The 144179-nt window shown below is 40.9% G+C and overlaps 5 protein-coding genes across 5 annotated transcripts in view; 4 read left to right on the top strand and 1 right to left on the bottom strand.

Annotated features, from left to right (window-relative positions):
- nfasca (neurofascin homolog (chicken) a) overlaps positions 1-8801 on the top strand; it is a gene marked incomplete at both ends in the record, with an annotated part of 51794 nt that extends 42993 nt beyond the window's left edge. Inside the window, 2 exons of the mRNA XM_079217722.1 lie at positions 1925-1942; positions 8573-8801. Of these exons, the coding sequence (XP_079073848.1) occupies positions 1925-1942; positions 8573-8801 (247 nt within the window). The remainder of the gene's footprint in view (positions 1-1924; positions 1943-8572) is intronic.
- A 66482-nt stretch (positions 8802-75283) lies between these two features.
- Positions 75284-108854, top strand: cntn2 (contactin 2; the record flags this gene model as incomplete). The annotated part of the gene is made up of 22 exons (XM_079218390.1): positions 75284-75341; positions 83590-83731; positions 83949-84124; positions 84310-84405; positions 84694-84906; positions 86246-86348; positions 86507-86688; positions 88017-88153; positions 89173-89302; positions 89886-90036; positions 92748-92875; positions 94322-94497; positions 95988-96108; positions 97589-97747; positions 97982-98131; positions 98823-98893; positions 99818-100052; positions 101514-101629; positions 103092-103278; positions 103786-103898; positions 107252-107420; positions 108745-108854. The coding sequence occupies 22 exons, from the start codon at positions 75284-75286 to the stop codon at positions 108852-108854; spliced, it is 3123 nt and encodes a 1040-aa protein (XP_079074516.1).
- A 5957-nt stretch (positions 108855-114811) lies between these two features.
- Positions 114812-121697, top strand: chia.1 (chitinase, acidic.1; the record flags this gene model as incomplete). Its single annotated transcript, XM_079218800.1, has 11 exons — positions 114812-114830; positions 116067-116096; positions 116189-116393; positions 117467-117523; positions 117643-117808; positions 118520-118644; positions 119085-119208; positions 119706-119888; positions 120573-120689; positions 120884-121010; positions 121489-121697. The coding sequence occupies 11 exons, from the start codon at positions 114812-114814 to the stop codon at positions 121695-121697; spliced, it is 1362 nt and encodes a 453-aa protein (XP_079074926.1).
- Positions 121698-129520: 7823 nt separating this feature from the next.
- Positions 129521-139795, top strand: LOC306737096 (acidic mammalian chitinase-like; the record flags this gene model as incomplete). Its single annotated transcript, XM_079218799.1, has 19 exons — positions 129521-129686; positions 129779-129903; positions 130009-130132; positions 130799-130981; positions 131073-131189; positions 131311-131443; positions 131582-131863; positions 134757-134872; positions 135923-135977; positions 136643-136669; positions 136773-136977; positions 137199-137255; positions 137693-137858; positions 137963-138087; positions 138178-138301; positions 138520-138702; positions 138831-138947; positions 139036-139168; positions 139536-139795. The coding sequence occupies exons 1-19, from the start codon at positions 129531-129533 to the stop codon at positions 139793-139795; spliced, it is 2688 nt and encodes an 895-aa protein (XP_079074925.1). The 5' UTR covers positions 129521-129530.
- A 4161-nt stretch (positions 139796-143956) lies between these two features.
- The window catches only part of LOC306737224 (acidic mammalian chitinase-like), a gene marked incomplete at both ends in the record, with an annotated part of 3868 nt that continues 3645 nt past the window's right edge, over positions 143957-144179 (bottom strand). Inside the window, one exon of the mRNA XM_079218935.1 lies at positions 143957-144179. This exon is cut by the window's right edge and continues 37 nt beyond it. Within this exon, the coding sequence (XP_079075061.1) occupies positions 143957-144179 (223 nt within the window).

Here is a 144179-nt window from a genome sequence, read left to right as displayed (position 1 = left end):
GAAGGCAAGAACCAGGTGTGGGCCTGAAGCCTGCTCCGACTATGGACAGTGTAGTCAACCACGCAAACACACTTGAGCGTACACGGGTTGAGATACAGAGAGACAGATGCAGGATTGTCTCAAGCAAGTCATGCAGGCACAGAGGGGCTGGGATTCAGATCAGATGAGACAATGCTTCAATTAGGAAGCAGTTTTAGGGCACAGATGCACATGTTTTCCTGGGAGGAGAACCAGGTGGGTGCTGTCCCTTCGCCACGACACCGTCCAGCCATCATGGGTTGGGAACTCATCAGCGGTTCCTCTGTATGAGAACTGTGTAGAGCGACGGCCATTAGCTAGCCAGTCGGACACAAACACAGCTCCTGTTCACATGATGGGTATCAAATGAAGTACTCACGTAGGGTACTCGTATCCTTTTTCTAACAATACCCAGCCCAACAATTTTTAATTAATCATAGTGAATAGGGCTCATTCCAACACTAATGCAGACACATTTGAAAACACATCTAGTTCTTTTCAAGCTGCTGTTTTACACCAAAGAGCAGCCTTCATACAAGGCTCTTAGGACACATGTTTCATATTATGCTGTGTCCAGAACCCACTGAAAAGCAACAGGTGTTGTTATCATCACATCTTTCAGTTGATGCTGTATGATAAGCATAAAAGTCTCAACGCAGCTGGTAGCATTACTTAGCAGGTAGCATTAATTAGCAGGTAGTGTTTATGACTTGTGATAACCACTACATTGTGTAAATAGCTAAAGTGAAGCAATAAAAAAGGGGTCAGAAAGAAAGTTTAAGAAAACAGAAAGCAGATATAACCTCTAGCCAACGTTATCCAACATCTTAAATACTATTCCAAAGCAATGTTGCTGTCAACTTGTTGACCTTCTGAGGTTTTTATGGATGACTAGCTTTTAAAAAACGACTGTTTGAACCGTGTTGAATAGCTGTCTCGCTCAAACAACTCGCCATCCAAACACCTCCTTTATGGTCTTAAACCTTTTCCTTATGTGGCAGAAGGCCTGTGTGTGTGTGTTGTGCAGTGTGGTCTTTATGAGAATTACTGATCATACACAGTAGAGCGAGATGTACTGTATATTCTGTGCAGTGTGTGTTGGTAAGTGATGTGTCTTTTGCTCCCTCCAGGTCCCACTGATCTCTGTGGCTTCATTCCTCTTAATGAAGAATGAGTCCGTCTGTTCTCTGTCCGTCCACTTTGACTAAAAACATGTTGAATTTAACCTGCGTTCTAAACTCAAGCTGCACATGTCATGTTGTAACTCCGCTGTGTGAGAGTGGCACTAAAACCTTTCTTATCACTGAACACACGCCTCCATAGCAGCACACATAACAGCAAGGATCCCGTCTGTAACAGACTAGCCATGGTCCGTACAGAATGGAATCACTAGGGAATGTCTTATCTTTGTGTAGCTCTGCTCTGGCGCAAAGAGTTTTTGCTAAAAGAATGGAATTTCTGAATCTGCTGGCGTTGGAATTCAAAAGATAGCTGTGAATGAGAAAAGCGGCGCGATCAGCCTTTATTATCACCTGCTGTGTTTAATACCGTGTGATTCATTTTATCTCCAGTGCGTGAGATCCTGTTTAGCTCTTTAATCAATAATGAGTCTAACGCCACTGTAATACCTAACCCTTCTCTTACAGTCAAGGTCATTGCTTTGCTCTGATTCTGACCCACCCTCCACTCCGCTCTCTGTGTGTGTTCCTTTGTGTGTGTGTGTGTGTGTGTGTGTGTGTGTGTGTGTGCATGCGAGGATTTACATGCATGTATCATGTGGAGCTTGTCCTCCTCCTCTCCCCTTTCTCTCTCTCTGCACCCCCTTCTCTCTCACTGTCTCCCCTGTGTCCTCACGTCTCGTCCCTCTCTCTCCTCCACGCTGAAATGGGTCGTCTGTCCCTGACAGGAACGAAAACGAGAACAGGTACTTTGGTTTTCGGCACGGCATCGCTCTTGGCCTGTGCATGTCGGGGGAGCAGGTTTTTATTCCCTGAGCTGGGGAGAACGTGGGCTGGATAAGGTGTAGCTTATTTAAGGAGACCAGGCGGGACAATGAGCCTGATAAATGCATGGCTGGCTCTTTGGTCAGTCTGCAAACAGACTTTATTCAAGACGGAAGCAGTAGGAGTCCAACTGGCTTTTAAAGCACTGCTTGAACAATGTGACGGACAGGGTTTAAAGTAGCGGATACCATATTATTAAATGTGATTAGCAGAGATGAACAAGATTCAGATTGAGTGCCAGACTTTGGTTCCTTTATGGGTGTCAAACTGTAAACCAAACCATTTCCTCTTGAAGGCCAGAGCTCCCTGGCTCTGCAGCATTCTGATTCCATGATGGTCACATGACATCAGGTGGGATCACTGCAACAGTTGTTGGAAGGAGCACTTCTTAGGTTTGTTTTGCATAAGGCTAACTTTGACAAGCCCGTGGAAGCCTTGGGGCAGGCTCTTAACATTTGAGTCCCCAAACAGACATACTCTATGAAAACAGATTAATTACTAAATATCCTCCCCGGTGATGAATATTCTGCTTTTAAATTGGCATCCTTAGCACATAAAAACGAGCGTTAATTACAATCCACTGTAGGCCGAGTTGAAGGGAAATTATATTTTAGGTAGGACGTGTTATCTTTAGAACACAGCAGAGTAGCTGCTGAGGCTGTATTCATGTTCAGCACGAAATATAAAAAGCCTGTGCTAAATCACAGTTGTGGTTCAGCCATTATCACATGGAAAGAGCACATTAGCAAGCAAATTAATACATACAGAACATGGCCCCCCGCTGCACAGTCAAAAGTTCCATTTATTCTTGTATTGTACGGCTCGAAGCGGCTCTCAATATTGGAGCAACATTACACGAGTCCATTCATCCTTATGGGATATTGCCTGTGCATTTCTGTTACCCTGAGTTGCATATGGATCAGTCAATACAGAGGAGCTTGTCTGGAACTTTAAAAGGCTCTTCATGGATCAGCTGTTCCAGCAGCAGGAGGGGACGTGATACCAGAAAGCAGCCAGAGAGAACAGTGCAGCAGCTCTTTTTTGGGGGGTTTTGTTCCAGCCAAAAAAAGCACTAACATGTTTTTCACCCTTCTAGAGGTTAATTGCATTGCAATTGCATTTTTCCCTCCGCCGGCTGACATTTAAAAAGCATCCGCCACCAGGTGCATGGGGTGGGAAATGGAGAGGCAAATCAATTGGGGTCTTAGTGAGGGCAAGGAGGCAGGATGATCTACGCTTGGGACGACTTGACACCCTTAAGGAAACTGGTTTAGGCAACTAGCAACTGGAGAAACATTCAGAGGACAAAAGATTGAACAAACAAATGTTGTGACCTTAGAAAATACGGTAACACTTTCTTTGAAGGCCATGTCTATAAGGATTTATAAACGAGAATTTGTATTGCGTTAAAATCTGCGTATGCACTGTTTAACTATATGTATTGACACTCATACATATTCATAATGGTTTATAACAATAATCATAACACTGATAAGTATCATAATACTTCATAATTGCTCGTCACTCATTGACATTTCTTATGCAAAGAACATAGTTTGTTCTAAAATGCATTATAACAGTGTTAATACAATGCATTGTAGAATGATTGTAATGTATTACAACTATTGGAATTATAATACACGATGATCATTGTCAGTGAGTGAAACAGCTATGAATTATTATGAGTTGACCTCGAAACTCATTATAAAATGCTTTATATTGTGTTTTGATAATTGTTTAAAAAAAATGATGGCCTATGATAACAGCAGATTATAACACACTATACGTATGTTAATAATGCACAATAGACATGGGTTCATAGAGAATGTTACTGAAATGATATATTTAAGTACAAGCATCAGGAATGACGGACTATTTCTTCTCCTGTTGGCTCATCTGGATTTGCATTCTTCTTTCTGAGGTTTTTCACTATTTTAGTGTGCAGGACAAGAATGAAACGTCATTAACTCTTTTTAGAAAAAACAGTTTTACTTGCATGAAAAACACATGAGACTTCATAGTGTAGTTACAGGATGAATCTAATTTAATACAACCTGGGTCTTCATTTACACAGTTGGCCATTAACATTTCATAAATTGCTGAGATCTGTGAACGCAGCGACATCGCTTTACAGTCAGACGGCTCAAGAAACACAAGCATCCCGCCATCGTGCGGGTTGTAAACAAACCTCCAGGTCAGTCACATTTATTTGGAACAAAAAGCATGTTAGATGCACTTCCTGTAACAACTCACTGCAGTTGTGTGCACACACTTTTCCCGTGTAATGAAGAGTCATCAGTGGCTTTTCAGACAAGTGGGTTATTTGTGGGTTATTTCCCCATTACGCTTTGTAGTAGTGAAGTCCCTGTGTCCCCATTTCTCAGCAACTGGTGACATCAGTGTTGTTACTCATGGGAATGATGGCCACTAAAATGAACCACGAAAACAAGGCCCAAGTTGTAGCAAGCTGGAATTAGATGATACACATGCTATGCTGCCCTTTTCTCATACGGAGAAAAAATATTATTACCCCACGACTACTATTTTAATCAAAGCTCAAAGATCTACTCTGTTTCATGCCACTAGGGTTATGATGATTGAAATGTATTATCCTCCACTCTTAAAGATATATAAATGTTGTTGTTGTGTTGTCCTCATCTCCCTTTTCAGTATCTGTGTATTTATGCATGTCTGGTTGTCCATCTGTGTCATGACTGTCTTTCTGTTCTACCCTCCCCACTTTATGTCTGTGTCCTTTGTCTCTTTTCGGGATTTATTTTCCTCATTGGTCCAAAAGTGCTCTTGAAAGGTACTGTATGAAAGGAGAAGAACCCTCTTAATCCTGCTCAAAGAAAACCGTTTCTTTTATTGCTCGTTTGCAGTGCATTTGAATTGATTACTGTCGGTTGGAGCCATTCCACTTGGTTAACATCCTAATGAGTTTTATCTAACAATTGACAGCATTTATAAGCATGGTAAATCCAATATGGGATATAATCGAACCCATACAATTCCTCAATACACATCTGTGAAGTTAAACAGAAGTAAAAAACAAAACAAAACACAGTGAGTTGACTTCCTGACTCTATAGTCACGTTAATCTGACGCTGCAGATTGGCGAGGAAGGTTATCTGAAACTCACTCCCATTCTCTAAATATCTTCCCCAACCCTTTGCTCTTCTAGTAAAAAAAAAAAAAAAGAAATCACCTAATCAGATAATTGAATCATTCCGACTCTGCCCTCCTTCATTCTGAAGACATCTTGAAGTCCCCAAAATAAAAGGATCTCTCTTAAATCCCCCCGTGGCTCACTGAAGCTGCTGGTGCAGTACGGTCAACAGATGAAAGCAAGCTTTGGCAAATGTGACCGGGGCAGACGGTACGAAAAAGGCTCTGCCTCTTGGCCACATTTATTTAATTAGCTGTAAGAGATGAAATCTCGAAGCGCTTCAGTGGTCCTGGTGCATCGAGAGATGTACCTCTGATCTGCTGCTGGCACTCTCCAAGCATATCGAAACCACAGAGCACACTCCTTACGGCACGCGGAGTCTGATGCATTGATCAGCTATGAGGACATCCGCACCTGAATCCACAAATTATTGGTCTTCTTTCCAAATACATACACACTTGCTGTAGTCTGTAACTATTTGGAAAGTGACAACAAATTCAATTTGTTGGCTCTGTATGCAGCTTTTGTCATTTTTGGGACCTGGCTTCTTGACATACAGCCCAAGCTGCTGATAAAACGGAGACACTCTTGACTCAACCCAATCGCCAGAAAGAATGTTGGCATTGTACATTTCTGAAAACCATGGAATACACACAATGTGGATGTTTCTGAACCATAAATATGTTTCATAAAAATGTTTCATTGCACAATGCCACGTGGTTATCTCTGTGAATTAGTTTGTTCGCTTAAGGCAACAAAACTACTTGGTTATGGTTTGAAATAATATCATGTTTTTTTACTGTAAATATTCAACTACCGCCCTTTGTGGACTTCATTACATAACGTTATGTAACAAGCACAGACAAAGTTTCCTTTTGGTTTCACAAGAGACACTAACATCAGTCTTCTGGGTGAAAGTCCTGTGTTTGTTTGATCCATCCAGTCAGAGTGGACTTTCTAAAGCTGTGGTTTTCAGAAACGTACAGTGCCGAAATCTTTCCCTCGCGACTGTGCTGCTTGACTACTTAATATTCTAATCAATTAAACCATGACTTGCATTTACCCACTTTATGCTCAACTCCCACTCCCTTCATCTCTTCCCCTTGTTACATGTCAGCATATGTTCTAAAAATGCATCCATCGTTTCACTATCTCTGTTTCTCTCCCTGTCTCTGACTCTGCTCTGTAACATACTTGTTGTGGATATAGAACGACTACTGGATTTTGGGTTTCGACTAGAGTCACATTTCGAATTGTGTCAGATTGTGATTGCGCTGCATCTGCCGTGTATTCTTGATTATCAACATGTCTGGTTTCTAACATGTATTAAGGGATGTCTGCGGTTGTTTCAGCATGGAGCATGACGATTCTGAGAAGCTACATTGTAGATTCTGTCCTAGCAGAGTGAAATGTGAATACATAATGTTTGATAACCTTGAAATGTGATACACAGACCTGAGCAGAGAAGAGATATCAAACAGAAAAATATCTCACCTTTGCATCCTTCGAGTGCACCTCCTGCTGTTATGCTGCTGGCTTGATCTGAGACAAGAAAGCTAATGCTAGTCCGTAGGTCATTCTCCCTGTGCATGAAGTTCTCTTCTCCCGAAAATCAGAGTAAAGAGACATGCAGCCATGCTCTGAACTGAAATCAAGCACAGCTCCACAAATGAGGTGCACTGGAGTTCTCCTGCTTTGATCTCAGGTCAGAATATGGGCACCATTTAGCATGTGTATGCAAATGTCTCATTTGAATTTTGGACGACAGTATTTATCTCTTTTAATCACCCCTGTCTCCTACCAAATACTCCATATGTACTTAAGTGTTTGTAATAATTCCACTGGTAATATTTGTGTCCCAGTCCAGTAAATGTGACGTTCTTATACTGCCCAGAAAGGTAATCACAGATAGTTCAGGCGTATCCTGTGCATCCCATGTGTAGTTAGCTTTAGGGAACAAATATGTTGACAGTGATTGTTTTCAGATTCATTCTGTGTTAATGTATTGGCAGTGAATAGTTTGCAGATAGATTCAATCTTAATCCAGGCAATTTTTTTCCTCTAAAACCTAGTTGTTTTAAACAAATTAGTTTTATATGAACGTCATTTTCAGGAGACAGGGTTGTTTTTAAAACATAGAGGCGAATACTGTATAGTGTTCTGCAAAATCAACTTATAACGTTCGATCAACAAGCATCTTTGGTATAAAATGCTATTGCAGCTGTCTTTTTAAAGGATAGGTTTGGATTCTCTGAAGTCCATCTTAATACAGTACTCACATGGTATAAGAATGTTGACACACTTATCATGACTTCTGTCTGTTCGGGTCCCGATGCTGTTTACCTGAAGCACGGCTACTGGAGAAGTGCTGGAAGCAAACAAGTCGCCAGTGCTGAGATGGTGTCCGCCTACAATAAGCACGCGTTAGAATGCAAACTGTCCTAAGAAGTGTACAATTCTACTACTTTTACCTTTAGGTTCTATGTAACGTTACTTTGACAATGATATTCAGTAGTTTAGGAGAAGCCTGAGCAGTTCTCAGCTGCTCCAACAGTAGTGGCAAACTTTGCTAGCTTAGCTAGCTAACATTAGTGGGCTGCGGTGGTCAATAATTTATACATTTAATCAACTAACTGTGGGGTTATTGTGAAATATAACAAGATATATAATTCTAACTAGGGAAACTTAATGACCACAAAGTAAAAAAAGTAGTAATTCTGTCGGCGTCACAAACAGAACGCCTGTGTCTGCTAACAGTGTTAACTGGTAGCTGTCAGCCAAATGTGTCCATGTTGCCATATTTGTTCAAGAACATTCAACGGATGCACACGTTGTTTTGTTCATAGAAGTCTGCAAAGGTGTTGCCAGATTGGACTGACGGAAAGTAGCCCAATCAGGGCATCAAGAAAGGAATCAGTCATTGCATGTTGAGTTAACACCAGTAATGAACCAGGAAACAATTATCCACTTGAGTTGGCTGAAGCCTCATATTAGCTTTGGCTAATAACTTAAGAATGCATCTTGTCATAGAACATATTCAGTCCCCATCACTCACCGTGATGAAGTAATTGCTTCATGGCCGGTTTAGGAGCAATAATTACAGTGAACCCTTCCAAATGACATATAACATGTGAGTACTGTATTCATATTATCAAACCAATCCTTTAAGGAATAAATGGAAAAGAAATTACTTCAGTCACTAAGCCTGACTAAGAAAATATGAAATTAACATACTTTCTTTACCTGCAATCCGCATAACCTTTCACTTCCCCCTTTTAACCCGTGCCGGTGGGGTCGACAGGGGCCCAAACTCCTGCCGACACTGAACCAGCATTCTGCTCCCGTTTTAACCTTCAACTCTGCTCTCCATCCACCTTTGCAGCAGCGACGAGGACAACAAGCCCCTCCAGGGCAGCCAGACGTCGCTGGACGGCAACGTGAAGGAAAGTGACGACAGTCTGGTGGACTACGGCGAAGGCGGTGATGGCCAGTTCAACGAGGACGGCTCTTTCATCGGCCAGTACACGGTGAAGAAGGACAAGGACGAGACGGAGGGCAACGAGAGCTCTGAGGCCACCTCGCCCGTCAACGCCATCTACTCGCTGGCGTAGCGCTGTAGCGCCGGTTGCCCCCCCCCTCTGACATGAGGGCGTTACGACAAACCACAGCACCACACACCAGACACAAACACACACATACATGAATATATTACTATATGAAACAGAAGGAACGCAGCAGGGCCTGTCTGGAGACTGGGTAGGCTTCCTTCTGCAGATAAAGTCACGGAAACACAGGAGTGGAATTAGACCACAAGCCTTTATTTTAGTTTCCAGCTCGAAGAAATTGGCCCATTGGAGAAGGCGTTTGGACAAAGAGGACAGTGCTCGTCTTCCTCGGCTCTCTGCCTGCCCTTACACAGACTTGGAGTGTGCCTTCGGGGCAGCTTTCAGCACTTGGAGGCATCAACAAGCGTTCTCTAGAGATTTTTCTTTGGTTCGTTTCTGCTCCAAACATTTCCAGTGTCCCCACTCTCCGCCCCTCATACCTCTGTGTAGCGTCCCGGTAAAGTACACACACACACACACACACACACCACACACACACACACACACACACACACACACACACACACACACACACACACACACACACACACACACACACACACACACTGGCCCATCCTGTAACATATCAGCTTCTAACCATCAAACTCAACAGGATGCCGGCAGATATGTTTATCATATTGATATTTACGCAATGAAAGATTTTAGTTTTTCCACAGCTGGTAGATGAGTCATTGAATCTTAATGAGTGCTGTATTCAGTCCTGGCACACATTTTAGTGCCCTGCAAAACTATGCACTATCACCCCCTCCATAGCATTCTGGGTTTAACCTGGTTAGTAAAAGTACACGTTTTGGGTTTCTTTGTTACCCCTCGCAGGCTAAATCACATGCTTTTATTCACTCTGCCTTGTACGATGTGTTAGACATCTTTTTCCGATGTGCAGATGTTCAAAATGGCTGCCACAAGGAAGGCTGTTTTCTGTCACAAGCACCAAGCTCTGCTACAGTATGTTATTAATGAAGAATATTATTTTGGAGCATGGTAGTAACTTAGTGCAAGAGAAATGGAAGGCAACAGACAGGAATGTTAGCTTCGCTTAAAAAAACAACAGTAGACCACAACCCAGTGAATTCCTTAGTTAGCATGCAGGCTAATGCTGCATTCATGTCCAATAGGAACAACTGTCGGTTGACAGCGAAAATGTTGACAGATGTTTCGTTTTTTCTTTTGACTTTGGTTTATTAATTGTTACACACAGTACTTTTGAAAGTACGTTTTATACCAAACTAGACATTGCAACGTCAATCCAACATGGTGATCACACAATGACGTATGATGACAGGGAGAAAGGGGTTTTCAAAATGGATATATATTCCTCTACAACTTACCTGCATATATTTTCTCAATTGTGGCACCACAATTGTGGAAGTTTGGGGTCCCAACCCCAAATTATTTTTTTGCTCCTGGAAGTTGAGATATGTAATAATTTCAAGTTGGAAATGTCTACATTCTCTCCCATGGGACATGAATGCAGCACGAGAGGCTCAGAGCCTTGTGTGTTATGTGTGATCAGGTGTGTTCAGACTACATCAATGCCTTGCATTTTGCCCACAAATGTATTTTCTTCTTTTTTAGCTCAACTTACTTCTGTTAAAAAGGAGCGTGCAAAAAGCTTCACTCTCATTGAAAACAGTTAAGAAAAGCTGCTAAAACGCTCTCTGTCTGATCTTAAACAACCAATATAGAGACGGTAGCTGTCAGCTAGCTAACTAACATAGCCACCAACCTCCAGCTATGTCAGTCACTTCCCTCCAGACCCTTTTCTGGTCTTCGTATGTTCATGAACTGGAGCCATAGAGTCTCGAGAATAGCCAAATAGTTTTGTGAGCGTCAGCATGGACATATCTTTGGTTTAATTAATTTGTACCCTCTCATGCTTGTGCATTGACTTTATATGTAATCACAACATGTTCTTGGCGTGTAGTCTGAACCCACCTTTACAGAAGGATATCCACCTCTGTCCCTCCCTCTAGGTTTTATAAATGCAATTCATTTGCTGACCATAACAGATGAAAAAAGACAGCGTTAGGGCCGCGTAAAACACTTGAATTAAATGACCAGATTTACAGCATGAAAATATATACATCGAATTCACAGCCACCTTTGAAATGAAACGTATCAACTTATTTCTTTGCAGAGGAAGAAAGAAAAAAGAAAACAGAACCTTTTAGAAACTAATGTAAGCTCAGTATTCCACTTGTCCTACAACCATATTTTTCACGTCAATGTTTTGTTAGCAGACGGATGGACTTTATTTTGTACTAGATGTTCACATTTGGTTCACAGCATCATTTTGGCACTCATACTGTGGTTACCTGCTACTCAACAGCACTATTAAACCCTCCACTGCTAAACCCGAAAGATCTTTACTGCAGTTAGCGACTGGAGTTCACATTGTATTTCAAATATTTATTTTATATTTCTATTTATTACATTATGTGAATAGTATTAATATTAGTCCTTAATTTCATAATTGTTATATACACATTTTTGACCAACTTATTTTGTTGATTCACGCCAGAAACAAGCCAGAAATAAAGATGTCTCCAGAATCTGTCATTGTTCATCATGAAGAGGCATTAAACATAATATGTTCCAGATATTTGTGATATTTGTAGCAGCTGGCTTTTCCGCTGTAAACAAAACAACATACCTGTCATGTTTATCTGTCCATTTTACTGCTCTTCTCGTACTCATGTTGTATTACAGTTACTCTGTGTTGTTATTCAGATTTATGTAACATAACCTTTCCGCCTCACAGAAAATTAATATTGTTGCTTATTATTTATTTGACATATATGCTGTACATGTAGGTCCTGAAAAAAAATCTCTTATATTTGTAAATATTTCAAAGTCGATTCCCCCAGAAAAATGCTTTATCCGAGGAGACAAAAAGTCACAATTCTGTATCCACCAAGCGACATGTGACAGGTGCATCTTTAGTCTGTCGTGCACCTTTGTAATGTAGCTTCGACTAACATTTTCACTCTGAAGAAGTATCGAGAATCATCTTTCACTCAATGTTGCCCTTTGCTTTGACATTGTGATACGTGGCACTCACTGTGGCAAGTCTATCAGTCCCTTGTTTGATGATGGTTTGGATTCTGTATCGTGAAAGAGGAACAAGTTAGATGCTCTATGATGTAAATAAGACGTAAGAGCTCCTGCAATATTCTGTTTGTAGCATTGTCACACACAGAATACTAGTAGGCCTAAAAGAACATGCATTCATCAAGGTATTGAAAGAAACTGCCCTCCTTTTAACTGCATAGACTCCTTCATCTAACATGCCGATTGTTGCATAGCTCCGTCCATTTCAGGGGCCTCCTTACAGGACCAATTCATACTTGTTATGTAACCGGACTGTATGTCGACAACACATGCTCCAGTTCTGTTGTAGACTCCAATCCTGCACTAGCTTATATTAGTCCGCTTTATCTGAGATAATTACAAGTTGACAAGGAATTAATAAACATGTGACTGGCCCACAATGGATTGGCCAAATGTGGGTAAAAGAAGGTTTTAATTCCTTGCCTTGTAGTTAGGACAGACCTAATCCATTTGCAGAAGGAGGAGGCCCCTAAAATGGCACACAACATATGACTTGGTGACAGGCGGCCATTTTGAAAAGACTTCTGGCCTGGTATTTCTCACCCCTTTTTAAAACAAAGAGATGTCTGATTCTCCAAAAACACAACCTCTCTGTCAGTAATCCCCTCTTCCAAAAACCCATGTTCCCTTCTGTCTCTAAGCAGAAACTCAAAGCAATATCCTTTTAATCATCTGGGTGTTTTATCTGATGCCTTCGTGTTACAGTATGTTGGTGTGACCACAGGGGGTTGTTTGTTTGAGGCACCGAGCACAGACATCTTGACAAGAACAGAAGACCGCTGCTGAACTAGAAGAAAACAGGAAGAAAAAGCACTGAGGGGTCAAACATTGGGTTGGAACATGTAAGTCCGAACTTTCTCACCGGATTCGTTTTTTTCCAGATCTGGTCTGGAAACCTGCACCTCCCTCTTCCCACATGGCCTTTCCTCTTTCCCCCCATTAAGTGGATCACAGTGGGGAAATGTTGTAAACTGGCTGTATAACAAAGAAAAAAGAGAATTATGCATATTTGCTGATGAACAGTGCTTTTTTTCTTGTCCTTTTATTTGTGCACGTTGACTCTCTTTCTACTGTCCGCATCGTCTCAGCTCCCCTTTAACGGGGGAGAAGAAGATGTCAATGTGCAGCTTTGTGTTTTCCTTCATTTCAAAATGCTGCAAAGTGTAGAATGGTACACACACAAGATTTGCAACTGGATGGTTTTTTTTAACGATTGATCACATGCTGTTTGGCTTTTTTTATATGAATTATCATGTTAGTATCTTCTTGTTTTTACCATTACGTATCAGAGCAGCTCGTCAAAGTCTCGCTTCAACACGCAAAATAAAAGCTTTTGTAAGGTACATACTCAACAGAAAATGGCATAAATATATTCACCATGTATGCGTGTATGATGAGATGTTGCAACTTCTGCTAGCGACGCCTTCTTTATAGTAAAGCTATCTCCTTTTCTCTACCTCCTGCCGGCTGGTCTCTCTGTTCATCTCGGAGCTTTTGTCATGTTGTTGACACGTTGTATTGTAGCTTGACAGAAACTAAACAAGAAAAGAAAAACCCCAGAGAGCATACATTGTGGTTTGTCTGACCTTGTGTATAATAGAACAGCTGTAGACGACACACCTGACTGTCTTCAGATGCAAGCTTGAGCTAATTATCAGCCATCACAGTCTTGCTGTCTAGCATCCATTGCCATTTCCAAATACTGAAGCCAATGCTAAATTGCCCTGAAGTAATAGTATTCATTCACCATGGTAGGGGCAGGCTGAGTAAAACCCTTCACAGGTCCATCGCGATGCCTGACCCTATACATACGGGCTATTTAGACTTCCCAGTGTTCAGAAGGAACTACAGCAACCGAAATAAACTCTCACAAAACAGGGAGATCACACAGGCTCTAGTGAGGCCCAAGGAATTAGCAGCTACTTTATAGTGATAATCACCTCAACTGGTTTACTGCTCACCTCTTGTCTAAGCAGGGGGCTATCGAGCCAAGAGAGGAAGTGCTCAGCACACTTTTTTGAGAATGACGTAATCAATTAGCCAATATTATCTTGAAGTCTCTCCTGGATTAAATCAAATCCAGTGTATAGGTTGAAAAAAACTTTTTTTTTGAGAAAGTGTCTAACGTAAAAATCCCAGTGCCACATAAACATTATTTGATTTTAAAACTATGCTGGATTTAATTTAATTTCACCTATTGTGGCTGTGTACGTCTAATTGTTGTGTTCTTGATCAGTATTCATATTCTCTTCCAAGTTTGAACATATACTTGATTAGACAACCTATTCGACTTATTTGAGAACTTGCGAAAATTGTCTGCAAAAAGCAAAGCAACATCCACCAGTGGTCAGCTAGCAAATCATTCTACCACTTCTACCCTGTTGTCTACCACCAAAATATATTCTCTCCTCTACCACCCCACATCCTACACTGTTCTCTTCCTGAGAAGTCAGTCAAACCTGAGCCAGCTCTAACTATAAACCTGAGCAGCTCTAACTATGAACCTGAGCAGCTCTAACTATGAACCTGAGCAGCTCTAACTATAAACCTGAGCAGCCCTAACTATAAACCTGAGCAGCCCTAACTATAAACCTGAGCAGCCCTAACTATAAACCTGAGCAGCCCTAACTATAAACCTGAGCAGCCCTAACTATAAACCTGATTAGCTCTAACTATAAACCTGAGCAGCCCTAACTATGAACCTGAGCAGCCCTAACTATAAACCTGAGCAGCTCTAACTATAAACCTGAGCAGCCCTAACTATGAACCTGAGCAGCTCTAACTATAAACCTGAGCAGCTCTAACTATAAACCTGAGCCAGTACTAAAACTATAAGCCTTAGCCAGGCCTAACTACAGAACTGAGCCAGCCCTAACTATAAACCTGAGCAGCCCTAACTATAAACCTGAGCAGCCCTAACTATGAACCTGAGCAGCCCTAACTATGAACCTGAGCCAGTCCTAACTATAAACTTGAGCCAGCCCTAACTATGAACCTGAGCCAGCTCTAGCTATGAACCTGAGGCTAACTATACGCATTATCAAAGAGGAAAGTCTTTAGTTCTCTAGGAGCTCTCACAGCTCTCGAATACATTCACATCTGGATGACCTGCAACTTCCTGGTGTTAAAAGTTATTTTGCTAGGCCCAGAACACCTTTGAAATCAATTATCTAATGATATAGTTTGTCTTGATGGCATTGCTCTGGCGTAAAGAATCTCAGAGTTATCCTTTAATTCCCTCGTAAAACAAATCTCAAGGACTGCCTTTTTTCACTCTATGTAACATTTAAAAAATCAGGCACATCCTGTCTTAAAGCGATGCAGATCAATTTGCTCACACATTTGTTACTTCTAGACTAGACTTCCTTATTGTTATACTGTTGTAATACGTCTCCTGCATTATATCCAGTTGATCCAGAATGCTGCAGCTTGTGTACTAACAAAAACTAAGAAAAGAGATCACATTACTCCTGTAGTAGCTTATCTGCACTGGCTTCCTGTAAAATCACATTTAAAATCCTTCTACATCCATCCATTATCAGCCTCTTATCCGGGGTCGGGTCACGGTGGCAGCAGGCCCAGCAGGCCAACCCAGGCTTCCCTCTCACCCGCAGCATTTTCCAGCTCATTCTGGGGGCCGGGAGATATAATCCCTCCAGCCAGTTGGACGTGTTCGAGTTAGATGCCCGAACCACCTCAGCTGACTCCTTTCGACACAAAGGAGTAGCGCCTCAACTCCAAGTTCTCTCCTGATGTCCGAGTTCCTTACCCTGTCTCTACGGAGGAAAACTCATTTCTGCAGCTTGTTTCCAAAAATCATTCTCCTCACCTACAAAGCCTTAATTGGTGATGCCTTAACCTGTTGAGCCCTAGGATCGGGGGACCCTTTTATATCAGGAAAATCAAGAAAAAATCATGGTATAAATCCCTCCTCCCAAAAAAACAAAACATGTTAGGTATCAAATTAAACATAAAAATCAGGGCTACAATAATATAAAATAATAATAATAATAATAATACAACCTCTAAACACAACTCAAACAATAAATAGGATTAGGGGTTAGGGTTAGGGTTATTAGGGTTAGGGTGTGGGCTTAAAGGGTTAATTCAGCACTCACTGAATGCAGGGTCACTTGTGGTTCCCAGAGTCTTAAAAAGTAGGATGGGAGCCAGAGCTTTCAGTTATCGGGCTCCTCTTCTGTGGAACCAGCTTCCACTTTCAGTCACCACATTTAAGAGTAGACTTTCCTCTTTGATAGCGCCTATAAGGCTGGCTCAGGTCTGCCCTAGTCCAGCCCCTTTATGCTGTTATATAGGCCTAGACTGCTGGGGGACATCTTAGGATACACTGAGCTCCTCTCTTCTTTTCTCTCTCTCCTTCAGGATGAATTCACGCCTCTTCAATGCTTATTACTAACTTTACTTCTTCCTCGGAGTCTTTGTGTATTCTCGCCTAACAGGTTTCCATGGATCGTGGCTGTGTCCTGGAGTCGGTCCTGCCTCCTGCCTCCTGGGCCCTGCTGATGCCCCTTCTCTCTATCTCCTTTTGTTTAAATGGATCGTGGTTATTTGGATCGTGGTCCTGCCTGACACTTCCTGCTATTATCATTATTAGTATTAGTTGTATTGCTGTTTGTATTGGCATTACTGCTTCTATTATCGTTATTATTCTATTTCATCCACTGTTGCTATGTTTGGTAGTTGTATCTGTTTCATCATACAGGCACTTCAGTCAGCTCAGTTTTTTTTGGGGGGGGGGGTTTCAGATCCGATGTGAGGTCCAGGGACAGAAGATCTCGTATGTGTAAAGCCGTAAGGCAAATTTGTAATTTGTGATTTTGGGCTATACAAAATAAACTGAATTGAATTAAAGTCTTAATGTAGCCTTTGCAAGGCATAACTTTGGCAAGGAGAACATAATAAACAGCTAGCTACAGGTCCTGACCTCAAAACTTCAGGAAAGGAATTTAAATGTGACATAATATCTATTTGTGATTGAATTAGCCATGATCACTGGAAAATCTGGGCATGACAACCTTTATAAATGCGCTTCAGTTACCACTAACTCTTTGAAGACGCTGTAATAATGTCACTGTAACTGTTTGAGCATGAGCACTGTTCTTTGTGAATTGGACTGTTTTGGCAATGAAGCTCATTCGCAAAGAAGGGGAACAATTTTGCGCCAAATGTCGGCATATTACAAATTGAAACATGTGCGTATGGCAAAGGAGCACTTAGATGCTGGTAGCTTAGTTGTGCAGTTAGGGGTGCATTGCACCCTTTGTGGACATTTTGAAAATTACATGGTTTCCTTTTTGTCCAATTTCTGCAGTTTAAGTGTCTACAAAAGCCACAACATGTGTCTTTAGCATTATTTTGGCAAAATGCTCACTGTGCTGTGGGAATAGAGGTCTGCATTTTGAAGGATTGAATATGCAGTACCACTGATGGCCACTAGATATTAGCCATCAAGTAAGTGTGTTGGCAAAGATTTCATTTGGATTCAGCCATGGCAGACTTCCGTTATTTTACCAGGTGCTTTAGTTTCCCATGCTGTTAAAGCTTCTTGCCAGTGAACTGGTCAGTGATTCAGGTCAACATGCATCATGGACTAGTTTGAAATGAGATGGAAAACAACACCCTGCCATCACAAGCTCTCACTGCACCGTTCAGATGTTGAGGCTTTGCACAAAAGACTTTATTTAACATATTTCAAATGCTGCATGAAGTATCACTCTCCAAGACTGAGTACAATAACAGGAATTTCAATTTAATTGACAGGTGTCTCAGACCATTACATGGTTTTACAGGTTGCTTTTCCCACCTCAACCAGAGCCAGACTTTGCCCAAAATTTGGATTCATGACCTGCAGAGACATCACAGACATGTCCATGTTTACCTACTGTGTGTGTCAACCTCTCTCTAGCTGTTGCATTATGCATGATCTGCTCACATCTTTCCCAGTAGAAATGATAATACCTCCATGACCTGCTCCACCAGACGTCCCTGTACATAACATTTGGGTAACGGTGAGCACTTCTTTTGTCTGGTGCCAAGTATATTTAATGATACATTTAGTCATGTTTCAGCCCATGAGTAACCAAACCAGAACTGTATAGCCTATTGATTTATCCCCTGTACCCTGGGATTAAGTGGATTACACCATTCCCATTAAACTGCCATGACTGCTGAGCTTGTTTTACACGCACATCACCAGCTCAAAGATTAATAAAACACACTTTGACAGTAAATCTAGTTGTGGGTATGACACAAATGGAAAGAGCATAAGGGAGTGGTCCCTTTGGTGGGGACATGTTTTATTGAAGATGGCCTGATCCATTCTGCCTTGACCCCCTCTAGGCTGGTAAATATTAATGCCAAGCCCTCCATCGGCGACCGTTCCTACCGCCTTCTGCATAAGCGGGTAAAGGCCATTAGCAACCCAATACATGGACTGGCAGAAAGGAGTGTACTGAGGCAGCCGTGGTCCGCCATCTCAAAGGATGTTGGGTAATTATTACATCTTCCTCAGGTTTCTGCAGCAGCCAAGCCAAAGGTTGAGAAAATAAATTGAGATTTCTCTGTGATCTGAGTTGACAATGGGCAGCAGGGATGTGTAGTCTGTGTTCCTACATATTGTGTGTGTGTGTGTGTGTGTGTGTGTGTGTGTGTGTGTGTGTGTGTGTGTGTGTGTTTGCGTCAGGTTTCTTAGTTTAGTAATAAAATGGCTTATATTCGCTCCTTTAATGAAATTCAGAGTAAATGTCAAGTTAAATATGAATTTTGTTATCTCCTCCTGGATGGCCAGACCATTATTCAGCCTTTGGTTGAGTCGCTGGCAGCATTTTGCATTTCCATCTGCTGCTGAGTTCAGATTTGATAAAGATACACTTAGGTGCTGCGTCATGAATGTGATGATTAATAGAGTCTCACAAATCTGGGATAGAAGTATGCAAGCCGTCCTCACGCAAAAAATGGTTGTATAGGTTTCTTAACACAAACAATATTTACACTTCCATCAGGAGAGACCAGTCGGACAAAAACAAGTGTATTGTTTATTATTAATATGTGATGACGAAGTCTTGATAGAGTCTTTGGCGATTGGACTCTACAGGAAGATTTTTAAATTGAGGGCCGTCTGCCTCGATCAGCAACAAGATAACCCCCCCTTTTTAATTAATTCATTATTGTGATTAATCCGAGGAATATTAAAGGCACAAGAACTAAACCCTGGGAGATTCCACAAGCCATGCCATAGGGAGCAATTTGAAACCTAACGTATATGCTGGAATTACTTACTTTATAATCTCATTGTCACCAAATGATCATATAATCTCTTAAGAATTACAATAAAAATCTACTCTGAGATCTACATTGGACTCTGAAAGTTGCCGCATCCGCTTCACTCACGTGTCACTGGTACGCTTTACCTTTTTAGTACTTTCACTATGTATTTGTGCCTGCGTAAAAAGGCCCAGTAACGTCCTCAAACAGCTGGTCACTGCAGTTCTTAACAGATGTTATCCAAATAGGAGGAAGTAGTGCTAATTTGTTGGTAACTATTTTTCAGCGGCGGATTAAACCACATTTGTTGCTCCAGTTGGTATTTGTGGCAGCAGGACGGTGTATGTGGCTTTGGGTCAAAATAAGATACAGTGTGTTCATAGTAATGGAGGAACATGCCACCATGAGCAACAATGAGGCTCACTGATATGTTTTTAATGGGAGAAAATCAGGCTTTGATAAACACACAATACTTGTTCGTCGATAGCACATTGATTGTTGGTTTGCACATGAGGTTTGTTTACCAGCCTCATGTTTTAATGTGATCTCCCAGCTATGAAAGAGGCCCACGACTTTTGTCTTTCTCATTGTCCTTCATGTCTGTCTCTTTATTTTACAGTAATCCAATAAAGGTGAATAATGTCAAAAAAGAATGTCTCCCATAAGAATTCATTGACTTCTGGTGTAATGTAATGTTACATAGAGTCTGACGTAAAACAATTCAATTCAATTCAGTTTATTTTGTATAGGCCAACATCACAAATACAAGTTTGCCTCGGAGGGCTTTACAATCTGTACACATGACATCCCTGTCCCGGGACCTCACATCGGATCAGGACAAACTCCCCCAAAAAGATAGTAAAAACCCTTTCACAGGGAAAAAAAGGGGAAGAAACCTGAGGTGCAATGTGTTGGACAAACACTTCTGCCCTTGTGGTCACAGATGCTGTTGGCGTCTCCACCGGGAAAGGTTCTCATAAACACAGACAGATGCTCTGCAGTCAGCACAAGCCTCACGCCAGTTATCCAATCAAATCAGCTACCTGTCCTGGGACCACACACACACACACACACACACAACTGGCAGGAACTCTGATTTAATCTGGTGAAGTGCTAAGGTCGACTCCCCGGTTTACTTCCAGATATGAATCTGTTTAAGACAGAATCTCATTTGAGTCATCGGGTTAGGAGGTGAGGTCATTCTCAAAAATCACCCGCCACACTTCTTTTCTCCGTCCTAAAAGTATTATTTATGCCCTGACCAGCTAATTTTGCAAATGCATCCTCCCTGGCACACATCTGAATCCCACATTGAAGACCATATTGAGAATGAATGGGCTCACACCGTCCATTGTCATTGGATTGAATGAACCTTGTGGGGAGAGGAAAATTCTGGCTTTTTTTCACAGGCCATTTTCTGGAAGCTAGACATTTTACCTCAGCCTGATGGTCTCTAAAACGACAAATGACAGAGGATTATATTACGAGGGCCAATGCAGAGTCAATGCATGGAATATATGGTTTAGAAAAATATTGCATGAGCAGATTATCTGCCTCTTCACAACAACTCTGAAGCTCTGAAGCGAGCTAAGAAGATTGTAGCTGACCCCTCTCACCCTGGACACAAACTGTTTGAGTCCCTCCCCTCTGGCAGGAGGCTGAGGTCCATCAGGACCAAGACCTCATGCCACACTAACAGTTTTTTCCCGTCGGCAGTCGGGCTCCTCAACAGAGCCCGGGTCCCCCGCTGACTGACTCTGTCACCCCAGGACTATGTTTTCTTTCTTTTCTTTCTTTTCTTTCTTCCTACCAGTCACTCCCCTGCACACTTCATATTTAAACACTCATGCCACTTTAACGTACACTTAAATTAACGCTATCTGTTTGTCTGAGCACTTTATCTTATACTTGATTTAATACCCATTGCACTGTTGTTGTCGTTGACTGTTGTTTGTCTCATCTAATGTATGCACCTTCCGCCTAGAAAAATTCTTCATTTGTGTAAACATTCCTGTCAAATAAACGGTTTCTGATTCTGAAAGTCCACTGCATCTTACCTGATCTGCTCAGGTCAGTGTTGTAAGATCCTGTTCATCTCTAAACCAGCCTTAAAGTAAGTAAGTAACTCTAATGTAAACCCACCTGTGTCATTATTTGACGCTCATAGCAACCAATGCAGTATAAAAAGCAAGAAAGCCAGTTGATGTTGGATGGGTCAAAGAAACACAGGGCTTCACCCACTTCATGTCCCGTGTGAAACCAAAAGTCTACAAAGACTAATTATTATATTACCGTTATTTTGCTATGTAACTTATATTTCTAACACCATTTATGTAACAAACCTGCATATATTACGCAACGAACGTACTGATTTAAACCCAAACCAAGATCTTTTCCTCAGCCTAACCAATAGGGATGGCTATCGGTACTCGATATTTAAGGTATCAACCGATAAATCTTCTCCAGTCTGAACATAACCAAGTAGTTTTGTTGTGTAAGTAAACTTAAAAACTGGAAGGTTATTTTGATAAGAGACTGTATTGCATGTAATGAGCAGAAGCTGACAGTGTTGCAAACCCAAACTTTTACCAAAAAAACTGGGAGTGAGAAAGCCTGACACATGGAATGTTTCCTCAGTTAATGAACCTGTCACCAGGCACACTGGCCTTTCAGTGACATCCTCCTCAAGACAGCATCATATGTGTTAGTCAGGCCATTTCCACGCGTTAATGGCTATATTTAAAAACATTTATTCTGTTCAGTTTTGGGCTTGCCATCCATCAAAAAACTGTGTTTTCCAAAAATGGATATATTTTTGTCCAGCGTGGACAATGAAGCTCTTCCAAAATGATTACAACCACCGCTCAGACGCAGTGAGGGGCCGAGCGTCGGTTCTGTTAAAGGAGATGATATGTCAGTATCCTGCCGAATTTTGCACCATTACTGATGTGATGAAGCAGAGTTTTTTCTGTTCTCTGAATCTTAGCTGATGGGATGACAGACTGAGAGACCTGGAATCTGCTGAGCTGTAATGAGGTGCATCAGTATGTGTGTTTGTGTCTCACAGTAGGGACTGCATGAGTCATTCACCGGCGTGCAGCACAGACTGAGAGCCTTGACCAATGTAGATGTTTAGCACTGAACTGGAGGAGTTGGAGAAAGATGTTTTAATCAGACTCTTTTTATGGCAGTTAGTGAACTGTTGGGTTTCACTGAACATCTGAACTCGACATCAAGATGAACAAGACAACTCGTCAGCAATATAGCAATAAATATGGTCCCTGTGTGGTGTTGGAAATTACTATGGAAAAGGTTTGTGCATGAAGTATAATTAATTTGCCATCGTTAACGTTGTATAATGAACAATGTCAGTTGAGGACTATTGCCTGATTTCATTGTTCTACTTGTGCAAATGTATTCTGATACGTGCGAGTTCATTGTTCGTTAGCCGATGCTGCCGAAACGTTGTTCATGCGTTGTCTCGGTTATTATCCATTGAATGAACACGTGCAATGCTATTCCACTCATCAAAACGTCAGCTTGTTCCATTATCCAACTTTCATAATGAAAATTGAGTCAAGGAACTCGAGAATCAGAAACAGAGACAGCTCGCCTTCAAAGTAAAAGTTGCACATTTTCAAACACCAATTTTAGGAGAGCTAAATTAATAAATGTTTTATAAACTTTGACTTTATTGCTGGCTCTGTTGTCATGACAATGACTCCACTAAGCTAACCGACAAAAGATCCTTCAAGTTTATTTCCTGTTTGCACTTTTAACTATTTTACTTCAAATAAATAAATGAATAACTACATATATTTTTGCAGGATAATCCTCTGGCCTGTATAAAACAAGATGAATCCAGCGCTACATATTGAGTTCATTACTGTGTGAATTTGAGCGTCTGTGGCTCAGTGGTGAGCAGGGTCGTCCTTGAATCAGAGGATCGGTGGTTCGAGAACCGTTGTATGACGACACTTTGCTTTGCTTTGCATGACTTCAGCAGCTGCAGAGCAATGGAGAGGGACATAATAGGAGATGTGAAAGAGTGATAGGAAGGGAGTAAACTATAGTAGCAGCCATAATTCATTTGAACCTGGTCCTCTACATAGAGTAGAGTCTACAGTATCTACATATCCTTACAATGACAGGCAGCCAGCATCATTTATCGCTGCTTCAACTCTTTAAACGCAAGATGGTTTGTTCTAGACCATTTTAGAATTTAGAATTAAAAGGTTAAGCAATATGCATAACATACTTTTATGCCAACTACAGGAAGGAGATGGAAACAGTGTCGTGCAAGTTTCCATCTATCAACTGACCGAGCGATCAGCATTGCTATTTTTAGGACCCACAAGATAATACAAGGAGTTATTACTTGGAAATGTTTCACAGACATCAATAACTCCTTTCAGATAGGAGGGTTTGCATACAGAGTGGACCTTCGATCTGATACATCAGTCTTACCTTGCTGCTCTGGGAGCAGCTCTATGGCAGCGCACGATGTTGATGGATGAAAGTCTGTAAAATAAAGAAAAAGTATTGCACTACCATGCTGCAAAATCCAGCAGTATGATGACAACATAAAACATGTTTACGTCCCCGGTCCAGGTTCATCATGATTTATTTAGCTCCCTGTGTCTTTGTTGATTTTAGTTTGTAAAGGCAGTAATTGGGTTTTGAAAAAGAGACTTCCTCCTCATCCTCGGTGCACCCGGCTGTCTCTCTTGTTTCCCTGCATGTTCTCCTGTCACTTCTTTAAACTTTTGAATATTTATATTAATCTCAGTCCACAGAGCCGACCATCTATCTGTGTTTCATTTCTAACCGTCAATTATCTGGCTCGTGTCATGCATTTGTTTAAGGTCCACTACGTCTCTGTCCATCCTGGTCCAATGAGACACTTCATCATGCGTTGGGAAACTGGATTAGCAGGACTCCAGCTCAATCCTGGTTATGAATGCATCTGCCAACCTTTTAGCCATCAATCTGGGTTATTTGTCGTGTGATGTTCATTAGTCACAGGGAGAATAATAAAACGTCTCACGGCACAGCATGTAATGCCATTAATGTTCATTTGTCATTGGGGGAGCTATTTAAAAGGTGGTGCGATGGCAGCCCTCGCAGGGCTTAAAAGTCACTGAGCCGCCACAGGCTCAGGCTGTCAGGACTACATTATTCATGTTGCTTAAGACGTCTGGTCACAGACAGAGAGAGAGAGGTGAAACAGGCCAGACGGGAAAACTCACTGTACTGCATGTCTGCCGATTTACATATGTGTTAAGTAGCACACGAGATTCAAAGAAACTTCTGTCTTTAAACTCTTCACAACTACAGAACTTTGTCTTAAAATCGTGGTGGATGTCCAAAACTGTGTGAAAAGCGTATCAAATAATGCACTATTTATTTGGCATTCAGTATGTTTTCATTAGTTGGAATTGTGCAGCTTTAATAACAATCTAGGGCTTCTTCTTCTGTCAACTATGTCTCTTTCTATTTTCCATCCATTGTCTGAACTTTACGGCGGCCCTCAATAAATGAAGAAAGCATCTATCACCAACTACATTGCAAGTAGCACACAACAACATTATTGCCATTGTTTGTTTCTTTGCAGTTTATGTACAGTGGAAGATTCAGGCCACAAGTGGAAAATGTCTGATAACCTGACTCGCCTGATGGAGTGTGAAGCGTCTGAGAAGCTGTCCTTGAAAAGCGGTTTGGAAAAGGGCAGCCATTTTCAAAACTACTTGGCAGGTGATTGAATGAACCATCTGTCAATCGAACTCTTACCAAAGCGGTCAAGAGAAACCTTGCAAACCTTTTTTACCATGATGAAAAGCCTTCAGTGTCGTTCTTTACTCTTCTTTCATTGAATAAGTACTGGAGCAGCTTCTACAGCAGACGTGGGCATTTTACAGCCCTGTAGCGGACTGTCCCAGGCAAGCCCACTTCAGGTCAATCAAAAATTAAGTGCACGCCATGAATGCAATAAAACGGCGCTGCTTTTACTTTGAAGGCGAAATACATCTGTGCGCACGCTGCGTCCAGACAGACAAGGAATCGTGCATGCGCAAAGCCGCCGCTGATCCCGCCCTGGCTTACAGAGTGGGATGTAAACGTTTCTTTGTCACACCTCAGTCACTTACTCACCTCGTCCACTGTATGTGTGCCTCTCTGTGACATAAGATAAACATCTAACTCATCATGTCTCAAAATACAGAAAGGAGTAGGTATCAATACGCTAAGCTAAGCTAAGCTAAACTACGCTACATCAGGTAAACGTTGCCTCTACACCTGTTACTTTAGTTACGCTGTTAGTTCTCTTTGGATCTACCTACACATGTGAACAAACATTCTCAGTGATGAAGTTCAACAAATCTTGAAGCCTGCAAAGATGGATTTTAGTGTGATTTGTGATATGGCGATTCTCGCGTAGTCTTGTGACATTGTGATAATCCAGCTGTCCATTTTTTTTTAACGGCAGTCAGCGTTTTATCTTCTGCATTGCTGCAGCAGCATTTCCTCCATTGTGATGGATTAAAGTTCAACTCACTCCAAACTGAAGGCGAGTGTGAATTAGTGGACGGAGCCAGACACAGATGAGAGGATGAGAAGACAGAAAGGGAGAGAAGACAGTGGAAACAGTCAGACAGGCAGGGAGAATGACTGAGCAGACATGATCTAGTTAAACATTCTGCTTCCCTCCTGCACTAAAGCTGTAGCCAGTCTGCCTCAGTTTAACTGGCAGTGCTGCTGTAATTGTAATGTCTCTAGCATTCATTAGCATCTATAATCTTGATCCCCAGTGAGTCGGCAGACTCCTTACAAGCATGGAGAGTAAAGGAAAAAGTATCGAGCTAATTGCCTATTTCTTCTCAGCTATTTAGTGCAGCAGCCCAGTTAAAGTGACGTGTCCTCGACATAATGAAGGTGTTGCATTTCTCCAGGCAAAGTCAACAATAATGTAACAGAAAATGAGTCAACTAAAGTCTCCTGAATTGGTGACTTTAGCACTGATTCATTATGACTTTCCCTTATTTATAACTGAAATACCTCCAGTAAGGCTGCATTATTTATGGGAATATCCCCGAATGGAGTCTAGACACTGGTGGTGGTGGAAATAAAGAGCAAAGGTGAAGATCTGGATGGATGTGATATGGAGCGGGTACCTTTAATGGGCTCAGTGGAAGGACCAACTGGGAAGACTGGTTGTGATGGAGACGGGAGGTGAATGGAGTGGAGGAGAGTTTCTGACACAGTTTTGTGGAGACATCTGATTGGTTTAACTAAAAGAGTGAACACCCAGTCAGCTGACTGAGTTGGGACCAGGGACAGTCAGACAGAGAGGGAGACAAAGTAAATAAATAGTGAGCATGAAGTTGTCAGTCTGATTGTGCCCTGAGCTTCATTTTATACAAACTTGTTCAGCAAAAGCTAAATTGTTAATACCACATTCACCCTGCTACAGAGTGAATACAATTTACACTCAGATTGTGGACACTCAAATGGCAAACATATGGCAAATATAGTGCACTATACAGTAAATAGAGATTAATTTAGGACACAGTCCCTGTCAAAAGTAAATTATTCCAGACATATTTTTACAAGGGACAAATGTGAAAGGACACAGCACCTATCTTCACTCAGGTTCAATACATTTCTACAGTAATCATGCCATAATAATTAGTGCAAATCTGGTAGATTAGGTAAGAAGTGCAGTGCATTAGGTAGGAATTATACTGCAATATGTAACAAATATAGTGCAGTAGGTAAGAAGTATAGTGCATTAGGTAGTGAAATAGTACAACAGGTAGCATATTTAGTGCACCAGGGGACAAATATAGCACATTATGTAAAATATATAGTGCATATGTACATTAGGTAACACATGTAGTACATTAGGGGGCAGAATAGTGTATTAGCTAGCTTATGTAGTGCATACGGGAACAAATACTGTGCATTACGGAACACATAATGTACATTAGTTAACATATATTGTGCATAAGGAAACAAATATTGTGCATTAGGCAAAACATATAGTGCAATTGGGAACAAATAATGTACATTAGGTAAAATAATATAGTGCATTAGAGAACAGAATAGTGCATTAGGTAACACATATACTGCAAGAGAACAAATATAGTGTGTAAGGGAACAAATATAGCACATTAGGTCACATATGTAGTGCAACAGGGAACATGTATAGGTAAGAGGAGTTAACTGCAGTTTGTTGTGACTCACCGTAAAGGCAATTCAATAGACACTCTTGTCTACGTATTCTGTTATTGCTGCTTGAAGGCCATTCAGTTGGGTTTCCTGAAGGCAGGAAGCATCAAAGGGTTTTCTAATCTGACGCAATTTACGGCAGGACAACATAAGTGTTAGTGCCTTCCAGAACCGTTGAAAAATAAATCTGTTTTATGATTTGACAAGAGAATGGCTACGTTTTGATTAGGTTAATTAAGGCAGCGGTCCCCAACCTTTTTTGCACCACGGACTGGTTTTGTGTAAGACAATATTTTCACGGACTTCACGGTGTGGGCAATAAATATGACGTAATAAATATGACGTAATAAATATGACGTAATAAAATGATACGACCGGCATAAAGCCGTTATAAAACCATTAGAAAATGCATAAATATACAACTCACCACTACGCCTAATTATAGTGGGAGCCCTGAGCTTGTTTCTCTGCTACGAGCCGGTCCCATCTCTGGGTGATGGGAGACAACGACACCCGACGTGTTCTTTATGTCATGTCTACTCCTTAATTTAAACCTTTATGTTCAGTCTACTCCGTAACTCATAACCCGCTTCACAAAGACAGGATGCTGGAAATAGAAGCAGGTTTTCAGAGCTTTTTGGAGATCTCAGGATATTCTGTCTTGATTTTAATCCAGAACACTGGCAGAGTTGAAATGGACTTTTAAGTTGCATTTTTGTGTAACGTATCACGTAACTTCATGACATGTGTCAAGAGGTTACTCTGAGGTTACGCACAAGCCGATATATCCTGTCATTTTTCAAAATAAAACATATTTCCGACCACGGACCGGGTGGTTGGGGATCGCTGGGTTAAGGCACAAAACAACTTGGCCGGGGTACAAATGAATACTTGTTAGGATTGGTTGACCTTCATGGCCATGGTTACATGGTAGTTAATGTTAGAGAAGGATCGTTCTTAAAGAAACCAGTGTTGACGTTGAATGAAGAACCCTTGTGAAAGTCCATGTTGTCTTCAAGAGTTAAGATTCATTCATATGGCTATTAGTGGGCTTTGTCTCTTGCAGGTAAACATATGGTAAAACATACTGCACTGTATGTTTGGGCTTTCTGCTGATGCTGTTGTTCTTCTTGGGAGGACATTCTCCTGGGAAGTGAGGAAACAGGCTCCCTATACGGACCACAACAAGATCACCAGACTCCTCCAGACTCAATAAGAAAAAGGGTGTTTGCAGAGTTCAAAAGGACCCATGTCTGGGTTTTCTGGTGGCCCTGTTGGCTGGATGTCATGGACATGCGAGGCTTCCACTATACGTATGACAGATTATAAAAATGATACATATGACTGTTCATCTGCTCCCTTTTTGGCCCTTTGCACTTTTAGTGACTGTTCCCTTCAACAAGGTGAACAAGTTTTAAATCAGATTTTGGTGGTTTACTTTTGCTCATTGCTTCATTTCTGTATTTCCTGCTCAGTCTCCTGCTGTGCCGAGTCCGCAACTCAACTGTCGTGTTCCATATGCTATTCCACTCAACGGTTAAACTATAGGTCACACATATGCTGATGAAGATGTAGTCGAGGTGAGTGAGGTGGACATGTGAATTACCTCAGAAACCTGTGTTGAATCTTAAGTGTAAACCACTTCATCTTTCTGTCACCATGACGCTGCACCAGAGTCCTGCACTTAACCTCTCCCACCAAGACCCTATGCATCATGAGCCATCTTAGCACTTTATTTTAGGCAGCAGGGCCCAGCTCTCTCTCATCCATCATCTTCCGCTCATCCATCTCTCTCTCTACACCTCTTTTGCTGTCATTGTCTCCTCGTTGCATATCCTCACATTGAAAAAGAATATCTAGATGGATGCGGAGGTCCTCCTTCTGGTGCTGTCCTGTTCGTTGTCCATCTGTTCTCTCTTTCTTCCACTCTTCATCCACCTCCTTCTGTCTGCTTTCTCTCCATTTACATTTGCTGCTCCCTCATGCACGGTTGATGTATCTTATGCACATTAATATGCACAAAGAGGGGGTTATTTTTGCTCATGACAAGAATTGGACAGGCCATACAGCTGCACTGGACCTATACTGCTACCTCCATCCCGGTCTGACAGCTGGACTGACATCAGAAACTTAAAAAAACAAGTTTGGCCTGGGATGGATCGTCCATTTGAGTCTTGAACTTCCTAATGGCCGTCCATACTCCAGACACTATAGCTTAGACAACTTTTAAAGTCTGTGTAAAGTAAGTGATTTTAACTTAAATGATTATTTATTTTTACATTTTTTGTTCATCCAATTAATGATGACTCTTGTTCACTGGCTCAATAATAGTCAGCCGTTACTTGTTAAGCTCTGGCAAGAAGAGCGTCTCAATTATAGATAATTGATTATAATTCACTGGAGATGATTCCGGTGGCACGGCGCTGCCTGCACTTGTTTGGCCTGTGGGTCTCCAGCTACACAAGAAAACAACAAACAACCCCAACCAGGACCACAGGGAACAGCAGTACTCACTGAAAAGGCAGTGTGACACAAATCAATGGGGGACAATGTCCCACTGTAGAAGGAAATGGAGCTAATGTGATGCCGCTGTCATCGTGGCGTTACGCCTCACCCAACATTATACCCCTCCCTCCCCTCCCTCCGGCGCTCTCTCGGGGGTTACACAGTGACTCTTTAATGAGCTGCATGTATACACAGTAGCCAGATGCCAGCAGAGAGCCATTAGCTCATATCACAGAGAGGGGACCCCCACCTTCCCTCACCCACATCACTCAGCTCCATTGCCCCGTCCCTCCCTTCTCCCTCCTCTGTCCCACTGTCTCAGTGTGTGAGAACAATGGATGAGATCGCTGAAATAGCAATAAACAATGAAAAATAATTGATTTGATTTGCCTGACCAGAAAAACCCTTTAGTGAGTTGCTGCAAAGATCTATTTCAGCTTTATAAAACCTGCTAATCAAGAGCTAACATCAGTTTAACTATGACTGAGTTTCATTTCCTCATGATGGTCTAGAATAAAACTGGAATTGATATAAATATCAAATGCATTGAATGTGTTATAACTCTGTTATGATGTTCATTCTGTACACTATTGTACATCTGTCCATCCTGATAGAGGGATCCTCCTCTGTTGCTCTCCCGAAGGTTTCTTCCTTTTTTCCCCCCGTTAAAGGTTTTTTGGGGGGAGGTTTTCCTTTTCAGATGTGAGGTCCTGGGACAGAAGATGACGCATGTGTACAGATTGTAAAGCCCTCTGAGGCAAATTTGTGATTTAGGGCTACACAAAATAAATTTAATTGAAATGCAGATCAAAATAAAATCTGTGGAGCTTAAAACTAACAGGTGTGCGTCAGTGAGACATAAAGTGGCTTCAGAGGAACTTCGGGGGCCCTGGAGGTAGTCCCCAGGCTCTGATAAATAAGTAATTAAATGATAAATAATTAAGTTTTACAATGCTTTAATTCAGTCGAGCATTATCAATCTGAGCACATCTGAAATGATCTAAACACAGGACTCTGCCGTTACTGTGTATGAGAAATGCTTTTACTGGATGAATCAATCAATCATTCCATTTCAATGAAAAATGACTACAAGACAATACATGAAATAGAAACAAAATCATCGCAATAAGATGTTAAAAACAAAAAACAAGCGTATCAGCCAGTAATGATGAGCTCGTCTACTGTCGTTGTCAAAGTGTCCTCAAGCATATTGTTCCCATTGTGTGGACAAACAATGTGCCAAATTAATCAACAGGTCTGATACAAAGGAAAATAAATCATAATGTCCCGGCAACAATTAGCAACACTATTGATAAATCACATTTTGCAAATAATGTGTTTTGCTCCAAACTGTAAAATAAAAAATTAGAAATGGCCCCGTTCACTCAGTTTTCAAATTAAATAAACAAAAACCACAACAACAAAAGCAACTCCTTACTTCTGGGAAGATGGAACTCCTTCAATTTTGTAAATCTTAAACTGTGACTAACCACTCATCAAAGTGAACTCATTTCCTGCAGTTGAGGAGGCTGGACGTATTAGCAGTTAACCAGTTTCCAAAATGTCATTGATCAGAATTAATTTATTTAGTAAGGTTTTGAGGAGTTTGCATGTTCCTTTATTACCATGAACACACACACACACACACACACACACACACACACACACACACACACACACACACACACACACACACACACACACACACACACACACACTTTTATTTGAACCCACACCGTTCTGCTGCCACAACTACTCAAAAAAGAACCCATTGTGGATTAATCGGCAACAGAAAATAGTTCCCTACAAATGCACTATTTCTTCCTGTTTTCATAAAGTTTGATAACAACTAGTGACTGGCAGCTTGAGGCTTTTTTTATGGTGTGATCTGTTTTTTTAAAGATCATCATAGTGGGTTTGGGGCTGAGAGCCACAGACAGGGTGGGGAAGGCTCTGGCTTTTAAAAAGTCAAATCACTACCTTCTGTTCCTTTCCCCCCCTCTCTGCCGTACGGCCCTACTTTCCAATCCCTCCACCCCCTCTCCTCATCCCTCTGTCAGGCTCTTCGGTGCCGCATGGCTAGCAGAGCCTCAGTGCGGACACCCAGCCCAAACACTGAGTCCCAGCGGGGGATTTCACTGTGTGCTGACTGTCTAGCTGGGACAGGATGGAGGGGCTGGAGGAGAACAGGCACAGCAGGAGGTGGAGGTTAAAACAAGCAGCATCTTTTATTAATTGGGTGGAGCCTTTAAGTGATCTTTATTAATCATTCACATCGTCCGTTTCTTTACAGCCGCTGTCACTTTGGGTTTGTTTCCAACGCCTGGGTGGGGATGGCCTGCTTCATATCCTGGGAAAGAGTCCTCCACTTATTTGCATCATCTTATAATTATTCCTTACTGATACAACATATTTCCTCCCTGATTATGGCTGCACTTCAGTCATAAAGCCCAAAATCCAACATAAATACTTATGTTACTGTTGGAGAAAAAATGATTTCCAGTGGATGTGCAATTGGTTAAGCATTACGTCGCATTTCTGACTATTCCTTCTTTGCAAAGAATACATTTCCTGATTAATGATTTTACAACCAGTGTCGAGTAACAATGTTTCTAACATTTTCTAATTGTATAGTAGAATAATATGTTAAAGCACCTGGGCTAAGGTTAGTAAACTCATGATTCATTCAACCATTAAAAATAAATAGTATTGTTTGGGATTCAAAGTCATTCAAAGTCATTGTCATACTGTATATTATAATATATGTACGACGAGAGCAATGTGTAACCGGAGTCAAATTCCATGTATGTGTTCACACACATGGCCAATAAAGCTGATTCTGATACTCATATGCTGGACTATACTCTAGTATAGACACAAAGGGTCTATGTGTTTCTTTTTATTCCATTTTATTTTATATTCTACCATATTTTTTATTTTTTTATCCGCTTCATATTGTAACAGTTGGCCCTCTCAATAAAGAAGCCATGTTTATTCAATATACTGTGGTCCAGCAGTGGCAGCATATTGCTGTATTATAGATCCAAACTTTGTGTTTCTACTCAGAACAGCTTCCATTTATTTCTCCCTTTGAACAGCATAAATCTCTGACATTTCAGTCTCTCTGCGGGGTACTGATGCCACAAAGACAAATGACGTCCAAACCAATATGACTGCAGTGCTTTGAATGCCTTTGCCGAATCACTCTTTTTATAACAAAAGTTTGCTTTGCAGTATTCAAATCAAATGTATTCTCCTACAATACAAATCAATGGCTTTCCGAATATGAAACAAAAACGAACAAAGACGGAAACGAGCTACATCATTGGTCAGTTCATTCTGTTGCAAGTGAAAGAGGGAACCTTGTTGCTCCACTCTCCCTGGGGAGGTATCCTTTGCAGGGGTCAAGAGGCTAACAGGATTAGCTGCTAGTTAGGAACTGTCATTCTGCAAATGAGTGGATGGACTCCGAATTACCTGACAGCAGACGGGTAATTGATTGTGGCCCCAACTATTGGTTTGCCTCTTAAATTCCTAATGAAGACGGCTTGTATTGACTCCTTAAATCTAGAGGGCCTTCATGATGACTTCAAAACAACACGGACACACAAGCTCTGCCTCACTTCAGGGGCAACAGTATTGAAAGTCTGTGTCAAAATTAAATGTCATATTGGACCAATAAGTCAATATGGAAATGTTCAAATCGGTCTGCCTTTTGCCTTTTGCAGAGGATGCAACCAGTGTTCTATGATTCATCAGTATTCTCCACTTCAAGTTACAACGAGGAACATTCATTTTGTGTTGATTCTGACGTGAAAGTGGGAGTGTTTACGAGTGCTGCAATCGCTTTAGAAACCCTCATTTGACCGGCAGGCACCAGAGGAGCAGTGAGTGCAGCTCTGCAGCGGACATTCTTTTGACATTGTACATGTCTGCAAACCACGATACCTTGAATGTCGATGTTTGTGAAAAAAAGACGTTTCACAGAAAGGTTTCAGCCTCGCCTCACGGTTGTAGAAATGCAGAATGCCACCTGGTTAACGTTGTGAAACGATTGGTTAGTGTTAAAATAAAACATTTGTAACATAAGACTTTAACGCTTTCTCACTTGTCATATTTGTTATCATACCACATAAATACTAGGTCACTTGCTTTGCAAGTTGATCGCACTTCCTCACAACATTTTCCCCTTACAACTGGGCAAGTTAGACTTGTTTCCATCCTCGTTTTTTAAACCTTTTAAAGTTATTGCCAGCTTTGTCACAAAGGCTATTGCAATCCATTGCAGCTTATTTTTGACGAGTTGAGAAAGATTTCCAATATCAAACTTATATTTCAACAAAGACAGAATGGTCTACAAAATGCGTTTGATATTCTGTATATCCAGGATGCTAAACTGGTTAAAGATAAAGATAGAAGCTAAAGCTACAGATCACAGTGTAAAAGTGAACAACTTCATCACCTGGATATGGAGACAGGAGACAATGACATTAAGGAACAACACTGGAACAACAGGGAATGAAGACCTTTCCAGCTTTACAGGAACAATCACTAAAAAGCATAAGCAGCATGTGTATACATGTATTACAATATATCCTCAGTAGCTAGCATAGCATAGACGTGCTAGATGTGATAACATACTATGCTAATGTTAGCTTCACAAGTAATTTACAAACATATATCTTCTTCCAGCCTCTCTGGGTAACAAGTATCACTATTACACAACGTTTAACAGGACGAGGTCCAAACCCACTAAAGCAGTGTTGTGGCTGATTTCCTTCTTCACTGATGATTTAATCTTCCTAAACCTGATGCTGTATGAACTTGAATCTTACTTATCTGACTGCTCGTGAGACGCCACAGGGACTCACTCAGGACCTGAGTAATCGGAACACCCACATAAGTTTGGTTTAAAGTTCAATTCACGTAGATTTATTGTTTACAAATAAAACAAGTTGCTGTTGTCTAAGTAAGATCATTAGACAACAGCCTCCCGTTCTCGTCTGTCTAACGTAACATTTGTCGGGCCCTGGTCAGAGCTGTCCATGATTGGCCAGTATGCGTTCGAGGGGCGGGGCTTGACTCTTTAGTAGCCGTTTGTAGCGAGCCGATTGCTTGGCACTCAGAACTGCTGCTCACAGCATTGTTGAGGATCATTGCGGGTTGACTGCAGGGAAGCAAAGAAGAGTTCCGTTTTAACATTATAAATCAATCCTCTGCAAGGAACCAGTGAAGTAAGATTAAAAACGATGTCTTTGTCAAAAGCAGCGTGGACCCGTTGGAGCTGATCTGCTAAACACTGACTGAGGCAGGTGGACAGGTTTTGAAGCAGTCAAGCATGAAGTGATAAAAGCATGAATGAAGTTTTGTAAATCCCCGGTTTTCAGCCTGATACACTCCATCCATTTCTGTGCGTGACACTAGAAGATGTAGCCACTCTGACGGATCAATGCCTCGGTCCCTTATCCTCTCTCTATCCAGATAATGGGGTTTAATGGGCCCGCTCCCGCGAGACCCATCCAGTATGAGATGCGACAGGGTGGGTAGGGGGGATGCTCCAGGATGTAGGTGGAGTGTCATGTGTTAGTTAGTGTACAGACACTCTGTCATAACTTAATCAGCGTATTTGATTGACAGGGTATTAATCAGAGTAAGGTTACACTGCAGACCATCTGCACATGGACTGATCTCTGTCCCTCTGTATGGGAAATCAATATCCACTCCAATCAATGGACAGACAGGGTATCTTCTGTCTTACATCAGAAAGTCACCACAAAACTGAACTCTTTTGAAGCGCAGTGGAGCTTCTCATTAGATTTCTGTCTGAAAGTCCACAGGGAGAAATACTATTTCTCTAAGTCCAAAGTCAAAGGAATACCACTGGGCATCCATCCACCTCTAGATGGAGACCTTATTCACAGCCAATCAAATATTGCTGTAACGTCAGTCTTCTAGTAGTAGTAGTAGTTTGTTGTGCCTCAATCAAACCAACCATTCACCACTGTGTCGTCACACCATAGAACACATTTATTCTTTCAACAGTGATTTGTTTTAGAGCTCCCAGGCAGAGCCTGCTGTCCTGCTTTCAAACTGGAGGAGTTTATGGGTTTCCCGCTTGACAGTTCCAAAAGACTCTCTTTCTAAGCAACCCTGTCTCCTACATAATAATGTTCCTATACAACTGTAGTCTCCGGTAAGTTTCAATGGAAATGTATTATCAAATGTATAATTAACGCTACAAAACTGCTTGGTTTGGTTTCGTAAAAAAGACATCATGATTTGGCTTAAAATGACTACAAAATTGAGACAAAATATAAATAAAAAAAATGCAATTAAAGTTTAATCTTAGGCAACAAAAGCAGTTGACTTATACTTGTATTGCACTTTTCTAGTGTTCCGGTCACTCAAAGGACAACCCACTTGTCTCAGAAGAAGTATTTGTTCTTGTACTTGCATCATATGGGACATGAACAAAACCCACTAAAACCAAACATAATCCACGAAAAAAAAATTCTCTTGAAACATACCTAAAAATGCGATATTGGTGCAAAAGAATGTCCTTTTGACTTCATGTCGAATGGAGTCAGCTGAGGTGGTTCGGGCATGTAATCAGGATGCCTCCTGCCTTCAGGATGCCTCCAGGAAGCCCACTGGAGGTTTTCCCTGCACGCTGAACTGGTAGGAGAACCCGGGGAAGACCCAGAAAACGCTGGAGGGATTATATCCCCCAGCTGACCTGGGAACGCCTCGGGATCCCCCAGAATGAGCTGGAAAATGTTGCGGGTGAGATGGAAGTCTGGGTCGGGCTGCCGGGCCTGCTGCCGCCGAGACCCGACCGGATAAGCGGCTGATAGTGGATGGATGGATGGACTACATAAAAAACACTATAACAAATATGTACAATATAACTGTAGGCAAACTAAGGAGAGAGACTCTGTGTTTGTCATTTTATTTGACTAAAATTGTAAGTGATCCGGAGCTCATAAAAATAAGAGCAAGCTGTTCACCGGCTTTATTAGACGTGAAGAGGCAGGTGGGGCCGGATTAGTTTGGATTGGTTTTCCTCAAGAATTAATACCCACAAAGGACCGCATCATATCTCGCTCCACTGTAGATGTCTCAGAGAAACGCTTATCAGTCAACTGTCTTTCAAATACTAATTCCACTCCAACTAATTATCAAACAATGCCAAATAACTACTTGGGAGAATGGAAGGCAGAAACTAAGTGCAAAAGTGGATTACATCGGTATCTGGCCCCAAAGCTATTTCTGAATTGGCAGAATGTTTCTCTGTCTGCGATGGAGATGAGAAACTATGGCTCAGAAACTATTTGGCAAGGGAAAAATGGGATAAAAGAAAACGAAGATGAATGGGGCCAGCGTTGGAATGACGTACCTCCTCAGCTTTGGATGATATGTCATAGACTCTAAATTCTAAACCAACTTTCTACTGCTCTACTTCCATCAGAAGAAGGTGTCCCTCATGTGTTATCCTTGTAATAGTTTCTGTCTTCTTTCCCGGTTCATTGGGTCTCTGGCAGTTTTTCTCAGCAGCTTGAGCAGTTTGTCCTCGTCTCTTTTTTTAATGGAGGGAAACTGTGAAACTCGTACTGTTATAAAGAACTTTACACATAGAGATGGCTCTACAGATACAAATACAACTCAGGCAAAGAGGTTTTAACCCGTTCTCAGTTGTGCTAGTGTCACAACCTGGCTCTAAAGCAATGACAAAAGAGAGGGAGACGCAGATTTAAGGCAAACAATAAAGTGATTTATAGTTAAATAAGGTTGGAGGCAATAAACCCTGAAACAACTAGGAACGCTGGGATGGTATTAATAGATGTTGAATGGATAAACACAAAACAATAATGCCCAGGACCGGCTGTCAGAAAGGCGGAGCTTATACGTGGAGCGCACCGAGCCCAGGTGCTTACAATTAAGGCGATCAACACCTCCAGGTACCGGTTGTCTTAAAGAGGCAGACACAGACAAGTGAACAAGCTAAGGCAGTGATTGTCAACCACTGTGCCGTGAGAGATCGTCAGGTGTGCCATGAGAAAATTTCCAATTTCACTTAATTGGTCCCAAAAAATATTATTTAGCTGCCGCAAATAATTTTCCATTGTTGAGCTTCTGTGCCTGCAATACAGTGGCTGGCTTAGTAATTCCCTATAGAACAGGTCTGCACCTTGTTCTGCTATTAAACAAACTAAACGGCCGTATATTATTGATCGTATCTACACGACAGCTTGTCATTTCTGGATCGCGTCTGCAACTCTTCTCAGCTCTCTGTGTCGCGCACGGAGGAGTTCCGGCCCGATGCGCTGCACACAGGTGAGACACAGTGGACACGGAGAGAGAGAGCGGCAAAAAATATGTTCTGTGCTTTTCACAATGGGATTTGCTGCTTTAAGCTCTCACTTTTAAAGCCTAACAGTTCATGTATTTGCAGGTCAAGATAAACATCCAACAGCCTAAATGACGTTTCTGACTTCGCATATCGAGAGGCTCTGGAAATATTCCTCCAAAAGTCTGAAAAACACTCTGCAGTGACAAAGCCTGCACACTTTGTGATTGTCATTAAAATAAATGAACCCCATGTTTCCTTTAATTCAGTATTTATCAAACTGGGGCGGTATTTATTACAGGTGGTGCACAAGAGGAAATGCTGATTTTACCGTACGCAGTTAATAGGCTATGCTTGCGCATGCGCGACTCGCCGATTCTTGTCATTTCGCCAAAAGCCGATCTTTATCAGATCTCCCTCCGTGAGGTCGTCATTCTGCTGTTGCGTCTCTCAATATGGAGCATGAATTGAGAGCGATCGTATCAAATCTACAACCCCGTTTTAAAAAGAGTTGTAGAGGAAAGCAGCTCACTGCAGTCACTAATACTGATACAACGTGATGCTCACATATCTGCACTCATTCTGTTTAGCAAAAAAATAGCTTGTTGTTTTCCACATTAAGCTATTTAGTAGTAACTAAATATTAGTTATTTTTTGCACGGATATAACTTTATTTTAATTTTTCTAACAAAGTGATAACACATTTTTTTTGTCTGATGAAGCAATCTGGTTTAATTGAAAGTGATTGCAATGTTCTTTATTCTACTATTTATAAAAGCACAGATGGAGTCACTAGTACTGTGAAGTATTACTTTGTAGTACTGTGAGGTGCCACGATGTAGTCTGTCCGTCTGTCTGTCAGTTGCTCCCCCCTAAAGCTGTAAACCAGGGGAAACACTGAATACTCTTCCATGCCAGTATCGGGATTTTTTTACTGTATGAAAATGTGCCGTGACTCAAAAAAGGTTGAAAAACACTGAGCTAAGGAACCGTCACAGCTAGGAACAAATAAATAAAAAAAATGGCTGCACAGTTTGTCATCATACCACAGCGTGAATGCTATTACTTTATATAAGATGTCCATTACAATGCTGAATGTAGCACATGTTAAAATTGCTATCCACCTTTTGTCTTCCTCTTTTCATTCCCACCACACAGAATATGTTTTAATCAACATATTTTTTCATGAATGCAGTGGATACATTTCTCAATAGTTCACACTGACTGGCTCATTCCATACTGGTTCCTGTTCATCACTTGTGTGTGTAAATATGTACGAACATTCACATGTTTATGGAGGAGTTAAATGCACAAACTCTAGGGTTTATATTGTATTATGAGCAGCAAATGTAATTCATTATCAGAGAAGCACGTTGTTGAATATGTATGGGTTCCCATTTAAGATTTATGGTGGGGGGTTATATTTTATTGGGAAATGTTTTTGTCATTATTTTATTTTTTTTGTTGTTCTCAGAGTTGTTTGGTAAATTGCAAAACTGTCTCCACAGTTTGTCACCACATGCCACAGCGTGAAATCTATTACATTATATAACATTACAAGACTGACTATTATGTTAAAAAAAAACGTTCCTGTCCCACCATCATAAGTATGTTTTAATCAAAATCCTCTTTCATGAATACATCAATCTCAAAACGTTCACACTGAATAGGCAGTATCTGAAAAGCATTCACTGACAACATACTTCTTGTATTTTCCCCTAGATATCAGACAAATAAAGGATGATAAAAGCATTTGTGTTTAAAAGAAAAGATCATTGTCTGACAGAAGGTGTTTACTTGTTCTATGTTCATTCCAGACTAATGCTGGTCTTGTTCTAAACAGTCCATGTTTGGTGCTCTGGTGAGTGTTTTTGGCAGCACGGCGCTGCATGTTCTCACACAGCAGACTTTGCAGTGACCGCAGGGGCCGATTTACCTTTTCACATTTTTAGTAAGTTTTGAACCAACAGAATTTGACCAGTTGGTGAGGAAACGTACTCTGGGATACTTGGCTACTCAAAACAAGTCAGCTCCCAAAGTGTCTTGCACTTTACAACAGATTTGAAAATTATTATTTTAAATATTACTTATTTATTTCCAACTGTTCAACACATCCACACATTAATTATTTTAACAACTTTACATGTTAACATATTCATGCCTTTTGTGCTCACAAAGAGATGTTTGAACGGCTTCAAACCATTTCTCCATTCTGTTGCAGCTCTATTGAAACTCTATTCAGCAGCACAGATTCTTATCAAGTTTTACACAACACAGCTCACTAAAATACAATGTGTCCTGCACTTGTACTTGTATAGCGCTTTTCTAGTCTTCCAACCACCCAACGTGCTTTAACACTACTTATGTCATCATTCACACCCATTCATATGCCAGGGGCCACCTAAACTAATTCACATTCATACACCGATGGCACAGCCTTTAGGATAAATGTGTTGTTTAGTGTACTCCACAGTATAAATATCGAACATTATTGAAGACAGGAAGACAACATTGTCCAGTACATATAAAAGTGAATCAAAAGGAGAAAAAAAAATCCATAGTTTCTGCTTTGTTAATTTAGCAGTGTTGTGATTCTCACAATTTACCCATTAGACTCCAGCACAGGAAGGGTGATGCTCAGGAAAGGAGCGGCCACCCTTAGGTGCTGGACACCCATAGGTGGGTGAGGTTAACAGGACCACAGAACACAACTCGTATAAATACTAATTGTCTTCAGCGATTCTGTGATAAAGAGAAATATCTTATTATGGCTCACCAAACCACCGCTACAAAGAAAGACGGACACATATAGTAAATGTGTGACTCAAGTTCACTATATATGCTGTATGAGGGTACATACTGTAATACCACTTATTGTGGACCAAACGCTGCAGCACCCTCTCTGCTCTGTTTTCCTCTGGCCATTTTGAGCTCATTTTAACTTTCATCTTCAAGGCCCTGTCTGATCTCACAGCCTCGCTTTCTGTCCGGCAGTGAAAACTACATCTTTTCTTTTCTTTTTTTTTTTTAATCTCCAAAGCAGACCATCAAGGTTTTGCAGCTGACCATTCAAAGATGCAAACACAGCTTCCTGCCAGCAAAATCTAACTGAGGCACAGCAAGGTGGGGATGCTTGCTCCTTTTGCTTTTCTCTGGTAGCGCTCTCTCTCTCTCTCTCTCTCTCTCTCTCTCTCTCTCTCTCTCTCTCTCTCTCTTGGACAAGCAGGAGCTGATTCTCTCCAACGTATCCTTATACATATCCTGACAACAGTTTGTTGTATCAGTGGTGGACCCCGCTGCATTTTGGGTTTTTTAATTCAACACAATCACACAATTTTATGTTAAAATACTCAACAGATGTTTACTTCATCACAATTACAAGCAAAATAAACAGCATATATTGTTAATATTTGCCCTTTACCTTTGTTAGATTACAGGTATGAATTAATGTGCTACTCGTTATTTTATTTATAAAATTTAATAAAAAAAGAAAATCAGTTATAATCAAGATCAGAGTGATGCTCCTGGCCACATATTCTCCCATCCCTGTGTACTGATGAGTACCACATGCTGGCCTTTCTTTGGCACAAAGGATACACACACTTGAATAGTTGACTGTTCTGTGTAGTCAGCAGTTTGGTGGAGCTCAGACTGTTTTTTCCGTATCGTTCCCACCACGGTCATCTTCCTCTTTAGGAGCTCCTGTCCAGCTTCTGTGAGGTAAAAAGAATGTCTCATGTGATGTTTTGTCCACTGAGTCCCTGATGTCCAGGACAAATATCATTCATTGATTTGAGTGGCTCCTCCATCAGGCTTCTCTCTGTAGACGTGTAAGTTCCAAGCACATGAGGAAGTGGGATCACAGGCAGCCATCTCTTTATTCAAGAAGAACATTCAATGTCACCATTTTTGACATCCATATTTCTTCACTTGCTGGCTGCTGACGGGCTCGTCTTCATTTTGGAACTAGCTGAGGTCAGAGCATAGAACCCTGAGGTCAGAATATAGAACCTTGAGGTCAGAGCATAGAACCCTCAGGTCAGAATATAGAACCTTGAGGTCAGAGCATAGAACCCTGAGGTCAGAATATAGAACCTTGAGGTCAGAGGTTAAATTGTTTCACAATGGGCATGAACAACGGTCTCTTAGGGGAAAGGACCGCTTATTGTTTGTGTATTCTTACCACCAAAGCATTTTGTGACCCCAGGACTGGACACTGACCGACTGAGAGAAGAGCCGACATCACTGAAGGCGGAGCTTCAACGGAGGCCGGGCATCACAATAAAAGGATGTGCGTGAGTAGTTATTCCGGATAAATGTAAAGCATAACTCCTTTGTATAATCACACCATTATGTGCAATACAAGGGTGTAGATACACTTTTCGACAGAAGACAGAATAATTAGAAATAGAGCTGAGAAATTAGAGAGCTTCAAAATAAGGTCAGAGATGTGGATTTCTTACGAAGAAGGAACAGTTATTGGCTAAAGGTTAAAATAACCAGATACTTCAAAACCAAAACTTTCTTTAATCCAGACCTCCGTCCCCTTTTTTTTTTCTTCCATTTTTCCAGCTCTGTCTGTGTTATGCCTCATATTAGTGGCTTGTCTCTCTACCACAGTCTAACCTGACTAACTGAGCGTGTGGCACTATTGTAGTTTGTCCAATGGGGAGGGTTTACAGGTGAGGAGTAACCATGGCAGCGAAAGATAAAAAAAGCACTGAGCTATAGTTCTATCACAAATTCATAAAGAAATCATATTTTTAATGTCGGAAAATGGCATTAACCCATCAGTTCTTTGGTGTTTTGACTAAATTCTCTCAATGGCATAAAATATGGTGTGGCTCAGTTTCAGTAAATATAACTGCGTACATCTAATCTGCCAGGTGCAAAGAAACAGAAGCTGTGAAATGTCTTTCTGCAGTGCGATACTGCACAACGCGACTCTGCGTCATGAACACCTCTGTTGGAAATCTGTGAATTACAGAGCGGCCTACTGAGAAGCTACGAGGCCCGATGGTTGGTCGGGGTGGAGAAAAAGTGCTGGAAGCTTCTCCGGGGAACACGAGACAATGCTTTCATGAAGACCTGGCCTGGTCCTCTATACTGTTTACCTGCTGACATAGCAGGGACCTGAGACCGTTCGACAGATATCAGGATAAACAGGATTATTTTAACCGTTCTCAGTGATTTGGGATCTTCGCACCACTGAGTAGGCTGGTCTGGATGCGGTTTCAAAAACTCTTTTGTTTGACATAAACAATGTTAGCTATCGGTTGAGGCTCAGCTGGGCATGAGACTCACTCTCCACAGTTAAAGATGAATTAAACATGCAGTAGTTTAAATCAGTTCACTGTAATCTGGGGGTTCATCCCATAACTTGTAATGATCTGTTAAACACTACGAGCGACAAGAGCAACACATCGGCCTCGTGTCACCAGCGCTTGTGGACCTAGTTATGTCGTTAAATAACGACTAGCTAACAGCGTTCTGTTCTAGCTAACGGTAGAACAAAAGCTTCACCTCGTCACTGGGGTGCTGAAAAAAAGTTGAGAACCAGCTCAATTTTGGTTGTTGTGCGTCAAGCCTGTTACACAGTGACAGTTTGTAGCTTCATGTCACAGGACGCCATTTAAAATGACTTGTAGTCTGTTTCTGTGTTGAAACATTGAACGCAGCATTAGACGCGAGAACGAGACGCCAGAGCAGAGAATCCTCAATTGACGATATTATTAAAACAAAATGTTCAAATGAGAATTAAGATTATAGTTGTAATACTATAGTTGTACTTTTTAAATAGGCTTTATTATATGAGAAAGGAAATGCATTAAACACGTTTGCTAGGTTTCAAGGATACACACAATGCATTTGGATGTGAAACACTGAATGTTCCACCTTTTAAATTGGAATGACAAGGTCATGTGATTGGGTTCTGTATATCACTGAGGCCCTGTGACCCCTGCAAAGGACTTCATGTTTGGGCTCTCACAGACATGGATAAATCAGTTTCCTTTCAGGTGACAGGATAAATACACTCTTGTCGTTGGATACATCACTCACCGTAGAAGTGATTGGTGGCGGTGCAGGTGTTATTTGCCCTGTAGCCATGTGTAGTAATGCTGTCTTGTGCATTTAAAAGCTTTGCTTTGATGGCTACATTAGAGTTACAGATATTGGTTTATGTTTTGGACAAAAATAAAGTTATGTTCTTTTAAAGGTGCCAGGATATTGAAGAACCTTTACAAAACCCCAAAGACTCTTCTCCCCCATAAATAAAATGATTAATTAGAATGTTGACATTTGTTTTGACAGCAAGTACGCTTATAATATATTTTACTCCAGCAGTCTGTATGGATTATGAATACGCTTGTTAAAAATCCTTTTCAAAGTTGTACTTTCTAACCTCTCAAATAGAGACAGTGTTTATTTCTCTGACCTGAAGGCAGTCATTGGGATGAGGCAACCCATTCGCCACAATACAATGTTGGCATTGTACGTCTCTGCAAACCACGGATACGTGGTACAGCATCCATTCTCTCAGCTTTCTTCTGGTCCCTAAGGTATTGTGTAATCATGGCATGAGGGAAGAATGGACAACGTGTGCGCAATCACCCACCCTGTTCTCCTCCATGCTCATCATGGCAACAGAAACATCTTCAAGGTCTTCAGGTCGTCTCAACAGCCGGGTCCAACCTGGGGCTGAATCTGAGACCCTGATATTCCACCACCAACCTCTTTGGGCTAGTCTTCAGCTGACCAGTGTGAGGACTGAACCCACCGGGGATGAAAGCGCTGGCCCTGGGCTAAAAGAGCCTCTCAGGTTTCTTAGCAGGCTTTTAGCCATCATTAACATCGGCGGTATTGATCGTGCAGCTCCGAGCAACAGATGGACGCAGCCTCAGGAGGGTTTCAGAGTCTGGCCTGCCTGTCATTCACCACCCAGGATGATATAGTGTAAAACAGGAGCAAGGCCGGACTGGGCTGATCAATACAAGGTGCTAATGATGGGGATGAGTATCAGCCTTGGATGAAAGACTGACTCAGGAGATGCCGGGAAAAGTTATACAAAGAGATATTTATTTCATTGTTCAGGCAAAACAGTGGCGACGCTTTGACATGCCATTGCAAAGCATAATTGTTACCACTACATAGAATAGGCATAGAATGCCGCCATTACTTAGTTAAGTAATGGCGGCATTCCAGTTAGGAGGTCTAGCTGCAGGACCCTTGACCCTGCTGGGCCACTGGTACGGCTTATGGAATTCCCCAAAGACACACAGCAATCATTAATGGTATTAAAGGAATATTTCACCCAACAAATGGCCGTTTGGATATCATTTACTCACCTTGTGTTACCTTGAAATAAAATTTAAAAAACTCTTGATGAATTGAAGTAAATGGAGTTAAGGTTTACCAACAGCAAAACTGTATCAAAATATCCATTTAAAAACTCTAACATAACTCATCTTCATTCTTCATTCACCATGGAGGCATACGAGAAAAACTATGTTTTCTTCAAGAAGTCAAAGTAACACAAGGTGAGTAATTGAGTCATTTTGTGTGTAAATTATTCCTCTAATTAGAAATTGTTTTAAATCTTTCCTTACAAAAACTGTCTGAGCATAAAATGTATGAATTACAGTCTCAGAAAACAAAAGCCAATAAAAGAGACTTTTAAGGCTTTGACACATTGACAAATAAGCCATCTAAAGATGTGAGATACTCGTCCGTGACTATTTTCCATAAACACTATTCATAGTGGCAGTGATGTGAATTTGAAACCGTTGTGACACTTTTTCAATAAAAGGTTAGAATAGATTATTGCAGACAGACAGCCGACCAGGATCCTATTTTTACCGGTAAACTGTTGTTTAGCCTGAACGACTGTAAGCTATTTTTATTGAGTTTCCTGTTAGTGGAATGTTCTGACTGAGTTTGAGTTGCGTCTTGGAAACAGTTACACGGTGTATACGTCTCGGGTTTTTATGTAAAAGGAAAGGAGAGAAGAACTGGATCTGGTCGGTGCTGCCTTTGTCAAGGTAGAAAGGAGTGTGCCGTCTTGATTCGTCCTACAGAGCCTCCATGTTGTTAGCTGTACTATTGGCTGTGCAATAGAGTAAGTTTCGCCCAATGGAATTGGTTGATAACTTTTATTTGTGCAGCAAAGATCAGAAAAATCAACCTTGTTCATAAAAAAATGACATGGAATTTTTCCTATTTTGATTCAATCATGATTTAATCATTAGTGGTTCCTCATCTGTAATTCAGCTGGCTGGCAAACAAGCTAGCGTTACACGTCCAAGCTAAAATCAGTCAGGAGTTTGATTCACCGTTTGCTAAATGAATGGTGAACTTCCATGGTTTTGTTCTAGAAACAGACATTGTATGTGAATCTCAGTTCACTGTGAGCCTTAATGGTTTGTTGCTGATTTCCATTTTACTACTGAGCTGCATTACCATGTTATAACACAAACCAAAGCTTCACATTTTTCAAATCCCCTTATTTCCTTATTCTCCATAAGCCTCATAATGGACTCTAGCTGGTTCACAGACAAACCAATAACTCAGCGTTTCTGTCCTCTTGTGTCTTGTGGCTCGACGACAGCTAACCTTTTGCTGCCGTCTCAGTGTTTCCTCAATTCCTTTCCCCGATTGAAAAACAACAACTTCTAGTTCAACCACAAACATCGTGACACCTAGACCTTTACTGACTAATCATCATTAAGACGGAATAAATAAATCACTCATGCAGCACACCTTCTAAAAGAGTAAATATTAAACTAAAAATGGCCCATCAAACATTACATAGTTTACTCGCCCATGGAAAGCATAATTTTCCCGTATATTACTTCTCTCAAAGTGAAGACACCATCAGTAGCATGAAACGGACTATTGGAAACAAACTGTTTACCGAATCACCCCCACATCAGCATCATCATCATCATCGTGGTTCATCAGGTTAATGAGAGGCATATTGTAAAGCACTATGAATAAAACCACTATATACATGCAGTCCATTCCATTCCATTTGTTTAACGTCTCAATGAATTCCAACTTATTTCCAGGTCAAAGGGACAAGAGACATGTTCACCAGCAGACCAGCCTCTCTCACTACATCTCATACATAATACATTATTTTAGCTGCAAGCACAGTCAGACTGCATCTCGTCAGCTCAATTCTCATGACGGACTGCGATATGCAAGTCTGGAAAAACACCCACAGATATGTAAGCCTTGGCTAAGCCCCGCCCCCTAGTGCCACTCCATCAAGCTGTCAGAGTAACCATGGAGCCCACACTATCACGAACTGCACTCATCTTATCTAAAAGGATAAAACAAAAAAGCAATTTCAGAGAGAAGCAGATAGAAGGGTCTACAATCTGTGTTTGAAGGACATATCAGGATGTCAAACTGGTTCAGCAGTGAAAACAGCTTAAAAAGATATACGGTAGATAGAAGCTAACGCTACATATCACAGTGTGTTCAGTAGCGGCGTAGCATAGCAGTGCTAATGCTAGTTAATGATGTGCTAACATACTCTTTATGTAGGAACAAAAGGTTTTAGAAAGGTATATCTCCTTCCAACCTCTCCGGGTAGAATGGAGAAAACCTCATTAACAACTATTAAAAGCTTGTTCAAGAGATTTGACAAAAGCCAGACCAGGTATGAAAGAAGTAAACGTCTGAGCGACAAAGAGAGATCAAGGGGTCAATCAAGAGGTCTGTTTCAAGCTAATTCATCCTCGGTGCTGCCAACAATGATCAAAAAGAAACCTCGGATTTGATTGCCTGATTTTTTCAAAAGGTAGTTTCATTTGAGTGAAAAACACTTAAAGGCCCAGTGTGCTTCCCATTGAAGCATGTCGGAGAACTACGGTGGCCATCAGCTAATGTGAACATGTGATTGGCCCACTGTAGAGCCAGTGTTAGGTTTGTCCATTCTGAGCAACTTTAGACACATGGAAGTACAATTATTATTAGTTATTATTATTATTCCAAAAGATCACCCTTAATCCTACACACTAGCCCTTTTAAAGTGTCAAATTCTCAAGGATCAGTAAATATAATTCAGTTCTCGGTGGGACAAATGACCGCCAGCAGGCGTCCCTGCTCTACTGTGTAAAGGACTGCATCTCTGTCTACTGTCACATGGAAACAAACGTCTTCAAACTTCATTTCATTGTGACCGCTTGATACATTTGTCACTGTGGTATTTTGTTAGACGACATCTATTGAGTGGCTGGAAGACTAGAAAAAGCGCTTTACAAGTAGAGTCCATTTACCATTTACCATATTCAATTCATTTGCTCCTGCTGCACATCACTCTTTTGTAAAGTTAATTTCATGAATCTGACACCGGACACACACACACACACACACACACACACACACACACACACACACACACACACACACACACACACACACACACACACACACACACACACACACACACACACAGCCAGCCCAGGGAAGACGACATGTGACAGTTGGTGGATGGTTTGTGTGCATGCGGAGCCCAAATGAAAATGAATAGGACGGTAGGGAGCACAGAGGGCAGCAGTGGAGTGGTGTTTGGGCGGGCGGGTGCGGGGGGAACACAGACGGGGTGACGGGGAGCTGGAGAGCATGTCTGGGGTCGCCAAAGACCCAAAGGAGGGGCAGTGGAATTACTCCGTTCTCACATTTAGTCAAACATTTTGAGTTATCATTTTCTTTTTTGTGGTAATTTCTGAGCAGGTTTAGTGGACACATGAGCCACAATTTGAAGCAAGTTGCTTTAAAATGTATTCATTTACTGCTGACATTTAGTGCATTAAACAGTTTATAATCTGGCATCTTATACATGTTTAGGGCATATTAACGTATTGTATTGTGATATAGTATCACACCAGTGCTGATTGATGCTTCCATGCCATCGCAAGGCCAACCCATGCTCATACTTGGCATAAATGTATGTTATATTCTATGTTATATTCTAAATGCATGGCTGTAACCGTTGAGGTCGCCGAGCTGCTTCAGAGTAGTTAATGGTAGTAAATATGAACTCAACAAGGTATTCTAGTCCTGAGATACTGGATACGAGGTATACAAAAGTCTGAATAATTAAAGGTTTTCATAGAAGGTGCACTTGAAATGTCATTTACATTAACCACCACGGAGAGCAGAAGAGATCCCAGCAGTGCCGAGTTGATTGCCGATCAGAGAATAGTTAGTGGGTAAAAGAGTCATTTAGTGGAGAGTTTTAGTATCTGAAAGCCATAAGACATTTATGCCTTATTGAGATTTTTTTTAATCCCCTGAAAAAAAGGTGCTCTGATGTCAAACTCTGGACAAGGCCAGTGAACACAGCAGAGAAGGATGAGGAGGGGGAAAGTCAAGGTGAGTTAATTTCTATGGCACATTTCAGCAACAAGGGAATTTAAAGTGCAAAAGATACACATTATACAAGGACATTTAAGTACAATTATAGCTTCAGTCATTTCAGACTCCAGACTACATAAAATGAAAGCTAAAATAGAAGAACACGGGTAAAAAATGTAATCGCAATAAATGCAATTAAAGCAGCCAGCGGCAAACAGAAAAGTCTTCAGCTTTCATTAAGAAGAAGTGAGAGTTGCAGCGAACCTGCAGTTTTCTGGGAGTTTGTTCGAGATATATGGAAATATTAAGTGCCTCCTGTTGTCGGAGGTTTGTGTGTGTGTGTGTGTGTGTGTGTGTGTGTGTGTGTGTGTGTGTGTGTGTGTGTGTGTGTGTGTGTGTGTTGCTTCAGAACCTCAAGTTGTTATGAAAATTGAGAATCAGTCAATCTGAGAGCAAAGAGGCTCAGAGGGTATTGGTTCAGAGAAAAAGAAAAATGGCACACACATCAAATACTTGTGTAAAAGGAAAAGTGGACAAATGAAAGTCCCTGGAATGAGGCCAAAATAAATTAATTGGAAATCCTTTCATGGCAACCACTCAGGGTATTTGATGTAATCTTGTACTTCATTTAACTCAATTGCCTGTGAGTTGACTAAAGCTGGAGCAGGCAGAGAGCATGAGGATGCACATGCCTCACATGTACAGGAAGTGTTGCAATACGACCCCTGTTATTTTAGACAGGCATGACATAAATGACAAATTGTCACATGCTGAATACGTCATTGAAAATGAGACAAATTAAAAAAATGTATTCCAAGGTGATTGGGAGAATTTAATCGTAACGTGATGTGTAGCTAATGTGTTGGCCACGTATACACATCACACTGTTGCACTCACTGAAGATGTATTATTATTGAAGATATTATGATTATTAACATTTTTGGCAAAGGAAAAAAGTGATTCCAAGCCAACACATACATAGAACGCTACAATATGCCTATATCTAGGATGTCGAGCTAAATAAAAACAAAGTCACAATGTCTGCAAATAAGAAATTGATTCCCATGCCAGAGGAGTTATCAAAGGGTAGACCTTGTGTTCTTCATCATGGATAAAATAATTCAGATTCAGATTCAACTGTATTGTCATTGCAAGTACTGGGACAACGAAATGCAGTTTTACTGCAAAAGAGAAGCAGTAAAAGTGCAGTGCAATATGGTGGATAAATACAATGTGGACAGTATACACAGTGGATATGAGATGCAGATATATACACCATAATGTTGTGTGTCCGCTGTATTTTTTCAGCTTCATTTCATGAATACACTTCTTGCCATTGCAACGCCTCTCAGCACACCGAGACTCACCGGCCGCCTCTTTGTTGCACAAACCTACTCTGAATTAGTTTGAGCCCAGTCTTCTCAATCTGCACTCGTTACCGTTTTGTCTCAGCGCTGCAGATGGCGGAGATAGCGTGCGGGCTCATTATTTAACAGGCCAAACAAGAGTGTGAATTATCCGTCTTCCTTGAGGCACTGTGACTTGAGTAATTACCAATCAGAGAGGACCTGCTCGCTCCCTGCATGCCGGCTGTTGCTGCGTGTCGTCAGAAGATGACCCTGTCTGTCTAATTGGTGGCACGTTGTGCGTCGTCGGCTCTGCTCTGATGAGCCTGAGGCTGAAATATGAAATTATAGAGTTGGAGCTTATTGCTCACACAGTAATCCATTGTTTGACAGATTCTGCTGTCATGTTACTCTCATATGGTGCTTCACTGTTTTTACATTATGAGTTGTGTCTCCTGTGAAGGATCCGGTTCATTGTTGCTGCATTATGTTCCTATCCTCCTCTTGCAACGATAAGGAGGCATATCACTACATCCTCACCTGCATTATGAAACATGGACTGTTAGCCTTCTTTAAAATATTGACTAATAAATAATATTCTGACCAAATCAGCTAGTTTAAATTCAGTTTATTTTTATATAGCCCAACATCACAAATACAAATTTGCCTCGGAGGGCTTTACAATCTGAGAGAATACACCAATGACTCTAGATTATGGAATAGGAATAGGAATCTCAATAATATGAATGTGAAACCACCGAGGATCCTATTTTGTTTATTGATTGACTAATAAGCAAATCAAGAATTACATTTTTTTTATTGGTTGCACTTAAATCCCATTATACATTGGATGTGTGTTATGGTGATTCAAATGTTGTTGTTTTTTTACTTTCACAAAACTGAATACATGAAAATCACCACCGATTTTGGAAGCTTTTCTAACTTCTAGTACTGAATAAATGGAACGTTGTAGAAACACAACACCATATGAAATAAACCTGCATTTAAAAAAGGAAATTGTCCTAATAAAATAAACTAATCCATTATTATTATTATTCATAAATCACTTCATTTGTTTACACTTTTATTTTTTTAATGTATTTTTTTGTGTGGTTTTGTAAAAGTAAAGTGAAGCATAATTAAATGAAAAGAGTCTTCAGCGCAATATATTTTATTTTATTTGAGGAACATCATGTAAGTGCTTTACTGGAGGGGTCTCTTTCTCCTGGTCCCCGGGGAGCCGGGGTGTGGAGCGAGGCGAGCAGCACCTGCTCCCTGCGCCTCACTTCCAGGCAGCGAGCAGCCACAACAAAAGGAGACGCAAACTAGCGCCGTCCACCGACGGAGATGCTGCTGCGTCAAGCTCCCCGCGGGGAGCAAGAAAAGTACCGGAAGTCATTCGAGTAGCCCTTCAAAATTAAAGCTCTTTGCTAGAGGACGTATATTAGGCTAACCAGGCGTAGAGCCAGATGGTGTAAACATTCTGGTAAAGTGGGGGAGGTTTTCCTGTTTACGGCAGCTAAATGCACTACTTTTCAAGCCATTTGACAACAGAATACCTTAAAATCTTGCCAAGAAAATCATCCTGTATACAGCTTACATCTTCTTTAATAAGATAAGATGAGATAAAACAAGATAAAATAATCCTTTATTAGTCCCGCAGTGGGGAAATTGCAGGATTACAGCAGCAGTGCACACAAGAGACACATAGTAAATACAAATCAAGTAATATAAATAAACAGTAAAACAGTAATGTGTAATTGTTCTCCAACTATCCTCATCATTTTGAAACATTTTGAAACTTCAGCCACCTAAAAAGAGGTGACAGTTGTGGGATGTTACAATTTTTTTAAGTTATATAACATAGATAGGTATGGTAGGATTTTGCCATAAATAGCATTAGTCACCTTTAACCTTATTTTAATGCACTATGCTGGAGTAGAGATCACAGACTGTTTAGCTGACATAAATACATAAGGTTGGCTGCTCTAATTGTAAATTGAGGATCCCGAACACAGCCACGTGAATGTGGTCTTGATACCCTATATTGAACATTAGGCTGACAGAACAACATTTACCCAAGTATATTCGATGTTTTGGTTAATAGCATAGTAGTAGTAGAGGGGCAACGTGGGATCAGAGTCAGTATTTCCACAGTAATATAACTTTTGCTCCATTCCTTTAGTCCAGTCAGAGACACAAAGGTGACATTAAGTCAAAGGTATTTGAAAAACATAAAAGATCCTGCTCTTTTGAGAAGTCGCTCCATCTTTAATTTACAGTAAAGACGCAAACAATAAAAGAAAAAATGTGTTTATAAATGTTTTTGCAGAAAAACTTGAACATCATCAGTTTAAATTAAACACCACACTGACTAATGAATGTAGCTACTAACAGTAGCATGTATGCTAGCTGGATGTTCAACTGAGAACCGTTTTGTTGAAATTATTCGGCGGCAGACTTTTAATTTGTCATACGGATACCGGAAGTACTCTTGCTGTATTTTCGCGAGCTTGACACTGGTAAAAGGAGACCAGAAGGTGATCGAAAGAAAGCAGGGATGCGGAGGAGAGGAAGAAATTAGAGAGAGCGAGAGAGCGAGAGAGAGAAGCTGGCTCGTCCTTGGATGCTTGGAGAAGGAGAGTTACAGTAACAAAGCTGTGCTTCTTCCTCTGAAACCCGGGTGCTGGTTCCACCGACGTCACCCAGCCTCCTGCGCATCATCCGCGGCTCCGCACCCGCAGCTGCCCGCGAAGACGACTATCCGCATCATAGGTAGGTAAACAAACCCGCAACTGTCACCAAACCCCGTTATCCGTTTCCTCGTCTGGTTGTGTCTCATTCAGCCCACCTTTGTGGCGCAACACGCGCTGAAAACACAACGGCAAGATGCGGGGTTTTGTTTTTCCGGGATGTTGTTGAACGCGGAGAGCTTCCAGTATGAACGGGTGTCCCGCTTTTTAGTCTCTTTTTTTATTTGACGCAATAGCACAAGTGTCGGCTCTCGGCTGCCTCGGACAGACCCGGAGGAGCCCCTCCAGGAGTTACCGGCACAAAGCCCCGTTCACCACGGGGAACGTCACGCCAAACTTCATGTTAAATACGGCAATTGAACGCAACTCCGGTGCGTGGGCTCCACGTCGAGACGTCCGTGAAGGAGCCCGGTCCTCCTCGGATAAAACAAGTCGCATTTAATTCAGGTGAAGTTCAAGGTGTCGCGAGGGTGTCGGTCATTTTACTGAAGGGGTTCGGGCTGTTTGCTGAAGACCACGCGGGGTTAAGTCCTGCTACTCCACACCTGTGTTCCCATATTCCGGACAGGAAACATGTTTGGCACAATGGGGTTTGTATGCAGACTCAGGTCGTTATACAGTTTTTGCTGAGGCTCCTTTTGGAAGAGTGACCAGGTCCAGCAGTGCTTTCCAAAAATGGGGGAAATACTCCTGGACTGGAGCTCCAAGGCACAAATGACTAATTATAATTTCCCCTCATTGAATGCAACATGAAGGCGAGGAATTCGTGGGTGGTGATGAGGAGAGCAGCTGGTGATTCAGTATCACCTGTGCTTCCTTGCATGAGTCAAATATAGATATTTCATGAATGATGCAAATTACAACATTTCTTTAAGATCAGAGAGCAATATTTTTTCCCCCACATGATATTGAATACTAAACACATCTGTGCTGAGTCATTTATTCTGAATGTCACCACAGACACTCAGTTTGTAATACTGCAAATATGTAAATATTACAATACTCATCATCACTTCAGTCTGTCAAAAGGGGGGATGGATAATGACTTAACAGACATTTATTTAAATGAACATCTTGGAGAGTGCCGCTCTAAAGGGGTATTTCAAGTGTTGAGAAGTGAGGTTGTATGAGGTGCTTCTCCACAGTCCCTGTATTACTACAGTAGATGGAGAAACAGACAGGAGGACCAGTACAGGAGCAAAGCAATGCATTGCTGTGGTCGTATTTTAGACACCGAAAAAGATCGATATCAGTTTTAAGTGTGCGCTATATTTTCGAATATTTTAAGTCTGGTGGCTTTGAAGAGAGCGTAGATAGGTGCATCATGTCCCCGTCGGGGAGGGGCTCTCTGACGGCATGGTTTAGTGAAAGTGTTCTTAATGTAGCGTACTGCTAACATTTTAACATACTTTTTGACTAAATGACATGACTGTACTGCGATGACGCACATCAATACTGGTGGTAATATTGACATTTCTTACCAAATTTGAACAAATCTGTATTTCATGGTCGTGGACATAGTCATAGTGACGTCATCCATTGGTTTATGGACTGATGTTTTGAAGCGCCAGCGTCATTTTTTTATTAGACTTCCATACAATTGAACTTCATTTTGCAACAGGAGGAGTCGCCCCCCTGCTGGTCAGTAAAGAGAATGCTGGTTTTAAGACACTTCTGAATGGTCTTTACTCGGAAGACCCCGAATTTGCCGCCTGATGTTAACGTCCTCTAATAAATCCCCCTCGTCTCATCTCCACACAGCGTTTATCGTTTTCACGCTTTGCTTTTTTTTTTTTTTTTTACCACTGAGTTGCATTACAATTAATCAATACAATCTAATTTTGTGGCTGGCTTATTAGCTAGCTAGCGTTAGCTTTCTAATCCCACCATGTTATCATGATAACATTACCACCTTGTCATGCTAATGTTACCACCATGCTATCATGATAACGTTACCACTATGCTATCACGTTAATGTTAGCACCATGTTATCATGATAACGTTAGCACCATGTTATCATGCTAGAACCATGTTACCATGATAACGTTAGCACCATGTTACCATGATAACGTTAGCACCACGTTATCATGATAACGTTAGCACCATGTTATCATGATAACGTTAGCACCATGTTATCACGATAACGTTAGCACCATGTTATCACGATAACGTTAGCACCATGTTATCACGATAACGTTAGCACCATGTTATCACGTTAACGTTAGCACCATGTTATCACGATAACGTTAGCACCATGTTATCATGATAACGTTAGCACCATGTTATCATGATAACGTTAGCACCATGTTATCACGTTAACGTTAGCACCATGTTATCATGATAACGTTAGCACCATGTTATCATGATAACGTTAGCACCATGTTATCATGCTAGAACCATGTTACCATGATAACGTTAGCACCATGTTATCACGTTAACGTTAGCACCATGTTATCATGATAACGTTAGCACCATGTTATCATGATAACGTTAGCACCATGCTATCATAAAAACATACCACCATGGTATCATGCTAACGTTACCACCATGTTATCATGATAACATTAGCACCATGTTATCATGCTAAGCGCTGGTGGCTGAAGAGAGAGAGAGGACAATTTACTTATTGGATGCATGTAAAGCTGGACAGGCCCGCTGAGTCGACCAGTATAACCACGGCATACAATACACAAGGACAAAGGAAAAAGATGGAGTGAAGTTAACTAAAAATACTTTTCAGAAAAGCTTAGAAAGGCTGCAGGGTGCTAGGAAAGGAAAGCTTAGCTAAATAATGCTACCAAGTTAAGAAAAATAAGGCAGAAAAAGAGATAAAAGCCGAGGTACAATGTGTTCTTGATGATCTCGTCAGTTTTTGTGATGAGGAAAAAGGTGTCCACGGTTCTTTGATGGGATATTACCTGGTGATGAAAAGGAAAGGCGTGACACGCGGTTCAAAGCAAAAAGTGTAATGATGAATTAATTTGTGATGTTTTTGTGAACATTATGCCTTTCAATGATGATGATGGTATTAAGTCTGAGTACAAAGTGTTTCAAATGTTGCTTGCAAACGCACACGCAGAAAGAGGGCATGCAGTGGCACATCTAGTTACACGTCCTCTGCAGGAGGCAGACAGGGCTGTGCAGCTTGCTGGTCTAGCAGCTTTAAGGGAAAAGCATTCGTCGGAGGAACAAGAGCAAATGCTGAAAAGGTAAAGAGAGCAACTTGAGCTGGAAGCTATTCGACCTGCACCTGCTGCTACAGTAACAGTTCTCCAGGCCTTTGACAGTTTCCCCAAAGCATCATCAAACGAACTCCTACCCGGTAAATTAATAAAGAAAGCCAGCTACTTCAAACAGGCTCGATACAATAGCAGAGGATTACATACAGTAAATTTGAGCCAACTGCAGCAAAGTGAGGATTGGTCACAGCCAGCAAGTAACCCAGCACCTACCACTGTGCTGCCTCAGACGGCTAGTCAGCAATGAACCGAAGGAGAGGACTGATTCAGATTGAGCCCAGCAGCCCTTGTCCAACAACAACATTTCCTTCATAAGAGCATTTGATCAAGGATTGGAGGCAAAGGTGAGCCAAGATGATTGTTTATATTACAATATATATATATATATATATATATATATATATATATATATATATATATATATATATATATATATATATATATATATATATATATATATATATATATATATATAATAAAACAGTTGACCAGAGGGCAGCCAAGGGACTGGTGCCAGCATGCAGCTCCCGATCATGGCAAGGCTCAAGCGAAACACCTGCTGATAGAACACTTTGACAATGAGTGCAAAGTGTGGAAAGTGCTTTTGAAAATCAGACTACAACATCCCCTTTATAATAAAAAGCTGCATCTTTTCAATAACAGCATCTGTGTGAGCCACCTCAGCACACCAGCATTACAAATACACAACATGAATCCTGCTGCAGTGGATTACAAGTGTGCTGAAAGCTACAAAAATAGAGGTTTCACACCGCAGCAGAACGGCACGACACTTCCTGAAGTCCTGTGGCATTTGACATTACATTTATTAGCCTTTAGTTAGTTACTTTCCCCACCCGCAGCTCTTCTACTTTAGTGTGGGTTTAGGTGAGCACGGTTGATGTCAGCCTGCATGCGCGTTCTTTTCCATCCCAACATTGTTCAGTCAAAGAAGCTAATATTGGTAGCGAGAGCAACAAGCTAGCAGACTGCCGAGTGCTACGTATGTAAGCTCCGCCCTCAGAGGAGGCAAGCAAGCATGACGGCAAAACGCTGTAAAGACACTGAGCTGAAATGATGCCAAACAACATGCTGTGCTCTGTCACTGCATTGATGCATGCTTCTCTGGCATGTAACACGTTGAGGTCCGCGAACAGTGAGCAATGAGTATCCATCCAAGGCAAAGCAGAAGTTGGACTGTTATTTGGCTAGACACTACTCAGCGGTTCTCCGGCGAGCCCGTCAGTTCATTCATTATTAAGTAGCCTGTCTGTGCAGCTCCTCAGTGGCTTTATGTCTAGGTCATTGCGACACAAGGGATGGTTTAGATCCTTGTTGTTGAGCGAAAGTACCAAATCTAGAGTCAAATCCATTAGCTTCATCGGTCAGTGATGACGAGTTGTTCAGCGCAAAGACTGTTAGCAGGGTGAGACTACTAGCTTATCCGAGAACGGTGCTCCCAACGGTAACACGCGTAGACTTACCTCCTCTGACGGAATCCATTTGGGAAGATCATAATGTACATATGTTTTGATCTAATTCTGATTAAATGACCAATATTTCTTTGCAAAAAAATATTCTTGTCAGTGCTCTCTGGTGGACAAACTGTGGAATGGCGACACTATCTCTATATTTCATTGAGCATATTTTCATTTTCATAGTAGAAGCAGATACAGTGCTTGAAGTGGAAAGATACAAGTGGCGTTGGCCACATTGTTTTTATGTCTATACTGTGTAGAATGCATGGCACAAAACACGCTGGCGCTATGGTGTATTATTAATTCTTATTAATTCATTATGAATCGGTTATCTGCAGATGGTGACTCGATCTTAGGACTAATCAAGATAGTCAAGTCCTCATCTTGAGATGCTTTTTATGTCTTTTATTCCCTCATTGCATCAATACAGTCTCCACGTCTCCATCAAGGCTACCAATTGAATGGACCAGACTCTCCAGTTCCTATGTGACATGCTTTGAGCCGGAGTGGAGCAGTAGCCTTCGATCAGACCCCTGCTCCCGCCCTCATAGGAGATCCCTCTCAGCGTGCCCAGCATGCTCTGCAGCTCTTTGTGCTCTCATACGGGACGGACGGGGTGAGACCAGAGAGGTCAGCCCCCCCATCTCAGAGAGGTTTGAGCCGCAGCGCCCCGCCATGACTGGTGAACCTCTGCGGCGGATAGATGTGGAGATATGGAGCTGGTTAGAGGGAGAATGCTTTGTTCTGCTCAGAGAAAGCATCCTGATAGCTGATCTGGGAGAACATCTGCAAGGGAAGTGTCAACTGCTGACATCTGAAATTCCACAGTCAAGTTCCACTTTTCTTTCTTTCTTCTTCTTTTTTTTTCATTTGTCATTTATGCTTTGAGATCAGCTTGTGGCTGGGTACTTCAGTGCCCATTTTGTCGTTTAATGGTGTGTTGAAGCCAAATACAGCTCACAATAACTATAACTATGTGTATAAAAGCTGCAGTGGACCTCAGCAGGCACAGACGGGAATCGTAGGAATTAGGAAGTAAACACACTTTTCACTGGTCATTAAATGCATCTTCTGGATCTCATGTTGGTAGTGAGGAATTGAGATGTGGGTCTGCTCTTCTGCACAGCTCAGTGTAGAGCAACACCAACGCCCACTTTTCTGCAACAACACACCTGTTTTACAATAATCTTAAAGTATGTAGTTTTGAAGACAAAGTCGTTGGCATATCTAACTTCCTTATTTTGACGTTCTTGTTCTTTACTAAGTCACTGTTTGTACAATACAAAGTGTTTACATTCTGCAACTGTTTCATGCATTCTGATTTATTCATACATTCTATAATTTAGTGGGTCCAAGCAAACCCTCCAGTAATTAAAGCCTTCAGTATAATTACGATGACATTAAAATGTTTGTTTTTTTATGGTTCTATTTACTCCTGATTGGAGAATAAGCTACCATAAAATTATAAAAGGCCCAGTCATGCAAAAAAAGAAGATGCTTGATATACGGTGAGAGCGCATATGAACACTTTGTCGTGCAGATGTGTGTTTCTCAGAGTCAGGGATGACTTGCTGGAAGCCTCCTGGTGTCTGGGAAGTGTTGAGGCTGTAGATAGAAGCCTTCCAACACTCTGAGTCCAAATTAAAAGTCAGTGAAGCGCTCTGCAGGGGAACATGCAGCAGACTGCTAATAGCAGGACAGCACCAGGAGCTAGTGCACAGATAATGTTAGGTAAGCTCGCACCAGCCCACTGACAATACAGGGCTTAAGTGTGTAGTGCCATCCTGCTCACCGTAGATAACCAGAGGTTAAAGGTTAGTCTACCCTGCTCCTCTAAAACTTCTTCTGCTTGGAGAGGCTCTGGATACACTGCTGTCGTGGAATGCTGATCAGGTTGGTTGTGTTGCACTTCACCTGACCGGCAGACAATGGCTTCAGTAAATTACATCTGAACGTCAACAAAACAATACAAAATGTGTTTTCATACATGTTTTGTAAGGATCCCCTAAACTAGTTCATCTGTCGTTTGGTTATTCATACCGAGGTGAGTAGACGACTGAACAGGAAAATAAACTCGTCAATTCTCTCTGGTGGACAAACTATGTATCAGCGACACGTTTTCACCTGAAACATATCTGCGACACCAATATTAACATATAAGGAAGATAATAAGCTAAAATCAGCTGATCGTGTTGGCCAGGCTGATGAATGGATGAGGCTTTATTGTGGATTTCAGGTTTAACATTATGAGCTGGGAGTTTCAAGGTAAAACTGAGTAACATTTCACATTTTCTTCTAGAATGACAAATTACATTTGTATTGATCATTGTAATATACCGTCAACTCAAGGTTTTCAAGTGTTCACAGAAATCAAAGCACAATTTGAGAATCTTGGCAGATAAAACGCTGGTGTTGTGTTTCCCACAGGGTAAGAGAAATATGAGTGTGTGGAACAAGATCAGTCCTGGGGAGAAAAAATTACTTAAACGTCCAATTTGATCCATTTCAGTCCTTTTGCTGAAGTCGGAGCCGACTATCTGTGCGTCGTCTGCATGTCTCTGTTCACAGGAGGTTACTAATACTTCATTTATTCTTTTAGGCTTAGTACTTATTATCTCTTTAGTATCACATGGCCTATCTTTCATTCCCCTGCTGCTGATCAAAGAGACGTCTCCTCTGACTTTTTTGTGGCTGCTGGCTTCCGCCAATCGAACACATCCCATCCTTTTGTGTTATAGTGACATAATGTCTGCTCTGTGAAGCGATACTTTATCAGCAACATGTGTCACATAACTTCATTGGAGCAGGATGTAACTAGATGGACCACATAACCACAAATCTGACAAAAGTGCTCATACGACAAATGCTGAGTCTGGAACATCAGGCTTTAATGAGAACCGTCTGAAATGTTTTCACCACTCAGACTATCAAATAGTACAGCTCTGAAAGTTGGCACCAAATGCTTGGTCAAATCCTCAGTCTAAAACACAGCCACCCACTGTACTATGCCTGCTGTTTAGTCTGGAATCAATTTAGCTCAAATGTTCGTGACAAACACAACGTGCAATATCAAGGTGAACAAAAATGATCGAGGTCATGTCCATATATCATACGATAAGTCGATAACGTAAAAATTATCGAGGTCATGTCCATATATCATACGATAAATCGATAACGTACAAACTATCGAGGTCATGTCCATATATCATACGATAAGTCGATAACGTAAAAATGATCGATTTCATGTCCATATATCGTACGATAAGTCGATAACGTAAAAATGATCGAGGTCATGTTCATATATCGTACGATGAGTTGATATGGTTATTATTGTGACGGTTAACTCATTGTAAACACACCATCAATTTCGTTTTCTAATGATGCACATGGTATCCTATAATATTTCCTTCATGGAGCCTCATTCATCTTAAAATGTTTACACTTGCAATCCATGACGTATATTAAGACGTCATCGGTGACTTGATAATAAAGCTGCAATTTAAATCTTCACCGTTTGATGTTTGTGTAGTCGTACACAAAATTACTTTTCTTATTGAGCGCCAATACTGTCTGACCTCAGACATCATTAATAACTCCGCTTTATGTAAATATAGCCGCCCACGCTGCGGGAACCAGGCAGTGAGCCATTCCACACAGGCACTGGGCTAGATTGAAGCAGAGCAACATGAGTGTGTGCAAGCTTTAAGTCTGACCACCGAACAGGAAACATCCACACGCAGCAGATATCAGATATGATATGAACATGAACCCACAGCCATCACTGCCACTTGTTTCTGGCATTCCTCTGAAGTCTTTCCAATCTTTGCACATCATGGCTGTTTTTGTCACGTGGACATTTTGGTCCGAACCAAGAGCTGTAAAGAGAACTCGAGCTAAACTTTGTGAAGGCGCAGTGACTGTTATTTCTGCACCGCTTGACAGCAGTCAGTGAATCTCATTGAAGAGAATTAATGGGTATTTACAAGCGGCACTGTGCAAGCCTGAAACCCAACCCTCAGAAGGAACTGTGATGCTGAATATGGTGGGAATCAAAGTTTCTTGGGGTGACATGCATGGGGATTAATGCTTGAATCTGTTCTTGCTTGGAGAATGATAGGTGTGATGATAGAGTGATAGGTGTTTGTGTCGTCCCAACAACTACAGGGTGATACGTCTTCCAGTGTCATAATATCTAGTTAAACTTTCATACGTATCATATCTGGTCCTCTTCATAGTTTTGAACCAGGTCCTTCATTATTTAGATCAAGTTCACAGATTAAGGGGTCTCTGTCTGTGTTACACAAAAAGAAAAACTACTGGTTCTGGGATGTTGGTATCTCAGATCTGATCCATGCAGATGCCATTGGAGGTCAAATGGCCTTTAGTGTCTGAGCTTCTCTCTCTTTCGAAAAAATAAATAAATCGCTCAATGGCCACTCCAATGAGGATCCCTGAAGTTTTTCAATTATTATGACTGAAATATGTCCTGAATGAGACATTTACAGCAAACTACGTCAGTACAAATTATGCAGTGGCAACAATGTTGGAACTCATGGAACAAACGGAACAAACTCATGGAACTCATGGCAACAAAGAGTGGCAACACACGTCCAGAGAAGGTCTGTAGATCCATGTTTCATGTTCCAGGTATAAGCGTGGTTCTCTGTATAAAACAAATCCAACTGGATAAAAATGCCCAAATATAGATGAAGCCAACCTTTAGTTAACATGCCCTCTTATTCATCTTATTTGTCCAATCTTGTTGGATTCGAACTGTAGAAAGTAAAACAGAACCAAGAGCACAGATGAGTCCATCATGCTTGGCTAAACACATTGGATTTAGGATCCGGATTGATCTGATAGGCTACTATGGGCTTCATATTCAGTGTAACCCCAGCTTTCACCTCCCGGTCCCTGTCCGTCTTCTCCTCGCTCCGTCTCTCTTGGCACTGCTCGTGTGCAGTGTGTGACAGATGAGCTGAGACAGACAGACCAATGTTACCAGGGCTGATTCTCCGCTGGGACTCGGCGGCGCCGATGCCTGACTTTAGCAGTCACGGTGTCTGGGTCGGGGTCTCGGGAGAGCCTGGGTGCCTGCAGATGGAAAGGGTGGGTGGAGCCACTTATCTATTTTAATGTTGGCTGGTTGGACACAGAGGGGGGTTCAGAGATGAGCAGGATCATCACTGGCAGTATCAGAAAAATCCATTTGGAGTTAATAGCCCTTGTGTCTTGATAGTGTACAGTATTAGTGGAATTCTAGGAGGGCTTTACAATGCCAGCGCAGCTCTGCAGAAATACACTAGGAGTTTAAAGATTTACTGAAAGCGAGTCGAAGTTAATGCTACGTCGATATACAGCCACAGATCCAAAACTATCTTTAATCAATATGGCGGCCAAAAATCAGCTTACCAAGGAGCTCTCTATTTCAGTGTTCCTGTCCCTGTTGCCCCATGTTTGTGTGTGTCCTCTCCAGAAAACTCATCTCCTTCTAGATTGCTTTATTTTACAATTAAAGACATACATTGAACTAATCACAGACCAATTCCCACAATGTATTTGCCTTCTGCATTCTGCAGAATCAAGGATGCCGCCACCCGTGGTGTCATTAACTCTTTAGCTGGCACTGCAAACCTGGCAACTAATTTAAGATGAGTTACGTTCCTGACAGAAACAGTCATCTCGAGGCCTCCTGCTTCCAAAGCTCTCTGAAGTTATGGGCAGCTTCTCTCTGTTGACAGAAGCCAAAAGTGGTTTTGTGCATAAGGAGAAGCGTACAGGAGCGTACAAGGAAAAGTGCAGAAAATGCTGAAGTACCTTTAAACTTGCAACATTACTCTACTTCTCTCATGATTTATTCCCTCAGTAAACATTGTAAACATTGGTTTTAATGTCTCAATCTCTAGTTTCAACTCTTCTTATAATACAGCATGATGTTCATTTAGTAAATTATGGTCTATTTAGTGTCAAATAGACCATAAAACAGGGCTTTAGGGCGGGGATACCTTGTGATTGACAAGTTACCACAGCGTTTTCCTATCTTAGAGTTGTCCGTGTTTTCGTCTTCAAACTTTAACCCGTTTTCAGTTCATGAAAGTTCATTGTCATGATTTGGTCATCTATAAATGTCTTATCCTGCATTTGTTGTACTTAGCTCTGCCCACTCACACTTTTGGTTAAAAAAAAACAACCAAGATGGCCACTCGAGGCTTCTAAACTTGAATTCACAAACCAATGAGTGACGTCACGGTGCTGTAATATATATATATTTTTTATCTCTTGGGATCTCTTCGGGGCCAGTATGGAAGGCTTCGATGAACCAAATGCAGTGTCTAAGTACATATGGGTGTCTGAGTGTTGTTTTAAGACTTGTCTGCGGGATCCAAACAATCACTGTGATTGCCAAATGCCAGCTAAGCACATTTGCTAAATAGAGTGCAGACTGGCTTAGGATTCGGAGAGACTCATGCCAATCATAGCTCCTGAAGGAGGACTTTTCTAGTTTAAGAAAGGTGGGAAAAAAAAGAATTTCCTTATATATCTAAAAGTAGGACAAAATATGTGTCACTCAGAAAGGATTGGGTTACTTTTTGGACTTTGGATATTTAATAAATAAAAGCCTATAGGGGCTCTCTTCAGAACTTCAACGTCTCTTCAGAACTTCGACGGCCAAGCTGTCCCTGTCTGCCCCGCTGACATTATTCACGCCAACAGCCTTCTCTGACCTGAGGTCAGCTGGGAGTCAGAGAAGTCAGAGGAGGTGGTGGTGATTACTGAGAGGCAGCACTTACATCGGAGGTCAGAGGTCACACGTCCGGCGGTTATAGGCCACGACACCTCACATCTGCTAATAAATACACTCACACTCTGGAGTTTGTCCTTCCTCCAGGAAGAAAGTAGAACAACAATGCAGTGAAGCAGAGAGGAGAAAGTGTAGTTTGTCAAGTTTGTGTGAGTGTTTGGGTTTATGCACGTTTGTTTAATTATTATGTTTTTGTGTGTCCCAAATGGTGTTGACAGAAGGTTTTCCTTGAGACCTCGGTCAGGTTCTCACAGTTGGCTTGTTAACGTATTCACATATTTCCTGATTCAATCCTAATGTAGTTAATTCTGTATTCTTTAGGCTTTTTGAGATAAAACAAGCTTCAACCCAACAAAGAAAAAAGTATCAATTAAAGCTACAATCGGTAACTTTAACAAAGAACAACTTACGGTACTTTCTCATTTCACTGCTGTTCATGAAAACAATTGGAAGAGAAATAGATACTATAGTAACAGGATCTTAATTCATATTTGCCTAGTTTGACAGGGGAACCTTGTTCTTTATTTAACCTTTTACATACCAGAATATCCCTCTCATGTACTACTGTTAACTTATATGTTTGCCACGTATGATTAGAATATATATGATAAAACCTTATTTTTTTATAAAATTTACCAACTGTAGCTTTAAAGTATCATTTTGACATCAGGTCACTGATTCCCCTGGTTCATGTTCCACAGACTGGAACCAGTCGGGTCAGGTCTGCAACTAACTATTCATTATCATGATGGAATAATCTGCAATTTTATTATTATTTGCCAGTGAATATTCACACCTCTAATATGTAAGGTTGTAAGTTTCAGCTCGGTAAACCATGGATTTGATTAGTATCGTGTTTGAATTTTCCTTGGGGCCGAATCGACGACAGACTAATCAGTCCCAAGCTGTGTCCTTTTACATTGTAGGAGACAGGTAGAGAGGACAAAGAACCTCTTCATATGTCAACTCACTTCTGCTCTCAAGTCAAGTGACTGTGATTAGAGAGTGTTCTGTGAGTGCTGCTGCAGTGGTCAGCCGCTGTGTGCGTGTATCCGTCATTGTGCTTCAGTAAATGGTTCTCTGTTCAACAGGGCCAGAGGTGGCGAAGGGGACTCACAGACCCTCCGTTGTTCTGTAATGATCGGACACACACACACACACACGCACACACACATAATTGCTGTGTGTCCTGATGAAGTCATCCTCCGTGTGCGTGAAGTCATTCTGCTCTCCCTGTGAGAGGATGGGGAACTAATAGCTGGTTCAGGGTGCAGCATGGAGATGTTTATCTTCCCCTCTGGGTGCCGGCTCAGAACTCCTCATTACATCCCGTCCTCTTCAGTTTCACAGTTCAGCACGTCAAGAGATGACGGCTCATTCTTTCCATCCGTTAATGCCGCAGTAATTGTGTTTTTCACTGTATGTGGTCGCTCAATTTATGCCTAACTTGCAAAAAGATAAGGTTGTGTTGGGGCAGGTGTTTACTGTGTGGAGTAGGCGTTACCCTGGAGGGCTAATTAGATGCGTGATCTGCTTGATGGTCTAAATTCCTATTCATATTCCATGGTACCTTTTTGTTGGCATGTTGCAATTGTGTTTTAGGCTGACGAGATTTGCATCTTTTTAATTATGTTTAAACGGATCGTAAGACTCACGGATCATAAAACTCACGGATCAGATCAGCACAAAAGAAAAAATGGAGCAAATGTAACTTTCATCCCTGATTACTTGCATTCTCAATGCCTATCTTTAATGATCCATATTAACAGATACAGATCCCTTTGTTGTTTGATAATAGCAGCTAGTCTATGAGGATCCACACAATTCTCTTTTTTTTCTCTGAAGTCTGTAAACCATCAACAGTTATGAACGTTGTCCTTTTATTTAGTTATAGTCATCTAAAGGTTTTTTTCTTTATAAAAATACAATTTAAATAATAAACAAATAAAAGATTTAATTTTTATCGATTAAAAACAAATCTTGTCATTAGTAATTTTAATGATGTATAATAATCTGTTTAGAGCTACTGATAACGGCTCATAAATAATCTCTAATAACAATTTATCAAATTTCCCCTTGGGGATGAATAAAGTATATATCCTATTTATGTTATGAAAACATCTTCAAATTACTGGATTTATTCAAGTTTCTCACCAACACATCACAATAATATTACTGATTAATATAAGTTACCTTTGCCAACTTTTCTCTGAACAGACCCTGAACGCATCATAATGTAACTGAACAGAACCTTTCCTCTTTCCTCGTGGCAATTTAAACACGGATTGGTTGTTTACAATCTAACAATATCAGCCTCCATCTGAATGCAGATGAATATTCAAGCTAAAACACTGCGAAATGTATAATGTAAAAAAATCCAAAACATCCTTTGCGCTTAGATTTTGGGATGCCATTTTCGCTGTTGGAAACGTAATTAAAGCGAAGAGCGAGAGGATGTTTTGGATCGGCATCGTGCCGAAGCTGAGAGTAGAGTTCTACTTCACTGGTATACAAAGACAAGGTGTATATATATATATATATATATATATATATATATATATATATATATATATATATATATATATATATATATATTTTTGAAATTTTCATTGTAAGTAAAATCAACGTTTCGGTGAGGTGTTCAAGTCCCATGAGAAGGGTTTCTGTCTTTCCAAAATTGAACATAACGATGTCAGTGTGCCGATACAGTTTTTATTGCATTGCGAAACCGACAATCAGACAAGCGGAACACTAGAGGATAAAAGTGTGCTCCATTATCCCCATCTGCACCATTCATTGCGTCTCCCTCTTTCTCAGACCGCAGGCGGTTCACGCCGCCTTCAGGTGTCGTCATTCGGAACAGGTGCAATAACCTCTGCATGGTTTTTCTGAAGCATGCTGAACCTTTTGCGGCGCCCAGTCTTATCCGCACTATTCCCCGAGGAGAATCCCAGTGAGGACCGAGCTAGTCCTCGGTGTATCCTGCAGGATCACTGACCTCATCCACTGACACTGATAAATAGTAGAATAGTAGAGCCGCTCTGAGACGGTGTCGGAAGTGTATCGATCCGAGAGACATGGTTGCTGGTGCTAAAGGCCAGAGTAAGGTCAAGCAGCACTGCATGACACACAGCACTCTCTTGACTCAGCACCCATTAAAAATACATTGGTATAAGGAGCGCTCAGTGCCATCTGAAGTGTACCAACCAGGCCAAGAGATCACTGTCAGGTCATTTTGCAAGGACTTGGACTAGGAAGGATAAACAGCTTCTGTAAAAGCAAGCAAGGAAATGACTGAAGAAACATGGAAGGTTTAAGCAACAGTAAGGAAGGACCACGTCTAAACAGGAAGACTGCACAGTGTACAAAGTAAAGCAGACAACGCAACATGATCAGACCATTATGCCACTGAGCTCTCTGAAACTGTAGCAGCCCTCTAATTGTCTGGTCCTGGCGTATACAATCAGGATTCAGTCACACGGCCACATTCTGGTACGGGACGACTTTTAACCCGTTACTGCAGAGCTGATCGCACAATAAACGGGTTGAAAGTTAGCATGTAAAGGACCCTCCTCTAAAGTCTCCTTACAGTGTCGTCTAGACCAGCAGGCCCCAATCCTCCCCAATTTTTTTTTAGTCGGAAACATGTTTTTTTTTAAAAAAAGACGGGATACATCCGCCTGTGCGTAAGCCTCAAACATAACCCGTTGACACATGTCAAGAGGTTGCGTGATACGTAAGGTTAAGTGAAACTTAAAAGTCTGTTTCAACTCGGTGTTCTGGATTAAAATCAAGGCAGAGTTACTGAGGTCGCCAAAAAAGCTCTGAAACCCTGCCTCCATTTCAACATCCTGTCTTTGTGAAGCGGGTTTTAATGAAGTTACAGAGTGACATAAAGGTAGTTGATGCGTCATTAGGCTAAAGGGTCTATATCAGAAGAAGAAATTAAATACACATACACACTTACAGATCTTTCAATGTCAACATTTAGATTTTTGAGTATGCACCGGGGACCTGTTTGTATTTCCAGATGGAGTATTTGAATATTCTCACACAGATAGAAAGCTCAAGGTGGGGTCAGACGCACAGTTGAACCCACATTCAATCTGAATGCAAAATAGTCCCTCTAGTCGTACTTTTCAAATGCCAAGTATTTCTCTTCTGCTTTTCCAGAGGCGGCCTTCACACAACAGTGCTCCACAGCAGAGATTGAACTCTGGTGCCCATGCTTCTATTCTTTAAACACACATACAAATAGACCGACCACATGAGCAGGAATTCATATTAAATAAAGAAAAAGAGAAGGAGTCGGGTGATTTGGTAGTACTTCTCAAGGTTCTCTTTAGATATATAGAGCATTCATACAGCATCAAACAACTTGTGTAACTGTAAAGACATAGTGGAGTAAAGTCTAAATCCCTCTGTGTGTCATCAGAGCTTCTCTCTGCTTTGTTTAAGGTCGATGTATTGTTTTTCCATTTGCCCAGTCGAGCAAGTGGGTCAGGCGACGGTGATGCAACCTCTCCTCAGAGCCCTCGCATCACAGTCACACAGGGGTTGCTATACGAGCAAACACACACACACACACAGCTCACCACCGAGAGATTCTACACATTAATCTGGGGAATTAGAGTCTGCTGCTCAGCTAACAGAGCGTGCTAATGATGCCTTTAACACAGCGGGATGGAACGAGACCGCCACAATGTTCTGAGTGTGTGTGTGTGTGTGTGTGTGTATTCTGATATGCTCTCTGAACCCTGAGGGTGTGTTTTGTTTCTTTATCAGGAGGTTATGGATGTTTGAGTGTTGGAATTATTAGTTCTCATGTCTTCCTAAGGTGCCGTTCCCACCAGACGCGACTCTTAAAAGCGCAGCGTACCATAGGGAAACAATGGTTTTGCTAGCTACGCGTTTTTGAGAGTCGCGTCTGGTGTGAACGGGCCCTATTTGTGCTTTGTGGCGGTTTTTAGTGACCTCTCAAGAAAATAATTGAGTTCATATTGTTTGATCAGATATTTCTTCCCCTAGATTAGTATTTCTTTTTCATTACGCTTAATAAGTGTTTCCCAAAAGCACCAGCCTGATCATAGATGATTACGTTTTTTTTTAAGTGTGTAGTATTTAGAAGGATCTAAAGTTGTGCTCGTGTTTTATTTGGTATATAATCACCTGATAATAAGAATTGTATTTTCGTGAGCATAAAAAGAGCCATTTATATCTACATACTGAGCGGTTCCTGGATTTGTTAACATGGTGAGCACGCTCTCAGTGTGAGTTTCTCCCAGTTTCTACTGCTAGCACCGCTAGCTCCTAGCCGCCAGCTCAGGCGTCGCCATGTTGAGAGCCGTTGAGAAGCAACAGAAATTATCCCAGTCTCGTATCTTGACCTTACATTTAAGTGATGTTTGATGTAAAATGACATAAAAAAAGCTCAAACCAATTAGCATAAAAATAAATAAACAACAAGAATTGATCTGACAGTTTCTGTCATCCTCCTCTCCCTCCTTCCTAATGTATGATCATCTGTTCTGACTGGAGCTGTCCTGATGGTATATATGCCATCTATATAGATCCTCTGCATCATCTATTTGCTATGTCATTTATTTACACGCTTACATACAGCAGGTGTGATGCAGAGAAGACGTGCATATTCATGAATCTTACAGGAAGCATCACTTCACATCATTTAAGGTTTAATGTGAGTTTCAGAGTATCATCTGCCTCCAGCAGCTAAATCAAACAAAATCTCTCTGCAACTGACTCCCACCCAGGAACATGAATCATAAAGAGCAGCTGTAGACTGCTCTTTAGGTAAGGCTTTGTGATGTATGTATTTTTACAATGTATGTATTATTATAACGTCTTAAAGACACTTTAAAGTGTATTCAGCATCTTCAGCACCACAGACGGACCTATTCAATACTGCTGTGACAAAAACGTTTAGAAATTACAGAGCGTTCTTAGAAAGCATTCTTTATTTCTAAGATTATCGGGAACTGAGGTTCAGGCGTAAACATAGCGGAGCAGAGAGAGGAGGTATGAGTGAAGCCGATGGACACAGCGGGATCCAGCACCTGCATTGTAAATGATTCCATCCAAAGTCCATGAAAACGTGACATAACGTCCGTATGAGTTACACGGCTGAACATTTGACCACTTGGACGCATTTAGGGTGTAAGGAAGAACTGTGCTCTTCAGTCACAGAGTACGGACTGCTGCCCATCACTATCTGTCCAAACGCTTTGGATAAAAACTAATCCTCAAGTTATGTCCTGTGCCACTAAAATGCGCTTAAAATAAGTTTGCCATATAGCTTTACAATTTTCTGCCTAATTAGACTTATTGACCGGTTTTCATTCACACAAGAAACCCACAGCTCACAGCTTCCTTCCATCATCTACAAATAAACATAGTCCTTCCTTTGGGAATCTCTTCAAAGGATAGTTTGGGTGTTTAGAAGTGAGGTTGTATGAGGTACTCCTCTAGACAGTCAGTGTATTACTACAGTAGAGACAGGAGTACGGCAGTACCAGTACAGGATCACAGAATGATACCGCTGTAGACGTATTTCATATTGTATCTCATACAATAATCAATATCTTTGGGGAGGAGCAGAGCTTGTTTTGCTGTGTCATCAATGTCTATTAATATTCATATCTGCAACCAATGTGTTTATGGTTAAATTGTTTAGTTTTGTGGATCCAGCCTCTTCATTTTGCTTTCAGTGTTGATGCTTTAAGATGTAATCTACAAAATCTAGGGTAAACGTTCCTGCATTTTTATCATAATCGCAGGAAAAAATGTATTGCAATGTCCAATATTTTTTACAATATTATGCAGCCCTAATTTGTGAATTAGTAGGAATGTACATGGCCTCTGTTTATTTAAATGTCAAAGTTGAACAGACAATATTTTGTCCCTAAATGAAATAAATAATCATGATGAATAAGTGTGATCTATTATGATCAAAAATAACAATGATCATAATTGTGTCCCTGTACCACACAAATAGTCCATTTAAGGTTGACCTTCAACTCACACTGTCCACCACCCAGCCTTTACACGCCCTCTCCTCCACCCACTCCACACTGTGTGTGTGTGTGTGTGTGTGTGTGTGTGTGTGTGTGTGTGTGTGTGTGTGTGTGTGTGTGTGGTCCTTGAAGGGAGCGTGCGCTCCATCGGCAGATGTCCACATAGCCCTCAAGACCCTCGGCCTTGGGCGGTTGTTCTCCTTTATGGAGCGTGAAGGTGGGAGAGAGACACATTGTTGTGAAGGACAGAGAGTGTGTGTGTGTGTGTGTGTGTGTGTGTGTGTGTGTGTGTGTGTCCGTCCCATGGTTTTGCTGTCAATGCGAGAAGCCCCTTTTCTGCTGCTGTCTTTAAGTGTCCTTTAACAGACTCAACTCCTGAGTGGAAGATAGACACACAAGGACCGATCGCAGCCTCTTCAGACGACTGAGAAAAGTGTACAAGGTTACACTGCCGGTCCAATAGCAGCTCCATGCTGCAGCTTTTTAGTAGAACGTACTATTAGGAAAAGACAGTTTGGCTGGAAAACAATTTAGATTCATTTTTCACGAGGTCTTGCTGCTAAAAAGCTGACCATGAGGCAAACCGTCTCCCTGCAACAAAATAATGAACACAACAGCGTCAAATATCTTCACATTTTGCTTCAGTGCGTACATTATATTATATTTAGCTAATTATATTTATCTCCTCATGTCGTGTCACTAATTATTGGTTGGTGTACTGTAAAGGATGTCTTGAGACAGAGAGAAATGGCTCCTTCTTGAGCTGATTACCAGTTAACATAGACCGACAGATATTAATATTTTTCGTGTACTTTTCTTTCAGGGCTACAATTTCCTCTCCAAAATAAAATCAATATCAAAAGTAAAGTAAAGTAGTGCTAAGCCTGACTCATTTGAACAAAGCTGGTCTACAGCAGTGCTACGGCTGTGAGGCCGTAATGGTCTTTGAAGAGAAGACCAAAAATGTCCGATGGATAAACCAAAACATTGGACACATTGACACGTTGGCCTTCTGATGGCAGGATGAATAGTCAATGGGTCTTTTAGAAGACCATAAATACATCGTAATTCATCCGATAGTTGTGATATTTCACTCAGATGTGCCTGACAGCCTCCAGACGTCAGTGAGCAGCTGAGCGTCACACTTTTACGACAGCAAAACATTGAATGTGTTTCCGGTCTTGGATATGTACTCCAGTTGGAGTTCCTCCACTATGGCCTCTGTCGTGCGTCGCTCCCACGTTTACTCCTCCTCTCCTGCACTCCTTCTCTTCCATTCTCAGATTTGACATGTTTTGATTCCCCTGTCTCTTCTTCTTGTTTCATTCTCCCCGTGCTGTAGCCATCCCAGAGTACAGACAGGGATGTGTGTTTGACTCGGTGAAGTCAGTCATTGTGACGCATGGAGGATTGTAATCCTTCTTTATACGGATCGAATCAGAGCCTGAAACGCAGGATCGTCTCCTGGAAAGGTTTGGCTGTGAGGTTTGGATAAAGGAGGGAGCCTCACGGGTCTAATGGGTCGGAAAAAAACAATCGGAACTCAACGATCAGATTTCTTTAATTACTCAGAACTACAGTATGTGGCCACAAAGTCTCTGAGACGCTCAATTCCTAAATCACTACACTCACTATCCACGATGAAACAATAACTCATAGAAACAATACCATGTTTGCGAGGCAATTTTATTTATAGAGCAGCATTCAGAAATAGGCAATTCAAAGTGCTTTACAGGAGCGTAGAGATTAAATAGAATTGCATTAAAAAGACCATAAAACTAAAAGAGAGAACGAGCAAATAAGTAAAGATTAAAACTGCATTTTAAAAAGCAATGAAAAGCGAAACGACGTTTGGAGCTCTGATTTAAATGAGCTGAGCATTTCAGCAGCAGCAAAGAACCATGCAGCATGTAGTTCATGTCAACGTGTTGAAACAGGCCATCAAATCCACCTCCTCTGTTTTAAAACACATTTTTATGTTGAAAGGGAAACTGGTTTACTTCCTTTGGAGGAGTCAATTGTTTTGTATTATAGTGACAGACACAAGGCACTTTGTGCTCCAAAGTCAAAACATTGTCTCCAAATGTATTCCCCTAAATCAACTTTTTTTTACTATTATTAACATGTTAGCATGCAGTTAGCATCAATGTCTGTCTAAAACTTCACATGAAATTGACATAATTAGCATATCAGTTCTTGAGTGATGGCCCACAATGTATTTTGTAAGGTCACAGTGACCTTTGACCACTATGTTATAACTAATTCACCCTTGAGCGCAAAGTGTTCGTTTGTGCCGCATTTGAAGAAATGCAGTCAATGTGTTCAGGCATAAAGCCTCTGGATCTGGAACATGAAAAAGGAAAATATTGCTAGTTTGGAGTGCAGCACCAACAGATACAATAGTGTTCTTTGTAAGGCTTTTATTGAGTGTAGTGCCTCAAAGCAGAACACTAATGACACTAATGGCTAATTGACAATGAAGATGACTTTGACTTAATGACTCAAGAACTTAGTGACTGACTGTCAGTCAACCTCCACCTCTACGTTTCAAAAAGAGTTGAATGGCTTTTTGTATTTTTCTTTTACCTGAAGCAGCCAGGGGGAGACAGGGCTGTGTTCAGGAACAGATAAAGGTGGTATCTGTAGTTAAAATAATCTGAGGTTTCCACAAAGCTTTTAGCTACTGACACGACCATTTTGAATGTATGACTTGCAGCAAGTCATACATTCAAAATGTGACCCCCCTGAAGCATTGGCTTCACTTTTCAGGTTGATGCCTGGGTTTAATAGATGGGAAGTCAACGTTAATAAAACACATTTTAAGCAATCAATGCTTAATGAATTCATTGGAGCTACTAGAGCTATCATGTAAGTAATCGTCTTTTTCCTTCACAGGCCCAGATTGAACGCCTCTTGGTGATCAGGTGTTGATCCCATCTGCTCCTGATCCGTTTACGATCCTGTTGTAATCCAGCTGGATCCAAATGATGGAGCGCCTGCTGTGCCTGCTGGTCCTCAGCTCAGCCCTGAAGGAGGCTGTCGGTAAGTTCCTCTTTAATGCACACAAGTCATGTCGGCACATTGATTTGACAAAATGCAACAAAATAACCTGGTTCTTTTGGAGCTGTGATCATTGTCGAAGCAGGAGAGCACAGCACATTGAAAGCTAACATCGACACTAATGCAACAGAGGGAGATAATGAGGGCTGAGCATCTGCTCTGTAAATGACCTCCTGCTGGTGCATGTTCCAGTCAGAATGACGCTGACTCCTCTATGCAGACGGATGAATCCTGTGCATATAGCCATCAGATCATTTTGTTTTTCTATTTGTTCTGTCATTGGCTGACGGTGAGACTAACAGCCAGAGAACAGACGTTGTCTCAACACGACAGGGAGCGTCAGCCTTTGAAGTGAGACCCACATTAGCTTTCTGTGTCTCCTTCTTATCTACACTCATATCCCCGTGTCTTGTATTGCACCTGAGCCTGCTGAACAAATTACCAAATCATCATCCACCAGGTGGGAATGTCTTCTGGTGTCACTTTGCTGGCTGCTGATAGATAGCTAATGAGCTAGTCAGCACATTGAACAGATTAAACTCATGGCCAAATGTCGGTATCAGTCACACATAATTCATTTGAATGAATTAAAACACAGCTCAATGTATCCGAATGCTAAAACGCACTGAAGAAATGTACGTTGTTCGACTCTAATTTAGTACAAATTTGAACTAAATAATTAAAAAAAACTGCTGTTCAGCTAATTAGCAGTTGGTTCATTGGTTCATTCTGCTAGTGGCGCGTATGGTCCAGAGGGGTGCTGTTGAACCACTGCAGAAGAAGAAGACATGACAACTCACTAAAAGAGCCAGTGGTTTTAATATGTAGGCAGGTTTTGTCACTTAGTGATCCAGCTTCGTAGAAAGAACGTTTCACTCTCCCTCTTAGCCTCATTTGAATCCTCGAGTTCCCACAGTACACGGTAACATTACCATTTCCATCTCCACTACCTGGGGATAGCTACTGGAAGCTATTTTCTTAGCAAAATGCTCTCTGGTAAAGCAGTGATGTCTGTCCGGGGCTTTTATTGTGAAAGGTACGGACAGAAGGAGTGCAGCTGTAAGCATGGCATGGACTACGGATCCTCCATGTTGCTATGTCATTACCTTCATCAGCATAGACACAACTCAAGGTCTGTCCTCTTCCTCTGTGCTGTAAATGGACCCGGAACTGAATATAGATGGACAGGCTTACAGGGAACCAGTCCAAACTCAGATGGTGTCATTATTCTACAGCCATTACACTGTGCAATCAACATTTCACAGTGATAAGTTGAAGAAAAATACTTATATTATTGCCATAAAAAAAAAATACTTTCCCTCAATTTTGCTTTCACTTGAGATTGAGTGCGAGACAGATGGAGAGCGAGTTGCATGTGTCGGTTGCAGCTCGTTTTGGGACTTGTGGGCTGAATTGAAATCTCATCATTGTTGTTTCACACAGTCGGGGGAGAGGATTCAATTGTCTCCATGGAGACCGTCTTCTCGGCCGTGGCGTTGAACTGTTGCACCGGTTTGATAAATGGTAGAGGTAGATGGCAGTGGCGGGACGTGGATTTTCTACCTGCGCCTTCAGTGCTGATCGAGACTCGATCAGAGGGCGCACCCCCCTAAGCTGATAGGGAAACATAATTATAATACATAACACATATACTACGTAACACTATACAATAGCTATAACTTTTAATTATTATTTAAAAAAAAATGTAATTATATAATAGCTATAACTTTGTGGTTCTGTTTAGGCCAGCAGAGAAGGCTTAGCTGGCCCTGACGGCCCGCCACTGGTAGATGGTGATCGGCTGTAGCTTCTGTTGGAATGAACCAGCTCTGCTCAGTCCCCCCGAACACAGCACACGTAAAAAGTGCTCTTTTTCATCATCAGTGCTGAGCTGATAAAAGGTGCACACACGTGAAAAGTCTTCATCTGTCCACACTGATTGAATGTGTGCACAACAAGAACCGATATACTTGGCTGCAGCTAAATAAGCCTCAAAATGTATTCTCCAGAATGCAGCTGCAGCCAGCATGAAGCTAAACTGCTGAGGTGACATAGTGTACAACTAAAATATGAGCTTGCAAGCAAGTGAGTCACTGCTCTACCACATATATATATTATTTGTTGTGTGTGTGTGTGTGTGTGTGTGTGTGTGTGTGTGTGTGTGTATGCAGTGATAAAGCTATACACTGGATGGGGAGTAACAACGCTCTGCACACACATTGTTTTGGCCCTCTAGCAAACAGCCAGGTAAAAGGAAGAAAGATACGTGTATATATATATATATATATATATATATATATATATATATATATATATATATATATATATATATATATATATATATATATATAGATTAGGGCTGCAACAACGAATCGATAAAATCGATTATCAAAAGTGTTGGCAACGAATTTCATTATCGATTCGTTGTGTCACGCAATTTTTACGTCGGGCAATAAGTCGCGGAGAAGAAAAAAAAGAGCGGAGCAACTGGCCGGCCAGCGTTTCTGAGATTGGAGTGAGACACGAGAAAAGCTGAGGTTGTGATGTTCTCAAAAATAGAAGATCTTTGACAAGTCGAGTCTTGGCCAATCAGCGTCTTCATGTTCCTCAAACTTGTTGTTAATGGAAGCTAGTCAGCTTGCTATCGCGTTAGCTAACGTGTTTGGTTGTGTATTGTCGTTAAAGTTCCGTTATGTTCCGTTACAGTTCAGTCTTGCTTGTAAAAAAACGTAACGTGGTGAAACATGCCGTCACCCCCCCGGTCTGGTTCAGTTCACGCTGTCACTCGTTTACGTTAGACCGGCGGATCTGGCTGCAGGTTTTTTTTTTTTTACTCAAAGTAGAATGAAGCAAATCACGTCGTTGGGCTTAGCCAACAACGTGACGTCGTGGTCATAAGAGACCCAGAATGAAAGAGTTTAAGGAAGAGGACGCTCTATATGGAGCAGTACAGCTTCCCTCTGTCCCAGTATTTCATACATATTGATAAAGCAGGGTATGTAAATGCAGCCTCTGGAGGGATCAATTACAGTAAAAAGGGCTCACATTTGGCAGATGTAAAGCATAGATGTGTATGTTTTTAGTGTTAGTCCATTTTGTTGTTTTAATTAACAGCTCAGGGATGTTCAAGGAGCAACCTGTTTGTGCACTTTCTGAAGATGTTTTGCACTGTCACTTCTGTTTTTGAATAAAGGGTTGGAAATGAACGCTTTTTTGATAAAAACATTTTTTTATCCGATTAATCGAAAAAATAATCAACCGATTAATCGATTATTAAAATAATCGTTAGTTGCAGCCCTAATATAGATATATATATATATATATATATATATATATATATATATATATATATATATATATATATATATATATATATATATATATATATATATATATACACTACCGTTCAAAAGTTTGGGGTCATTATAAGGACATTAGAAATGTCCTTATTTTTCAAAGAAAAGCACTGTTTTTTTCAATGAAGATAACATTAAATTAATCAGAAATACACTATACATTGTTAATGTGGTAAATGATTATTCTAGGTAGAAACGTCTGGTTTTTAATGAAATATCTACATAGGTGTTTAGAGGCCCATTTCCAGCAACTATCACTCCAGTGTTCTATTGGGACATTGTGTTTGCTCATTGCATAGAAGACTAATGGATGATTAGAAAACCCTTGTGCAATTATGTTAGCACAGCTTAAAACAGTTATGCTGGTGAGAGAAGCTATAAAACTGTCTTTCCTTTGAGCTAGTTGAGTATCTGGAGCATCACATTTGTGGGTTTGATTATACTCTCAAAATGGCCAGAAAAAGAGAACCTTCATGTAGTAGTAGTACATATATAGTATATAGTAGTGTATATATATATTTTTTTTTTTTCTGTTGTAATCAGTAGACATTACACCAAACACTGTGCGTGCTGAGTCTCTACAAGTTTACGAGTTAAACTCAGCAAGTATTGAAAAGACCAAACCAAAAGCTGCTCTTAAGCCTTGAATTGAGGGATGCAAGGTTAAATAGTGGAATAGAAGAAAATAGAGCAAAGAAAACTGGAAATGCTTTATTAAAAAACATGCCTTCATATTTAATCCACGCTCGCTGATAAAGTCTGTGTAGGGATAAAGAAAAGATCTTCTGAAGGCTGACGGAAACATATTTTCTGAATAAGCAAAGATGTTCTTTTTCATTGACTTTCATAACCTGCGGCATAAACACAGCAGTAGAGTGCTGCCACCCTCTGTCCCATGGCTCCACTCCCGCAGACCTCTGAGGAAGAACAAACCAAATCATACTCAATGACAAACAGACAGCATGTGTTGTGTGTTGACAGAGGATTCAAATGAATATATGTGAGGACATGAATGCCATATTAGGTTTGAAGCAGCAATGAAATGTGTTGTACTAAAAAGGTTTCAGATGTTAAAGATCTTCAATGGTGAAATATGCATTCAGCTCTTTTACTGAAAGGTGTGATGTGTGAGATGTATGAGATCATGAACATCAGGCCTGAAAGAGGCGGACGCCACTTCCCACGCAAACATATAAAAACAAACCTGACGGAAACTCTGACCCATGTACGAACATTTAGAAGACACATGCAGATGGTGAGGGGGTGAACTGAAGCCGGACTGTAGAAATGAAATGTGAGAGGCGTAATGATGCCTCTCACATTTCATTTCACTTTACCTTACTTTGCACTTATAGATTCTCTTTATCATAAACAGTCAAACCAGTTGATGATTGTACTAGTGAGCCATATCTATGAGCATATTTATATTATAAAAGACAGGAACTAACTCAAACCTCAAATCAAGTTTTGCTTAATTTTTCATCAGCGTTGTCTGCTCTCCTCAGAGACCGAACTACCGACACTCGTGGTCAGCCGATGGATTTATCATCATCTGTCAGATAACGTCAACTAGCGTTAAAGAAATGAGAATCTAAGTTTTCATAAAGTGTCTGTGAGTGAAATCGCTGCAGTGAACAAGACTTTATTGATTAATTTATGGTTTATTCCATAGTGACAGATCCAGCATACTGTACACAGACTGTAAACAGCTCTAATGTATCGGAGCTCACTGGAGCAGAGGGGTAACCATGGTGACTGTCACTCCATTTCCTCATTATAAGTCCTAATCATAATGCCATAAGAAAACCCAAGTATATGAATAAATTAATTGTGTTCACCTGTCAAACTTTCTTTTTTTTAAATGATATCCTACGGTGAGACTGATAGATGAATGGAAGAATTAGGAGAAATCGAGCGTTCTTCCTCTCTGTAGTCTCTGTGATTCATCATAAAGACCCACCGATCAGCAGCTCATCTCTCTGCATCAACACTTTTTGCATTGATCATTTATGGTTGTGGATGGATGTGAGGCTGAACCAGCTGCTCACACTTACATGTTGATTTTAGATTTATGAAAGGAAATAGCTCACTGGCAGGCATACGCAAAGTTTTATAAATATTTATATATTTCGGCCTCCTTTGAACGTACGCAAATATTTACTGTGGAGCCTACGCGCTGTTTTGACCCATGGACCTAGTGGACGGTAGTTAGCTCAAACCCAGCCAGAAAATACAAGTACACATTGTTTGGACCCAGTAGTAGAGGTGAAATGCTGACTCCTACGACAACACTGCACCTTTAATTAAAGCTGCAATAGTAGACTGGTTTGGCCACTAGGGGGCAGCAGAACAAGCTGTAAACACAACCCTGACTCATTATGCCTGCATGAAGTTATGGTCATCTGTCAGCAAGCAGTTGCTTATCTACAGCCAAAGAGCAACATCTGTTTATAAAAGATGTTATGATGAAAAGTTAAACTTCAAGTAGAAGGCGCAGAGCAATACAGCAATTAAAAAAGTATTTTCGGTCGATTCCTTTGGTTACACAGTGGTAAATTAACACTTCATTGGTATCGAATTGATAGGTATGATCATACATTTCAACAAAATACCTCATTAAGACACCAAGACCCTGAAGTATGCTGTGATTTGGAACCTACAACTTTTGACATTTGGAGATTTCTGTAAGAATTACATTTTTCGGTGATTGAAACGAGCAATTCTGTTGTTTAGATTTAACAAGACGTTGGATGCTTATTTACAACTTCTTCTTTTGCAGACTTTTCGGGAAACGTGTTGAACAACTTCTGTTACATATGGATGGGAATATATTATTGTCATGTTGAATTTAGGGCTATACGCCAGAGGGGATGTTTGAGCTGTTTGGTAAACAGACGTGTGGATTCTGAACCAATCAAGGTCCAGTGTTTTCCTCTGTGCTGAGGGGAATTGCAGGAGGAATTTCGGAATGTATTGACAAAAAGCCCCGGTGGTGAGGAACTAGTTGGACTGCCATCATCAGACCACAATGCACTGGGTCACAGTAATTGTGTATCGTTAGATACACGGCTCAGGGATGGACAGATTTATTCTCTTCCTTCCCTCCTGTCCTCCTCCACCCTTCGACAGAAATACAGCTCAGGTTGGAAATCCCTTGTTACTCAGCATTGGACGGTCCCAGCAGTATTTCTGAGAAGCCCCGTTATGCCTCTGAAATGTATCATCGTGTCACCACATTAAATGTGACTTGGGATTTAGACAAGCTCTCTTCTTGTCCCAGCTCATATTTCCTAAGAATATCAGAAGTTCTAATGAAATTCATTGAATTCACACGTTTCGTGGGTTATCTTACTTGTAGACCGGCTACTGTGATATAGCGTTGAAGTGATGAATCAGCAGAAGCATAGGGATGTCCAGAATATTCCAGTCTTCACTTTGCACCTAAAACCTGTTTCCAACAATGTAAATATCTGATTTATTTCACACAATCCTCTGCTTTCAAACAAGGACATCTTACATTCTGTGTTATGTATTATACATTTCTTGCCATTTGAAGCTGCCGCGGTGTTCATGCTCAGCGGAAGTATTGTGTAATGATTAAGCTGCAGTCTCCCCACAGTGTCTGTGGGCAGCTTTACTGCTGCAGACAATAATGCTCTTTGCATCTGTCTTCAAAAAGAGACCGCAGTCTGACTACACTCATAAAGATGCATGTCTTCCATTAGACCTGCATTTCAAGCCAGACTGCATAATATAGTCTTATTCCCTATTGGGTCATAAAGCTGTACAGAGTGATGGGGGTCTGTAGCTTTGCACATTGGGTGACTGTTTTAACAGTACTCACAATTCTTTCAAAAGATGGACGACATGACCGCTCCCCAACAGTGAAGCCAAATGATCTCCATCGCCCCCGGAAGGCTGATTGCAGTATAGGTCATAAACCCCACCCCCTCCAGTCTGTTTCATCATACATGGATTTGTGTAGATATTTTGGTTCGCTGTTGTGCCAAACAGCCCCTGTGGTGCTAATGTAGCAGCTAAGTGGCTCACGCTAACAAGCTGTGGCTGTGCTCGGTTTGCAATTGGCTTGGGCAGGTGTGTGGGCGGGACCTCGCTACTGCGACTCCAGCTGATCACCGCTGTGCAGACTCTGGCTCCACATGACGTCAAAAGCACAAGATGGCAGCCCCCATTGGTTTGCAGCCTACGGTTTTTAGGCCTCCAGTTTGGAATTTCCGCTGCCGCCATCTTGTTTTTTTGCAACCAGAAGTGACACAAGAGGGCGGAGCTAATTACACTGAAGAAGACATTTATAGGCGACCGGAATGTTGCAATTAACTTTCATGAACTGAAAACACACTGTTAAAGGGTTTAAGCTGTAAGACAAACATACGGACAACTCTCAGACCGGACATCACTGAGGTAGCGAACCTGTCAATCACAGTAGCCCCGCCCTAAAGCTTCCCCTGCTTTATGGTCTATTTGGCTCTAAATCACGTAGTTTCATTTGTTCAAATATCCCTCAACTTGAATGTTGTAAATATTTGTATTTACTCTTCTTTAATTCAACGTTCTTTAATGGATTCTTATAGAAAGAACATTAATGTTTATTGCAATGATATATATATATATACTGTATATGCAAAGAGTATTATTGTATGCAGCTGTAAAGTTAATCATTACACAATGATTGCAGCTGGTGCATGAACACTGCACAAGCTGCAAATGGCAAGATGTAAGTAATGGCTAATTGCAATTACTGTCTAAGAGTACACAATAGAATTGTCCAGGATACGGCAGTAGGTCCTCACCATTGGGACGTCTCTGGCATAGAGTTTAGTGTGTAACCGAAGCGTTGTTGAACATGTTTCCAGGTGGAGACGTGTGTGTGTCGGGTCATGACAGCGGGCCACTGTTTGAAGAACAGCCGAACAGTTTAATCTACCCAGAAGGCCTGATTGAAGGCAAGGTGACCCTCAGCTGTCAGGCCAGAGCTAGTCCAGCTGCATCCTACAGGTGGGTCACACGCACACACACACACACACACACACACACACACACACACACACACACACACACACACACACACACACACACACACACACAGACATCTCCCACACACAAGGACACTGGCTTCACCACCAACATCATCAACTCTTTCCAGCCTCTTCCCCCCTGTAATGCTCCGTTATATTTACTCCCTCCTGTTCGCTGTCTTCGTCACTCTCTGCAGATGGCTTGTGAACGGCACAGAGGTCCCGCTGGGTTTGGACCTTCGCTACACGCTGGTGGCCGGCAACCTGGTGATCAGCAGCCCCGAGTCCATTCGAGACACAGGCTCCTATCAATGTCTGGCCATCAACCGCTGTGGCATCATCATCAGCCGGGCAGCGAACCTCAAATTTGGCTGTGAGTGAGAGCAGGTCTTTTAACCTTTTAACCTTTTGACCTGTATAAGCTGCCTGAGTTGATCCCTGTGGCAGAGATAGAAGGCGTGAGAGAGGATTTACTTTACAGTACTGTGCTTTGATTACTATCAACTGTATACTATTGCTGCCTCTGTTGTATGTGACGGTAATCTTTTGTTTCTCCAGACCTCCATGACTTCCCTCCGGACAGCAGGAGTCCTCAGACAGCGTATGAAGGCATCGGCGCTTTCCTGGCCTGCCAGCCCCCTGTACATTACCCAGGTATCCACTCTACTTCGGGGTTCTACGCCAGTTATTTAGCATTTTTAACCACCCGGAAGATGAGAGAAACAGTTAGACACCTTTAAAAATGAGAGAATCAGCTGTCAGAAAACCCGCAGCTCACAGCTGGGATAAAGGTCCATAGGTCACAGCGCTTTAAATCAGCAGAATTATCTTTTACCTGTTCTGTGATACGGGTGACTCTGCTGAGCATTTCCATATTGAAATCTGAGTATTAGCAGGACGGCAGTAATGACTGCATTACTGATGAATGTGTCTCCTCTGCAGCTTTGTCCTACCGCTGGTTGATCAATGAATTCCCCAACTTCATCAAGAACGACGACGGCCGCTGGTTTGTGTCGCAGGTCACAGGCAACTTGTACGTGGCCAAAGCAGAGTCAAACGACACCGGGAACTACTTCTGCTTCACCACCATCAACATGGACATCAGCACCAAGAGCACCTTCAGCAAGGCCAACCAGCTCACTGTGCTGCCGGAAGGTATGCAGGACTGATCTATTAGAGCCATATGATGCACAAAGTGTGTAACTGATGAATACATGTTAAAAAAACGGAGGACAGAGGGATAGCTGAGAAGATCTGGTGTGGCGTTAATGTTATAGGTGGTACCGCGTCTGAGGGTGTATTCACAACAAACTTTTTTGGAGCTGTTGTTTTGAAACCTGGAGCTTTTCACCCAAAGGTTTGATTGGCTAGGAATATGTGAACCAGAGGAGGCTGGCCCATAGAGGAAGAGGAGGTTGCTCCTCTTTTATTTCTTTACATTGGTATTGGTTGAAATAAATCATTTTCATTTCCAAATCTTGGTATAATTAATAAAATAATTGGTTTTCTCTTTCTCTCTGTGTAAAAAAAACTTGATCATTGAAACTCCGGCAGCAACAAGAAAGTGGTGGTTGTGGGAGGGGATGGGGTCCTTATGTCCTCTGTTAGGCCAATTTTTCCATTTTGTTTCATGCTAATATGTTATTGACCAAAATGCATAAAATGACTCCAAGGGAGATTGTCCTCCCATTACCGATCCCATTGCGTTGGTCCAATGATCATTTCCAAATGTCATCTTCACTTCTCTACCAATGTTTTGTTCGTGACAAACTGGCATTGAAGTGATAGTAGCAGGGCGGGCTCAGGCCTCTTCCGGGCCTCTTCCGGGCCGGACCCCACTGGGAGCCAACCACAGCCCCATGCTGCTGGAGACCCAGGCAGATTGTCAGACCCTGCTGCAGTAAAATAAGAGGTTTTCTAAAGGGACTCTGGTGCTCAGAAACACAACTGCTATTGTCCACAGAGACATTGGAGCTTCAATATATATATATATATATAGTGTTAGCATTAATGTTGAGCCCTTCTATCAGACCCTACAAAAAACAATGTTCAACAAACCACACCATATAAACATGCTGGATGGGACGATCAAGATACTGAGAATTAAGCTATTGTTAGAGCTTTCCTGGTGCTCAAAATGGCCGGGGTTCATCATCTGGAGAACCTGGTGTGTTCACTTTTTTGTATTGGTACCGTATTCTTTTTACGATTATTGTTGGTGTAAAACATGACCAGTATCAAGGCAGCATGAGAGGTCAGATGATCCCTTATAGTAATGGTAGTAATCCTCCACTAGAGATTATGAATATAATCTCATGAATATCTTGCCAGTAAATGTATCAGTATGTTGCTCCAGAGAAAAACACACGCTAACATCATTAACGAGGTAAATGTCTCTATATAGTTGTGTGTATGCGTATGCATGTGTGTAACATTGAGATATACACTCTGAAAGGGATTTCCTGTGAATGTTTTCAATTGTATTTTGTTTCAGCCAATCCCAGGAAATCAGCTCCAAACATCAAAGTGCGCTTCCCAGCAGAGACCTACGACCTCGCAGGACACACCACCCAGTTAGAGTGCTTCGCCTATGGAAAGTAAGTCTCCCACCCTGAAGCCAACGCAAAATGTCTGCAATGTATTTTTGCAAACGTCTTTAATACTTCCTCCCCATTCCTCCCCCGTCCGTGTGCTGTTTCATTGTAAAACTCTTCCTTTATTTCACCTCGGTCTCTTTCTATGTTTTGTCTCATAGTCCAGTCCCAAAACTGCGATGGAGGAAGGTGGACGGTTTGATGCCGTCCAAGGCGGGCTCCAGTGCCGAGGCCCCTACCCTCATCCTGCCAGATCTCTCCTTCGATGACGAGGGTGTTTACGAATGTGAAGCCTACAACTCAGAGGGCAGTGACACATACCAGGGACGCATCAACGTGCAAGGTACAGAAGCACATACTGTATTCACATCACTGAATTAATATCAGGTTAATTAGTGATGTTCTGACGGCAATTTCAGGCCAGTTTAACATGTTGGTATGTGTAAATAAAGATTCCTGGTCACTTTTACTTTGAGAGTTACGGCACAACTGTGACTCATAATAAATTAAACTGCAAACATTTCCATGTTACTTTCAACACAGCACAAGTCTACGTTGAATTCCATTTGATTAAAGACAAAGCTCCACCAGCTAGACCTGTCCCTATAACATGATCTCAATCATATAAGGTTATCGACTTATTCTACGATATATGGACATGACCTCGATCATTTTTTAGGTTATAAACTTATCATACGATATATGCACATCACCTCGATGTTTATGTGATAAACTTTTCACCTATCCAATTCCAATGTCTGAATATTCTTAAGATTTAATTTGCATTATTATGGCATCGTATTATCATTATATCAATGTCTCAAAATGACTAATATCTTAATCAAAATTATTTCTGGGACAATATCTCGGCCAGCAAAAGCAGTTTTTGTGACAGACTCAGAAGCAGCACAAGGTAAAACATGCAGAGAGAGAAGGCGACAAAATGTCTTGTCACCTTCTGAGATTGGTGTAATGAGTTTATTATCTCAATCATTGTCTCTCATGCACACAATGGGTTAAATTAACTATGAAACACTCATCTTTTCATATCAGATCAGTCTAAAAAACATATTTTTCCCTTGCAGTGCAACCAGTTTGAAAAAGCCTCTTACAATATTGATCCGACCAAATGTCTTTAAATGTATTTCCAATGTCCATTCATGCTGACAAATTGGATAAATAAATGAATATCCAGCTTGTGTGGATGAATAACTCTTAAGATTCAGGGTGTGAGCAGCCAATATGCTCTGGAGATTTTATAAAGCAGGCAGCAGAATTGGCAATCAGATATTTCAATGGTTAAACTGATATGAGAATGTAGCACTGGTGTTCACTGTTTGTCCTTGACACTCGAGGCTTCAAGGGCAAATATGTTTTAAAATGCATAAGTGAAGCAGCTTGTGAGAGAACACTCCTCTTCCTCGCTATCATAACTTTTCAGCTCTGCTGTCAGTAAATGTCTGAATGAAGCCATAGTGAACATCAGAGTAAGAACCATCACTTTAACATACCAGCAATGTCACGTATTTCACGTCTGAAGGGGACAAAAGGTCTTGTAATGCACCTTTAGTGCATTTGCTTTATGTATATGTATATGCATTTTCTGCAATTTACTGTCTCTGTTTTATATCTATATTACATTTCTCTTATCTCTCTCCTCCAAACCTCCAGCTCAGCCCGAGTGGTTGCAGGTGATGAGCGACTCAGAGGTGGAGATTAGCTCAGATCTTCTCTGGAGTTGCATTGCTGCCGGTAAACCCCGCCCCTCCATACGCTGGCTACGCAACGGACAGCCACTCAGCACACAGGTAACACATGCAGTGTGCTGTCTCACTGTTTTATATATATATATATATATATATATATATATATATATATATATATATATATATATATACAGTACCTGCATACACAAAAATGTTAAAATTCTCCTTCTACTGTAGCACTGCTGTTTTGTCAAAATCCCAAATTTGCCTCAAAGGGCTTTACAATCTGTTCACATACGACATCATCTGTCCCATGACCCTCACAGGAACACCCCCCAACAAACCTTTAGCACTAATGGTCAATGGTCAGTCACCAAATTGATAAAAAATATCAGTAACAGGAATACTTCCACCAAGATAAAGTCCATTTTCTTTGATTTAGAAAGTACATGAAATTCAGAAAAGGTCATATTTTCTTCCATGTCTTAGAAAACTAGAGGGAAATCACAGGAACAGGAAATCCATTTTTCATTAAAGAACAAGGAATAGATTGGTGTACACGCTGCTGAAAAACAGCTCAAAGTTGTAAAAGTGTCTTATATCATACTAAACAATTATGAGTGTAAATGTAGTAAAAGATTACTCATAAATGTAGTATTTATTGCCGGTAACTTGACTCCTATTGCTGACACTAAAAGGGATTTTTTAGATGTTGATTAAGTTCGCATATGACTTTCAAAATTATTATTTTAATGAGGGTTGTGAAACATTTAGGGACGTTATCAACACAAAGCAACTACAAAGAGACGTAAAAGAACTACAAAGAGACGCAAAAAGACTACAAAGTGAACCAAAAACTACATAGACGCAAAAAAAAATAAAAAATGGGCATAGCACCCACAGATGCAAAAATTCATACAAAACTACAAATACTAGAAAAGACCAAAACAACCATGAAGAGACATAAAAGAAATACAGAGACACGAAGCGACTTGAAAAAATGGCATATGTAAAATGGTATGTATGTATGTATGTATGCTTTGTATGTATGTATGCTTTGTTTCACAGCTTACATATTCCATCCCTCACTTTCTTTTCTCTTTCTTCTTCCACCCCCCCAGGACCGGGTGGAGGTGAACGGGCCTCGTCTTAAGATCAACAATCTGGCCCTAGAGGATTCTGGGATGTACCAGTGTGTCGCTGAGAACAAACATGGCACCGTCTACTCCACTGCTGAGCTCAGGGTCCAAGGTACACGTCTAAGGAGGACTGTCTTTAGTTCCCCTCGTTTATAATGACATTCAATATATTGTATTCGATTTTTTAAATGTGTTTATTAAAATTAGATTTCTCAACGAAAGTATCATATTGAGAGCTATATCAGTAAAGAACAAAAAGAGCCCTATTTAAAGAATCTGTAGCACATGGTCTTAAGTACATGGCACGAGTGCATTTAGTTTGTGTCAAAGTCCATTGTTGCTAGTCAAATATTGTTAACTAGTCTAATTTAATTATTGAGGTGTTTTGGTCGTAACATTAATTAAACCAACCAGAGTGTCATCTCCGATTCCCTTTAAAAGCATTGCTATTCAAATGGCAGTAACATACTGCGCCATTGACTTTAGACCAGGTTTCGGTTGGTTGCTTGCAAATGTTCCTTGTATTAATGCAAATTAAATTGTAGTACGATTTAATACTGTACCACACTCTAGCCTCATGTTAATAGCATTCTGTCTTCCACTCTTCCTCCATCTCCATGCTCTTCCCTTCTGCATCGCATCCATCAACCGGCTTGTTTTCTACTCCGCTTGTTTTCCTGCCACCTGCCCTCCAGTTCAGGCCCCAGACTTCCGGTTGAACCCAGTAAGGAGGCTGATCCCAGCAGCCAGAGGCGGGCGGGTGACGATCGAGTGTCGCCCTCGGGCTGCTCCGAAGCCCAGCCTGTTCTGGAGCCGCGGGACGGAGCTGCTCACCAACAGCAGCAGGTAATACCAAGTCAACACACTGATGTTCATGCACAGCACGCTGCGTTCGCTTCTCGTTTTGAAACCCAATACCTAATACTTAATATGTATTTCCTTCATGTCCTTCCTGGGGTTAGTTGCCTGAGGAAGACTTGGATTCTGATTTCAGAGTTCAGTTACTTCTTTTATTGCAAAACAAATAAATATCACACAAATAAAAGGATATACATGAAATAGAGACATTATGAGGCTCAGCATAACACAGCAGGAAATGAACAGGATAGCTGGATATGCATTCAATACAGGAAAGTATGGATGGTTAGATGAAGGCCGCTGTACAGTCTATCATATACTGTAGGAGGCCTGTACCTCTGGTTTATGTGTAACACACCACATTAGTCGTTATTCTCTACTTTTAGTCTTTCTCAACCATTAGGAACAACAACTTGGGTCATAGTACATAATGAGTGTTTCCTGATATAGTTGTTTTGTTTAATCGCTCCTGACATCCCCTCAGTTGTTATATAATATCTGAAGTGAGCTTTTGCTTTTTTAAAACAGGTCATCAACTATGGCAATGTGAAATTAGAGACACATTCCAATTCAAAGAGGTCATTTTTCAGTAATAAATGATGAAGTTCACAATATAATAGACAGTCTTGACTGAGGCAGTTGCTATGGAACGTACACCAGCAGCTAGCATATTTATGTTTGTCCTCCCAGGCTTGCGTTTCATGGATTTTATTATTTGTCTCTTTATTTATGTTATTTGTATGTTTCCATTTATTGTGTGACCACTGAAAATCTATCCAGCATCAGCAGGATGGCTCTGATACCTGCTTATACCAGGCGTACCTTTATTTGTCAGGTGGAGGTGTGCTGCTTGTTCAATCCACACCTCTATAGAAGTTAACCCGAAATGTTCCCATCAAACATTCTCTAACTCTAAATCTGTAGATTGTACTACACCATTTATGTAATCTACTCACACATCTAATATGTCTGCATGTACTGTATGTGTACTCTCTCCAAAATCAGTCTCTTCTAAGCAGTTCCCACAGTTGGTAGCACTTGTTTTAATGCAGGTGGGTCTCCAGCTCAGAGGGGACCCTGAATGTGTTCATAATCACCCACAAGTAGTTGAATGTACCAGTGATAATGATGAGAATATTTCTGATTGGATAACACATAACTGTAAATTCTCCTTTATGAATAATTGGTAACGTATTGACACCATTTCAAGCCCTCATCGTCTCTCATTCATCAGGTGACGTCTAAGTCCCAGAGGGTTCAGGGTTTGAGGGCTTAGGGGTGATATCGGGATTGGCCCTCTGACTCATATAGCAGTAGACGCTTTTCTTTTCATATCGAGTTCACTGCCACAGTCTCACCCTGCTCCAGGCAAAGTATTATAATAACAGCCGTTCCGCTCTTAACTCCAGACTCAAGCAATAAACCGCAGAAGCTGCAGTGATGTCATCGTCTGCAGGGCGTCTGACAGATGCGGCTCATTGAACAAATTAACCTGTAACTCGTGTCAGCTGTAGAAAGATGCAGAAAAACACAGTAGTTGGAGGTGAGATCAAAAGCGACTTCCCACAGTCCATTGCGTTCTGTTTGTATCTGCGGTTTAATTACCATTGATTTCATCAGATTCTGTCACACACATTCTGAGAAGTCTGGAACGACCCGAGTGTGGGCGTTAAATACACGCTAGAGAGTTAAAGTCTTGCATTCAAAAGGTGTTTCACTCCTTTGTACACCTCATATTAACTTCTTCTACTCCTCCCTGCCATCGATCCTTTTTTGTCTTTTTTTGTCTGCTTCAATGCTGTATTGAAGAATACTTGAAACTTTGAGATTGAGGCCATAAACTCATATTTACAATGTTTACTGAGGTAATAAATAGGGGAGGGAGAAGTAGAGTTATTTTCTCATAGACTTCTATACAACCAGAGGAGTCGCCCCCTGATGGACAGTAGAGGGAATTCAGCTTTTAAGGCACTTTAACGTTGGCTTCACTTTTCAGACCCCGGGGGGTTGCTGACTGGTAACATACTCACTTGAGATGCCAGACATCAATTATGTATATAGTTCTTTGTGGGTGTACTGAAGTTCAAATGTGAAGCTCTATTAGAACATTTACAATAACAAGTTTAGGCAATAACTTCTATGTGTCTTTTCTTTTTTTATGAAGATAACTAAACAGTGGTTTGTCCTGATCACACATAAAGCTGTGACTAGTGGCGTCACCACATTCCCAGATTAAATACATTTGTTTGGATAATAAAATGACTAGAATGAAGAATATAGCAGGAGAAGAGAATTTTCCTTCAAGCTAAGCTGATGACTTGTGCAGGAGCCGTCTGAAGGTTAAGCAGTGGGTGTGTGGAAGAAGCAGCTGGGAGTATTATTAACATTCAGCAATGCAGACGGACGGAGCAACCTTGACATTGTGATTCACTACACTAACTTATTTCTCTGTCGCTGCTACACCACATAGAGTGAAAGCTCTCCTGGTGGACGCAATAACAGGAACACCTGTACGAATACTAATCTTTGTGATGCCAAAACGTCCATGTTGATGTCCTGTGATTATATTTGAAGAAATAGTTTGTGATGTTGTATCGGATTACATTACATTGTTCCCAGTATTTTACCTTGAGTTGGTACTAAGGTGCTGAAGTCAGCTAGCTGCACTCTTTACCCTCCGTCTGCTTCTGTCTCCTCAGAGTCACCGTAACTCCAGACGGCATCCTGTTGATCCACAACATCAGCAGGGCAGACGAAGGGAAATACACCTGCTTTGCTGAGAACTACCTGGGCAAAGCCAACAGCACCGGACACCTGTCTGTCAGAGGTACACACACACACACACACACACACACACACACACACACACACACACACACACACACACACACACACACACACACACACACACACACACACACACACACACACACACACACACACTTAATGGTCATTTGAAACAATGTAAGGAGCGTTTGCTGAACGTTAAGGGATTGAATTTTAATGATCAAATATCCTGCCCAGTTCATAGTGTGGGCAAAATTCTTTAAAAAAGCAAAAGGTATATGGAAAGATTTTACCCCGTCCAATATTTATATATATATATATATATGAGCATCAAAAATCTGAAACTGTAAACTTTCACTCATTGGCTGTTGGTAGTCTGTCTTCCCCTCACACTGTGGAGTCCAATTTAAATGTCAGGCTACTTAAAACTCTTTGCTATCCTTCACACCTAAACAAGTCACCAGTCGGATATTTCCTTTCTAATGGACCATTTTCTCAGCAGATATTTTTGACTTGACATTACAGGAAACAGCAGGTGAAACACATTTGTGTTAACGATGCCTCAGTTCCATCAGGAGCCCCAGGAAGCCATGGCAGTGAGCCTGAATGCAGCATCCACGGGCTGCAGTCAAAGAGACACAGATGTGAAGGAGAACTCAGAAAGCTTACGAATAGACAACCGCTGTGCTCAGAGAATCCCACTGCACACAGATGTTTTTTAGGTTTAAAAAAAAAGAGCTTTATTTAGGACACAAAATGAGTACACCATTGTTGTACAATTTATCACCGATCACACCTCTTTAGAATCCATTTAGAAATAAATTGACTGCCAGATGTTGTGTCGCTTTAAAAATATATATAAAGCAGGTCCAAGTGCTACATAAATACAGTGAAAGTATCGAAACACTCAATTCCCAGAGCGTTTAACCGAGCGTCAGGATTTATGAACAGTTATGATGTCACAACTATACAATAGAGAGACCATTTCAGTTTTAAACGGGCACTTTCAAAATGTGGCCCAGTTTATTTCCAGTTGCAGTGTATGTTGTTGACATGAGCTGACAGAACAGAGGTATGTTCAGACAGTATGAGAAGAAGAAAGCGTTTTAACATTAAAGCATGGACACTTGTTCTACTAGAAACCCAAACTACAATGAACCTGGAAATGAGCCCGATATATGTTTTTTAATTGTTGCTGCCGCAAGGAATTGTGGGACGTTATTATCTCCTTTCCTTTGATACAGGATGGTCCAGTGTTTCTGTCCTAAAGGAGATAAGAGAGGAAGCACCGAAGCACCTCTCCTTAGCATTTAGAGAATTCTACCGGCTCTTATCGTGGCTGCCACTTACACACTTCCAGGTCATTTCACTCACGAAGAAAGGAAGTCTATTAGACCGCAGCCCTGTGCTATCCCTGCTAGGACAAGACACAATGTCTGCTCTGAAAAAAGTACATCTTTTCTTCTTTCTTTTGAATTCTATGCAGATGCCACTAAGATCACGCTGGCTCCGGCCAACGCCGACATCAACCAAGGAGAGAACGTGACGCTGCAGTGCCACGCCTCCCACGACCCCACCATGGACCTGACCTTCACCTGGGCCCTCAACGGGGTCCTGCTGGACCTGGAGGACTCTGCCGGGCCGTACCACCGGGTGCAGGGGGTGAGTCCTGGCATGGTGGAGAGAAGGAACCACGGCAGAACAATCCTACTTCCTGTTTGTAAAAATATTGGGTGGAAAGAGAGGACTTGGTTGATAGCTGAGGCTGAGATGAACTCTCATTAGTTCCATGTAAGCTTCAAAACATCAAACAACGAATAACCATGGTGTACCATGAGCAGAATCCACCTGAGCTTTGAGGTTGTTAGTGTGTAATTCTCATAAAAGGATTGCAAATAAATTGCTGCTCTATGATCAAAGGTTTTACTGAGGATGATAAACCTTTTCCTGATGTTTCCATTGGCCTTTTACACTCTCCACCAAACTCTGAAAACTTAAGCTTTGTTGCTCTAAAAGTCATTTACAGTTTTCCCTATTTTTCAAATGTTTACTTTGATTTGAATAATTTAGTCCATACACAGAGATTTGTTATTTGACTATTTTGTGTTCGACCATCTCTCTGTGCTTTCTCACTTCCCTACACTGTGTGGCTCTCAACTAATATAAAATAGTTCCTTTGTTGGGGACTATTTTCAGCAGTGGATTAATCCACATTTGGAGTGTTTCTGGCGTTTCTGTTGTATGTAGGATTGAGTCAAAATAATCTACAGTGTATGTGTTCATGATAATGAAGGAATATGTCAACCTTTGCAACAGTGTGACTCAATGTTTTTATGGAGCTCTATGGAACAGAAGAGAGAATATATATCAGCTTTCATACAATACCTACAATACTGGGTCTTTTTTTAGGATTCAGGATCAGTGCTCTACATTTCCCTCAAAGTCCAAATAAAATGTGGTGCAGTGTGGTCACCCCTGGGCCTACTTATTAATATGCTGATATGGTTTCCACTGTATTTATTTGCTGGAGATCTGGTGCAGAAAGTTAATGCTGCTATGGCGACATCACCAACATACACAAGGTTTCCCAGCTTTTTCCCAGGTCGGAGCCGATATATTGTCCGTTTCTCGTATTTCCGTTTCTCGGCGGAAAGGACATTTCTCCATTTTTGTCCAATTGGATTTAAGGAATATAATTTGGTGGTCAAAGGTCACTGTGAACTCATAAAACCTGTTGGGTGGAGAGATGCCACTGCGAGGCGGTAATTCCAGTCTCAAACAGTGAGACTAAATTGAGCACCTCACTGTGTGCTGGATTTTTTCCAGCCGTAATTACTTCATTTCAGGAAGTACATTGAACATTTCACGGTATCTGAGCACAGGGCCGGGCAGAAATAAACTCCCAAATGAAATTAACTATCCATTTCATGTCCCTGCTCTTTATGTCTCCATGTTTAATGAATGTTGATGTGATAAGACGCTGCCGTTAGCTAGTGATGGGTCTAGCTGAAAATGAGCTCCTGTAATCTTCACCTCAGCTGGCTATAGTCAGTTCCTCTGCAGCATGCAGATCTTCTTCACTGTATTGTCTGTCTGCTACACTCCTGATGACCACAATGTTGAACTCATTTGTTCTGTCTCTGCTCTTTCAGAAGGAAAACATTGGTGACCTGTTGACCTTGAGCGCTAAGCTGAGTCAAGCAGGGATGTATGCGTGCACGGCTCAGACTGTGGTGGACAGCGCTTCAGCTTCAGCCAAGCTCGTGGTCCGAGGTAAGATACGTCCTCAAGACCACTGCATTTACTATTCAAGGGGAAAGGAAAACCTTTGAGACGAAGAAACGGTGGCCAGATGTACCATAATGATCGTTTTTGTATTATAGTCTTTTGGAAAAAGTTCCATAATGAAAGATTTGACCAGTTTGTGTCGCTTACAATCAGTATTTGGTTTTAGTCTTCTCTTCTCTTCTCACGTCTCACGTCTCTTTTATATTGCTGTGAAAATATCTTGTCAGTTTCTCGTCAAAACCTACATTTTACAATGTACCTTCACCCAATACTAATTTTTACTGAATAGCGCTTGAACACATCATAATGGAACTCAATGGAACCTCCGTTAGCTCTCCTCCTGCTGATTTCTACACAGATTTGTTCTTCACAAATTGGCATTATCATCGAACAAACAGGATGTTAGTAGGATAAACTACTGCATGTGAAATAATAGTCAGACTGATAGACTTCTAGACTCAAACCCCTTCCACGCATTATAGCTTCTTGGCTTGCTTTAAAAAAACAACCTGCGATGGGAAGATTTGTAGGCTTGTCAAAAAGTGTAAAATTGTGTTCTCGGGGTTATGACTTGCGTACAGTAATTCTCCTCAGAATACAACGCAACGCAGCCAAATAAATGAACATCAAATACAGTCGTACAGTCCTGCAAAACACAGAGATAACGAATATAAAGATAAGTGAGTGTGAAAGCCTGTCATCGATTTCAGGGAGAGCGCTGTGTGGAAGTCTGTCTGATAACATCAGCAGAAAGAAAACACAGACATGTTAACGTTTGGCTTCATTAATGGCAAACTCTGGTTCAGAATTGGATTATTTTATATAATATATATTGCAGCGATCGGTAATAAATGTTAGCAGTCTTCTGTTTTGACCATGAACAATTACATTTCTATCAAATTGTTCAAAACAGTTCCACTAAATGAAGAAATACCAGTTTGTCACAGTTGTTCTTGCATGAAGTACTGTGTTGTACTACAGTGTATAGATGTGTTACTAGATGTGTTACTAGATGGGTTACTACAGTATGTAGATGTGTTGAAGTATATAGATGTGTTGAAATACAGTATATAGTATATGTGTTGAAGGATATAGATGTGTTGATCTACAGTGTATATATATATATATATATATATATATATATATATATATATATATATATATATATATATTGTATATGTGTTATTATATATATATATATATATATATATATATATATATATATATATATATATATATATATATATATATATATATATGTGTGTGTGTGTGTGTGTGTTACTACAGTATATAGATGTATATTGTACCACAGTTCCTGCTGTTGTCAGTGTGCTCACTGCTAACTGTGAATCATGTGCACATCTAACTCATGAAGTACTGATCAAACTCCTGTTACTCCAGTTTTGAGATATGAATCATTTAGTTTACTCATTGAATCAATACAATCTTTGCATTTTGTGTCCAGGCCCCCCAGGCCCTCCTGGAGGTTTACTAGTGAAGAACGTGGCCGACGCATCGGTGGAGCTCCGGTGGAGTCGTGGCTACGATAACCACAGTCCCATCGGCAAATACATCATCATGGGCCGGTCATCGCTCTCATCAGAGTGGAAGAAGATGAGGACAGGTGCGTGTGTGTGTGTGTGTGTGTGCGTGTGTGTGTGTGTGTGTGTGTGTGTGTGTGTGTGTGTGTGTGGGCTAAATAAGTACTTAGAAACTGTGGCAATTCATTTCTGCACATTTTGTCATTGTGTTCAAAATTTGGTCAGGAAATTGATCCAGAAAAAAAAAACATACATTGAGACTGATTATTGAATAGTGATGCTTCACATATCTTTCCGTGTGAATAACTGTGCACCAGACCCGGTAAACATCGAGGGGAATGCGGAGTCGGTTCGTGTGATGGGACTGATGTCCTGGATGGATTATGAATTCCAGGTCATCGCCAGCAACATCCTGGGCAGCGGCGAGCCCAGCATGCCCTCTCACACCATCCGCACACAGCAAGCAGGTGAGAGGCCACAGGTCGCATCCAGTAGTCCTTCAGGCTTTTCATACTACACCTAGCCCCGGGCTAAAGGAGCTGTTAGCCCCGGGCTATATAAGCTGTTAGCCATGGGCTAAAGTTATTAGTTTATACTCACGCTTGGCTCCGAGCATGAACGTAGGCCGCTGTGAGCTGCATTATTCTTCGAAACGCCAGAGGGTGAACAAACAAAATGAACAGTGAAGAATCAAAAAGACAATGAACGTAACCTATGAATTTGAACATAGACTGTAGGTGTAACCAGCAAAAAGCCATAAACCAACCTCCACAATGACGAGGAGGAATTGTAGTTATGATTCTAAAGCATTTAAAAGCGAATTGGCCTTCTTAGTATCATCATATAAATAGTGCTTTTCACGTGATTGCCAAGTTACAAACATTCTGAGGCACACGACCAAGCACTGCAACAACTTGTGGAGCCTGCGAGACTCTTCTGTCACCGCCAGGCTGTGCACTGAAATGTTGTGACGACCATTCTTTTAATGCATCCACGTAAACAAATAACGTAAGATGAAAACTGATTGTTCACATTAGAGAATGATTCAGTATGTGGGTGAGGGAACTGAAAGAATAATGTTGCTCCATGCTACTCTCCACTGATCCACACTAGATTATATCATGTATATCATCTTGTGTCTGTATATTTGGCCCTCAGCTCCTACTGTGGCCCCCAGTGGTCTTGGAGGAGGAGGAGGAGACCACAACGAACTCATTGTGACCTGGACGGTGAGTAGAGGACTGAGAGTAGTTAGTGTGTGAGTGTACATAGTACACTGTCAAGTCTGTGGGCCTCTCTTTAGTTATAAGTGTCATACATAAGCTGCTACCCCTGCACAGTTGTTTTTTTTCACACATTTCCCTTTATAATGTTAAAAAACTGTAGTTCCCTTAAACCACTCTTTTATATACAACTTCTGTTCCTTATTATACCTGCAGGAATAAGGACTTAAAGGACAGGTTCACATGTGTCTAAGTCGATCTTAAAACCACATTCACACACAGGCCCATACAGTGTGAGAACGTCTTTGCTTGCTTTAATCATTCTTCATCGTCCTGTTATGTTCGGGCCATTATTGGAACTTTTCCTAAAGAATGGAAATGTGAGTGATGGGGGACAAAATCCACAGTAACATAAATAACATCATTAGGCTTCTGCAGTCTAAATGAGTCTAATCTAGTGGATATTGTCGGGTTACAAAATCCAGTCAACGTTTTCTTGCTGAGGTGCGGTGGAAGGAAAGGAAGACAAAGAGGGGATTTTGGACAAAAAAGTCTTACTTTGAAAGATATTCATGATTTGCTTTACTCCACTTGCTCAAATAATTGTATCCACATAATAATACTTGTGGATTTGATCCCCAATCATTCTTGGTTGTGCATTACTGTTGGAAGTGTTCTCCTGACGGCCAGTATAAGGAATCAGTGACTATAGTTTTAAGAGTGTGAACCTATCTTTAGAGACCTCATTTGCTTGCTGATGTCGCAGTGGGACAGCCCTAAGAGTTCTCACACACACACACACACACACACACACACACACACACACAAATACACACTGGGAAGTTGTGTCAGATGTCTGTTGGAACATTGGGATGGGGCCCATTTGTCTGTCTAGAGAGCCACAACTTAATTCTCTCCTTAAACTTGCAGCCCATGGCCAGAGAGTACCAGAATGGTGATGGCTTTGGCTACGTCCTGGAATTCAGGAAGAAGGACACACAATCTTGGATGGTGGCGCGTATCCCTCAAGTGGAGTCGTCCCGATATGTTTACTACAACAACAGCCTGACGCCGTACAGCCCCTTCGAGGTGAAGATCAAAGCTTACAACCGCCGAGGAGAAGGTCCGTTCAGCCAGATCGCCGGGGTCTTCTCTGCAGAGGAGGGTGAGTTTAACCAGCAGGTTCCTTCTGCTACACCTCCAGTCAAGGTTGTGTTACGAAGCAGTTATTATGCTCATTATCATGATAACGTTTACATTATTGTAATGAATATTTGCCTTTTCAGCGTATTTTACAACAAAAGGTAAAGTTATATATGGCAAATAAAGGAGAACATTGAGTCTGCTGCAAAGAAAAACAGAATTCACGAAATAAACTATTCTCCACAGATGTGGCATCCTGGCAGCCAACCTGTCTTTTGTAAATGTACTTTTATGCCGACTTTTGAAATAAATAAATAATATAAAATAATTCAAATATTTTTGCATTACAACCTCGCAGTTTTCATTTTTAATTAAACCAAGAAAACATGTAATCCAAACTGAAGGACAACAGACAATATCACTATAACGACATGTGAGGAGACCTGTAAACAGGAAGCTTATTAATATAGCAGATCACGTGTGCATTATTCTTCTTGTCTTGCTCAAGGGCAGCTCGGCAGTGCCCAGGAGGTGAAGGAATGCCAGGCCATTCAGGGTTTACTGTGTTCTGTAGATCGTTCAGAGAGATGATACACCAAGTGTAATTCTGGATTTTAGCCACCATAAATCCAGCAAATAACACTCAGTTGTATCGACTTCAGACTAAGAGCAGATCTATCTCAGGAGACAGAGACGAGGTAGACATCTGTCGCTGGGTTGCAGCTTCATCTGGAATCTCTTGTAATTTGTCGCGTACAGTGTGTCCTATGGATGACTTCATAATTAATTATGAAGAGTAGTTGTGCCATATTTATAGCTGTTATATTATGATCAGAACACATAAAATGCTGATCTGGCTCCTCGCTGAATCATGTTACTATGATGATGATAATAATAATGATAATTATATAACTGAAGGAGACTTGGCAAGTCTTTCCATAAACTCGTTGTAGACCACAGAGACACTGCGAGGCGGGCTTCATATAATCTACTGGCAGGAGGAGAGTTCCCTCCATGAGCTCTTAAAGCACATCTTAATTGAAGATAAACAGAATAAGAGGAAGTCTAATTACAAGATCCCGAAATAAGCACAACCCAGCGTTATCATGGCGATATTGCCCAACCTTTTTCTCACATCACCATATTATTCTTAGGTGTTTTACCTACTGTATCTTCCGGACAGACAGTTAAGATTGGTAATTTAATAAACCAAGTTTTATTTCAGAGATAGATTATTGTAAGTGGAGTAACAGATGGAGACACATGCATGAAATAAAACTCATCAGCAGTGAGGGGAAAACTTGCAACATGTAAAGAAAGGTTTACGACAGAGGCAGCTGCAGTATGGTCAGCAACCACTAGAGGGCAGCCTGTAGTAGATGGACCCCAGTCAGCTCACTTGTGAATTCACTGCTTCCCTGTTTGTACATCATGAAGTGCGCTGCACCCACTGACCTCCTGACCTCTCGCCGACTCCTCACAGAGCCAACAGTGGGACCGTCGAACATCAACGCCACGGCGCTGACAGCCTTTGAGATCCAGGTGTCATGGGAGCCCGTCCAGCAGCTCAGCGCCAACGGCATCCTCAGAGGATATGAGGTGATGAGCTGCATGGATACACATGTGGATGTCCGTCAGGCACAGCAGACTGCACCCGACTGCTAGAGAGGGGATAAGGAAATGTGGTTGGCTAAAAAATGACCTGATGAACTCATGAACAGACCGGTTTGTTTTACAGTACAGAGGAATGTAGGACATGCTGTTACATTTGCTAAATATAGTCCGGCTCAATCAGCATGGCCTCCCTCAACAGCATCTTACTAAACCTCACCGCAGGGTAAGAAAATAAATAAAATCTCATGTGACTAATAGAATACAAGATAAAGTTTAAATTCACATGTTGCTATACCTGATTATCAGGGACATGTTCACTACTTGAATGCATCCTGGCCTTCACATTTTTATTGTAGTAGTTTTTGTTGGAGGGGAAACACAAAAGGGGTACAGAACATTGACCTGTGGTAATAAAATACAGCTCATATGTTATCAGTGGGAAGTTTTACTTAACTTAATAATCCCAGAAAGAATGAAAGTATCACTTTGAAGTCTCAGTCCATCTAGTCCTTTAAAATGTCTATTGTCTCATGACCTGTATCGAACAAATACACGTACAAAGCCAGTGTAAACCCACTGAGCAAATGAATCACAGAAAATAAATCAGGAAAGAATTATAAACGTGATAATGCCACATACATAAAGATAAGGCGGGAAAGAGAGAAACAACATCACAGTACGTTTCTCTATGTTATATCCATGTTGTCCAATATCTACAACATGCATTATCAAAGCTAAAAAAAGACGCGAAAAGACTTTAGGAAATATCATAAATTTGATCATACTGGTAAACCACATACTTAGGTTAAAGGTAACTTTAATAAAAGTAACATGTTTGATCATGTTTGCTCAGACTGTCACTATAATCCTGACAGTAGTACATGAGAAAGATAAACGTTTTTCTCCACGTCATGCTTTTCCTTTACAGTTGTGAATCGTGGTTCTTTGTCCCTGTGTCTGTTTTTCAACAGAGTTTATTTCTTAATCTACAGCTACAGTGTTTTTCTTTGAGGTGGCAAAAGAAAAAACAAGCTTCAAACTTTGCTCTCGTGGCCATGGCTGAGCTGGTATAGAACCAGTTCATTCATACGCAGCCCTCTGACCTGCTGTTAAAGTTCTTATCATTTTATTAGCTGGTCTCAGCCCCACAAGCTGCGATCGTTCAAGCTCACTCTATAAACTCTGATTATCTTAATGGCCGGGATCATAACTAATGTATCACATAATAGTGTTGGGAATGGCTGACGTCAGCATGTCAAGTTGAGATGATCAGTTTCATTTTCTCTTGTTGTCGAAGATGGATGACTTCATTAGACGCATTAAACACTGAATGCAAATAGACAAACATGACATGTTTAGTGCATCTGCTGCTGTGACAGCAGGAAGCATCATTTTAAAACCAAGTGTTTCGGATGATGTGTGTAAATGTGTTTTCATGTGTCCTCAGATCCGATACTGGCGGCAGCACGAGCGCGAAGCGGCAGCAGACCGAGTGCGGACAGCGGGACTGGAGGCGACAGCCAGAGTGTCCGGACTGAGACCCAGCACTCGGTACCACGTCGCGGTTCTGGCGTACAACAGCGCCGGCACGGGGCCGCCATCGCCACGCACCACCGTCACCACCAGGAAACCACGTACGGCTGCAGCACTCACACAAGCATACAGAGTCACATGTGTGCAAACTACAAGCTATGGGGTCACAATGAGGGACAGATTCACAGAAAAAAACTTATTTAAGAATATTAAAATGGGTTGCTTGTAGTTTGAAATCAGCCTCCAGCAACATCACAAGTATCCAACAGGAAGTGCTCATATCTGGCTGCCGTCACTTTAGTGAGGGTGGTTTCAATCTCAATCAAACCATACAGAGAAGGCTTTAAAACTGGCTCGGTCTTCATCTGGATTTCACGACTGAACATGTGTTTTCAGCTCAAATCCTAAAGTTCTTCCACTGTTAAATCCATCTGCTGATCAGCATCTGTTAGGACCAAAGGAACCGCACTTTGTAAAAAGGCTCCTGGAGCACAGAGAAGTAACCGCATGTGGTGGAGTTTACTCAGCTCTACAGAGCAAGCAGCTCGGTAGCACAAACGTTCTTTCTTTTCCTATCAATTTTCAACGTGTGTGTGTTTCCACAACAGCCCCCAATCGGCGTCCGGGCAACGTGTCATGGAAGGCTGACGGCTCATCGGTAACGGTGAGGTGGGATCACGTGAAGGCCATGCACAACGAGTCCGCAGTACTGGGCTACAAAGTGAGTGCTGTCTGACTAAACATGTGTGCATGTGTGTGTTTGTCTGCATGTAATGTGGCACATGAAAGACATGATTCTCTAAAAGGGTTCTCCCAGGTAGTAGCTTACTAAAGTGTTGACTTCAGGCAATGCCACGTAAACTCTACTCGGACTCTAGTGACAAAAATGAAGACTTGAGAGACATGACGTCCTTGAAACGTGATATGAGGCTACTGTGCTAAAATATTCAGGTCTTACAGCTTCACTTGGTAAAACTCTGAAAGATAGTATCAAGCAAGACTGGCAAAACTCCACACCTTGAATGTTTACACATTAGTTATATTATGACTCTGCCTCAGCTATGTAAAAACACTCATTACACAGGAATTAGTAAAGAAAATTGTTGAGATCAAGGGACAACCTTTGGGTCTGAAAGTGGAAGCCAATGCTAAAGTATCTTAAAGCTCCATTCTCTCTAATATCCATCATGGTCCCAGACGACTTAGTGATAGAAACCCAGATAGCAAACTGACTCCGTTCCGGATCCGCCCAGGAGGTATCATCTACGGGTCAAAGATCCGGCCCGTATCCGGAACGGCTCCCGGTCAAAGATTCAGACCATATCCGGCCAAATTCAATTTGGACCAGTTCATAAAGCGGCTCATTTGGCCCGGATCCTCCATTACTCAAAATAACTACAGAAAAATCTCAAAGCTAACCAACATATATTTAAAATGCATCAATGGAAAAAAAAAATGCAACCATAAATGATATCAAAAACAGTTTTTTATTAAAGGACAAACAATTATTTTTCGACGTGTACAGTTATCAACTAATAATGATTATGAGACAACTAGTTCTTGAACGGTTTTATGTACAGTTATTACCCTTATAGAACAATTTGTACCTTTTTAATATAACTAACCTAACAGAACTTAATAGAACCCAGTGGACGTGGTTAACAGCAATCGCTATTGGAGAACCAACAAGTCTCTGTGTAACTGGTTGAAGATTATTATTCCATTCACAACAGTGAAAAAAAAACAAGATTGGCGTCTGCAACTCGAAGAGCAGCAAGAATTAGCGGAAAATAATATGGGGTTTAGTTTAAACTTCACACGATTAATTTTCAGCCCAAAATGTGCATATCTTTCATTCTGAAAATATTCAACCTGACTGCACATACACATTAGGTTTGTTCAGTGGGGGGATATTTCCAGCACGCCGGAGTCTTTGACACCATCTGGCTGAAGGACTTTTTCCCATTCACCCCTTTCCAATTGATGGTCTTCCCAACGCCGTCGCTGAACATGCGGCGAGGATGTTCCATGTCACCGTTTTGTATCATGTCCAATGGTTGCCAGGGAGGAAATCTAAAATGGATCAAAAAAGTGCTATTAATATCTGATACTTTACAGAATGTTTTCGAAAGCGAAAGTGTTAATGACAACAATAGTTCAAATAAAAGATACATTTTAATCAGATTTGCTTGAGATGCTTAAAACAAAAAACTCACCACACTCTTCTTTAGCTGAAAGTTGGAGGGATCTTTGAAAAGGTCCACTTCCTCCACTGAGGTAAACGAACCGGGTCTCCAGTCACTTCGACTTCTTGGCCAGTTGAGTGTTGCTTACTGGTGAGATTGTCAACTTTGACCATCAATTGGTCAAGCTGCTGCTTCATGTCATGATAAGCTCATCATATGAACTTGAGCAGCTGTTAAAAAACATTAGAATAAGGTTAAAAAATAATTTACGACCGATTTCACTTAAAATATGGAAACATCAAGTTTTATACAATTCCAGTAATGCAATCCTAATAATCATATTCGCTTGGATTCAATGTGGCAGTGTGTATTGTAATATACGTGGTATACAATTAACAATTGTTAACGTCTTAAGTGAAATGATTAAAATGTTTAATTTGAATCCCATAGCTGTTATTGGTCACCACAGCAGGCAACGGTGTCTGATGCACAGCTTCCCCCTGCCAAGTTGGGCTGTACCCCTGGCTTGTAGGTGTTTGCTGTCCTGCTGGTGATGGTGTCTGTGGAAGAGGGGGAGGAGGGGCAACAGTGCTGCTCGTCGTTTGACCTCTGGATCTTTTTTTTTTGAGGATTTTCCTCACTATCGTCATCCGAGTCCCCATAGAAATGGCTATAAAGGGGGTTAGAAAAATACTCATTCGTCATACTAACACTAAATGACACATTTAATTTTTTTATTAAAAGGTAAAAAACAATTTAGTTCATTTGAGCTATTGACAGATACAGTGTTAAAATATACTATTCTCAGAATATGTCTACTGCACTTCTTTGTACAAAAAAAAAAACTACAGCAACCTGAAAAATATAAGCACCAACATGTTTAGGTCAACTAACAACTAACATTAAATCTAGGGCTGCAACTAACGATTATTTTTCGATTAATCGATGAATCGGATAGAAAAATCAAAAAAGCATTAATTTCATTCACATTATCTGATCAATATCTGGGCCTCTTATGACCACGACATCACGTTGTTGGCTAAGCCCAACTCCGTGATTTGATTCTACTTTGAGTAAAAAACAACAACAACCTGCAGCCAGATCCTCCGGTGTGCCGGTTTAACGTTAACGAGTGACAGCGTGAACTGAACCAGACCGGGGGGTGACGGCATGTTTCACCACGTTACGGTTGTTTACAAGCAAGACTGAACTGTAGCGGAACTTTAATGACAATACACAACCCAAACACGTTAGCTAATGTCCTTTGATTCTAACTCAAACACTTATAGTTGCAGTGCACGAATCACACAAAAAAACAATGTTACAATATCGTGATCATAAAAGTATGATTTTATCTGCAGCCCGGCAGCTTGTTAATGACTGCTGGTCAACACAGTATTTATGGGCCACCGTCAGATTGTATTCCTTTGTATCTGATACCATAAAAGGAAAAACATGTCAATGAGATCAACAATATTTGGCTTATTAAAACACAGTATAGGTGATAACAGAGAGTGGGACGGGGGGGGGGGGGGGTAAAACATGCACGCTCTAGCAATCTGTGCATACAGGTTGATCAGTTTTGCATAGATTTATACATTTATAAATGTAATTTTATAATTTGGAAATAAGGAACAAAAGAACAAGAATTACATTTATTTCAGTCTGTTTAATCTGCACATTGGAATGTAAAAATCGGACATTTTGTGGTTTTATATTGAAATATTGATGAGTGTTGTTATGACTCCATAATGCAATGACATCTAATAATCCCCCCAAAACCCACTGTCAGCAACATTGTGAATTCTGAACTGATGAAAAGTGTAAAAATGATTTTATGTTGTAGCGTTGAGGTCTGAACTAAACTCTCGACCTGCTGCGTTCTCAGGTTCTGTACAAACACGAGGGCCAGACCTCACTGAAGCTTCTGGACAAGGCCAAGACATCCATGAATCTGCCGCTGCCAAAAGACAGCGGCTACGTGGTGTTGGAGATCCGGTCCTGGGGGGAAGGCGGGGACGGGCCAGCACACGAGATCATCGTGTCCCGGGACTCAGGTGAGGAACTGAGAAGCACCTGCCGACGCTTTCTCTAAGGGACAGGGATGTTATGGAGTAATGAGCAGCGTGAAATTGGCATTAATGATCAAATGAAGAGATTTTGGAGGACTCACAGAAACACTGACAGAAATAACTGTGTCTGTACCCACAACAGCCCGACAGCACTCCTTCCCTTCTCGGGCTGTGGTGGCCTATATCTTCTCTCCTGTGGTTGTACGTGTCACTAGTAGCTGAGACAAGTTCTAATTTGGCACAAACACAAACCGTATGTTTAATATCTATAGGGGCGACTGTGGTTCAGTGGTAGAGCAGGGGGGTCTTTCAATCAGAGGATCGGCGGTTCGATCCCCGTCTCCACTAGTCCACGTCGATGTGTCCTTGGGCAAGACACTTAACCCCAAATGACTCGTGCTGTGTATGAATGTTGCATGAATGTTAGATAGTCCTGATGGGCAGGTGGCAGCTTGCATGGTAGCCCCTCCCATCAGTGTGTGAATGGGTGAATGATGATGTTTGTGTTAAAGTATTTTGAGGTCAGAAGACTAGAAAAGTACATTCCATTTAGTATTTAATAGCTGACGTGACGGTATCATATGGAGGACATTTCTTGTGGATGTTCTTCAGATATTAGTGTGTTGTGATTGTTTAAATGTTCATTAAAATCACCAAATAATAGTGTTATACAAATACATAGAAATACAGCAGGAATGACGAGGTGTTCAACACATGTTATGGTCCCACAGTACATAAGGAGAACAATAATTACATGTCTTTCAGTCTGTTTAATCTGCACATTGGAATGTAAAAATCGGACATGTTTGGGTTTTATGTTGAGATATTGTTGAGTGTTGTCATGACTCCATAATGTAATGACAGCTAATAAGACTTTTAATCACAGGTTATCGGCGGTGCTCTAATGGAAGTAAGTCCTCCTCAGGGACTTCCAAGGCCGTGTTATCTCAGAGATAACTATCAGAGATAGGAACATTAGGATATCTGTTATTTTGGTCATAAATATGTCAGCAGTATCTAAAACAAACATGGGACAGTGAGAGTTTATTATGGGTCAGACATTCCATGTGCTTTGGTTATAAAGGAAAGGTCAAGAGGACAAAGGAGGCTTTTTACTTACTTTACCTTACTTTCTTTTTTATAATGACAATATATTGAGGTTCAAGCACCAGCCCTATTAACTGGGACACATTTAAGTCTGTTAGTTGACTGATTAAGAGTATGAAATACTGGGAATGTTAATGTTCCATTGCATTCAGCAACTCTACATCTTGTTAAATTGACTTGTTTCATACTGTCTCTCACACAGGAACTGGTATGATGGTGCAGAACGAGGCCTCCTCCACTCTGTCCAGTCAAACTCTCCACCTCCTCACCGGCTTGCTTCTACTCCCTCTGGTTTCATTGGCCGGCCTGTGATCTCAGCCAATCTGTGGACTTTTTGCTTTGAATGGCTTGAAACTAAAGCTGTCCTGTGTCTCAGCCTGTGTTTGGGGTTTGGGTGGGTTCAGGTGGTCGGGGGAAGGTTGTAGCACTGCAGGGATTGGACGGGTGGGTGAGGAAGGAGGGGTTTCAGTTTTCAGTTTTTTAAATAATAAACACAAAGAGGGTCTTTTTTTTAAGTCTGGATGGATTGAAAGGGTTGGGAGAGCAGGGAATCCCTGTCTGTTGTGTATTTATGTACCAGTGTCAGTAAAACCATGCCTTATCGGGACCATCACATGTGTGGCTGACGCGTCTCATACGCGTCCTCCAAACTGTAGCTGTCAATACTTCGGGTGTAAATTATTCATAGAATCAATGTTATGTGTATAACTTATGTACATACAGTCTGTTCTGTCCACGCTGAGAGCAACTTGACTGATAAGTGTCTTGTTTTCTGAACGGTCGTGGGTGGTTTAAAGAGCAGTAAAAGTCAGCATCTACATATTAAGCTCTTCGTGCATTTTTCACCTCTTGGTAAATGCTGTCATAATTGACCCTACGCTAAGTCCCGCCCCTCAAAATCAGACTGGTAAATAATAGCGCATCTTTAGCCAGCTCTTACATGTATCTGTCTCTGCTCCACACACTCTCAGCAATGGTATGTTTATAAAACCCATGGAGCTAAAATAAGAAGATTTCATTTGCGCATCATTAACTAGCATTAGCACGTCTATGCTATGCTATGCTATGAAGGTATGCTGAATATATACACATGCTGCTTTAGCTTTTTAATGATTGTAGCAGTGAGTAAAGACCTACTCGTCTTTACAGGAACACTGTTGGTCCTTCATGTCATTGTCTTCTGTCTTCTGTGTTGGTTCACTTTTACACTGTGATCTGTAGGCGCTTGGATATATCCTTCAAACTCTAAACATCCCTTTAGGTTTTTACAAACATAAATAAATACTTCCTCAGGGAGTGCAGTTAGTGACAGTGTGGGCTCCATGGGTGGCTCAGATAGCTTGGCGGAGTAGCAGCAGGGGGCGGTGCTTAACGAGGGGTCAATTGTAAAGTCACTGTTCCCCAAACTGTGAAAGACATGGAATTTCATAATACAGCTCATCATGTACACGTTAACATGAAGCATCCCGTTATTGCACTTGTTACGTCTTGTTGCTCACAGTGAACACAGAATCAGTCACTCAATGGAACACTGAAGAACTTTTGCATTGATTTTCAGCTCCTGCTAATGTCTTTATGCTTGTTTGTGTTTTTGTCTCAGCTGTAATTATGGCAAGCTACAGGAAAACGTCAGCGGTCCAAATGAATGTTTACATTTTATATTTTTTATGTCTCATTTTGGGGGTTGTCAAATTGGATGAATGAAGGGAGTATTTAATTCTTCGCTTATATTTTGTTGTGCCTGCATTGTTTGAATAATTCCGACAACGATGTACAAACGCTTCTGTTCAGTGTTAATTAGGTTTATTGCAGCTGCTTTTATGTTGGTAGGGTAATATTAAATGGACTGCTGAAGTTGAAAGAGTTGGTCGCCAAAGTTATCAGAGAATAGTTAACAGTGTCATATATCATTCTCATTGTAATCCTGTCAGCATCTATCAGCTCTTATGTAACATGTCTAGTTTACTACAGTTTATCGGAAGAATGTGACCTCCAGTATGCACATTCAGTCTGTCACTCATTCTTGCATAGTTATCCTGTCCAGGTCAGGTCTGGTCAGCATTTCAAAGATTGACACAATTTTACAATTTTTCTCTTTTGTTGTTGCCTCAGTATTTTTGGTTGATTTGCTTCAGACCTGTTTGCTGTCAACAGTGTGATACTCAAAAAGTTAAAGGGCAACTGATGCTTTGGAGTCAGTAACAACTGAAATATAGAGTTGGGGTTTACCTTTTAATTCAGTTATCACTTATTGTTCTATAATAACCATGTTTTAGTTTCCATTATCCTAGTATATCTCAAATCTTAAAAACGTACAGAATGACTGTTTCAATCTGGAAACAGGCAGGTTCACATCTGGAGGTCCGGTTCCAGAAGCAGACCAATGCTCTAAACTTAAACGGTCCAGAAATTGTAAAAAAAAACAACCTTATTGGTCATATAGTTGACTTTTATTGACGCGTATGACTCAACAGTTGCCTCAAAACGTGTGATATAGTTTCCGACACTGTGGATGATGCAAAGTTCTTACCTTTTACCATTTTAGCGGCTTGCTATCTAAGCTAGTTAGCTTGCAAATGTCCCCAGAATTGAACCGCTCTAGTGTTAAATTGACAGCGATCCAAGACCAGCCCTTCAAGGGGGATCAGAGAGCAGTTGGTGGTCCGTAGCAGTGTTCGATTACGGCGTTCACACCAACCCAAACGAACCGCACCAAGGGGACGAATGCTCCAGGGTTTGGTTCAACAAGATCCACCGCAGCTGGTGTGAATGCGCCTTTAAAGATTTAACTCAAGGTTCACTTACTAGCTTTCAAGCGCTACTCTTAATTGTCCTTAGGGTTTTCCTTAGTTTGGTCATACTCTATCAAATGAGGAGGGTTGAAAGCTCTGGAAAAGTACGTGTTTTAGGTCAACTGCTCCAAATCCAAAGCATCAGGAGTTGGTGAATCACAGTAGAAAGCCCAGGATTTATCCTGAAGACTAAATACATGGTTATCAAGCTTGTGAGTTAAATTGGAAGGAACTCTAAATAGGTGATCCAAATTCACTCACCAGCTTTAATATGTCAATGGTCTGGACAACCAAAACCTTTTTGTGTTACTTTAGTTTTACATGTTATGCCTTCATGAACTAAGAATGACTACTTGATTGATGTTTTCTATTTTATCAGGAAAATGTAACTTTTCATCACATGCTTTATACTTTTGCTCTTACCATATAATTTAATTTACAATAGTTTTGGTAAGAGAAAAAACAATATATTAGGAAATATCTTTTTCGATGAATATTGTCAAGCACATGTCAAACACGTACAACTAGAACAACACGTTGTAAACTATTAGCTGTCATTATTAATATTAGTTTCATGATCTTGAACTGAAGTTTAAATTTAGGTAAGACCAATATACGAGTGTACTTATATTTGGGGTTGACCGATCTCACCTCTAGGCCAACAATCATTTCAACACAACAGATTTTGTATTTGCTGTCAGCTATAGTGCCAAATTATTGGCGTCAGCCTTTAAAAACTAAATTGGTCTAGACCTGGATTTATATCACCATCACTCTGAGTCTCACACCTGCTTCATCTCTGCATTACCCAGAAGGTGGAGGTGCTTTCAGAATAATTGAATAATGTCCTGTTTTTTTGTGTTTTTATTCTGTAAGAAGTGTTTTCTCAATGACTTTAGTATTCATTGAAAAGCCATGAAGTAATTTCTCCGTGTCTCTGTGCCCAGTCGCTGAATGTTCTGGCGGACTGACTGGTCCCATCACTCACTTCAGGTGGTAACAGCGAGTCTGTGTTTCATATGGCTTGGCTGAATGCACTGGATAATGTAGCCCTTGGGCCTTTTCATAATTGTGATTGAATGGAAATGTGAGGGAGGGTTTGGGGAGGGGTGCTACTTGTAAATATGATTTAAAATAAACACTTTGGGATTGTATTTGAGTAATGTGTGTATTTGTTACATTCCCAGTTGTGTCAATGTATTAACTTCCCATACACACTGGACTGTTAACCATAGGCTGTATATAAGAAGTAGACGTAGTCACAGTGACTTCACCCATTGGTTTGTGCACTGTCATTTTGAAACCTAGAGTTCTGATTTCTTTCCGTCGCCATCTTGTTTTTTGCAACCATAAGGGAAACAAGAGGATGGAGTTGAGTACAATCAAGTGAAATATATTTGATGGCAAACAAAATGCTGCAATTAGCTTTCAAGAACTGAAAACACACTGTGAAAATGTTAAAGTTCTAAAATGAAACCACAATGGAAACAGCCTGGATCTGATATCGCCAATCCAGCTATGGTGAAGACATGACCCGCCCTACTTTACCTCTCATTGGTTTTGATATTCTTAACCTTACCCTAACCAATCTCACTCCTCATCCCTAAACCTAACCAATCCAACCAACGGAGGTAACAGTTAATAGCCAATCAGACGCAGAGTTTAATGTTATATTTATTATTTACTAGCCCGGGCATGGGTAGCCCGCCCTAAAGCATCCTCTGCTTTATGGTCTATTTGACTCTAAATGGACCATAATTTACTAAATAAAAATCATGTCATATTGAAGAAGACTTTAAACAAGAGATTGAGACCATAAACTCATGTTTTCAATGTTTACTAAGGTAATAAATCAAGAAAGAAGTAGAGTAATTTTCTCACAGACTTCTCTACAGCCAGAGGAGTCGCCCCCTAATGGTCATTAGAGAGAATGCAAGTTTAGCGTATTGGCTTGCCACCTGAAACTGATACAAGAGAAGAGTTTGTCTGGATGCATTGAGACGATCTCTCTACTCCATTACATTTCTTGTATGTTCAATGACCCCCTCCCAACAGGGTAAGTTTACCAATAAAACACTGGTGCTGGTGTGAAATGAATGATTGTCAGGAACCAAGTTCACTAATCAGACATTATCTATTTCATCGCCATATACTGAACAAATGTATGTACTGATTACATACCATTACATTTGTATGTAACAGTATGTAACCAGTAAAGACACAGTGAAGCCCACAAGCCCAGTTCACAAACAAACTACTAACAAAACAAACTACTAACACAACCACCAGGTCAAGGCCCCTGAGGTTGGTGTTGGAGGCAGAAGGGCTGCTGAGGTGAATCTGCAAGATGAAGACTGATCCAAGGAGAACAGAAACCTTGCTATGCATAACAGTGCTGTTGAAAGGTCTGGGGATCAGCAAATTGCAGTAAACAAACAAATACAATCACAGTTAAATTAAATGGAATCTGGATGTTGTTGGCATTGGCATCCTAATGCCACACTTCTGACTCAGTGGATGTAGACTGTGGTATAAGTCTTCTCCTCCTCTTCCGTTATCTCCGCTATTTTCTTTTGCAAAGGCTAAGAAATGTCTTAGGCAGCTTAACACCGCCTAAGAGCATTTCTTAGCAATAATTCAGCTCTGTTTGAAACTATACTTCTACTGTGCATTGATTACACAAAGTATTCCACAAATCCTCACCACATAGGGCTGTTACCTCTGTCCAAACACTGAACAAAACCCAGATAACTCTGTACGTATTCAGCTGTATCAGCTGTGGTGTAGAAATTGAACTGATAGCTCATTTCCCAGCATGTCTAATAACCAGCGTTACCATAAAGTGGGGTTATTGTGCACGTCAGCCAGACTCCCACCACCATCAGCCCTTATCAGCTGCACTTTGCTACCAGCTATTAGTCATTAATGAGTAAAATATAAAAATGACCGACGCCACCAAGCTGTAGACTGTGCTTCACTTCCTCTTGAAGAAAGGTAATGAGATCATCACCATGTTTGCGTTTGTGTCGTACACAACTAGCATTTAGCTGCTATTTGCTTCATGTGTTCATGTGCAAACTTTAACATGTTCTACTTTTTTAAAGGGGAAGAGTGGTTGCATTGTGCAGCTATTATTAGCGGTTGTAGGCCTACAACTAATAACTCATTATTGACTAACTTATGGAATAGTTTTGTTTAATAATCATTCAAGTTTTTTGCAGATAAAATGTTAGAGAATAGTGCCAAATGTCGAATAAAATACATTTGACTAATGATGTCTTTATTTATTCTGTCCGAGAAAAAAAGCTGTTTAATTACATATCCACGAAATATAGAAAGAAAGCAAAGACAAAGTTAACTGTTGTTTTTTCAGCAGTCGCCAAATGATATCTGCTTTGGTTTTTCATATGTTTTATCATCATCTGAAGTGAATGTTTTTTGGTCATTCAGAAGTTGGTTGGATCTTCCGACTGCACAATGGGGAAACTTCTCACAGGTGAATACCATGTACTCCTTTCATGTGTTCCATTTCCCGGTTAAAGACACAGACACTCATACACATATGTACAAAGATGCCAATAACCTTTTACATTTTTCAAAAACTCCAGGGGAGAGACGTAGACCTCTTCTCTTTAATTCATTCACTTGTATTGATTTGTTTATTAATTCAGTCATAACTTCCATAACTGAAAACTGAGAGTGGAATTCTAAGTTAATCTGAAATCGCTATTCTAATCATTTTGAGCATTTAGAACAACTGCGCTAATTTTTGCTTCATATTTTATTGTTCAACCATTACTAATCGTATTAATCTCATGTTTTACTAATTTAAAATGTGTCCATGTTACTTTGTTATAATATGTTATTATGTCACATAACTCATATATAATCAAGTCATATCATAGATTGTATCATTGCAGTCATTTGATATTAAGTAATCAAATTGCTCTAATTATTACTTTTTTTTAATTTGCATTTTCATTCACCAAGAAATGTAACGAATCACATGTTGCTGTAGCCTCTCAGTCCTAAAGCTAGTGAAGATACTGGCATCATATGAACCTCCTCCACCTAATGAATCCACTGGTAGCATGTCATGCTAGCTTGAACCGGCATGACCATATTCACAGGTTCCCTTGACTTCTAACCTAAAGATATGAGAATGAAAATGGGTTCTATGGTTCCCATGAGTCTCTCTTTTACAGACACGCCCACTTTATGGTTATCACATGCAATTTGGGGAGAAAACCAATTAGTGTGTTTCATGCAGTATAGGTGTATTTTTCTAAAATTGTGCATTTATTGTCACATTTAGCACAAAATCTGTATAGCAAATGGTATCAACCCACATATTGCTGCAACAACTTATGAAACATAATAGAGCATGGAAATGGGCTGCTCATATACTTACATCATAATGTTCTAACACTTGAATAAGCGCCTAACCAAAGCTGCATCAATCAAATGAATCTTCATGATTCACTTGTTTCTCCCCCTATAGACAATAACTGTTCTATGTGGAACTCTTAAGGTTTAAATGACGAGGTAAATGTATTAGTTTTTTTTTCTTGCAGCGACTTTAATTGTAGGTGTTGTAGTTTAATTGTGTAGTTGTTGTTTTGCACACCCTGTTCATTCGATGTGTCCATCCTTGGACATGTATGTTCTATACATCACATGACTATAATGCCAAAGTCTCACTCTCTTCTGTTTTCTCTGTTTGTTTTCGTAGCACTGGGCGTTCTGCTCGTTTTACACATCGGTAAGCATTAGTTAGTTCGGCATTGACTCTTTTTCAGTGTCAGAACAAACACAGTTAAGTCTCATTGCTGGTATTCCACTGTCGTTCCTCAGCCTCATCCAATAAACTGGCGTGCCACATGACCAACTGGGCCCAGTACAGGCCCAGCATTGCCAAATTCACCGCGGACAACATCGACCCCTTCCTGTGCACACACGTCATCTACGCTCTGGCCACCATCAACAGCTTCAACCAGATCAGCCCCATCGAGTGGAACGATGAGCAGCAGTTCATCACGCTCAACAACCTTAAGAAAATGTGAGTGAACGTGTCTTCAATATCCATTTTTCAAGCCAAAACAAAACCTCCATTCAGGTTACTCCACAGATGGTCTCCTGTCTGAGTTTTCAGCCTGGATTCCTGTTTTAACATTTTAATGAACGTTAGAAACATGTTGAGTTGTCAAGTAAAGCCATTGAGGGATATTATATAGAATAATGAGACATTTCCAACCTCATTAACACATTTTCATAACAAAAGTATATCAAAGAAAAACCGTACGAGACTCCTCAATCATTTTCTCAAATTCAGAGCTAATTTGTACTTCTGTCCATCCGGGGAGAGGGATCCTCCTCTGTTGCTTTCCCGAAGGTTTCTTCCATTTTCTCCCTGTTAAAGGGTTTTTGGAGGAGTTTTTCCTGAACCGATGTGAGGTCCCGGGACAGAAGATGTCTATGTGTATTGTAAAGTCCTCTGAGGCAAATTTGGAATTCGTGATTTTGGGCTATGCAAAATAAATTTAATTTAATTTAATTAATCAGAGAGGCAAAAATGAGACCCAAGATGACCCTGAAGGAGCTGCAGAGATCTGTATCTGGCCATTTGAGCATTTTTAAGTCACTTAAGCACAGACCTGGGCTTTATGGAAGGCTTCAGTTCGTTAATTTGAGTTATTCAAAAGGCATGAGGAGACTCCAAACCAATACGTATTAAGTACAGGAAAATTAGATATGGTATATGCAGAATAAACTATTAGCATGAATGTAATATGTAGAGTGTGAGATATGCCATTATTTACAGTTGAATGTGGCCATAGTAAAATGACAATCTATGTGGAGGTAAGGTTTGGCAGAATCAGAACAATCCCAGGTTCCTGCACAGCTCTCGAGATAAAAGTCCTAACTATTCAACTGTATTAACTCAGCCAGGCCAGCAAGTTAAGTGGAGAAGTATAATGCCATCAGCATCAGTTTGACCCTACACTTTGTGTAGTGTATTGAGTATTAAGATGTTGTCTCTCTCTCTCTCTCTCTCTCTCTCTCTCTCTCTCTCTCTCTCTCTCTCTCTCTCTCTCTCTCTCTCTCTCTCTCTCTCTCTCTATCTGCTCTCAGTAATCCTGATCTGAAGACTCTGCTGTCTGTCGGAGGAACAGTCAATGGAATCAGCCCGTGAGTTCCTCCATGTCCTTCACACACATCAACTCAGAGGTCAGACACCTCCCTCTGCCGCTGTATCACAACAATGGATGTGGATTGAATGGAGATCTTTTTTTTATACATCCCACCAGGTTCATCGCCGTGGTTGCCAGGCCAGAGGGCCGCGCATCCTTCATCAGGTCGGCCATCAGCTACCTCCGCACCCATAACTTTGATGGGCTGAACTTGGCCTGGGAGTATCCCGGACACAACGGCAGCCCAATGGACGACAAGGAGAGGTTCACTCTGCTGCTCACGGTTAGCATGGATCCCAGTGTTTAACCTCACTCTGACTTTCAATGGGTGCATTTCAGTCTGCTTTAAAGCCATCAGTGTTGTACCTGGTTGTGATTGTAGTATTTATTAAATCATTTTGATGGCATTAGAGGCAAACCTACACAAATATGGTGCATTCATTGGGCAAATTAAAAGTTGGTAGCTAACCAAAGTGATAACAATAACGACAATCCATCTATATGTCAACCTCATGGTGGCACTACGGGAAAGGTTATTGAGGTTCAGCAAAGTGAGACGTCCTCTTCCTCTGGGAAAACGGCATTCAATCCAATGAGACATTTCTGTGACGACCAAAATGGAGACCTCAACAACCGGACCACTGTTATTGCTATCCATAGAGTCATGGCCTTAGCCTGGCTAAAACCATGGTACACGTTATAAACAACATGTGTAGTCTCCCCGATGGGCCAATCAGTAATAAATGAATCACTTTTTTCCAGTAAGTTTAATGTTACTTTTTTATTTAACAATATAAAGCCACTTAGTTGTAGCTTGTGATACCAAGAGAGGAACTATTACAAAAAGAAATGACACACTGAGTGACTGAGCACACAAAGTGCCGTGGGATGGATCATCCTTCCAAGTCTCCATCAAAACCTGTGGTGTTGTAGTCAGACATGGACAGAAACAATCAGATGTGGAGGACCTGAGCTGTTTTGGTTTATTCTACAGGAACTTGCAAAAGCCTTTAAGGATGACGCCAGGGACTCCAGGAAGACTCAGCTGCTGCTGTCAGCCAACGTGGCTTCGTTCCGTCCCACCATCGACAGAGCCTACGAGGTCGAAAAGATCGCACTGTGAGTTTGATTTCAATGGACTCAGTGTATGTTTATGCTCAGAAGTGTAAGATATCTTTAGTTCGGGGGAAAGGAAGGTAACTTTAAAGCCGTTTCTCACGAGTGCGATATGAAAATGTGATGCAGAATTATGTAAAATCCGTATGGGAATGTTCTATTTTACTATGCACACAGGGTCTGGTGCCAATTAGCCGCGTTGCCTTGTTCCATTAAAACATTTTTTTTTTAACGGTTTGATATACCTTTGCAGAGAGCCAGGCTGGATGTTTCTCCCAGTCTTTGGGCTAAACTAACTAACTGGCTCCTGGCTGTAAACTAACCGCAACTTCGCTGAAATCTACCAAATGAATTGCATGAACCTGTTTTTTCACTACGTCCTTCACCAACTGTTAAACTTCTCCTACTGCTGAGCTAAAAATTAAACCTTTTCAAATCAACAGTCCCCTTGACTTCATCAATGTCATGACCTATGACTACCATGGACACTGGGAGGCGTCTACTGGACACAACAGCCCACTGTACCGCAGCGCTATGGACTCCGGCTCACACATTCATCACAACATCGTAAGACGGACTTCTGAAAACTGCATACACTCTTTGAAACACATTTATTTATTGTTAAATTGTCCAAAATGCAATTTAGGAGGCTGATCAGAGCGATATTTAGCAATATTCTAAATATGGTTTTCAGAAAGCCTTTTCCACTTAAAGCTGATTAACAGATTTGTACCACAGGGGGTCTCACAAAAACCTGTGACAATGACCCTGGATATGATATTGAATATAGATGATATTATCCAAACGACATACAGTAACATAAGCATTAATTTAGAGTCAGGTTTCTATCCAGCATGTCCCCTTTTGGCTCCTGTTTGGTCTCCACAAATTCTTGAGTAAAAATCTGCGTTTTTTTTGCCTTTATACCTGTACTATGAGCTGAAAAATACAGGATTTATTCACAGTTGGATCTAGAATACTAACACACATTTTACATTACAGGGAGGCATCTGATCCAATGTCCATAAAGTTTTATGCTGCAGTGTTTATCTCCTTTTCGTTAGAACTCTTCCATCGCCCACTGGCTGGCTCTGGGAGCACCAGCCGAGAAGCTGCTGCTGGGTTTCTCCACTTACGGACGAACCTACCGCCTTACCACCGGCTCTACCGGCCTGGGAGCACCGTCTAACGGTCCCGCAGATGCCGGACCCTACACTCGCACTGCCGGCTTCTGGTCCTACTATGAGGTACTGCACTGTCAATGTTCAGCTGACTTTGAAAAGCCTAAATTCAGAACACGATAAGTATTGTGGTTACGGCTGCTATGACTCAACATCAACGTGATTTACGGTCATCTACATTTGATCAAGAAGAAAATGGAGCTCAACAACTGAGAAGTGAAACAAATACAAAATTAGAAATTCAAAATGAATGCGGATTCTTCTTTTAAATGGCGAGTGTGAAGCATTTCGGGGTACCTGTTCGGAGAAATGGAATATAACATTTTCAGAACTTTGTTTTCACAATAGCCCAGAACAGAGAAACCGAACATTGGCTCTAGAGAGAGAGTTTCACGTTTAGATTACCTGAAGGCCACTCTCTGGTTCTCTACACACTCTTGTGAAACTGTGGTACCGCCAGCTGCCGACGGAATTGCTCCTAAAGTAGTGGATTCTGAGTGAACCAAAGTCCTGAAAGATACCACGGCGTTATCACGGCTTTGTACGTTATCGCACTGTTTGAAAGGGAGGAGTGAGCGGATTTATATTCAGTTGCTTGCAATCTGGAACCACACCACTAGATGCCACGAAATCATAAGCACGTCTTTTCAAGTGTTTTTTATCAGTAAAGACGGTAAACTAAGAGGATCTCCATCCCATAGCCCCTTGTTCAAGTCTGATCTAACTCTGTTTATGTTTCTGTGTTACCAGATCTGTGACTTCATCACCAGTGCTACTCCGGAATGGATCACTGAACAGGAGGTACCTTACGCCACCCATGGAAGCTCCTGGGTTGGTTATGATGACAAGCGCAGCTATTCTTCCAAGGTAACCAAGAGCCCCACTACTACATGCAGTTATAATGACACTATACAAAATACCACTCACGTAATCTGTGATCAAATGTTCTTGTAAAGTTGGTGGAGGAGAGTTAAAAGCAGCTATTTTCCCTTTCTTGGTCTACTTGATGTAGCTGTAGCTGCTGTTTGATCCTCTTTGTCAATGATGTGCTCGTCCTGTAGGTCCAGTGGATGACTGCCAACAAAATGGGAGGTGCCCATGTGTGGACTCTGGACATGGATGACTTTGGTGGAAACTTCTGCTCAGATGGAACTTATCCTCTCATCAAGCACCTCAGGACGTCAATGGGTAAATACTGAAGCTCAACGAACTTACAAGGCCTTCTCGGCTCACTGTGATGTCTTTTACACTTGAAAGGACTTTGTTGTTTGCAATAGTAATTCCTAATAGTCCGTACTGAGCCGAGGGTACATTTGAAGTCATGAGACTTGAAGTCTCAAGTACTTTACAGGCTTTTTACAGACTACACCATTTAAAAAAAAAAGCTTAGTTTTTAAGCCAATCGATTCACAAGCATTCTTTAAATAAGGTTAACTCATTTGAATTTACAGTGTCCTTTTTGTAATTTAATCTATCGATCGATAGATCAATAGCGATCAATAGCGATCTCAAAAACCTGAAAGCAATGAAAATTGCCATCTATGTTTTTTATAAAAATGCATTCAGTGTTTTAGTTTTGGGGCAGTTTGTAGTCCGTTGTCAGAAAAGCTTAGTTAGTCTGTTCATTTCATTCATGACGTTCTTTTCTCCATGTGTGAATATGCAGGCTTCGCCCCTCCCCCCACCACCACCCCAGCACCCACCACCACCCCGGACCCCATTAAAGAGTTCTGCCGTGGCCGCCCCAATGGCCTGTATGAGAACGTAGCTGACAAGAGCACCTACTTCCAGTGCTTCCAGGGAAACACGTACTTGCACCGCTGTCAGCCCGGCCTCATCTACTTTGACTCCTGCAAGTGCTGCAACTGGCCCTGAGCCACAGACTGTACTCCACTTTGGATGTCCATCCTCGTAGCGCTAGGCTACAACAGGAAGCAGGAAGAGAAAATTGCTCCTTACAGCTAGCTCACTGCTTTCTTCAAACAAATTAAACAAAATGTACTGAAATTTAAATTGCATGATTCAATAAATGTTATACTGCTTCTCTACATTATTCCTTAATTTGATTACTCCAGCTTCAAGTGAAAGTTACAAATCCATGATTTGTGTCCACACAACTGTATTATATTATTCTATATGTCTCTCCATAGAATTTCTAACAATGGGTGGATTATGAATACAGTGTCTGTACTCGGATGAAAACCAGGAATAAAATCCATCATTGTGAAGGGCTGTGTTGAGAAACCAATCATTTGTGGAGCACTTCTGCACATAAGTCATAATAAAGAATGCCACAAATGTCATAACATTTTTATAATATAGTAAGCTAAAGAAAATTATAAAATAATGTGGCATCCAAATTGTGATATAAAAAAAATATTATTTGGTACAGCGTAACAAGGTAGTAGTATAGTGTGCCATGAAAAGAATATTGTACATGTTTTAAAAATGTTATTAAAAATAATAGTACAGTATTCCATAAAAATGCCATAGCATGAAATAGTATATAATAAAATATGTCATGGTAAAGTGTGTTGTATAAATGTCCTAGTATGTATAGTGTGTCATACCATAACATGCCATACAAATGTAATATGTTATGTTTTAAAGGTTCTAATAGTATTGTATGGTAGTACGTATGGTATATAGTATAATAGTATTCTAAAATAATATTTTTCTTAAGAAATATAGAATTCATAGTCATGGTATATGCCATAAAACATAAATACATAGTCTAAAGTATGTAATAAAAGTCATAAAATGCCATAATATAGTCATAGTATATACATATATATAGTAATTACATTACTCAAGTAATTAATTTATTGCTGCTCTATAAGTCTCTTAAATCTCTCCAGTTGATCCAGCATGTTGCAGCTTGGGTATGAAAATGAAAATAAGAAAAGAGATCACATTTCTGTATTAGCTCCTCTCCACTGGCTTCCTATAAGATCAAGAATCATATTTAAAATCCTTCTCCTTACCTACAAAGCCTTAACTGGTGATGCACCATCATATCTTAAAGAGCTTACAGTGCCGTACTACCCCACTAGAGCATTACGCTCACTGAATGCAGGGCTACTTCCTAGAGTCTTAAAAAGTAGGATGGGGGCTAGAGCTTTCAGTTATCGGGCTCCTCTTCTGTGGAATCAGCTTCCACTTTCAGTCCGGGGGCCAGACACAGTCACTTCATTTAAGAGTAGACTTTCCTCTTTGATAGCGCTTATAGTTAGGGCGGGCTCATGTTTACCCGGGTTCAGCCCCTAGATATGGTGCTATGCCCTCTGCCCCCGTAAATGCTGGGCGAGTCCAGCCTTCATCCAAGCCGTTCCCTTATCTTGTCTTTACTGTTGTTTTCTTGATATAAAAAAGTCTCTCTGTATTCTTTTGGGCCTTGTAACTGTCTCGAGGGAATTTGTCTCTCTCTTTAAAATCGTCATCCAGTTTTTGTGGCTTCGTTGCAGCCTTTGTCTGAGTTACATGAACAAACTGTATTCCACAGAGTGTGCATTTTTGTCGCCCGAACATCTTTTGCAAAAATTACAATTATTATCAAATTACTCTTACTGGCTTTTTGCTCGATGGGGCTCCGCCCACTGTGGAACATGTCTTACTTTATTAATAACTTAATGGAACCCTCACACACTTTTTGGGATACTGAAAACAAACACAAACTCTCCTCTGTGTTTCCATCCAGCCAAACTCTATGAAGAAAAACAATAGTTACGACAACGTTACAGACATCAATCTAGGCTACAGGCTAGGCCAACGTTATAGGCTTATTTATTTGTGGACGTGGTCAATTTGCAGGCATCGTGAAAAATGCAGAAATATGCATGATTGATAACATACAGCAACACACAGGAAACTGGTATTGGTTAGGCTCGCATCCCTGGCTCCGTGATTGGGTAGTGAGTCTAACGATATATTAATCTGAGCATCCTCATTGGCTTTTCAGGATGAAGCATCAAAATAGGGTCAAAAACTATTTTACTGATTTGTACTCGTTAATTTGCTTCATAGCTGTAAACTACATAAACAGATAGACGTGTAAACCTTTGTGCACATCTTTTTTATGCACTCACAGATTGGAAACTATTTGTGCAAATCTTTTTTTCCTGCTCATCTCTTTTCAGATTCAGAAATTATGTCTATTTGACATTGAAACATTTGAATACATTTGTTCAGAATGGTTTCACGCATTCAGACGTTTGAATGTATTCACAAGAATTGTGTTCACATATTCAGATATGGTGACACACAGCTGTAATACTTTTGACCCTCTTTTGATTCCATACCTTTCACTGCATTTGTGGCTTCTATTTTGTCCGCTCACCTGTGTAGCTGGGCGTTGAACACATGCATCACAGAGGGAACCACATTCTGTCACTAGATGGTGTAACTGTCCTCTGTGTCTCGTATTCTTTAATGTCCACATTTTACATCGTCCCTGTCTCTCCACTGTCTTCCTTCATTTTGAATTTGAGCTGCTGTAAAAACGTCATAAGCATAAGCAGTGATATAAGACAAATACTTTAATTAAAAATGTTATATTTTACCGGTTTATTTTGCAAGGCTGTGTAATGTAGACTACTTGTTTTGTTTATAACATATAACATATATGTACTATGTCTTTCATGTCAAGTGAAAATAATGTCTGTACTAGTGAGAAAGTGAGAAATATTTTTCTCAAGAACGTTGTTCAACTAGGGATATAAAATCATTTTCTCATTGGCCGTGGGTGAGACTCATCATATCAGCCCACCATCAAAACCCAACCCCACTGGTGGACAGGCCAAAGTAAATGTATCATCAGGGTAGTTTTTAAGAATATAACTTTGTTCTTGCTTCATGTCCCCTTTGACTGTTGGTGAATCTTTATCCTGAGATCCACAGTATGGAACCAAAGGATGTAACACGCGTTGCCCCATACCATACCTGCCTCCTACGGCAAGGCAAGGCAAGGCAAGTTTATTTGTATAGCACATTTCAACAACAAGGCGATTCAAAGTGCTTCACATAAAACCATCAAAAGCATCAAAACATAATGCAGATTTAAAAACAGTTAAGAAAACAGTCAAAAAGCAAAATAAAAGTAGAAAAAGCAACATAAAAAATAAAAGTTGAATAAAAGTTGCAGTGCAGTTTAAGAAATAACATGCAGTAGTGAGATGCAGTAATTGAATCTGGTTCAATTAAAGGCAGCAGCAAACAGAAAAGTCTTCAATGTGGACTTAAAGGAGCTGAGGGTCTCAGCAGACCTGCAGCTTTCAGGGACCTTGTTCCAGATGTATGGAGCAGAAAAGCTGAACGCTGCTTCTCCATGTTTAGTTCTGACTCTTGGAACAGAAAGTAGACCCGTCCCAGACGACCTGAGTGGCCGGGATGGTTCATAAGGTAGCAGCGTGGTAGTGCAGGCCAGCCAGTCGCATCTGAGATCTCAGGGTGCTGGGCTCTGCCTGCTGGTCGTCCTGTTAGTCGTCCTCCCACATCCCGAGGGTGTGAATGCCTCTTCGCCTTTGCAGCGAGAGAGTTCCAGGGAGGACTACCATTTGAGGTTTCGTTAACAGCTACACAGCCCTCCTGTTTCTTATTAGGCCTGGTGGTGCTAGTTAGCTGTGTCTTAGCTTGCATTTGTACAGGATTTTGAGTTCATGGTAAAGTGGTATCATTCTGACACAGTCCATTTACCTCCACGTTCACTTCTATTCGGTGGATTTTTGTTTCCAAAACTGCAATCTTCTGCAGGAGTTTGTAGTAGTTGTCCATGGAGAGGGATGGCATCTTGCTGTTCTTTAGCTTTAGCTTAGCTGCTAAGTAGCCTTTAGCTTAGCTGCTAAGTAGTCTATAGCAATTTATCTTTAAACCAGCGGAATTAGGGCAATAGCCAGTCAAATCTATAGAAAAATAGAGTCCCAGTGGTTTTCAAGTGTCCGGGAGAAAAATGCAAACAGATGCGAGAGCAAGCAGAAAAGCGTCTGCACAGAAAGAAAGCGTCTGTACACACGCAAGCTGTTTGAACATTTGATAGCTAGTCCGGCTATGCACAGGCTGTGGTGGCACTGGCATTCATGTGGAAAAATAGGCTGCAAATCTAAAAGAGGATTGCATTTGGTTATGAAAATAAAACAATGAATGTTGGTCTTGACCACGAGCATTTAACAATAATAATAATGATAATAATGATATTTAGTGATGTAGCACAATGTTAAGTGGTCAGTAGTGTCTGACTTTCAAACATTAACTAGGGGAAACATGGGAGCAGTTTTACACAGCTACAGTTTATATAAGTGTTTATGAGACAGACATAAAATATCTGATCAAAGATCTTTTCTTCCCTCCTAAATGAACCTTGGAGGACTTTAGCAGTTCAAAACCATGTCAAATAGACGACATCGTCGAACCCAGTTACATAACTATGTTATCGATAGAAAAGTTAATCATTTATTTTTGCTCTATTGTGTTATCAGACATGTAGCAATATTCGCTAATAACTAGGCTTCTTAATGGTTGTGTTCAATGTTCTTTTTACCACAAAAGGGAGATAAAGTAATCTAGATGTTAGCTCCAGACCGTACACAGCAACATTGTGTACAATGTAATGATATGCATGGAGTGTTTAGGGACAGCCAGTGTCATTATTCAGATGGTCAGATGGTCCTTGGACAGTTCAGTTTCCATAAATGGCCTTTGGGAGAAGGAGAGGAGTGGTTAGTGGAAAGTTGCAAAGCTAGCTAGACATGGAGTGTTTAGCCTAGCTTAGCATTAAGACAGGATGCAGGGGTTAACAGCCAACCAGGGTCCGTCTTGTAAAAACATTATCAATTACTCCCATATGACCGGGGGTGGATGAGATCCGCCCTGAGATGCTGAAGGCGCTGGACATTGTGGGCGCTGACACACCTTTTCAATGTCACATGGGGGTCGGAAACAGTGCCCATGGACTCGCAGATCGGGGTGGTGGTTCCCATTTTCAAAAAGGGGTACCAGAGATGTGCTCCGACCGTTGGTCGAACCTCAGATTTCAGAGGAGCAGTGTGGATTCTGTCCCGGTTGCATAGCAGTGAATCAGCTCTTTACCCTCGCAAGACTACTGGAGGGGTCCTGGGAGTTTGCCCAACCAGTCTACATGTACTTTGTGGACTTGGAGAAGGCTTTTGACCGATATGACAGTATAAGCAATGGGCTTAATTACTTTTCAAAAAAGAGTCACTCGTCGTGATGATTATCTCATAATTGCTGGTCCCTTGGCTCAGAGTTTACTTCAGATTGTTGTTTTGGTATTACAAACTTCTATGACTATTTGCATTCACTTTCATTGTTTCCAGTAGCAGCAGGAAGCAGAATTGTTTTGGTTTTGCTGCCTTGAAGTGGCCAACAATTCAATTAATGGCCCTATTGCTTAAAAAATACATGTCCTACGTATTGCTTCTTCAACAGTCTGGCCTTCAAAGCCTCTATCATTTCTGCAAGGGCAGTCCCTCGGACATGAGCTGATGTGGACTCGTGATGGGGAAGCGTTTGTATTGCCGCAAAAGCTCCTCAGGGTTTTCCTTCTTCTAACATCTGTTAAGTTAGAAAATGTCTGATGGTGCGACACCACTTTGACCGCACAGACCCTCTTAACATGCCACGATGTGGTCTACATAATACATATTTTTTGATGAAACAACACTGATGCCAGCCTCACATTATTTTGTATTAATCTATAATATGTATGTTCCAGTTGCAGTCTCTTCTAATGCTCATAAACACCTGAATCAGCAAGGACATTGCTGAGCTGTGTTCCTGTGGTAACACCTGCTGACAAATGACAAACATAAAAACCCCAGCTTAACAGTGTTCAGGAGAGGACAGGAACACACTAGAAATACTCCCATATTTTTGAATATTCCAGGTGAAAGCGTTCATGTCATAATCTAAATTGAGTCATATCTTGAAAAAAACAGTTTTTCAAGCCGTCTCTGCCATATACCAAAGCTTATCACCATATGTCGGTTCAGGCCTTATGTTACTTATCTTATCCCCTTCTTCATAAAGAACATGCCATTATTTCCCACCTCCCTTTCATGGTATGTGAGGAGGACTGGTGTCCTGCTCCTCATGTATATAAGAAGATTGCAAACGTGTACACATTAAGTTCCTTCTGAGGTCCTCAGGTAAGCTTGCACTTGGAATTCAGCTGTCAGTTCTTGTAGAGATTTAGCTGTAGTTTAGTATGACTCAGTTTTCTGACAAACGTATACGCAGTGCTTCCTGTAAGCTTGGGAATAGTGCTGCGTTGTTTTTAGGACTGGAAGCGAATCCTCCAGACATAGTTCAACTTCCACCTGCACCATGGGGATCACAGGGAAAGAGCACAGTGAAGCCAATCCAAGATATTAATCTAGAGACATTTCTTCGTTAAGTTATTTTTTTAAGAACATGGTACAGGTACAATTTATGTTATTGCTGCTAATATGAAATTCTGAAACAACGTGAAATTAGTTACATTTATGTATGACATTTTTGGGGTAACTAATATATAGTTGACTTATTGTTTGACTCATACAAGCACAAACATTTTAAAGAAACTATGATAGTTCACAGTAGTGGAGTTATTGTGCACCAACTTAAAATTGTTTTACAGGCCATATGCTTAATAATAGTTACAGTCAAGTTGTACATTTTGTACAATTTCTAAGAATATGCAATCATATTAAATTAATTGTATTTGTCTTTGTGTTTTTCTTCTGTTTATCAATTCTAGAAAAAATAAGTTTAAGTCTTGAGTTTGGAAAATCAAGATGACGAAGTTCACTCTTCTAGCAGGTAAACAGTCATCATTCCTCAGTGCTTTATGTCCCCTGTTTTGATCAGATCACATGATACATTCAATTTAATTTATTCTCAAATGTGTACCTATTTATAGGCATGTGCCTGGTGATGTGCCAGCTGGGTAAGTTACACTTATAAGTAAAGATTAGGACATGTTCATACACTTTGAAGTTTGTATTGACACTGACTTAAAGTGTCTGAAGATAAATAGAGGTTATGTGCAATACTGACTTCTGATTTGCTTTCACTGATATCCAGCTACTGCCTCCAAGATGGTGTGCTATTTCACCAACTGGTCCCAGTACAGACCTGGCACTGGGAAATACACGCCCCAAAATGTGGATCCCTTCCTGTGCACCCATCTGATTTATGCTTTCTCCATCATCAACAACAAAAACGAGTTGGTTATCTATGAATGGAATGACGAGACCCTGTACAAGAGCTTCAACGGCCTGAAGAGCACGTAAGAACTTGTCTTTCCGTGGTATTACATACTCTCCCAAGTGAAGCTTGAGCTTCAATCTGTGTGTGAATGACCAAAATTTAAATGTGAAATTTAAAAATCTCAGTTTATATATGTATACAAACACTGAGTATGATAAACAGGCCTTTGTCAACTCAATTATTCTGCATTAAACACATCATACCATGTTTTAAAGGAACCCCAGTCTGAAGACCTTACTGGCTGTTGGTGGATGGAACTTTGGCTCAACTCAGTAAGTGTTTCTACTTTGTCTATCAAATGTGTGCTTCTTTAAAAATATCCTAAACAAGGCATAGATTTAGACAAAAATAGAAGCATGAGATATGTCAAACACATGATCAAAAGCTCACGTGCATTTCAGTTTAAGTCCTATTAAGAGCTAAACAAATTTCCCCAGGTTCTCCATCATGGTGTCCACACCAGCCAACCGTCAGACGTTCATCCAGTCCTCCATCAAATTCCTGAGGACTCATGGATTTGATGGTTTGGATCTGGACTGGGAGTACCCTGGATCTCGTGGAAGTCCCCCAGTTGACAAGATGAGGTTCAGTCTGCTCTGCAGGGTGGGTCGTGAACTCTTGAGTTTAAGGAACATATGTATATATTCCATTGTTAACACGATATTTACAAAATCGTTATTTGTCTTTACTTGCAGGAACTTGTTGAAGCATACGCAGCTGAGGCCAAGGCCACCGGCCAACCTCAGCTCTTGGTAACTGCTGCAGTGTCTGCTGGAAAGGGAACTATCGATGCTGGATATGAGATTGCTGAGATTGCAAAGTACTGCAGTGTTATTGAAAATGCTATTATATTAAATCAATACAAATGTTTGATGACAGGCTGGCTCATTAGCTAGTGTTAATCAGTATTTCATATGCATTCCAGGCATCTGGACTTCATCAATGTGATGACCTATGACTTCCATGGTGCTTGGGAGCGATCCACCGGACACAACAGCCCACTGTACCGCGGCTCACATGACAGTGGTGACCTCATCTACTTCAACACTGTAAGGGGGCATTCACATGTCAGATTATGTGTGTCCTCCAATCCATTGTTGTCAAGTGCGGAAAGTTTAATTCCATCCGTGCACAAGCATTCCCCGTCGCTTATTTTTCAGGGTGAGACCGTCCCCGCAAATCAAGTGACGGGGAACAACTAATTACAGATGGCAGATATTTTTAATTTTTTCCAGAAATATCAGTGTACGGTAAATATATGGAGGAAAAGTTGCATATTTTATAAGTCTGTAAGAATTACCCAGAAAATGTCATAGTGATGTAATTAGTGTATCTTAGCTTGGAGTTGGAGACTAGATGTCAATCAAATAACCATAATTCCATACCATATGCCAGAAACAGGTTTAGTATTTCCTAATAAATAGTGAGTAAAAAATACTCGGATGACCTCCTGCATTCAATAGTATTTTTGCAGTATGCAAGCCAGTATGCTTTTCTAGCTTTTCTGAACCCAAGAGTTGGGCATTTACCAGTTCCTAAGGGGATAATGCAGTCGTATTAGCCGGGACACTAAAAGGGGACTAGAAGGCTATCACAAGCCCCCAACTTTATGGAAGTGCAATAACAAGTCCGAATACCTTTTTCACGAAAAGCAGTGAGTTGCTCCTGCATGCATCAACAAATCCAGATCATTCATCCTTTCCTTTCCTTTTCAGGACTTTGCCATGAAATACTGGAGAGACAACGGCACCCCAGTGGAGAAGCTGATGTTGGGATTTGCTGCTTACGGCCGTACCTTCCGTCTGACATCATCAAACACTGGCGTTGGAGCCCCAGCTAGCGGCGCCGCATCAGCCGGCCCATTCACACGTGAAGCAGGATTCTGGTCCTACTATGAGGTAGAGTATGAATTAAATAAAATGCATACTTAAGTAGAATGTATAAACCGATTGAACAATCCAAGAGCATTTCTTTATGCCGGTCTTTCAGATCTGCACCTTCCTGAAGGGTACCACCATTCAGTGGATTGATGACCAGAAAGTTCCTTATGCCAGCAAGAACAACGAGTGGGTGGGATTCGACACCAAGGAGAGCTATGAGATCAAGGTAGCTATCACATCAATACAGAGGGATTACATATTCAGGGTTGGTGTGTAGGGTGGAATTCAAGAGATAGATACATTTTTTACTATCTTTTGTCTGACTTGTCTTCTTGTTTAATCCTCAGGTCCAGTACATGAATGATATGAAATATGGCGGTGCCTTTGTGTGGGCCTTGGATCTGGATGACTTCAAAGGAGAGTTCTGTGGAGAGGGAAGCCATCCTCTGCTGTACCATCTGCGCAAACTCATCGATGTTGGTAAGACAAGATTAACAAAGTTATCATGTGCAGTGTAAAGGTCTTGGCAGGTTTTTGATTCCATTTATACATGCTATATTCTAACAAAATTGACTTTTTGGTTTAATGTTGTCTTTCTGTGCCTTTCACTTGTCACAGAGATGCCTCCACTTCCAGCAACCACAACCAGGAAGCCTAGTGTTACTACCACAGCGTCAGCCACTACCACAAAACCGGCTTTTACCACTGCGGCATCAACCTCCACAGCAACCCCCAAACCCAGTGGAACCACCGTTGTTCCATCCACCAAGACTACTATCCCTATCCCAGGACGTGACTTCTGCAAAGACAAAGCCGACGGCATGTACCCCCACCCCACAGACAAAGCCAACTTCTACATGTGTGCAGGAGGCCGAACCTATCTGAGGATGTGTGGAGCTGGTACCATATTTAATGATGGCTGCAAGTGCTGTACGTGGCCCTAAGTGCTACATAGTGTAAGACTGTCACTGATTTATATCTGGATATTGCTGAATGCCTCTGGGATAAGATCTTTTTGTGCTTTTTGACTATAAAATGCTGCTACATTGTAATGTTTAGAGTATGATCAATCCGAATAAAAGTAAGATGACAGATCAAATATTTGTTTGGCAAATAGTTAATTCCAAAAAATAAGTTCTTAATCTCACACTACACATTTCTATAAATTGTATATGAAGAATTCAACCATTGTATATTGTATACATTGTATATGTATAAATTGTATATGGAGAATTCAACAAATAGTATAAATGTTGAAGATTATACAACACTTATTGCCATTTCGTGGAGTTCAAATGGAGTTCAAGTTCAAATTCCCTTCTGGTTTGGAAATGTAAACACTGTAGCAGAGATGTCTCATTCGGAAAATGGTGAGGTGGTCTTTGCGTTGGCATAGATGTTTACTTTCCCACCTGATGAAGCCTGTACAGTTGTGTACTCTCTCTAGCATGGAGTGATGAATGAAGTACGAACGGACACGTTTCCATCCAACCAATTGATTTTATTCTGGTAAAAGCAGAATGCTCCAACAGCCAACTTTATGGCAACAAGTACAACACGGACGTATCTTTTGAAGCTTTAATCTGATAGTGTACTTTAACACAGATAGTGTGGTGAGCTGTGCAAACAAAGTCACAAGCATCAAGTAATCAGTAATTTGATCATTTTGATGTTTCACTTTTGGAATTTAGGATTTTGTAGGGTTGGTCAATTTTGAAATACACCGTACACTTCGCCTTCCACAAACCATAAACTCATATAGACAGTTTCAAATAAAGCATACATTTTTAATGGATACTTTAAAGTTTTAAACAATAAATCCACATCTCAGCAGAATTGCACTTATGATTAGCCTATAAGTTCAATGGCACAATTCTGCAACATTTGATATTGTGCTATTATACAAATATACAATGCTGATAATAATACACATTTTATACAAATATAAATACAAATATTATACAAATATAACATTAGCCGCTAATCTATGGCATTTTTGTATAATAACACAACAGCAGTCACAGTGGGACATTTTCACAACTGTATTCAGCATCGCTTGTATTTCTGCACGAGGACCTTTGCATTCATACTTTGTTATTTAGAGAGTATATCTCTGATGAACGCCTGCCGGAATGCGTTGCTTCATATTTGGTTTTACTCCTCACTTTATCACACATGCCCTTTGGCACTTGGCACTAGAAGTAAGGAGCAATAAAAACACATTTAGGTCATTGCTGTTTTTGCTGCGTGGAGTTGGCTACTTGTGTTTTACCACTTCACTAATTGTGTTCAGTCAATAATCCACTATGGTTTAAGACTATTCTTTGAAGTATACTGTATGTAAGATACTTTGAGATAAGTATGTGAAGTATGTGAAGAATGCTAATTGAAAGATAGTTAGCTATGTAAAGAAGAACATGATGGACACACCCAAATAGAAATCCCAATTGGTTTCTGGGCATTGCATTTACTCAAAATCTGCCATATCAATGCTTTGGTGTAATAACATGTACTTTTAGGTTAAGGTTGCGAGAAGTTCAATTCAATTCAATTTATTTTGTACACCCCAAAATCACATTGACCTCAGAGTGCTTTTTACCATTACACATCCAACATCCTCTGTCCGAAGACCCTCACATTGGTACAGGAAAAACTCCCCTCCAAAAAAACTTTAACGGGAGAAAAAAAGAAAGAAACCGCAGGATGGACAAAAGTGTGATAGATGTCATGTGTACAGAATGAACAACATAACCGAGTTACAACACCATCAATGCCTATGACAAAGGTTGGAAAAGAGAAAAGTTGGAAGCTGCATGCAGTTGCTATTGAAGGTGAATGGAAAGATAGAAAGTGGTTACAATAATTGCATACAACTTAATTTCTAGCTGCTGCTTTGACCCACCATTTGTGGAGTTTAACAACAATGTTGTTTACATTCAGTGCTTCTCACCAAAACAGTGTGTATATCGTGGATTTCTGAATGTATTTTTGTCCTAGTAAAACATTTCAAAGCTGATTATTTAAGTATATTTCATACATGTTTACTGGCCTAAGGTCGTTTTCTTCTTCAATGGTGCATTGTAGTGAAGTACGGCGTGATACTGCTACCTGTAGTGGAATAGTGAGACACTACTGGTAATCAGTGGTGGGCCGTGCAATCCCTACATGCGCATTTAAATCACTGTTAAACAGCGCGCGTGCTTTGCCGAAATGGACCATAATATTCTTTAAGAATTCTGACAATAAGTATAAATAATACCGGCAGGTTTCTACAGTAGCCTAGAACGGACAAACCAAACACTGGCTCTAGATTGGACCATTTACTTTTTCAATTTTTGACATTTTTGCTTCAGCCATTGTAGTTCTTTTCCACACTGGGACCACAGGAGACGTTTCAGTTGCTTACAATCTGCAACCTCAGACAAAGCAGGTAACTATAGGCACTGGCAATTTTGGATGACAATTTGTCATAACCTAATAAATACTTTTTTATTGAATAAATTCATAGACAAAATGGTTAATGGAGTACAGTAATTTTGTCAAATCTGTAGATTAATCAGTATGTTGTTGCCCCAATATCATACAAGACTAAAACAACAAAATACCTCTTTTCTTTTATTGTTTAATTTGTCATACATACTTATTCTTTATTTTAATTCATTATTTTACAATCACGAGAGATATGACTAGTTTGTCACCAGCTGCCATCGTCGTATACTTCATATCATTGGGGTTTGAAGATTACACCTTCTGTGTATTTGATATTCGTTCTCTTTGTTGTCGCACCACTCAGTGTCCCAGAATGCTCCTCACTTATCTCCAAGTGAATGTAGAAAAACAAGCTGCCAGCTGAGAAACATCTTGATGGGCAACGGTCAATGGCAGTGTCCAACAAAGGACAGAGATAAAGTAATTAAAGCTGTTAATCTGGGAACTAAAGTCTACGTATATCAATTTATAAAATAATGTATTTGTTTTTATTATTATGAGTGTGCAGTCAGTGAAAACACATTAAGTTAAGTTTAAGTTTTTTTTTGTCACTTCCCTTTTCTCTAGTCCAGTTGTCCAGTTTAAAATGTGACAAATGTATCAATAGTTGCAGCTACCAGACTATGAATCAGAATCAGAGTCAGAAACCGTTTATTGCCAGGAACGTTTACACAAACGAGGAATTTTGCTAGGCGGAAGGTGCATACATTAGACATGAAACGTTAGACGAGACAAACAAATATATGCACTTTACGCTGGCTGTGCATGTTACTCACTAGTCCACATGTGTAAATCTATGACGACCACGTGTAGCCCAAAGTCATTATATTGCTGGTTGTCAGAGCAATGCTGAAAATTAAACTTTAGCATTTCAATAATATTTAACTGGATCCAGCTAATGTTGGGGTTTTGCAGGCTAAATAATTGATTTTTAATGATAAAATATGAATTATCAGTTGACTGAAAGTAATTCATTCATTCATTTAAAAGTGATGTTTTAACTTCCCATCAAGTTACAGTACAGTAACAATGACACATTTATCCAAACTGAAATATCAGGACTATGATCAGATGAGATGGCATTTTTGAATCTATTTACAGACTTAATGTATAACCGGTTCATGTGTTGAATGCATGCTGTGAATAGAGTACCGCACTCTGTAAATTATTGTCTACATATCCTACGGTTCAGAATATGCAGGATCTTATCGAAACATGTTCTAATAACCACAGCATTTATCACCCCAATGTATCAAAGGCTGCTACACCTCCTCCTTTCTCTGTGCACAGTCGACTGTATAAAAGGCCAAACTTTGCTGCGGTTATTTGGGTCTCTGGTCTTGTCCCAAGGTGAGTTTACAAGGGAAAACAATGCCTCTAAGATTTCATTTTTATTTGTGATCATCTTGTGAACGGTTTATTGTTGTTGTTGTTTCCATAATTGATCCTGTTTCACTTTGTGTCAACTAGTATTCCAGTGTTGTGAGAAGTGAATTCAAGATGACCAGACTTACAATTCTAGCAGGTATTTATCTACATTTTTGTGCTGTATTACTCTTCACTAACAGACTATAATATCTATAATGTTGTCATCCTGATTGTCCATACTGTAATTCTATAATGGTGGTCTATTCTGTACACACGGCATCTATTTCCTGGCTGTCCGTCCGGTGAGAGGAATCCTTCCTCTGTTTCGCTTCTTGTTCCTCTGACTTTTTCCCCGTTAAAGGGTTTTTATCTCAAATTAAGGGCCCCAAGGAGTGAGGGTTTGTATGCTGTACAGATTGTAAAGCCTCATGAGGCAAATTTCTGATTTGTGGTATTGGGCTATAGAAATTGAATTGAGTTGACTGAAAGGCACAGTGTGTAGCATTGAGGAGGATATACAGGCTGAATTGAAATATTATAGTCACAAGTATGTTTCCTTTAGTGTAGAATCACCTAAAGTAACAGTAGCTCCTACAGTAGCTCAGAAAGGACAAACCAAACACTGGCTTTAGGGAGGGTCGTTCACGTTTTTACGTGATCGCTGTAGTTCTCCTACGCACTTGGCACATGGGAGAAGGTTCTTATTGGTTGAGATCTGCAACCTCACAGCTACATGCCACCAGATCCAACACACTGGACCTGTAATTTATTTTTGGGCTAGAGCTTTTCTTTATCTAACCGTTTCTTTTCTATATTCTTCAGGCCTATGTTTGGTGATATGCCAACTGGGTAAGTCGTAAAACCTTTTGATCAACTGGCAACATTTGATCTGAATTTTCATTTGAAATTACTGGACTCAATGCTTCTGTAATGTTCCTTTACTCCAACACAGGATCTGCCACCCAGATGGTGTGTTACTTCACCAACTGGTCCCAGTACAGACCAGGTTTGGGGAAGTACATGCCACAAGATGTGGACCCCTTCCTGTGCACCACCCTGATCTACGCCTTCTCCATCATCAACAGTAACAACGAGCTAATTACCTATGAGTGGAATGATGACGTCCTCTACAAGTCTTTCAATGGCCTCAAGACCAAGTAAGTGTCAATAGTTTAGCTTGGTCAGAGGTCAGGCTAAGCTAGCAGAAGTTCAGTGCCTTGCACAAGAGGCAGGGTACTGCTTGCTGAAATTGGCACTTTGCTTTAACAAGGATTCAAACCCAGATATGTTTTCTACTGTAAAATGTCAATAGACTACTTGAGTCTGAACGAGCGATTGGAGAAAGTGTGGTGGGAATGACCTATCCTCTGTTTTCCAGAAATCCTCATCTGAAGACTCTACTGGCTGTTGGTGGATGGAACTTTGGTTCAGCACAGTGAGTAACATTTCAAATCACATGTAGTAACCACTATATTCTTGAAACATCCTGGAAGTTCAATGACGTCTTAACTGTCCAAAATGGTGGTGAGATATAGTCTGAATATAGTAGGATAGTTTTTGTTGTTTTGGTAGCTTTCCTGAAGGAAGATTTAGTGGATGTTATCTTTAACATACAGCAGTTAGCTACTTACAGAAACAAATCAACAATAGACAGCTAGCCAAATTGTGTGGTCTTCTAACTTTGACGTTTCTACTTAAAACATATTTCCAATTAATACAATTTCAAATATTAATCACCCCCAGCCTCTAAAACTGCGGTCAGGTGTTTTTCCCAAAGGTTAAGGGCCAAAGGCCAAACGCTGTTGGTCATCTATAGCAAAAAGGTTTCTGAATCGTACCAAGTATGAAAACAGAGCATCATCTTCCTCGCAGGTTCAGCATCATGGTGTCCTCTCCAGCCAACCGTCAGAAATTCATCCAGTCATCCATCAAATTCCTGAGGACTCATGGATTTGATGGTCTGGATCTGGACTGGGAGTACCCTGGATCTCGTGGAAGTCCCCCAGGGGACAAACAGAAGTTCACTCTGCTCTGCAGGGTGGGTACTCCTGCTTGAGTTTCTAGCTGCAATTCACTGCTACTGTTGTAGGGTTTAGATCATATTGACTTCTATCTTATTTACTCTTTGGTCTTTATTTGCAGGAGCTTGTTGTTGCATACGCAGCTGAGGCCAAGTCCACCGGCAATGCTCAGCTCGTGGTAACTGCTGCAGTGTCTGCTGGAAAGGGAACCATTGATGCTGGATATGAGATTGCTGAGATTGCAAAGTGAGTGTGCTTTCATTTATGCTTCTTAAGAGAGATAAACTGTTCTACAAAGTTGTATTAAATGAAAATGTCCTTTTCCCCTATCTCCAGGGAACTGGAATTCATCAATGTGATGACCTATGACTTTCATGGAACTTGGGAGCAATTCACTGGACACAACAGCCCACTGTTCCGTGGATCACAGGACCACGGTGATCTCATCTACTTCAACACCGTAAGTTGACATTGGGTACTGGAGATTCAATTCAGTTCATTTTACAAAGCCCAAAATCACAAATACAAATTTGCCTCAGAGGGCTTTACCATCTGTACACATAACATCCCTGTCCTGGGACCTCACATCGAATTTAGGAAAAACTCCCCCAAGAAATGAATGTACTTAGGGGTACCTAGCCCTTAGTTTCACTTCAGCTCTCCCATTAAATGTTGTAGGACTATGCCATGAAGTACTGGAGAGACAACGGCACCCCACTGGAGAAGCTCAATATGGGATTTGCTGCTTATGGTCGTACCTTCCGTCTGACATCATCAAGCACTGGCGTTGGAGCCCCAGCTAGCGGTCCTGCAGCAGCCGGACCATTCACACGTGAAGCTGGATTCTGGGCCTACTATGAGGTATAGTTCAGATAAGGCTCAATATGGTGTACAGTATATCAGTTACAGTGGCATTTAATGGCCTGCTTGAAAGACAAAATACAAATGAAATGTAACGCGACACAAACCTCATGATGTCTATGGTCTAGATCTGTGGATTCATGAAGGGCACCACTCTTCAGTGGATTGAGGACCAGAAGGTTCCCTATGCCACCAAGAACAGCGAGTGGGTGGGATTTGACACCAAGGAAAGCTATGAGACCAAGGTATGTGGCATGTCAGCTCTAGAATGTAAATATTCATAACAAATCCAAAGTATTTACACCAGTTTATTTTTGATGTTTGCCCCAATAGGTGCGCTACCTGCAGGAGCAGAAGTTTGGTGGTGCCTTTGTGTGGGCCCTCGATTTGGATGATTTTGCTGGAAGATTCTGCAGCGAGGGTAACCATCCTCTGCTGAATCATCTCCGCAAACTTCTTAATATTGGTAAGTCCAAAGCATTTTTAAGCAGAAGTTTTCCTTTAAAGTTATTACACTATGTTTTAAGACGGATAGTAATGTTTGACATCTTTAGTGGTCTAGTGATTAACGATTATTACCCCTACTATTATCCCTTCAGGATCAATTATCTTTGGCTCTCATAGTAAACAATCCCAATGAGTTTATTCTTATATTCTTATAGTTTGTCTTATTTAAATCTGCATCCGATTTTTTGTTACCAAGTTACTCTGTAATATGGGCCTGTAACGTGTAGATGACATGATGACATTTTACAGTCATTTGCCATATAAAAAATGACAAATGTTAATGTGTTTATTTGCTTCAAACACCTTCCTCTCCTTGTACCGTTCAGAACTGCCCCCACTGCCCCCTACCTCCGCCCCCACCACACCCAAACCTGGTGCTAGCACCACCGCCCGTCCAACCACCGCCACCACTACCACCACCCACGCCCCAGGATCTGGCTTCTGCAACGGCAAACCCGACGGCCTGTACCCCCACCCAGATGACAAGAACAGCTTCTACATGTGCGCTGGTGGCATCACCCACGTGAGACAATGTGGAACTGGATCCATCTTTGGTGACAGCTGCAAGTGCTGCGTCTGGCCCTGAGCGGAGACAATGTGGATTACAGCTGATGCAAAACTCAACTGCTAAATCCAATGTTAAAGTTCTCTTGTATCCTCTGTGTATACAATCGTTTACCTAAATTACTCTATAATTAGTGTTGTATAGATATGATGTTTTTTTCAATACATAAAATATGTAACATCCATTGCAAATTGCAATCAAAAGCATTGAAGTACTTTGGTACACATTGTTTCGTACTGGCTCGTCATTTCGATCTATGTAATCCATTAAATCGACTATCTCCATACTAGTTTTCTCAAGCCTACATGTTATCAAACATATTAACTGGAGAGCTGTGTATCATGTTTCCAGCACTGGTGACGGAATGAGTATTAAAGCTTTTGTACCAATATCAAAACAATAATTGTCCTTACTTTGCTGAGTAAAAACACATATTTCTACATATACATAGTTCTTTCTGAAAACATAAGCTTATCAGATGCATTGTTTAGTGTCATATTAACACAAACAGCTGTGGAGGAATAAATACATTATGACATTCACAATTAACAAGAATAAGTAAATATGACTAACAGTGCCATATTATTGAGTCAGCTTTGAGTACTGAGTTTTAATAGCAACAAAAAAAAAAGTATAATGTGCATATCATGATTGGCCTTTTATAACTGAGAAAACATGTTTTGAAGTAATCCAGCAAGGGGCCGGCTGCACAAAACACCAGTTCTCCTTCGCTGAGGGGCTTACTTAAAGGTGTTGCACAGAATGTTTCTTAGGTTAAAAAGGAAAAACTGTTAAGGCATTTACTGCATTGAAATTGCTTACACTGTGATACCTGTCATTATCTCACCTGTTATTGTTTTACAAAGGTGGCCTTTAGATAGTCAGAATTGGCAGAAGAGCAATCATTAATTGCAAAGGGCATAGAAGGGCACACTTGCAAAAGGTAGAATTATCCAACTCTAGATGAAGTGACAAATTGTCACCAAATCACTTCACCTGCCATTTTAATCTATTGAGTAAAACCAATTGGGCATCTATATAGCGGACATAGAAATAGCATAAAATAGAATAGGAGTGCGGACATTGACCTGTTCCCCAGGGTCTAGTACTTGACTAGTACAAAATAAAATGGTGTTTGTTGTTTGTTGTTATGGTGGTGGATACTCCTGGGAGTCGGATGGCTAGCTAGTAAACTAGGTAGCTTGTCCTTCCCCGGAGTGGCGGAAGACATCAGACCCAGCAATGCCACTGGCCACCAACACCAATTTCAATTCGGATCATTTCCTGTAACCAGTGTAGCCTTAAAGCATGGCCGAATCAACAAGCTAGCAATGAAAATGAGCCAAACAAATGTAGGCAGGTGAAATTTGATTTGACACCAGACACAAAGCTTTATTCAGGGTTCTTTATTTCTCGATTAATCTTAAAAGAATAGAGAAGTATTGAATGAATTTGGAACGTTCAATTTGTGTTAGATTCAATAAAGATTTCCCGGTACATTGAAAGTTGCACTGTGAACATAAAATCTCACTTCAACACGTTTCACAAATCTTGGTCACTAATCTATAAAGTGCATTTACCAATCTGATGAAATGACTTAAAGCCTAAACCAGGGGTGTCAAACTCATTTTAGTTAAGGGGTCACATACTGCCCACTTTGATCTCAAGTGGGCCAGTCCAGTAAATTCATAGCATAATAACGCATACACAACGACAATAATTCTCTGGGTTTAGTTATTGGTGAAGGTTTTTGGATGATAAACCCTATTTTAAGGTCTTTCTCCAATAAACTAAAAATATAAAGACCAAAAACCCAGACATCAGCCCACTGTTTTATCTGCCTGGGCTCTCCCTCGCTTTGTGTCACAAAGCGAGCGCTGATTGACATTAGAAATTTGTCCTTTGAATCCTGATCACATTGTAAGTCAATTATCTAAAGCTGTATGTCGACGGGCAGATCCGCAGCCTTAACTGTAAATAACTGCAAACTCGGTCTCAAGCTCAACAAAGACCTGAAACCGCTGCTCTAACTCCCACAGCAAATTCGTAATTTTGTCTTTGTAGCGACTCATGTCAGCAGTAACTGCAGTACATTTCCAAATTTCTTAGATGAGGGAAATGAGCAGTGGCACCACTTGACAGCTGTGTCTCCCACAAAGTCAGCTTCAACTTAAATGTACGTATGCTGTCATAATATTGTGTGACAACTTTCTTACGGCCTTGCAGCATCTTGTTTAGGTTATTCAAGCGCTCTGTAATATCCACCATAAATGCAAGGTCCTGCAGCCATTCTGTTTTTTTTTAATTCATGCACTGGTTTGCCCTTTTTCTCTATGAACTGTCCAATTTCCTCTCGTTGATAAAACAAAACCGCTTTAGCATGGCACCTCGCTAGTGTGGAATGGTAGGCTCACTACTCTTACTCTTTACTTGTTTTACAGTCTATGGCAGTGGTTCTCAACTGGTCTGGCTACGGGACCCACCAGACTCAAATGGTGTAACTTTAGCTGAGAATACCCACTCACTGAATCTATGACAACCAACGCTGCACTATGGAAATAAGTCAGTGTCTTGAGGAGCAGCTTTAACCACAAACAAAAAGATTCAAGTATACAAAATTAACTTTTCTTCTAATTACCTTATCAATAGGTAAATACTGAAAAACATGAAGCAGCACTGACTTCAAACTGACATAGACCTGAGTCTGGAGGAATTCATAGTGGGAGAACTGGGGATGTTTGCTCCTGACAAGAGTCCCAAAGTCTGGAGTTATGCAGTGTTCACACCAAAGGCATTGTGATTAGATTACATGCAGAGTCGGTGCACAGACGCGTATGGAAGCGAATAAAGCACATTTCCTGAATGACGCGAATTGCCTCATTCACAGATAATATTATGACCCCAGACACAAGGATGTTTGATGTTCTGACGTTTGTGTGACTTCCACAACATGTAAAGCAGAAATAGTGGTTATTTCTTCCATGGTGGATAGTGAAAATTAACTGTTTTCATGGCGATAAGGCCCTCCTACTCTCTGGCGTGTCTAGCGCGGAGAGTAGTGAATGATAACAAATAGACCGGCGAGTAAACTCACTGCAGGAAAGCGTGGTGTGAATGCAGCATTAACCTTTTGAAAACCGTAGACCTCCTCTGTACCTCTTTTTTCCCGTGTTTAAGTAGTTCAAGTAGTCATATGAACCCCAAATGAGTTCTAATACTAATTTATTTGTGAAAAAGGTATATTTTCAAAGAAATTACTTTTATAACATTTTTTTATCATAATTACAAACATCCAGTATGATATGAGCCAGATTTCAGAAAACCATCCCCACATACTAATAAGACATCTTTTTGGAAAGATTAGGACCTAAAGAATCGGAATCTGCAATAAAAATCACAATAAAACAAAGCATTGGGTTGCTACGAAGGAGTTTCAGTCAAAAAACGGTGTCGCTCGGTTCAAAAATGGAAAAATTACTTATTTTATGCCAAAACTTTGTCTGAACGGGTCATGCTGGGACTTGAAATGTTCGGCCAAATATGAGTTATTTTTTGCACAGATAGAACTTTATTTGCATTGTTTGAACAAAGTGACTGCACATTTTATTTGTTTTTGTCTGATGGAGCAATCTGGTTTACTTCAAAGTGATTGCAATTTTCGGTAGCACTTTATAATAAGTACACATTATCTAGCATTAGTAAAATAAGAATAAACACTGAATTCATGATGCTTTACAAAGCATTAATAAGCAGTGCCCCAAAGCTAACACAAGTCTCAGTTATCTTCTCAACACAAAAGGGAAATAGATACAGCACAAAGTGATAAAGAACATTAATATGACGGTGCTGGGGGGGCCATGCCCGTCAGTGGCACAAATGTTCCATAGTTTGTTGGCACATAGCTACATATTATTGATTATGCTAGCTATGGCTAGCTGGCTAGCCCGCTAGCTAGCCAGCTAGCAAGCTCATCACTGGTCCAGAGATAGACTGAGAAACATGGCACCACTTATGCTACTGATACTAAACAATATGTAGCAAAGTACTTCAATGCTTTTGATTGCAATTTGCAATGGATGTTACATCTAGGTAAACGATCGTATACACAGAGGATACAAGAGAACTTTAACATTGGATGTAGCAGTTGAGTTTTGCATCAGCTGTAATCCACATTGTCTCCGCTCAGGGCCAGACGCAGCACTTGCAGCTGTTATCAAAGATGGATCCAGGTCCGCATTTGCTCACGTGGGTGATGCCACCAGCGCACATGTAGAAGTTGTTCTTGTCATCTGGGTGGGGGTACAGGCCGTCAGGTTTGCCGTTGCAGAAGCCAGATCCTGGGGCGTGGGTGGTGGTAGTGGTGGCGGTGGTTGGACGGGCGGTGGTGCTAGCACCAGGTTTGGGG

Source organism: Taurulus bubalis, assembly GCF_910589615.1.
Source record: "Taurulus bubalis genome assembly, chromosome: 5".
Taxonomy (NCBI): Eukaryota; Metazoa; Chordata; class Actinopteri; order Perciformes; family Cottidae; genus Taurulus; species Taurulus bubalis.
This window is presented reverse-complemented; position numbering and strand designations above follow the sequence as displayed.